Here is a 144,179-nt window from a genome sequence, read left to right on the forward strand (position 1 = left end):
TGCTTTTTTGTACCAACAAGCGTTCTAATAAGAAATAGAATCTATATCATCCTTGGGAAAGCATTTCCATAAATTTTGTAGGAGGTTCACCAACAACCAAGAAGGGACATAACTACCTATTCATGGTAGTTGATAGGTTGAACAAGATGTGTGTTATAATGCGATGTAAAAAGACCATTAGTGGGAAAGAAGCAATAAAATTGTTCTTTGGACAGGTCAGGGTGCATTTTGGGATACTAAGAAGCATAATTTCAAATAGGGACACAATATTTCTCAATGCATTTTGGACTACATTGTGGGAGAATATGGACACCAAGTTGAAGAGGTCTACAACATTACATCCACGGATAGATGGGAAAAATGAAGCAGTCAACAAGACTTGCTGCAACTTTTCCGGGGTTATAATTAGAGGCATCCAAAAACTTGGAATGAAATATGGTATATATACAACACTCTTATAACATAGCACTTTACACTTCTATTGGTAAGTCCCCATTTGAAACTTGTTTTGGATATTTTCCACCTTGACCTTTGGATATTTCATATGGACAACGAGGAGGAGTGAGTAAGGATATCACATAGGATGACTTAAGGGTAAAAATATTTGTTGAGAAGATCAAGAAAATCCATCTACAGGTACATGTGACACTGCAAAAGTCACAAGAAAAATACAAGGCTAGACACGATCAACACAAAACAAATAAGTCATTCAAGGTGGGAGATAGAGTATGATTGCCACTGAACAAGGAGAGGCTACATGGTCTTGGTGAGAAGATCAAGGTTCTACGATATGTTCCCTTTGAAATAATAGAAAAGGTGGGAGATAATTCCTATAGACTCAATCTACTCCCATTCATGATAATTTAATCATTGGTGAATGTGGAGAATTTGAAGCTCTATGAGCCTTCTGTGTTGGATCGCGAAGAGGAACAAGTCGTACCTTCTGCAGAGGATTTGGAACCATATGCTTAGGTAGAGTTGAAAAAAGATACAATTTCGTTAAATAGGTCCAAAGTACAATACAAGGGTAGCATGACCTTTGGCATATTAGGTTGAAGGGACAACTTGTAGGCAAGGCTAAGTGGTACACCTAAGAGAAGGTGGAGGGAAAATTTCCTCACCTCATTAAGTGGAATCTTTTGGGGACTAAAATGGTGATGTATGGTCCAAATTGGATCATTATATTATTTTTCATCCATCTTGATGCTTTCAGAGTGAAGAAAGGAGAGGAATGAGCTCACGGGACTATTTTACCTATTGATCCCAGTTTGGTAAATTGGGTTTGAAACCTTACAAAAGTAGTTTGAGGCATCAAATGGCATTTTTTGGGGGTAAAAGTTTGCCAATGCGACATACCCTAGTGTTATTCTATACACATACACATTTCCAACGACGCATTAATCGCCTCAATAAAATTCTAAAATCTATGCCACATAAAATTTGACCTTCTTGTTTTAAACGCCATGATTCAAGAGGATGCCAGATCAACCCCCAGTATTCATGGAAAAGGGGCTAGCCATGTAATCATGATGAAAAATACTCTATAAGAGTCAGTATTTTAACTTTAATTAAGGGTTGAAGGAGTCAAACTTAACCACTAGTAGGCTATTGAGTTGTGTTATAACTAGATCGCCAAGAGGAAAAGGGGTTCCACTCTATTCAAGTGAATTTTGTTCCATAGATGAGCAAAATAGCCAAGAATTTGGGTTTTCTCCCGAAAGGGTTTCCCAGGTCATATATTGTTTTCTTATGGTTGTGAGATATATATATATATATCTATATATATATATATATATATATATATATATATATACATATACATATATTTTTGTTTGTGTTTGTTCTATATTCTCTGCATTTTCTATATTGCATGCATAAAACAATAATTAGTTAATCCTAAAATATAAGGATAATTAACCTTCATAGTGTAGATTTCATATTTTAAATATAATTTTATCATATCTATTGTGAAGGGATATCTAGTGGAGTATCCACAACATTTTATGGATCAGTTGAGGTGTAAAATGGATTGGGCTGTCTTGTTTTTTTCGTAAGGTCAAATGATAAAGGAAAAAATGATTGGGACTAGCCAATTATAAAAGTGGGAAAGAGACTCTCATTTTGGTGTAATAATCAATTATCCAAGGTAGAATCCTCATATTAGTGAGGGTTGTGATTGAAACAACATCTATGTGTTGGATGACACTAGTGTTTATTCCAAAGGGAGTATTAGAGAAGTTGAGGTGTTACAAATTTTTATGGTTAGGGACTAAAGAAAAAAGGGGTATTGCATTAGTCAAGTCGTAAAGGTTTGTAGCTCCAAAGGAGATGAGAGGGCGGGGATTGAAAAACAACCATCGTTTGGAAAACATGTCAACAACAAAAAGTGTTTGGAGGTTAATATCAGTTAAATATTTGTAGTGTTAGGTGAATACTTAGAAATATATTGAGCTGTCTAAAATTAAGGGTTGACCAAAATATCCAACAAAGACCTATTATAATGTGTCAATCATTTGGAAGGTGGTAGTATTAGCTTATCCTTTGATTGGAAGATGGATTATCTAGAAGGTGGGGAATGGGAATGAAGCTAGGCTTGGTGAACACCTGTGGATTAGATATGGTGAAAATTACAAATTTCCAAACTTCTCCTCGTGCTAAGGGGGAGGGATAATTTATTCTTTCTTGGGTGGTGGATGTAGACCTTACAAATTTCTAGAGGCAAGAATTGAAAGCAATAGTTGTGATCAACCTCAAATTTGAAAAGGATTTGGTATGATTATTATATTTAACTAACCCATGTAAGGATGGGGGGGACTATATGATCAATTGTATGGTAAAAGAAACTAATTAGAGGCTCATTCATTCCAAAGAATGGCTACAAATTCATATGTGGAGGATAAGACATATAAAACCTAGCTTACTGGTAAAAGATGTCGAAGTTCAGGTGCCCCTTAATTTTTTTTGCATCTTTATGTGTTTTTCACTAAAAAACAATGTTTAATCATGGGATAATCAATGAAAAAGGAATTGATATGGTCTTGAAAAATGCTCATTGTGCAAGGATAATTAACAATCTCTTTGGTAGGTTTGTGCCTAGTTGGAAGTTTTTCAAGAAGTATTTGATATAACTAGCTATATGAATGCATGGAGGGTTACTTCTATTGAGGACAATCTTAAATCTTGGTGTGGGAATTTAGCAGTTAAGAAAGTAAGAGCTCTTCCATGAATTATAGATTAGGGGATATTGTTTGTGAGAAGTGTAAGTACAATTGAAGACAAATTCATCTTACCTATGTAATATGCCACTCAAACATGGCCATTCTTGATAGTTTAAAACAACTTAAATATAGGAAACCTCCATAATAGATCTTGGTAGAAAACATTAATAAGCATGGTGCATGGGTTTATTTTGATGGTGCAGCTAGAGAGGAACCACATATTTGTGGAGTAGTAGGTATAAGCTAACTGTCAGACACTCGTGTACTAAATTATAAAGAAGACATAGGCGGGGTAAATCTTGTGGCTTTGACATTGACATTCATGCTAGTAACAAACAAAGGTGCTCACAAAATCAAAGTTTTTATGGATTTTCGGGCAATGATAAAATGCGTGGAGAGGGAAAATGATTTAGATAATTTTATGTGAATGCCAATTTATTAAGAGATCCATGTTATTAAATTTGTCTTTGAAGTAGTTTCTTTTCAACATGTTTTCAAAGAAACAAATGTTTTGGTCGATGGACTATCTAAACTTGGTTTGTTGCTAGATACATGATAATGGTTTCTTTGTGAGGAGGAAGAGGTCAAGTTGTTGAAAATTAACATCCTTCCTTTCATTACTAGGTTAAATGATGATGTTGAGATGCATATATATTTGGAGAATGATTTAGTTATCAATTTTCTATGTATAAAAGTGTTCATATAACTTATACTTTCATACTTTTGAGCATGTATGGAGAGTTGAGGTTTTTGATAAACCAAATTGGAAACAAATAAACATGATATGAGGATGAACATCTATGAGTACATGTAAGAAGACATTAGTTGGCTATGATTATTTTATGATAGATACGAGTATGTATAGGAGGAAAATAACTAGACTTTATTTTGAGATATGGATTCCTTCAGAAGGAACGTTGAAATGCAATTTAACATCTACATAATGTAATTTCATATTTTATATTTAATGAAATTGTGATTTTTTGCCATGAGAACAAAAGAAAAAAAACTATGAATTTCCTTAGGTACTATGTTGCCCCAATGAAACTCCTGACCTCAAAAACATTGGTAGGAATTAGTCAGTTCATGATGGCCTCCATCTTGGCAAGATCTATCTTTGACTCTCCTCCACCTATCACATATCCCAAATGTAACAAAGATTGTTGTGCAAACCCACATTTTTTTTAATATTTTCCAATAGTTGGTGCTTCTTTAATGTCTTTAGCACCTGCATTAAATGCGATGTGTTCCTCCCAGGTAGCATTGTATACCAATATATCATCCAAATAAACAATAACAAATGATTCTATAAAAGGGCGCAATATATCATTGATTAATCTCATGAACATGAAGGTGGTCTTCCGGGTATCTTCTTCTTTGACTCGAACTTGTTGATACCCCGACTTAAATCTAGCTTAATGAAGTATTTTTCTTACTACAATTGGTCCAACAAATCATTTATCCTAGGAAAGGGGTACCTATTCTTGAGCATAATTTTGTTTAACACCCTATAAACTATACATATAATCCAAGTCCCATCCTTCATTGGAATAATTATGATGGGTAACCCACATGGTGAGGTACTGGGAAAAATGACACTCTATTCTAGTAGTTGTTGCAACTACTTCTTCACCTCATTTGTTTCTATAACAGGCTATCTATACAACCCAATGTTTGACAACAAAGAGTCTGGTAATTGTTGGATCTCGTGCTCTACTTACCTCTTGAGTGGTATTATGTATGCTCTTGGTACACACCCATGTATGTATGTATAAAATTTTCTAGTTTTTGTTTTCATTCCTTACTACACCCTTTTAGGGATGACTTTGCTCTCACAAACTCTTCTACAGACTCGTTTTCTCTTAAAAATAGTAAAAATTACTTCTTTCCCAAAATGATTAGTTTCTAGGGTTGGTTGTTGCTTACTAGCAAAAAATCAGACTTGCACTTGTGATTTTTTTTTATTATGGAGGCTTTCCCATCCTTACTGAGGTATTATTAGTTGGTTCTTTGTATGTTGAATGCATCCTGCATGTACATATCAGGACTTCCAAACACCACTCTACATACATCAAGTGGAACTACATCCAATTCTACTTCTTTAGTAAATCAACACTGATAGCAAATCTGATTTTAAAGAATTTGGTTATCTTTATTTCCACATCTTTATTTACCCATCCCAATGGATATAGGCTTGGCTAATCACAAACTTCCAATTCTAATTTGTTGACTAGTTATGTTGCAATGAGATTTTCCTGTGATTCTGTTGAAAATAGAAACAAAAAATTCCAATTTAATTTGTCCTTGAATTAAATTTTGAATTAATTTGTAATTATATTCTCATAGCAACTTGTAATAGTTAATTTAAATTGACTCAATTGACTTAGGAAATTCGAGTTGGAAGTCTATCTAGAGTCATTTAGAGTGATCCCTAAATTTTTGGGGCCCAGGTTGAGTTCTTTGGAGTTGTAATTTGATAACTTAGTCTAACTGGGTTATAGTCAGTTAAACTAGTTCTAACTGTTGGAGGAACTAGTAGAGGTCTAGTAGTGGAGTAGTGCACTAGTGCATGATTCACCAATACCACACCAATTAAATGAAGATTCACTCATAGATAATTCATGCGTGTCAGTTCAGATGAATACCCTGTTTAGATTGGAGTTCAGGGACAATGTACTATCATTTGTATAATTTTCCAAGTCATACAGATGGTGCATGCAATCAATTGAGGACCTATGTCTGGATTGCGTAATTATGGAGAGTGGATTTCCCAATTAAATATGGGTTATTATCCTCTAGGGATTGTGCATGGAAGTAGGGGCTTGCTAGGTAGCAAATTTGGCTAAGTGTTGGCTTGAGCTGGCTTGTGAGGAGGAGAGTTAGATTGTACTAGTGCAGGAATTATTCAGGACGAACAAGAATTGTATTTTCTTCTCAAATCTTCTGGTTAATGCAATATTGTGTTATGTGCAATTGATATTCTTCCTTTTCTTCTTATTATTTTCATCGATCAATTTTGGTTTCCGCTGAAGAGTATAGTAGATTCTTGTCTTGTGTTTTAGCATATCACATAAGTTGTTGAATTTATAGGAAAATCTACATGGTACCAGAGCCAAAGACAATATAGAAGAGGAGAATTTGGGTTTTTTTGTGTAGGTGAAAATTGAATTTGCAAGTTCATACTTTAGAGCAGCAATATGTCATTCTATGATGAGTATGCCTTGGAGGGCAGCTCAAATTACATAACTTGGAAGGACATGCTAGAGGTATTGTTGGAAGACAATGGCCTAAAGGAATTCATAGATCATGACATTCCTAAGCCTCCAACATCGGATGCTAAAGATATGGCTGAATGGAGAAAGTGTGTGGAAAAATCCAGAAGAATTATCTTGGAAGGAGTTCGAGACCACATTGTCTCGAGTCTCCATGGCAAGGATACTCCATACTCAATGTGGAAGGAATTGACAGACCTATTTCAAGATAGTAGCGACTATAGGAAATTGGAACTGAAGGACAAACTCAAAAATATCAAAATGGAGAAGGGTGACTCTATTCTGAAGTACTTCACCAAGTTCACCCATTGTCAAGATGAGCTTGGAAGCATCGAGATCACTGTTTCCAAGGACGACATGGTGAGCCTAGATCTTCTAGGACTTCCCAAGAGTTGGCATAGTTATCAGGACTTTGTTAATGGGAGGGAGAAGCTAGTAGATTTGGAACAACCGTGGTCAGATTTGGTACAGGAAGAGACTCAGAGGAATACTAGAGACAAATCCTCATCAAAGACTGATGATGACAAAAATTGTGCCTTAGAGGGTAAGGCAAAGAAAGGGAAGGGAAGACATCCCATTCCAAATCAGATTCTTATCATGGCAGCAAGAATAAGGACATATTGAAAGTCAAGTGCTTTCATTGTCATGATCTAGGACATTTTGCCACAAAGTGTCCACTCAAGAAGGCCGGTAAGAAGCCCTAGGAGCGGAAGGAGGTGAGGCTCTTTCCTCACAATTCAAACTCGACTTTAACCTCGTCACATGTATGGTGTCATCAATGAAGGATAGTGTATGGTACATGGACAATGGAACTTCTCTCCACATGACTGGTAACAAAGAGTTATTCAGTAACTTGGAGGAGAAGGATCTCCAGATGCATATCGAGATGGGTGATGATGGGAGGTATAGTGCTAACGGGCTCAATACAATTAGCTTTCCGAGGGAGTCGGGTGCTCCCCTCACTTTGCGAGATGTTATGTATGTTCCTGGTTTGAAGAAGAACTTGGTATCTGTTGCCATGTTGGAGGATAGAGGCTATGATGTGATCTTTAGTAAGGGAAAGGCGTTCCTTCGTCACATAGCCACGAGATAAGTGAAAAGGATAGGGGTTCGAGTGAAGAATCTCTATAAGTTGGAGGTAGAAGATTGTGCTGTTTTTAGCACGAATGCAGAGAAGGTGCAGAGCTGAGACATCAGTGAGTTGTGGCACAGGCGGTTGGGTCACTTGCATCATGGCGCTTTGAAAATCATGCAACAAATTTCTATCGGTCTTCCCAAAGGTACACTAGAGCAAGTTGACACATGCAAAGGGTATACTTTGGGAAAATACACCAATGTTTCCTTTCACGACAAAGACAGTCGAGCACAGGTGATCCTATGAGGTATACTAGATACATGGTGCTTATGAGCGGATGTGTTGAGAATGAGCCATCCTATTTTGAGGAAGCAGTGCAAAAACCGGTTTGGGTTGATGCCATGGTTAAGGAGTTGATTCCATTGTTAGGAACAATGTTTGTGATGTGGTCCGAAGAACAGTGGACAAGTCAGTATTGAGTTCTCGATTGCTTTACAAGGTAAAGCAAGTAGCAGATGGTAGTGTGGAGAAACACAAGGCCATGTTTGTGGCTCGAGGATTTTCCCAGGTGGAGGGGATTGATTATGATGAGACCTTTGCTCCTGTATCAAGGCACTCATCAATCATATCCATTTTGGCATTGTCAGCGCAGATGGGATTGAAGATACATTAGATGGATGTAAATACAAGCTTCCTTAATGGAATGATTGAGTAAGAGGTGTATATTGAGAAGCTTGAAGTTTTTGAGACCTTCGACCGAGACTCGCATGTGTTCAGTCAAGCGAGTGTTGTATGGGCTGAAACAAGCACCTTGTGCTTGGTACACCAGGATCGATAACTACTTCACCGGGTTGGGTTTCACCAAAAGTGAAATGGATGCGAACCTTTACCATATTGTGGTTGAAGGTAAATTGTTGATTATTGTTTTATATGTCAACGATTTGATTATGACATGTGATGATAAGTTGATCAAGTCTTGCAAAGAGGACCTTGCAAGAGAGTTCAAAATGAAGGACTTGGGGCTCATGCACTACTTTCTGGGCATGGAAGTATGACAAGGTGATAAGGAACCTTTTGTCTCTTAGGGAAAGTATGCCAACGAGATACTGAAAAGGTTCCACATGGAGAGCAGTAAACCCATGGAGACTCCTCTAGTAGGTAACTAGAGGAAGGAGGATGCTACTTCCAGTGAAGTAGTGGAAGCTACTATTTATAGGCAGCTTGTGGGTTCACTCATGTATTTGGTGAACACACGACCAGACATGTGCTATGCAGTTAACCAACTTAGTCAAGTGATGGTTAAGCCGACCAAGCTGTATTGGAAGGAAACCAAGCATGTGTTGAGATACCTTAAAGGCAATTCTCAGTATGGTTTATGGTACAAACAGACAGAGGGAGTGAAGATTCAAGGCTTCACCGATGCAGATTGTGTAGGGAGTCCATCCGACATGAAGAGCACATCAAGAGGGATCTTCAGTATTGGATCAACAACTATTTCTTGGTACAGTAAGAAACCAAGATCAATTGCAATCACTTTAGCAGAGGTAGAGTACATGGTTGTTGGTTAAGCAACTTGTGAGGCTGTCTGGATGAGGAAGATTCTAGTTGGTTTATTTGGTTAACAGATGGATCTAAATGTGATTTACTGTGACAATCAGAGTTGTATCAAACTCTATGAAAATATAGTTTTTCATGATCGGTCCAAGCAGATTGATATCTAGTATCATCATCTTTGAGATTGTGTGCAAAGAAGAAATATGTTGTTGGAGTACATTCCCACAGAGGAGCGAGATGTAAATATTTTTACAAAGGCATTGTCAACATGGAAATTCGAGTTTCACAGAGACATGATCAGAGTAGCTAATAATCCTTTTCTTGTTGAGAGGGAGTGTTAAAAATAACAACAAGAAATTCCAATTTAATATGTCCTTGAATTAATTTGTGAATTAAATTATAATTATATTCTCATAACAACTTGTAATATTTAATTAAGTTAAATTGACTTAATTGATGTACGAAATTCGAGTTGGAAGTCTATGTAGAGTCATGTAGAGTGATCCATAAATTTCAGGGGCCCAAGTTGAGTTCTTTGGAGTTGTAATTTGATAACTCAGTCTAACTAAGTTATATTCAGTTAAATTAGTTCTAATTGTTGGAGGAACTAGTAGAGGTCTAATAGTGGAGTAATGCACAAGTGCATCACCAATACCACATTAGTGAACTGAAGATTCACTCATAAATAATTCATGCATGTCAGTTCAGATGAAGACCCAGTTGAGATTAGAGTTCAGGGACAGTGTACTATCAATTGTATAATTTTTCGAGTTGTACATATGGTGCATGTAATTTGTTGAGGACCTATGTTTGGATTGCGCAGTTATGGAGACTGGATTTATCAATTAAATATGGGTTAATTCTTATAGGGATTGCGCAAGGAAGTAGGGACTTAGCAGCCAACAGGATTGGCTAAGTGTTGGCTTGAGCTGGCTTGTGAGGCAGAGAGTTAGATTGTACTAGTGCAAGAATTGTTTAGGATGAAAAAGCATTGTATTTTCTTCTCAGATCTTCTAGTTAATGCAAAATAGATAGTTGGGGTTTTTGGCAGCTGCTTTCCCCTGAGAAATATTGTGTTATGTGTGATTGATATTTTTCCTTTTCTACTTATTGTTTTCATCGATCAATTTTTGTTTCCGTTGAAGAGTAGAGTAGATTCTTGTCTTGTATTTTAACACATCACATAAGCTGTTGAATCTACAGGAAAATCTACAGATTTTGAGTCGAATACAACATCATTTTTTTTCGTCTTGACATGTATCTTTATATAGAAGAGTTTGGTCATCTCCTTATCTTCGTGTTGCTTAAGAAGACTTCGATTCACTCCCTTTTGTATTGACGTGTATGCTATCTTCTTATTAATGTTTGAGTTACTTTCCACCTTATTGCTCAAATCTATGGCCATAAGATTTTTCTTCTCCCCATATTTCTTCTTGTTCTTTGGGTTGAGTACTAGATGTAGTTTCTTACACCTTTCTTCTATATGACCATTAATATTATAGTGGTTGTAGTGATTGTTGGTATCTTTACACTAGTGTGTTATGGCTATTGTCGTTTTTTTCTCCCCCCTTTCCGTTTCTCCTTCCCTTATTTTGAAGCTTCTTGGTTTTTCTTCTACTTCAACCCACTTGATTACCCTTTCTTCTAACCAATGTTTTCCAAGTATTATGCCTATACATGAGGCTCATCCATAGTTATGAGTTTGAACAATATCAATTGCTTTTGGAGATGGTTTTGTAGACCCCACATGTAATTGAGGAGTACGTTTGTGTTCTTGGGAGAGATTCTTAACATTATTTCCATCTTCCTAAATTCTCTGGTGATCTACATAATTCCAATGAATCCATTGGTGATCTACATACCCGACAGGGTAGAAACAAAACTTTATTATGGTTTTGAAATTATCCCACTTAGTCATTGGAGGTGATAGGTGCCCAATTTGCCATCTTTTTAGCACTTGCCTAATACTTTTTAATACGTTTTTCCCATTTTCATGTCATCCCAACAACCTTCTTGTCCATATAGATGCATTTTTGGTCAAGGTAGAGTTATCTTCTTAATGTTCCATTTTAATGTTCATTCTTATGCATTTAGGGAGATAATTACCTTTTTATGCTAATGTAACATCCTCCTCCCATATCTACCAAGCAACCGTCCAGCCAGGGTAAACATGTGATGAGAGGCCACTATGATATGATTCAACCTCCTAAGTCACATTAAGGAAGTGGAACCAGTAGAAACACACCATACAGACATTCAACATCAGTGTTAGGACCCCCAAGAGCCAATTCAATCTTTCTGCCAACCATCCCCTGGGTCCCACTGAGCTTTTGGACCACTTGACCTCTGAACGCTCTCATGCTATGGGCATGCCAGCATCCAGGGACCTTTGGACACTCTCAAAGGCATGCAAGTCAATGTCCAGGGACTTTTTTGTACAAAGTTGTGCTAGCGTCCCCGGGATTTGAGCCACTTTTCCAGGCCCAGAGCCCAGGTCACTGCCCATAATTGAATGACATCTTTAGAACAACAAAATAACAAGGAAATGACAGTATAAATGCAATCACTGGAATGAGACCTTCATTGGACCCCTTCTAGCCATGACAGGCATTTCGTCAAAAATATCACGAATATGTGATCTACAAGTGTAAATAACAGATCTAAGCATTGGTGTCTCATACTTATCTTAGAATCACTAAGAAACATTGATGCCTCAACACATCAACTTCCATTTCATCCATTAGGTCATAGATACATTGTTCATTCATTTACCAGTAAAAACATGATGAGAGCCATACATAGCTTTTGTCATAAAACATATATATAACCAACATAATAGCAACATAAATACCAATGAAATCACAACCATATGATCCACATATAAACCAATATAATACTCATAGAAATACAAGGAGAAATAACCTCATATTGATGATGAAAAATCCAAACTCGGGATGGGACTTCCACGTTCCACCCAACTGTAGAATGGTTGAGCCAAATCTCTCTTCATCCATTCACCCCTGTGTCATATTCCAAGCATGAATGTGGGATCTCATAGAACACATCAATCCAAAACCATCAAGAGATTCTAGAGGCCACCCACCTCAACCCATCAACAATGATTCCACTTCATGATCGAACATCACAAAACCATCATAAGATTGGTCTCTATCCAAGCCTTCGAGGGCTTCCAGAGCATTTGTTCCAACCAAGGCTTCCATGACTAGTAACTCAACTCACAACTACCATCGAGCTTCCAAAGTGTTTTTCCAACCAAGGCTTCCAAGACTGGTAACTCAACCCACCAATGGCTTCAAGAGCGTTTGTCCAACCAAGGCTTATAGGAATAATAATTCAATCCAAGCTCTTACAAGGCTTCCAAAGCATTTGTCCAACCAGGGCTTCGAGGAACTAATAACTCAACCCAAGCTAAGGAAACATAAGAACCAACGAAAATAAATAAGGAAAAATAACCCACAATCTTCATGGCTATCCATGAAATGGAAAGGCTAGGCAATCCACTGTCAATCCAGGAAATCCTCCATGCCAGTGACAGATCATGACTAAGAATCCACATGCATATGCCATGCATGCAAAAACCAATGAGGAAAACATACATGCAACTCGATACCTATAAGAAAATCCTGTTGTAGTTGTTGATCCCGATATCCTCTTGCGATTTCGTGCTCTTCCTTTGCCTTCTTGGTCCAAAAATCCAAGTATGCCACACAGTCCAAGAGTGATCCAAGAAAACTCTAAGTGTCCAGGAGTATGAGAGAGAGAGAGAATAATGAGAGAGCTCTAAAACTGAACTGGCAAAAAGTTACCAACTAATCCCCAGAAGCCTTTTTATGAATGAGGCCTCTATTTTCTTATTTTACCATTATTTTCCTCCTCACATGCAAACTATGAACTTTCATCTCCCTTTTCTCCTAATTTCCATTATTTTCATAAATAAATGCGCCAAAAATGCCATTTTTCCTTTCCAAAGCCTTAGCCATTGCCTTTGCCAATTTCCTTAGCCATTAAACAACCACAAGTGATCCCCATCATTATGCTTTTTCCCAACATTCAACTTAAAATAAGAGTCCCGTCAACCTTGGTTATTATTTTACCTTTATTAACTTTTATTACATGGAATTTTCACCAAGGTTGTTACAGAATCCTCCCCCTTGTGGGAACACCATCCTCAAAGTTCAACAACACCTATAACCACAAAACTGCTGTAAGCAAAATATATTGTCGATGGAGCTCTATAACTTAGTTCGATGTAGTATTTACAAATATCAACCCGCTGAGAAGCAAACCAACATGAAAACATAACAACATAACATCATAATGACATGACACCCACATTGCTTATTATAGTTTTATAACATAGCTCATGGCTGTATTTACATCCACATACATATATACATATACCAAACATCACTAAAACATATACCAAAACATTTACCAAGACATATACCAAAACACATTGCCAAAACTGCTTTGCCTCAACTGGAAAACAAGGAAGGATACCTAGCCCGCATCTGATCTGCCATCTCCCATGTAGCTTCATCGGGCCTAAAGTTCTTCCATTTCAGCTTAACTTGCATGATTTCTCAATTTCGGAGCATGAGAACCTTTTTCTGCAATATACACTGAGGTTTCGGCTGGAATTCTCCATCTAGTTCCACCTGCAATACAGACTAGTCAATCACATGATCAACATATTTAACATAGTTATTAAGCAATGACACATGGAAAACATCATGGAATTTCACTGTTTGAGGTAGTTCAAGTCGATAGGATACTAACCCAATCCTCTCAATGATATTGAAGGATCCACAAAATTGTGGTGCCATCTTGGCACATGATCCAATCCGTAAGGAGCTCTTCTTCGGTTTGATGCGCAAATACACTTGTTCCCCATCCTGGGACTCCTTAAACAACCTATTTCGATCTGCATTTCTCTTTTACCTATCTTGTGCTGCCTTTAGATTCTTCTTTATAGCCTGCATCTCTTATTCCATGTCTGTGAGTATGTTTGATCCAATAAACACCTTGTTAACTGGAACACTCCAATTGATGGAAGTATTGCAACTCCTCCCATATAATGCCTCAAATGGACTAATCTTCAAAGATTCATGATACCGATTGTTGTAAGCGAACTCTACCAGTGGAAGGTACTCTTCCCACTTTCGTTGTTGATGCATCAGATACATCCTCAACATGTCCTCCATTATCCTGCTGACCTTCTCTGTCTGTCCATTTGTTTGCAGATGATAAGTTGTACTGAAGGTCAACTTTGTGCCCAAACCTGTAAAAAACTCCTTCCAAAAATTGGAAGTGAACTTTGCATCCCTGTCTTACATAATATTCTTTGGAACACCATGCAATTTGACCACATCTCTGATGAATACCTACGTTACATCACTAGATGAGAATGTAGATTTCATTGGAATGAAGTGTGTGACCTTTGTCAACCTGTCTATGACAACCATGATGGAATCATGTTGTCTCATTATCTTCAACAAACCTATGATGAAGTCCATGGAAATGAGTTCCCATTTCCACTCTGGAATCAGAATCGGCTATATCAGTCCACCTGGATGTTTACAGTCTGCCTTCACATGCTGAAAATCAAAACACCTAGCCACAAACTCTCCTACATCCCTCTTCAGGTTCGGCCAATAATAAAATATATTCACTGCGGTGAGTGTCTTCTGATAACCTGGATGACCCAAATATGGTTTCACATGAAACTCTCTCTAGATCACCTTCTTGAGCTCACTACTGTCCTCCACATATATCATTTCTCTGAATCTGACCATTCTGTTTTCTGTAAGGCAATAGTCCACATTTCGTGCACCTACACTTGTCCATGTACCTACACTTTGTTGCAATTTGTGCATAATCTCCATATATCTAACATCCTGCTGACTTGCCTGAAAGATCCTATCTTGTAAATCTGTCCCATAGGAGCTTATAGTTTCTAAGTGATTTACCTGTATCCGCCTGCTAATAGCATCTGCCACTTTGTTCTCTTTTCCTTTGATGTTCCTGATCTCAAAATCAAACTCACTAATCATGGCCAACCACTGAGCTTACCTACCATTCATATTTAGTTGGTCAAATAGATACTGCAACCACTATGATCACTCATCAATCTAAACCTCCTTCCCAGAAGATAGTGTTTCCACATCTTCAATGCATGTATGATCGTTGCCAACTCAAGATCATGTGTGGTGTAGTTATGCTCATGCTCATTTGGCTTTCATGACTCATAACATAGCACCTGTCCATCCTGCATAAGGAGTCCACCAAGCCCCTTCTTAAAAACATCTGTGCATACCACAAACTCCTTGCCCGGATCTGCAATATTTAACGTTGGTGCATGTGTCAACAACTGCTTAAGTTGCTCAAAACTAGCCTCACACTCCTCTGTCCATTAAAACTTCTTACCTTTCATATGCAATGATGTGATAGGATAAGCAATTTGTGAGAAGTTCTTGATGAACCTCCTATAATAGCCTGCCAACCCCATGAAATATCTCACCTCATCTACATTCCTGGGAGCTACTCGCTCCATGATGACCCTTATCTTTTCTAGATCTACTATGATGCCCTCCTTGGAGACAACATGTCCCAAGTAATGTACCTCAGTCTGAAATAAACTATACTTTACAAGCTTAACATACAACTGATGCTCTCTCAACAACCTCAACACTGCTGCTAAATGCTTGACACACTCTTCCTCATTTTTAGAATATACCATTATGTCATCAATGAACACAATAACAAACTTATCCAAATACAGATGCACCACACTATTTATCAAGCACATAAATGTAGTTGGAGCATTAATTAAGCCAAATGGAGCTACAACAAATTCGTAATGCCCATACCTAGTTCGGAAGGTTATCTTGTAAATGTCCTCCTCTTTGACGTGTACCTGATGATATCCATATCTCAGATCAATCTTCGATAACACTATTGCTCCCTTCAACTGATCAAGCAAGTCATCAATCCTTGATAACAGATAACTGTTCTTGATGGTCACTTTGTTCAACTGCCTATAGTCAATGCATAATCTGAGAGCACCATATTTCTTCTTCACAAATAATATTGGTGCACCACAAGGTGATACACTTGGCCTAATGTATCCCTTGTCCAACATTTCCTTCAATTATATCTTCAACTCAACCAACTCATGTGTGTTCATCCTGTGAGGTTCTTTTGATGTTGGAGCTGCCCCAGACACCAACTCAATAAAAAAGTCTACTTCCCTATGAGGTGGCAACTCTATGATTTCCTCAAGAAATACATCCTTGAATATTTGTAAAACTGGGTACCTACTCAAAACATCTGCATCCTCAACTTCCTTACCCTTGTCACTAGAAAAGTGTACTACAAATAACACACACCCTTTTCTATGACTACGCTTTGCCTACATAGTTGTTACCATCCTAACTGATGTGGCTTTCTTCTTACCCGACAAGACTCTTGGTTCCCCATTGTCATCAACATAGTCAATGGATTTGTCATAACAATCCACCTTGGTTCTATGAAGATACAACTAATCCATGCCAAACAACATACTATATGATCCCAACGATAATACATTCAAATGTGTTGCGATAGGCATACCATTCAAATCAAATGCACAAGCTCTTACACAATGATGAACTTGCTTCTTTGTATTTGTATCCAACTGCACTAACCAAGATTCTAAATGCAATTCCTTACTCTAACCACACTTATCCACAAGTCAGGACTAACATAGCTATAATTAGATCCAGGGTCAATCAAAATAGAAATAACTTGATCACAAAGCTTACCGTCCATCTCAGCGATAGATGCTTGATGGTCTGCCTATTTGTTATCCAATGCTGCATAAATATGTGGAATACTCTAACCAACATCCCCAACAGTATTTGCATCACGTGCATTATATATTTGAGGCTTACCACCCAAATTCTATGGACAATCTCTCCTGTGATGATCTTTGCCACAAGTCCAACACTCTATAGGCTTCCAACCTACATCCTTAATCTGTTTTTTCGATCAAAATACCTATTCTCTGTCTGATGCATTGAACTTCTTAGATAGCGATGCAATCTCTTTATTACCTATGCCCTAAGGTCTTGCTCGCTTCTTGTCCCAATTTCCTTTGTTCTTTGCATTACCTTACTAGTCTTCCTTAGTCTCAAATTTGCGCTTCGATTGTTCATAGCAATGTCTTTCTTTCAAATAGCCTCCTCTAATGAGATAGGCTCATCGAACTCAATCTTGTCTTTGAATGCAACTAGTAATCCACTAATGAACCTCTGAATCTTGGCCTTCTCCCCTGTGAGATAAGGCACATACCGCAGTAACTGCAAGAACCTGCTAGTGTACTCATCATCGGTCATCGATCCCATCTTTAGCTCATAGAATTCTTTTTCCCTGTCATCAAAGTACATCTTTGACAGATACTTCTTCTTGAATAACCGCTCAAACTCACTCCAAGTCAAGTCCTCTTCATGAATACATCTGACATTCTTCACATCTTGCCACCAAATGTTTGCTTTACCTTTGAGACTAAACGTATCTACTTTGGCTTTCATGTTCTTTGAATAGTCATGCAACTTGAAGAACTTCCTCATGCCAAGAAACCATGCCTTTGCATCTTGTGGTTTCTTCATCTCTCCATCAAAAGTAGGTGGCTTTGCTTTCTTAAACTCATCCAGCAAGTATCCCCTATCACTCCTCCTGTAAGGATGATAACGATGACGATCATAGTGCCTATCTAAATCATAACTATAATAATACCTGCGTTTATCCCTTCTCCTCTCTAGAGTGTCCAATAATCTGCCATCTCTAACCGTGTAATCTCTATCTAACCTGTGGCCACCATGCTACCTACTACCATATGTCCCATTAGTTCTTTCCCCCTGCTCATAGTTGATCTAAAGTGGTCCCTGTCGCTGAAAATATAACAAACTATGAAGTATCACTACATTTACCTCTGCTTGTTTCTCTTGTGCCTGCATGATTCTGTCATTATCTGCCTTACAACTAATTATTTCTTCCTTTAAGCTTCTTAATGTATCTACCAAGTTAGAAGAGTTCCCAACACCATACTGCTCATTTGATTCATAGGGAGAGTCGTTGTAGTCTACCATCTTGCTAGCCATTTGACATTTCTTCCTGCACGGTATATCATGTGAGCTAAAACGATTCACAATAAACAAACGTACTTTAGTATAGCTCAAGGAGGATACCTTGTCTGCAAGATCAACAAATCAACATGATGCATGTATAACATAATCATGACATCATATAGAAACATAACACATAAGCATATAACCATGTAACCATCATTCTAGCTAGGGTCCAATCATAAATGCATGACCCTATTAACAATTCATACCATGACCTCATGCATGAAAACAACCATTACATCAATGTACACTTGACCACATGCAAACTTTAACATGCATAAGAAATGTGTAATCAACCACACACATGCATAAACACATACGATCAAGCATAAATGAACAATACCTAAAACCAAACCTACAAGAATGATACATGCAACCAAGCACATAAGAATGCAACCAATTACACAAGAATGTAACCAAGAATACAAAATGATACATGCAAGAAACATATACCAACATGTAACCAATCATACACTCATGACGATGCATCGCACAACAACAACATCAACTTCCACATGGCAATATCACTACAACCATGATCAATATTATGCAAATGCAACAAACACATGGAATGCAAGCGTAAGAGACACACATGCAAGTGACATGCATGCATGACCCACACACATCCCATCCAGTATGAGGGGTGAACCATGCTCTGATACCACTTTGTAACACCCTCCTCCCACATCTACCCAAGCAACCGGCCAGCCGGGGTAAACATGCGACGAGAGGCCACTATGATATGATTCGACCTCCTAAGATACATTAAGGAAGTGCAACCAATAGAAACACACCATAAAAACATTCAACATCAACATTCGGACCCCCAGAAACCAATCCAACCTTTCTGCCAACCATCCCTTGGGTCCCAATTAGCTTTTGGACCACTTAACCTCTGGATGCTCTCATGCTAGCGTCCAAGGACTTTTTTTCACATTATTGTGGTAGCGTCCCCGAGATTTGAGCCACTTTTTCAGGCTCAGAGCCCAGATCACTGCCCGTAATTGAATGACATCTTCATAACAATAAAATAACAAGGAAATGACAATATAAATGCAATCACTTGAATGAGACCTTGACTGGATCCCTACTAGCTATGACATGCATTTCGTCAAACATATCATGAAGATGTAATCTACAAGTGTAAATAACAGATATGAGCATAGGGGTCTCATACTTAGTTGAGAATCGCTAAGCAACATTGATGCCTCAACACATCAACTGCCATTTCATCCATTAGGTCATAAATACATTGTTCATTCATTTACCAGTAAAAACATGATGAGAGCTAAACATAGCTTCTGTCATAAAAAATATATGCAACCAACATAATAGAAACATAAATACCAATGAAATCATAGCCATATGATCCACATATAAGTTAGTATAATAGTCATAGAAATACAAGGAGAAATAACCTCATATTGATGATGCAAAATCCAAACCCAAGATGGGACATCCACATTCCACTTGACCGTAGAATGGCTGAGCCAAATCTCTCTTCAGCCATTCACCCCCATGCCATATTCCAAGCATGAATGTGGGATCTCATAGAGCACATCAATCTAAAGCCATCAATGGCTTCCAGAGGTTGCCCACCTTAACCCATAAACAATGATTCCACCTCATGGCCGAACATTACAAAACCATCATAATATTGTTCTCTATCCAAGCCTTCAAGGGGTTCCAGAGTGTTTGTTCCAACCAAGGCTTCCATGACTAGTAACTCAACCCACCAAGGGATTCCAAAGCATTTGTCCAACCAAGGATTCTAGGAATAGTAACTCAACCCAAGCTGTTATAGGGCTTCCATAGTGTTCGTCTGACCAGGGTTTCCAGGAACTAATAACTCAACCCAAACTAAGGAAACATGAGAACCAATAAAAAAAACAAGGAAAATAATCCCACAATCTCCATTGCTGTGTAGGAAATGGCAAGTCTAGGCAATCCACTATCAATTCAGGCAATTCTCCATGTCAGTGACAGATCATGACCAAAAATCCACATGCATATGCCATGCATGGCAAAACTAGTGAGGAAAACTTACATGCAATTCGGTACCTACAAGCAAATCCTACTATAGTTGTTGATCCCGATGTCGTGTTGTGCTTTCCTGCTCTTCCTTTTCATTCTTTCCCCAAAAATCCAAGTATGCCACACCCTCAAAGAGTGCACCAAGAAAACTCTAAGTGTCCAAGAGTATGAGAGAGAGAGAGAATATTGGGAGAGCTCCAAAATTGAACGGACAAAAGGTTACCAATTGATCCTTAAAAGCCTTTTTATGAATGAGGCCTCTATTTTCTTCATTTTCCATTATGTTCCTTCATTTTCCTCCTCACATGCAGCCTGTGACCATTCACCTCCCTTTTCTCCTCATTTCCATTATTTTCATAAATAAATTTGCCAAAACTTCCATTATGCCTTTCCAAAGCCTTAGCCATTGCCTTTGCCAATTTCCTTAACCATTGAACAACCACAAGTGATCCCCATCACTATGCTTTTTCTCAACATTCAACTTGGAATAAGTGTCCCATCAACCATGGTTATTATTTTGCCTTTCTTAACTTTTATTACATGGAATTTTCACCAGGGCTGTTACAGCTAACTAGTGGTATTCAGAAAGCAGAGCCACATAAGTACCCTTAGACGGGAGATGAATGTAGGTTTTGCAACTCACTATTGATGGTTGATGCAACTCACTACTTGAATACAGGTGTTGTAACTTGTTGCTGGTTGTTGCAACTCGTTGTTCCAATGTAGATGCCACAACTCCTAGGTGTTACAACTCAGAGTGTTGTAACTCCAAAGTGCTGCCACTCATGCTACAAGCCCTTGCTGCTGTAATTCACACATCACCGTTGATGCAACCCACTAAAAAATCATTGTTTCCACTCTCAGACAATTTACATTGGGGAAGGGTGTTGCAACTATCATATAGCTAGTAGTATTGCATCATCTCAAATGCACAACTATCACCAACAAATTGCAAAAGCAGTCAACTAATTAATCTCCTAACAACGAAAGTGACAAACATAATTGGTTGCTCATTGAGTTAGCACTTGCATGATTTTTTAATCTTTTGGTGGAATGGTTGTAATTGGATTGAATAGCCAAATTTTCATGGTTATCCATCGAATCCTTGGGTTAATTTAGGTATACAAAATACCATGCTTTATTTGAGCTAGAGGGGAGTTGGTAGTAAGAGAATCAACTAAGTTGAGATAACTATGATTGGAATTTTAATTCCTTGAATAAAAGTTTCCATTTTGTTGTAATTTGAGTTGATGGTGCGTTGATTATATTAACACCTTATTGTTTTCTTAACTAGCTGCTCACCCAAGGAGGTATGCAACCCCCCTTAACCATGTATTATCTGTAACTTTATAATGTAGTCCTAGTTTCATTTACAATGTTTTTATTTCAACAATTATTGTGTTTCTTACCTCGCTACAACTTTGAAATTTAATATTGTTGCAAGTTTGTTATTTACGTAGAGTTGCAACTCTCTATCATATAAATTGCTACAACTCGTTAATTGATATCATTATGACTCATGAATTGATTGTTATTGCAATTTGTGTGAAATCATAACTATAAATCATAATTTAGGTTATTAATGCAACTCACATTCTTGCAACTCTACATTTCACATTACAATGCTTTGTTTTAAAAATTCAGATAATTACTCTATTTTCAATTTGATCTCTACTTTGCTCTATCTTCCAAAAATTTCAATTAATAATTTAGTTCATGATGTAATTTCATATAGCACAATGTGGTTTGAAGCTCTAACAACTTGTGGTTTATTGTAGTTTGTTAGCCATTGCATTTCATGTGCATTCCTATTACAAAATTCAAGACCATCTAATAATTAAAGAAATCACCCTTTAATGCCACTGTAATTTACTTTTTGCCTTTGTTGTGTGTCTATCTATGTTGGGGGTTATAACATCAATCTTACTATGCCCACTAGGTAGATGAGTGGCATTTACTTTCCTACAACTTAGATTAGTAATTCTACTTGTGTTAGGGGTTACAACATCAATCTTCCCAAGGCTACTAGATAGAAGTGTGCTATTTATTTTCATGTGACTATGGTTTTGATTACAAGTGTGGTATGTTTTTCCTAGTGACTTGTGAAAGCATATTAATGTCTGTCCCTATTACATTCATTTAGAGTACTACAACTTCAATGACATATAACGGATTGTCCTAGCATATATAGTGTGACGTTCCGCAAGTTCCCTATGAACCTTATATTGAAAATTAATTATACAATTGTTTGGTTGTCTGTTAAGTAATTAAGAGGTAATTGAAAAGCCAATTAGGAAGACCCTCCTTCAGCATGAAGGTTTTAATATGGCTTTACCACCAAGTAAGTGCATGGCCCTCTAGTTTCAAACGAACAAAATAAAGTTTTTATTCTTCCTCTATGTGATGAGTGCTAAAATAAACCTCTATCTATTGCAATCAATAATTTAATTTCAAAGTTTCCATCTCACCTCGATATGGCTCAATCTCAACCTTCACTTCCATATCGAGTAGGGACAGTGAATGGTTCATGGAACTTGAACTCGGTTGTTCTTTTCTAGGTTCTGTCTTAGTCTCCTTCAATGGTTCTTCTCAATCCATTGATTTTCCCTCTAATTCAACCTCTAAGTTGGAACCTTTATATTCTAAAATTCAAACCTTATTTGCTAGAGTCTCCATGAGAAGATTCATATTACAGTTGATATTTGTGGCTTTCTCTTTTAGCCTTGTGAATCTCTCCTCTGCTAGATCTTGAGGGCTATTAATATATTCATCGACCATGGATAGGGCCTTATGAATTTTAGCTTAGCTGATCTAAATCCCTTACAACTCCCCATAATATACCTAAATAAAAATGCTTTGATATCAATATTATCTCGAAAGAACCGTGGACATTCCACTGGACAATTTGTTGTTAATTTTTCCTATACTATGAGGGTTAATTTTTCTTATATTTCTATAATTATTAAGTTGTTGTTTACTACTTATGTATGAAAAATATAAATATACAGAAAAAGAGAAAACAAATAGAACAACTGGCCATAAAATCACAATAGCACAAGATAAGATCTAGGAAAAGATTCAACCTCCTAGGGCCTGTTTTCAAGTTCCCAGTATGCTTTTATATAGGTGGTACTCCTCTTTTCACACATTTAGATATTAAAATAACTCAAATATTAATATGTGAACATTCGACCCATGCACCTATAAGTGGACTAAGTATTTCAAAATAAAAATAAAATAATGATATCATAAATAAATATATTTTCAAGATTCATTCCACCATACTCCTCCATTCACACATCATGATGAGACACATTTGAAGAAAATTTAATAGATCGAATAAAGAGAACATGGAAAAGATATTTAGAGAGCTCTAAAATGATTTCACACGTTTAAAGGTCATAAAGAGCATTGGAAAACATTCACAATATTCCTACTTCTTATTTAAATTTTTTAGAGCCACAATGGCATGCTCTCCCAAAAATAGCTCTTGGAAAGAGTTAAAAAATAAGTTTATTGAATCTAAGTTCTAAATAAAGTTAAGTTCCTAAAGCACTTCACAAAATCCCCATACTTAATGTAAAATGTAAAGGTGTTTGTCCCTAAGGGACAAGGATTAGGCTCATATGGACCAATACATAGGAGGCTACTTGGAAGAATGAGATAAATTGTAGTAAAGGACTGACTTTACAAATATATAAAACATTTCATAAAGTTGTATGATCACTTAAAAAATATATATAACAATTCATAAAGTTGTAAGGTCAAAGGCTAGGAAGAAAGTGGCTAATTGCTTCAAAACAAGATAAAAGACACTCACAAAATTGTAGAAGGACAACGAGTGGAATGATCTCTCTCTCTCTCTCTCCAGGTCCCCCACATCTCACTGTACTTGCTTCATTACAATAAATGGGTCCTTGTTGTCACTAACAAAGGTGACCAACCATTTCTTGATTTCAACTTGCAAAAGATCAACTAAGTCGTCAACGTCAACAACCAAATATACTTTAATGATATTCAGTTCTTATTTTAATACATCGTTAGGGATGAACATTGAATTCCTAATCATTCACGAGCCCTGCAAATATTTAACAACTTCAATGGCCTTAGAAAATCCTTGCTCCTATGGTCATCAATACTTGAGCATCCTATGACAGTGTCTTGTAATATATTTATCTTTGCAAACTAACCTGTGTTGATTTATTTGATCCTTATTCCTCTAGGGAGACCTTATCAGGTCCTTTGAAAATCGCTTAAAGTAATGATCTTGTTGATGAAGGTAGATAAATCATTATCAACAAATTGTTGATCATGTTTATACCTATATATATATATATATATATATACACACTTACTCAATAAATGAACAAATTATTTGAGATAGGTTTCTCAAATGTAGAGAAGACTCACATGCTTCTTCGATAATCTCAAGTCGTTTGTTTATATTCATCGTGACATAATATCTTATGCCTGTTAACAATTCTACTGCCTTTCTCACTTTCAGGGGTTTGATGGGTGTACTCATTGTTGCAATTTTGGGTGCTTAGATTTCCAGAGGGGTCATGAATATAGGTGTAGGATTGAGAGATTCTTCAAGCCCACTTATTCTTCTTTTTAATCTCAAATATTCCGCCTCTTACTTAGTCACATAGGGAGCAAGGGAATCACCCGCAATTTGGTGCAATTTTAGGAGCCATGTAGGTCCAACTCTTGACATGACTACTTCAAACTTCCACTAATTAGTAATTTTCTTATTCTTTGAAGGAACATTTTCAAATTGTAGCTTTTTGTTTCCTTCTCATAATGGGTATTGTGCATGGTCAAGGATTGGTCCTAAAAAATGATCAGATCTTCAACAACCAATTCTTTAACTAGATTCTGGGATTCAACCTTGATTGTTACCACCTAATCTAGAATAGTGGCATTTTCTACTTCCATGTCTATGGATCCTTTTGCACGTTGGGACCCCCTTTTACTTGAACTTTTACTTCCGGACAAGGTCACAATGTGGGATATTTCCAAGGTAACTGGAGGGGTAGTTCTTCTCCATCACCTCCATTAGGATGTCATTCATTACTTTTCCCTTGAATTATAAGATTATCTTTTCTTCTATGAGTCAAGGAGAAACTCTGGCAAGCCTCTAGAGGTGAAGTAAGTTGACCACTGTAGGCTTCTTCCATCTCTGCTTATTTATTTCTTCAATATTAGTACTTATCTCTACCATTATGTTAAAAATAGCCACAAGACATTCCAATTTAATTTGCCCTTGAATTAAATTGTGAATTAAAATCGAAATTCTATTCTCATAGCAACTTGTAATAGTTAATTAAGTTAAATTGACTTAATTGACTTAGGAAATTCAAGTTGGAAATCTATCTAGAGTCATGTAGAGTGATCCATAAATTTTAGGAGCCTAGGTTGAGTTCTTTTGAGTTGTAATTAGATAACTCAGTCTAACTGAGTTATAGTCTGTTAAACTAGTTATAACTGTTGAAGGAACTAGTAGAGGTCTAGTAGTGGAGTAATGCACCAGTGCATCACCAGTAGCACACTAGTTAACCGAAGATTCGCTCATAAATAACTTATGCATCTCAATTCATAAGAGGATCTAGTTGAGATTAGAGTGCAGGGACAGTGTACTATCAGTTTTATAATTTTTTGAGTTGTACAAATGGTGCATGTAATCAATTGAGGACATATGTTTGGATGGCGCAATTATGGAGGAAGGATTTCCCAATTAAACATGGGTTGATTCTCTCAGGAATTACGCAAGGAAGTAGGGGCTTGCCAAGTAACATAATTGACTAAGTGTTGGCTTGAGTTGGCTTGTAAGGGAGAGAGCTAGATTATACTTGTGTAGGGATTTTTCTGGTGTGAACAAGCATTGTATTTTCTTCTCAGATCTCTAGTTAATGCAATATAGATAGTCGGGGCTTTGAGCAGTGGATTTCCCCAGAGAAATATTATGTTATGTGCGATTGGTATTCTTCCTCTTTATGCTTATTGTTTTCATCTATCATTTTTGGTTTCTGTTGAGAAGAGTAGAGTAGATTCTTGTCTTATGTTTTATTATATCACATGAGTTGTTGAATCTACAGAAAAATCTTCATGGTATCGAAGCTGAACACAGTATAAAAGAGGAGATTTCGAGTTTGGTTTGCAAGTGAAAATTGAATTTACAGTTCATACTTCAGAGTCGACAATATGGATTTCTACGGTTTGAGACTTGAGTATGTCTTGGAAGGCAACTTGAATTACATAGACTAGAAGGGCAAGATGGAAGCAGTGTTGGAAGACAATGGCCTCAAGGAATTCATTGATCAAGGCATTCCTAAGCCTGCAACATTGGATGCTCAATATCTGGTTGAATGGAGAGAGTGAGTAGCAAAGGAGACACAGATTATCCTTGAGGGAGATCGAGATCACATTGTCTTGAGTCTACACGGCAAGGAAACACCATAATCAATGTGGAAGGCATTGACAGACCTATTTCAGTATAGTAGTGACCATAGGAAGTTGGCACTGAAGGAAAAACTCAGAAATATCAAGATAGAGAAGGGCGACTCTATTCCGAAGTACTTGACCAAGTTCACTCATTGCCATGATGAGCTTGGAAGTGTCAGGATTACTGTTTCCAAGGATGATATGGTGAGCCTAGCTCTTCTAGGACTTCCCAAGAGTTGGCACAATTATCAAGACTCTGTCAATGGGAGGGAGAAGCTGTTAGATTAGGAATGGCTATGGTCAGATTTGGTGCAGGAAGAGATTCAAAGGAACACCAGAGATAGATCCTCATCAAAGGCTGATGATGAGGAAAATTGTGCCTTAGCGGGTAAGGCAAAGAAAGGGAAAGGGAAGGCATCCCATTCCAAATCGAATTCTTATCATGGAGGCAAGAAGAAGGACATGTTGAAAGTCAAGTGCTTTCATTGTCATGAGTTGGGACATTTTGCTACAAATTGTCTGCTCAAGAAGTCCAAGAAGAAGCCCTCAGGAGGAGTGGCAGGTGAGGCTCTTGCCTCACAATTCGAATTGGACTTTACCCTCATCGCATGTATGGTGTCATTGATGATGGGTAGTGTATGACACATAGACAATGAAGCTTATTTCCACATGACTGGTAACAAGGATATCTTCAGTAACTTGGAGGAGAAGGATCTCCAAATGCATATTGAGATGGGTGATGATAGGAGGTATAGTGCTACCAGGCTTGGTACAATTACCTTTCAGAGGGAGTCGGGTGCTCCCCTCACTTTGTGAGATGTTATGTATGTTCCTGGTTTGAAGAAGAACTTGGTATCTGTTTCCATGTTGGAGAATAGAGGCTACGATGTGATATTTAGTAAGGGAAAGGCATTCCTTCATCACATAGCCACGAGACAGGTAAAGAGGATAGGGATTTGGGTGAAGAATCTCTACAAGTTGGAAGTTGAAAATTATGCTTCCTTGAGCATGAAAGCAGAAAAGGTGTAGAGACGAGACATCGGTGAGTTGTGGCACAAGTGGTTGGGTTACTTGCATCTTGGTGCTTTGAAAATCATGCAACAAATTTTTACCGGTCTTCCCAAAGGTACACTAGAGCAAGTTGAAAAATTGAAAGGGTGTACTTTGTGAAAATTCACCAAAGTTTCCTTTCACGAAAAAGACAGTCAAGCATAGGTGATCCTCGATCAAGTCCATTCATATGTGTGTGGACCATTCTTGACAACATCCATGGCCAAGCACAGGTATTATGTTATATTTGTTGATGATTTTTCACATAAATGTTAGTTCTTCTTCATGTAGAAGAAAAATCATACTTTTGTAAAGTTTTGTGAATTTAAAGCATTGGCCGAGAAAGATACTGGCAATAAGGTTAAAGCTCTTAGGAGTAATAATGGTGGAGAGTATGTGTTTAATGAGTTTAAAAACTTTTGTGTGGAAGAAGGCATTCGATGAGAGTTGAGAGCACTTCATAACCCACAACAAAATGGGGTGGTTAAAAGGAAGAATATAAGCATAGTAGGGGTAGCATGAGCGATGTTACATGATCAAGGCCTACCACTACACTTGTGGGTCGAGGCATGGAACACAACTGTTTATTTGTAGAACAGAAGCCCTCATCGAATTCTTGGGATGAGTACACCAAAGGAAGCTTTCTCAGGGAAGAGACCAGATGTGGGTCACTTCAGGAGTTTTGGGTAATCGGTATATTTCCATGTGACCAAAGATGCATGGAAGAAGCTTGAGTTGACAACAGAGTTGGAGATATTTGTGGGGTACACTGATACACCTCACAACTATTGGGTGTACCTGCTAACCAATAGGATGATAGTGGTTCGCAAGGATGTAAAATTCAATGAAGAGAAGGCCATGAGATGTTCCATTGAGAGGGAGCTTCAACTACATGCAGTTGAGGAGATTTTAACTCCTAAGGAGGAACCTCAAATTGATGTGGAGCATCCACATGTAGAGGATCTAGGAGTGGAGACATCCACTCAGATAGAGTCTTCCATAGATGGGAGAAAGCACACCAGAGAGGCTAATAGGTTATTACAAGATGCAAGAGAAAATGTGGGAGCACCCACATCACAATGTAGGTAGAGGAGGTCACTTGAGAGGTACACTGGATACATGGCTCTTATGAGCAGATGTGTTGAGACAGAGCCATCTTCTTTTGAGGAGGCAATGCATAAACCGGTTTGGGTTGATGCCAGGGTTGAGGAGTATGACTCTGTTGTTAGAAATGGTGTTTGGGATGTGGTCCCAAGACCAGCAAACAAGTCAATGGTGATATCTCAATGGATTTACAAGGTAAATCAAACAAAAGATGGTAGAGTGGAGAAAGATAAGGCCAGGTTTGTGGCCCGAGGATTTTCTCAGGTGGAGAGGATTAATTACGATGAGACCTTTGCTCTTGTTGTAAGGTACTCATTAATCAAGTCCGTTTTGGCACTGTTAGCATAGATGGGTTGGAAGATACACTAGATGGATGTAAAGACAACCTTCATTAATGGCATGATTGAGGAAGAGGTTTATATTGAGAAGCTTGAATGTTTTGAGACCTTTGACTGAGAGTCGCATGTGTGATGACTCAAGCAAGTGTTGTATGGGATGAAGCAAGCACCCCGTGCTTGGTACACCAAGACTGATAGCTATTTCACCAGGTTGGGTTTCACCAAAAGTGAAATAGATGCAAACCTTTACCATATTGTGGTTGAAGGTAAATTGTTGAATATTATTTTATATGTCGACGATTTGATTCTAACAGATGATGATAAGCTGATCAAGTCTTACCGAGATGATCTTGAAAGAGAGTTCAAAATGAAGGACTTGGGGCTCATGCACTACTTTCTGGGCATGGAAGTATGGCAAGGTGATGGGGAACTTTTTGTCTCTCAGGGAAAGTATGCCAACGAGATACTGAAAAGGTTCCACATGGAGAGTAGTAAACCCATGGAGAGTCCTCTAGCAGGTAACTGAAGGAAGGAAGATGCTACTCCAGATGAAGTAAAGGAAGCTACCATTTATAGGCAGCTTGTGGGTTCACTCATGTATTTTGTGAACACATGACCAAACATGTGCAATTCAATTAACCATCTTAGTCAAACAATGGTTAGGTTGACCAAGCTATATTGGAAGGTGCCCAAGCATGTGTTCAGATACCTCAACGACACTACTTAGTATGGTTTGTGGTACAAAGGGACAGAGGGAGTGAATCTTCAGGGCTTCACCGATGCAGATTAGGCAGGGAGTCCATCCAATAGGAAGAGCACATCAGGAGGGATCTTCAGTATTGGGTCAATAACTGTTTCCTGGTACAATATGAAACAAAGATTAGTTGCACTCAGTTCAGTAGAGGCAAAGTACATGGTTGTTAGTTAAGCAGCTTGTGAGGCAAGCTGGATGAGGAAGATTATGGTTGGTTTGTTTGGTAAACCGATGGATCCAACTGTGATTACTGTGGCAATTAGAGTTGTATCAAACTTTATGAAAATCCAGTTTTTCATGATCGGTCCAAGCATATTGATATCTGGTATCATCATCTTCAAGATTGTGCGCACAGGCAAATTATGTTGTTCAAGTACATTCCCACAAAGGAGAAGGATGCAAATATCTTGACAAAGGCATTGTCAAGATGTGAATTCGAGTTTCACAGAGGCAGGATCGGGGTAGATGATAATCCCTTTCTTGTTGAGAGGGAGTGTTAAAAATAGCAACAAGAAATTCCAATTTAAATTGTCCTTGAATTAAATTGTGAATTAAAATCGAAATTATATTCTCATGGCAACTTGTAATAGTTAATGAAGTTAAATTGACTTAATTGACATAGGGAATTCGAGTTGGAAGTCTATCCAGAGTCATGTAGAGTGATCCCTAGGGCCAGGTTGAGTTCTTTTGAGTTGAAATTAGATGACTCAGTCTAACCGAGTTATAGTCAATTAAACTAGTTCTAAATGTTGGAGGAACTAGTAGAGGTCTAGTAGTGGAGTAGTGCACCAGTGCATCACTAGTACCACACCAGTTAACTGAAGATTCACTCATAAATAACTCATGCATGTTAGTTCATAAGAAGACCTAGTTAAGATTAGAGTGCAGGGACAATGTACTATCAGTTGTATAATTTTTGAGTTGCACAGATGGTGCATGAAATCAGTTGAGGACTTATGTTTGGATTGCGCAGTTATGGAGGAAGGATTTCCCAATTAAATGTGGGTTGATTCTCTCATAAATTGCGCAAGGAAGTAGGGGCTTGATAAGCAGTAGAATTGGCTAAGTGTTGGCTTGAGCTAGTTTGTGAGGTAGAGAGTTAGATTATACTTGTGCATGGATTGTTCTAGTGTGAACAAGCATTGTATTTTATTTTGAGATATTTTGGTTAATGCAATATAGATAGTTGGGGTTTTGAGTAGTGGCTTTCCCTAGAGAAATATTGTGTTATGTGCGATTGATATTCTTCCTCTTTCTGCTTATTGTTTTCATCGATTGTTTTTGGTTTTCGCTAAGAAGAGTAGAGTAGATTATTGTCTTATGTTTTAGTATACCACATGAGCTATTGAATCCATAGAAAAATATACACACTACATCGTCAATGAGTATGTGTGTCTCCTTCTCCTTCGATGGGTCTGTTTGATATGTGGAGATTTAATATGTGTAGAAAGTTGAGTTGTTCGAGAAATGGATGGGTAGAAGGTTGTGTTTTTTAGAGGATCAAGTTGTGCAGGACAAATAATGAAGAAAGTTGTGTAAAAGGTTGGGTTATGCAGGTCTTCTACACACATAAAAAAATGGCTAAGTATGTAAGAGCACAGGGAGTAGTGTGTAGAATGGTGTATGTCTGGAATGCGGGGCAATTAAAAGTTTGCACACACTGCACACATAGAAAAATGACTAAAAAATGTTGGGGTGTAGTGTATAATACATGGTGATGATGATAGTGCACATAAATAAGTAAATATTTGGCTCCAAATACATGAGAGTGACTCCATGCGGGTCACTAAGGACACCATAATCTGACCAACTATTTTTTCCATTAAGCTATGGAGTTGAAATTATTTAATAAATACACACATTGTAAGAATCATAATACAATCCAAATATGTTCAAGATTACATACTTCTATGATATAGAGAGATGTGTAAAATTATCAAGCTAAGAAGTGCTTGAGATGGTACCCATTGACAGGAAACTTTAGGTCTTGATTGTCTATTCCTTTAAAAATGTATGAATTGTAGCCATTGAATTTTTCTATGATATATGGTCCAATCCATAGAGGATCAAATTTCATATGCATTGAAGGCTTCTCTTTAGTTTTTTTCTTTAATAATGTGAGTTGGCCTTTGAAGAAAGCTTAATCTAAGGATCCTTTGTTAAAACTTTTGATTACATCTTCTTGCCTCCTTTGGATTTTTATAAAAGCTTGTTCTCTTTGCTCTTCCAACTGAACCAATTGATGAAGTCTCATCTGGATAGGTGTGACACCTTCTTCATCCTATATCTGAGTTGTTGTGGCCAATGCATTGATCTCCACATGTATGGGAAATCTTTCATATTTTCCTGGAATCTTATGTTATTTTCCTTTATATATCAAAATCTGGTTGTCTCTTGAAAATCCATCCCACATGGACATCACTACAGAACGAGTGACTAGTTACAAGAGTCTTTCCATACTTGCAGAGGGTAATTATCTTTAAGTGAAACCTTGTTGAGATCGCAAAAATAAATATTCAACCTTATTTCTCCATTTATTTCTAACCACAACTAAATTGGAAATCGAGTTTGAGTACCTTATTTGGAAAATAATGCCTACTTTCTCCATTTTGTTTATTTCTAATTTGATCAAAGGGTTTAGTTAGGAATTAATTATCCTTGGATTTTGTCTCACTAATTCCCTCCTCTTCCCCTTCCCCACTTCAAAGGAATTACATGTTGAACGATCATTTCATCATATTCCTTTAAATCTTGACATGTCCAAGCAAAAACATCTTGAAAAGTTTTGAAAAGGCTTGTGTATTGATCAATTTAATGTTGCGTACAATTTCTCCCAATATTCAACCACTTTGGTGCCTCTAGAGTTTCAATATTTATTTTCTTGACGTCTTGAATTTTCTTAATAGTTTTTTCTTTTGGAAATTTAGATGTTTGGATATGATCATTTCAATTGAAGAATGATTCAAGACATACTGACTTTTTACTATTTTTTGGTGCCTCTTCATCTTTGTTATCTTATTTAGCAAGGAAATTGATGATAAATTCTTCATTATAAAAAACCTGTCCATGTTCTTCATTATATGGAATATATGGATAAAATAAGATTTCAACAATGATACAAATTATATGTTGACTCTAGATTAAACAAGGAAGCTACTACTGCCAAAAAATCAACTTTTTAATTATGATCTCTTAAAACAAAAGATATGTCGAATGAATCAAAACTTTATATTAATTCCCAGACTCTCTTTGCATAATCTTTCAACTTATTCTTCTTGGAATTATACTTTTTGTGAACTTCATTAATGATCAATTTAGAGTGTCCTATGACAATGACGTGTTTAATTTGTTTCTGTTAGGAAATCAATAGACCTTGAATCATTTCTTTATACTCAACTTCATTATTTTTACAATTGAATTGGGAACAAGAACTGTTTGGAAACTATTCTCTATGTGGGATTTCAAATATCACACCCGCTCGTGATCCTATTCTTGAGGAAGAACCATCAAAGAACATTTTGCAATGACCTTGAAGTGAATTTACACTATTATAACCTACAATATTTACATAATTCAATATGGTGTAATTCCTATGACTAGTGTCAATATAAGTAACCATCGTATCAACCTCCTTTTTCTCGAAGAAGATGAGTTTCTTCAACTCTTGGTGTACTCTTATCAATTGACCATCCTTGCTTGGATGCATCATACAATTCCCATCATTCATCATATATGCTCCTAAGGTAAAGCTCCATTCTCTTCCCAAAACAATCTCATATGAAACCAGTAAGGCCACCAAAACTATTGTAAATATTGTTGTAATATGTGGTGCTAAGCTTATCGATGCATAAAAGTCTTTGATTTCACCATAAGTTGGCGCTTTTCTTGAATCAATTAGATAAATGATTTCTCCCATTTGATAATATTTAGTGTAATATAAGCCAATTTCTTTTCATAGTGTAAAGTGGCATAACATTATTTGTTGCACCACTGTCCAGTAAAAAACTGTGCAATATACATAATGATGTTTCCAAAGATATACACAAGAGAGCTACTTTAGCTCGAGACTTGGTAGGAGAAGTAAGACATGTTTGTTAATGGCCGATGATAATTGCTTCCACTCTTGCATCGAATGTATATTCACTCTTGAGGGCCTTGGGGAGAATATATCTTTGTTGAGGAATGAGAATGGAATCATAATATGGAGCTTGTATAAGTCATCCATAAGATTACAATTCACCTTAATTGGATAAAATGCATTGTCACCCTTATTTTGAGATGGTCCAGATTTCTCTTGCCACACATTCTTTTGAGCCGAGGTTTCTCCTTGAGTTCATGTGATTGCTTGTGGAATTGAACATTTTCCTTTTGCTTTATTCAATTGAGTTATTGGTTTGATGGAATTATCCCGCTCCATAAATTGTTCATCTTATTATATTAATTATTCTTAAAATAAAAATATTTGGTCATCCCCCATTTATTTAGATTCTAGAAGTAACATCTTGAAATGTTTCAATAAATGGTTCTTATTGTTCAAATTCTTCATCATCCATTATTATAACACTTGAATTTTGATACCTCGGGAGTCTAGGACCCCTAGGATGTGCATTATAAACATTCTGGTTTCCGTCAGATCTATCTTTGAAACCATATGTTGGGCCTCTAGTTTTTTTCTATGGTTGAGGTCTTTACTCGTCTCCTATTCTTAATCTGATTATTTGTTCTGCATCTGTTTCATGGTCTTGTTTAACTATGCAATATCTGAATCAAACTTTAAAGAGGATGGTTGCATCAATATAGGAACATTGCGTACAATAGGAGGGATCCCAAGAAAAATTACTCTCTCAACTATTGTATCTCGAGTATTTTGGTCTTTTAGGTTTTGAAATCTTGAAGGAATATATTTCCCTTTGAAATTTTCCCAAAATCATTTCAGGATCAACATTACTTTCAAATATATCTTCCTCCATCTCTTGTGCCTTCCTCATAGTTTTCTCTACCGTGTTAATGTGGGAAGAATTGATTTCATACTTGACATTAGCTAGCATTGCATTCTGATAACATTGAAATATAACTAGAGCATTAGGGTGGGTCTCCTGAGGTATCTGTTGTAGAGTTTTGAAAAATCAAAGATTAAAATCCTTGATCTTTTCATTATTTTTGAGATGGATTTGGGTGAATTGTGCATGCAAAGTATTATATGCAATGGGTCGGTCATACCTACCTATAAAGGCATTTTTATATGTCTTCAAAATAAGAAATTGAAGCAGTGGGAATGGAAATTTACCAACCATTGGGGGGTCCAATTAGAGTTTGGAGGAATACCCTAAACATGACATCTTCGTGTATGATTCCATGTATGTCACCAATGGATAAGAACTGATCCAAATATTTGTCTGGATTCATAACACCATCTCCATTGAACATTAGCAAAACTCCAGCTTATATTGTAGGTAAGGGGTGTTGCTTCCCTTCCAATGGAAAAGGGTTTACTCTAAATATTCATCTTTTATATCTTGGTATCTCATTTCTTCTTCCTTCTCTTCTTTCCTCATACTCTACCATTTTTCCCTTTAACGACTGGTCCAGGTTCTCTCAGTTACTAGAATTAACAAAAATCTTTTCTTCGATGATGTATTCAAAATTGCATGGAAAAGAGTATGAAAAACCACATGTGAAAATTACTTAAAGAAGAGGAAACATAATTAAGATCATGAGACAATGCACACAACATAATTTGATAAGAGAGTTCGTCCACTGTGGACTACGTCTCCAGGCCTTGGGTCAAGAGTGGGGAGGTTGTTTCATTAGTATTTACAAATGAATGATGAGTACATGATGCAATCTCTGTCAATATAAGGATGAAATCCTTATCTAGAGTGGCACGTCTCTCCCAAGAGACATTCTCCTACAAAGAGCTCTCAATCACAAGATGTTATCCTACAAAGAACTCACACTCACAAGATGTTTTCCTTCAACATGACAAAGGAATGATCTCTCACAAAAGTAGCATAAATGACCTCACACATAAGTGGCATAAAATGGACCTCTAGAATATGTTGATTAGATTCAAGGCATACTCATTATCATCATGATTGTCTCAAAATGCTGAGACTAATGGTTGTAAATACAACTACTTTATGGAAAAAACAAGCAAAGCGTCCAAATGCATCAATATACCCATTTCGATGATGGCCTGAAAATCAACTACTCAAATGAAGTATCGGGTTGCGCCATCATGTTCCTTGCGAAAAATCGTGAAATTTGAGTATAAAGTTGACCTTGTTTTGAAACTGTCAAATCTAGCCCTCTAAGGAATCTAAAAGATTCCTTATAGATTCTTGCATCAAGGTTCCACTACTCAATGTTCTTCCTCTGGAAAATCAGATGCTTAGATCAGAAAACAATTTGCACCATCAGACTCCCAGTGAAAAACTGATTCAGATGAGTATAGACTTGACATATTTCTGACACCATCAAATTTCTGACCCCAGGGAATCTAAAGATTCCTCAAAGATTTTGCATGAGAAATATTATGTGGAATATTCCCTAAAAATATTATTTATCTCAAAAATCGTGTTGAATGTGTCTAGGTTCTGCCCATGCAGTTCCTCTCTGCTATGATGGTCTCGGTGAATGAACAAAACAAGTTTTAATACTGGTCGTGAGTGTCAATTCCAAAGTCCCACTTGGGTGTGCCAGCTAGTAAGTTATTGGTAGTTTACTGAATTGGCAGAGCTCCCAAGTTCGATCCACTCATGGGAAACATTGGTTTGCTATTTGTTTAGGTGTTAAGTTTTTATATAGTATGGGGCTGCATGTTGGGCGGTCCGGTCAGCTTGCTAAGCAGGTCCAAATACTGTCGGCCCCGGTTCTTATGTAGTCATTGTAATAACTAGTCATTAGGCCATTAATATATTCATATATATTAATATATATGTTTTGGATTTGGGGGTGGGAATTTTCACCCCCAAATAATTTTTTGTTTGTTTGTTGTTTTTTTTTTAATAATAAACAACCATTTGGAACTATTCGCCGAAATATTAAGGGTCATCGAAAAAATTAAGTAGGCGACAATTTCTTCATTTTCATCAAGCGCGAAGTGTCAAAATGTTGCTCAATTAGATGCTGCTAATTTTATCAGATTCCATCGTATTTAGCTCGACCACCAAATTTGGTGAGCCTTCCAAAATTAGCTAGCGACAAAAACCCTGAAACTTTGACTTGAACTTTAATTGACAACATCTCGCTCATACGAAATTGGATTTGAGTGTCGTCTGTGTCGTTGGAATAAAGATGACGAGCTCTTGATTTTGGTCCTAGTTTTGATGAAATCTAAAGACTTCAATTTTTTAGCCTCTCTAGAGCCACTTGGATTAACGACAGAAAGAAAAGAAATGTTTCCTCGTTCTTGGAAGTGTTGGCCTTTTCAACAATATTTCTATTTTGGCTTCTCCTCAAAGGAATTTTTGAATTCTTGGATCCCTCCAGCTTCAAGATTTATCCTTTATTGGAGTATCCTTGCTTGATTACGTGGTGCTTAACTCTGGTTGAGCCAAAACTTGCTAGGACCTTTCAAGCTCCTCTGGTTCTTGTAGTTATTAATACCAATTCATATACTTGATTTAATATGATTCTTTGATCTCCCAATCTAATGAGAACATGAGGTTAGACGAGGTAAGGATGAATCATTTACTGGGCTTAAAATATTGAATCATTCACATCCCTAATATGGTCACCAAAAATGTTGATGTATTTTCTTGTTAAGGCGTCAACCTCCTAGGGCCTATCTTTTCAGATGCAGAGAGAAACAATGAATAATATTTTGTACCTATCACATGATTATATCTAAGTCATCTAGAATTTTCAAGCACTCTATCGTAGGGTCAATTGGTTTCTTCAGCCCAATTATGAGCGCTTCATATTCTATTGTGTTATTGTTAAATTCAAATTCTAATTGGTAGGATATAATGGTATTTTGTTTGTCTGGATTGATTAAAATACACCTAACACTAGCTCCATCTTGTGCCTCGAAGCCATCAAAATACGAAGTCTACTTGTTAATGTCAATCTCTAATCTAGTGAAATTATCTCTATTTACATATGAGTTAGTAAAACCATCACTATTTACATCTAATATATATTTGTCATTATCACCAACCTGTGAACACTAAAGGAGATGAATTTGGGTTTTAGATGTGAAGGGGGATGATTAAGCTATATAACAACCAAGGGTGGTTTTTAGAAAATAGTTCGTAATGTAGCATTTGCGAAATTGATTAATTCATTGGGCCCCTCTAGTTGAGTCACTATTTGCTTCATATGAGGCTCATTGTTCACTCGTATTTGACTCTAACCTTTGTAGGGTGGCCATAGGTGAGAACAATCTTTGGAAAAATACCCGCGAGGTTTTTGTAACCAGTCCTTACTCAACAACATACCATAGTTCTTAGGTATGTCCACAACTATGATAACTATCACTTGATGGACACAAGAATCATAACATATTCTGATCATTACATATTTTTTCCTGGAACAACATTAATCTTATTGCATATAGAATAAGGCATGATATTGGAGGAGGCTCTAGAGTCCACCAAACAATTGTGTACATTATGATTGAAAATATCAAAGGTAAGAAGGAAAGGCAAGATATGTCACTTTGAATGTGATTCGATGCTTGTAGAATTTATAGTGGACTTGATAACATCCGAGCTTCTAGATTTAGTGGTAGGAGTTTTGGCAGAAATTTCAACATTTTCTGCAGGTTTGATTGAGTAGGAGAGGAAGAAAATGATTTCAAAAGTAGTTCTATGCTGTGGAATATTGCAAATATCAAAAAGTGATATAGTAGCCTTAATTTCTTCATATCTTCAATTACATTATATTATCGGTACTTTCCTAAAGAAGTTGAAGGTTTGGTATTCTCAACAATAGAGGGTGACTTGACATTCTATGTAGAGGCAGTGGATTTTTTGTCTTCATATAAGTTTAGGTTTGTTTTGTGGGTTGCATAGGAGGGGAATTATTCTTGTTATTATGTGCAACAATGTAGTTAGTCTTGGATTCAAAGGTTGTAGTTTCATAACAAAATAGGGGGCTAACAACTGTCTTAATAAGGGTTTACCTTTGACAGGCTAAGAAATTTTAGGTGTGGGCCCTTTCCTATGAAGATTGTAGTTTCTTAGGGTTGTTTAAGTCGATTGATTTCCCTAGTGGGATACTTTGTGACATCCCCTATAGCTTCATTACCCTTGTAAACATTTTGCTTGTTATTATGTAGCCTTAAATTAAAATGGTTGAGAGAAAGGGACACAAATTCCATTACTTGAGGAAGTTGGATGTTTTAAATATTAGTCATGGGCTAACTAAATGGTTTTAATGAGCTTATTGTGTTATTAATTCAGCTAAAAAAATGGAAACATGCCCATGTTCATGTTGGGCAAAAACTATGAACAAGAAAGGAAAAAAATTAATGAAGAGGATGGGTTGCATGGCTCCTTAGGGAGGATAGATGGTGGGTCGGTGGAAAAACGACCATGATAGAGGGGGTTTGCAAGGCGGTGGAACTGATTGGAGGCAGAGAGTCTCCTGTGGAAATGATTGGAGGCCAAGAGGATCTTATGGAAGTGATTGGATGCTAAGAGGATCCTATGAAAGTGATTGGAGGCTGAGAGGTGCCTGTGGAAGGGATTGGATGATGAGAGGCTCCTATGGAAGTGATTGGAGGTTCCTATAGAAGGTATTGGAGGTTGAGAGGCTCCTATTGAAGCGATGGGAGGTCGAGATGCTCTTGTTGGGAGAAGAAATGATGTGTGATTTACATAGAAAGAACATAAAAGTGTTGGGAGGCTGAGAGGCTCTTAAAAATAGTCATTCTTCCAATTAAAAGGGCCAGAGTAAACATAGGGGAAAGTAAAGAAATAAATTCCTCATGAAAAGGAAGTAAATAGGAAGAGGAAACTTGATAGAAAGGGATAACTCAGACTGAAAATAGACTAGCTAAAGAAGCCAAGAGGATTTTCTGGTAGAGGATAGAGAGTAGTGGCTTGCTAAGGACTAATGAAGCCACCAAGAGTGGTTTGCCTTGGACTGAAGAACCTAGTGGGAAGTTGGTGTATTGATAGAACAATTGGATTGGGAAGAGACACTCAAGTATTTGTGCGGTTTGATGAACCACCACGAGTTGCCTTGCGACTGAAGCTCTGGTGCTTGACTCACTAATCAAGTACCCAAAGAGGTGATATATTTACCCAACAATAGCTTATCCAGCTGAGGAACCTTCCCATGTAGAACTTTCATCCTCCTGTGGTTTCCTGGGGACTGAATAAACCACCTAGTGTCGCTTTCCTTGGGAAACACTAGGAAGCTCGTGGTTTGAAAAACCTACTGATTATCAACCGCTTGCCACTGAAGAACCTTCCCATCTTTGTATTGAGCTCTCCTCCTCTTGTAATTGAGTAGTGGCTTGTCTAAGGTTGAAGAAACCACCAAGAGTGGCTTGCCTTAGGACTGAAGGAAACCAGTGGGAAGCTTGTGTTTGAAGAACCTATTGATTTATCAGTAGCTTTCCATTGACGAACCTTCCCATGTCATAATAAGATTACTCTCCTGGTTTAAAGATGTGATTCTCTATGTTTATCAAAGACCCTTGTGATGAAGCTGGTCAAGATCAAGCCCTGTGACATGATAGTGGGAAAAATGTTGAGAATAATGCAGGGTACTAAGTCCTTATGGTTTTAGTTATTTGACTGGTTGATGGGTAAAGGTGGGTTACCTTTGGAGGCCCTGTTTCAGCTGGAAGAATTGACTTACAATGTTAAGCAGTCCTCCTCAAGCTCTGGAATTTGGCTTGGGGGTGACAACTACAAGTAACTGTGCCCGTAGCTTGTCTGTGGTTGGGTGAAGAGTTAAAGTCCCAATCTCAGTTGCCAGTTCCTTAAAATTAAAAGATAAGTGTTTCTTATACTCTATGTGCAAGTCGATTCAATGTGAATGCTTACTGTGTTATTCAAATGCCATTTGAATGTATGGATTGTGATTTCCTGTAGTGTAATGGAATGTTGATGTCCTATGTATTATGTTGAATGGTAAATGCATATGTTAAGGCTAAGGAATGTAAAACTTCTATAATGTTGATCTTTGTGCATTTGTTAAGGAATGGCTCAATTTCATGTTTATTGCTGAGTCGAATTTTAAATTACTTCCGGAGAACAAAGGATGGGGTAGCGTTCCTTGTGATTAAAATGATTCTATGCTCTAAAGATCTCATGACTGGCATATATATGACCAAAAAGGCTCAAGAAGGATAACACTTTCACACACACACACACACACACACACACACACACACACACACACACACACACACACACACACATATATAATAATGTGCGCAAGCTAGGCTGAGTGGGAAAATCTCAAGAGAGATAATTGTGTATATCACATACACACATATGTATGAATTTACATGTGTGCAGGCTGAGTTGCACCAACGTTTTGCTAAGCTTAGAATAGACAATGTTGTGTTATACACATATATATAAATGTATGTGTACAAAGGTCTATGGCCATGGCCAAGCTTCGACAAAGCTCAGGAAAGATAGCCCAAATAGGTTTGTATACTCATTGTATGCATAAAGTCACGTGCACTTGAAGCCTGGTAATTCCTCTTACTTTTACGTTGTGAATCAGTGAAGTATGTGGGGTTGGAAACCTTAAGTCCGAAGGAGAGGACTTCAAAAAGAAATGGCGTAAACTCGCTTCACTCTTGTGATCAATTGCTTAGACATGAGAAATTCAGGTTGTCGATTGGTGAGCACCGATGGCCGTTGGATGACCCTAAAGGGGTGGTACCACAGATATTTCAAGTGGAGAACCAACAAAAATCCCCGGGATATTATTCCCAGGGTGAAGTGGCATTGCAAGCCCACCTCTAATGGAGTGGGCGCCATGGGTTTTTATTTATGCTTGTATGTTCCTTGGGTCTCGTAATACATAGAAAGGCATGGATGAGTCGAAATCTAAGGTAATGCTTCCATGTGTTGGTAGGGTGGATGACTTGAATAACCACATGGGCACCATGTGGCAGGTTAAGATGACGTGGCATGATCTGATTGGCCAAAATTTAACTAGCCATATCTTTTGATTCAGATGTTAGATTGAAGTAAATTTTTATCATTAGAAAGGTCTCAACGAGACAAACATAATGATGTCATCCATTTTAAGTTGTGAGGTAGTTGAAAAAAAAATAGACCTCATTTCCATAACTGGATATTGGAGGTCAGATAATCAAAGCAACTGCCTCTTACCCTTAGTAGGAGTAGGGATAGTAGGGGGTATGTTACATACTTCCCCCATTGGTCTAGTATATGTTTCTACTATCAATCCAAAATAAACATGAAAAACCCTTCATTGGACTCTTCCCTAGTTGTACTAGGCTCATCCTTTGCTTCTTGGAAAAATCATGAGACAATGATTGCTACTCAAAGTACTCATTGATAACTAGTGTCATGGAATTGACCCATTGTGGAATTTTTTTTAGAGTGATTGGCTTGATGGTATGAACAAAAATTGTTCTGTCGAAGTCACCTAGGTTTAGGTTTACATTCAAATTATTAGTGGGTTTAGACTGGTCATTCGTTTTCTTTTGGAACAAACATAAATGTTTGTGCCTAGGCAAGCTCTCTCCTGAATTTTTCTTTAGGTCAACCAATTCATTTGAGAGATTCTTAATTGGTTTAAGTATACTCTCCATATATATAACTTCTTTCTCTGCTGGCTTGTTCAAAATAAAAGGCTTCTTTCCATTGGCCTTGGGTTCTTCTTTAGGCATATTGTTGGCGAGTGATAACATTTATTTTTCTACTTTGATAGCTTCCTCAAAGTTTAGGGCTAGGGTATCCTTCTCTACTCTTTTAACAAACATCGCTACAAAAAGTTTCAAGGCTAAAGTGTAATAATCTATAGCCAAGGGATCAACAAGGTGAGATTTAGTGGGAATCTTCAACAATGCGGTGAAGCATTGATTAAATTACTTAACCTTCTCTTTTTTCCCATCTAAATTGCAATCAATTCTTTCAAAAGAATGGTAGGTTATTTCACTTCCCTAGTTTTGTTGAGAAAATCCCTCTCAAAGGCATCTTAACCAGTTATGCAAGCGACAAGTAGATTGTAATACCACATGAAAGCTTTGTTCTAAAGGTATATGGGAAGAGCCTATAGACCACATCTTGATGTTTCACATTAATCAATCATAAATCAAGATAAAACAAAATTATTTGGTCTTATGGAGGAGCCTTTATAGTATTTTAGGGACATCACACAACATGATTACAATTTTGAGGTCTCCTTGTAACATCCAACTAGGTTGTAGTTGGCTTGTCATTATAAATGGTATGCCTTCCTAATTTGATTTGTCTTCCAACTTCGAGGAGGAAGAGGGATGGTTGATTTGATTGGTTTCACCATCAGTATCATATCGTGCGTGAGTAGAGGGGGGAGAACTAGAAGGAGTTGGATTGATCTGATCAAAAGGACCAAAGGTACCTCCAAGAGCATGCTTAATAAATCTTTGATAGAATCAACTAGGAAACCATATTTGGTGGCTAGTCTTTTGGTTGCCTTTTTTTTTGGAGTTGGGGAGCTATAGGTAGTCTTTTGATTTTCTTAACGTAAACCGAAGTAATACATCAAAGCCATTTACTTATGTAGGAGAGATAGAGTACAAATCTACTTGGGAAGGTTATGGATTTTCAGGTTCAGAGAAAATGTCGTCATAGTTGGTCTCTCTTTCACTATGATTAGTGTGGGTAAGAGGGGTGCGGGGTTGTTGACTAAGGTTATATTTTACAAAATGTTTGCTTGGTGAGAATAAGGAATTCTACCAGCCATGCACTTTAGTGCCATCCTTTTAGCACCAATTTCATTATTGATAGCGATAAATGACCCAACAACAATTACTAAGGGGTTCTCTCCAGTATGAGATCCCAACTAAACCTCACACCATTTGGGGTAAGAGACCCATTTGGATTCTCACTTGATAACTATGCTTGGTTTCGAGAATGTTGTGAGATATGGATGATTGTCACAATAAGGGAATGAAATTCCTAAACTAAAACTATCTAAAGACAAAATGAAACTAATCTAAAGCTAACTAACAACTAAAAATATATATAAGAATAAGAAGCAATGAGCTAATAAACACACAATTGCATAGTCAAGGAAACAATTAGTTGATATCCAGGAATGAACAAATTTTTAACTTACTAGAACTAATATAGAATAGTCAGTTTTTTTTTTTATCTAATAAGTGCTTGTTATTGAAAAATGCAAAACTAAAATGATAAACATGTGAGAAGAGATTATCTATAGCACATATTAGTATGTGACGCAGTAGCAAAACATCTCACAAAATACACACATGAATGAACTTGTTCAAATATAGTTTAAAACAAAAATATAATGTATGTGGAAATATAGCTTCAACAATGGCCTTCAAGGCTTATTAATATTATAGCAATGAATATAGAAGTGCCAGCCTCCTAGCTGTAGTCTATAGGAAAAAAAAATAAAAAAAATCAGAAGTTTAGAACTCTTCTTACTAAGAGTTTTACAATATTTATAGATCGAGTTGGTAACTGCCCCTTGTGACTGTAAATTTTCTTTGGGGCTAGTTGCAACTCTTCAAATTCTCAGGATTTACAATATTAATAAAAGAAAATGCTTTAGAACCATAAATGAGGCTGACAATTGTTACAATTTGATTGGATCTTCAATTTGAAGCTTTAGGATGTCACATGGAGAAGCCACCTAGTTTTCATAGTATGATGCAATCATCTTAATTTTGCTGGGCAGTAAGCTCTCCATGACTACATGATACTATGAGGTGTTATGGGAGAGAATCTAGCAGGATCAATGATATGCTGCTTCAAGTTGTTCTTAGTGGGATTATCATTGAATACACTAAAATGTAGTTCTTTTGCATTCGACAACTCCTCCAATTCTCTTATTACCTTTCCCTCATCCTGGCCTCTCCCTAGGCACCAATTGATCAAATTCTATTCATTTTGATGACTCTTTTAGTCAAGGAATAACGTTGATGATATTGTGTTAATGACCGAGATATGTCCTTTTCTAACTTCTCTTGTATCTTTAAGCTTGGTTGATAATGATAGAATCACACATAAATTCATATGTGTTGACTCTAGGGACTCTTGTTAGGGCTTGAAGATATTCTTTGGTCCATTATACTAGCTGATTTACAACATTCAAGATTCATTGCAATCGAGTGCCTTTCTCCTTGGCTAATTTCCAAAGTGGTAATAACCTTGTTGATATTTATAGCATGATTTGTAAGTATGTACTTGAAAAACCAGATACTTGTAGGACTCGTGTACCTTTGAGGCACATGCCTTGTAGTCCTCCACCAATATGCTCACCTATTTCATTGTCTTGGTCTTTGATTGCAACAATTTAACTCATCATTATAGCTCAACTATTTGTGCATCTTTCTTCTTCAGCTTTTCTAGGAGATCCCACACATTTCTCTTAGTGGCTTTAGAGAATATCATGCCTGCTGAGGCCATGTCACAGTGAATATTCCTTGGGTCAAGCATTATGGGCCTATCAGTGGTAAATCTATACTAATGACAGAGGCGCTGTGACATATGTCTTCTTTATATGTTCCAAAACTATGTTTGGGTTTTGATTGAACCTGAACTTATTCAAGTCGACCACCTTCTTCCTCTTGGCTAGCGTAATGCCCATTTCTATCATAGATAGGTGGCCTGCTATGATTTCTAGAACTGTTGGTGATACTAAATCAATCCCCATAACAATTGAATCCTATTGATCTTCTATTCTGGTTCTTCTTGCTGAGACTAGAGATATTATTCCCTCATCTTAGCTTATGCTTCATCCTCTAACCTTTCTTTCTCTTCTTTTTTCCTTTTTTCTTCTTCGTCAACTATTTTAATTTATTCAACTTTTATGTCTTACTCAACTCTTCTTCTCCTCCTTCACGTTCAAGCTCCCAAGCTGCTTTCAAAACTTCCTATGTTATTTGAGTTGGCTCTTGTAATCTCTTTACATGAAATCAACCTGGTAATCTCTTTTTATGAAATCAGTCTGTTATATAAACTTGGAATTATTATTTTAAAGTATGAATGGTTAATATATTGATAGTTTAATAAACTTGTGACTGATTGTTTGATAGTTTAATAGTTAGCATCTTGTCTTGTGACTTCTAACCATTGTTCAAAATTCCCAATGGCTGTAGCTACATTGCTACAGGCTATTTGTAAAAGTTCTTAAATATTTATAGTCATTATGTGCCTAAATTTTTGTATATGCAACAATCAAGATGGATGATAGTTCAACTTATGTAATAGGTTCACTTCTTGGCATTACTGACAAAGAAAAAGAAATTATGTAATCTTAGATTCATGTTAGTTAATTTTGGTGAAATCGCCTTAAGGGTTATGGTTGTAAGTGTTTGAAAAAATGCCTCAATGGTTGTACATTTCATGCTTGCAAACTGTTTGACATAATGCTTCAATGGTTGTAGCTTAATTACATCTCTAAATTGTCTATAGAAATGACTAAGTAAATTTAGGATTTGCAACCAAGGTGTTTTTGGAAATATCTCAAAGTATAGTGACTGCTAACCATTGTTCAAAATTCCCAATGGCTGTAGCTACATTGTTTCGAGCTATTTGTAAAAGTTCTTAAATATTTATAGTCATTATGTGCCTAAATTTTTGTATATGTAGCAATCAAGATGGATGACAGTTCTACTTATGTATTAGGTTCACTTCTTGGCATTACTGACAAAGAAAAAGAAATGATGTAATCTTAGATTCATGTTAGTTAATTTTGGTGAAATCACTTTAAGGGTTATGGTTGTAAGCGTTTGAAAAAATGCCTCAATGGCTGTACATTTCATGCTTGCAAACTGTTTGACATAATGCTTCAATGGTTGTAGCTAATTACATCTATGAATTGTCTATAGAAATGTCTAAGTAAATTTAGGATTTGCAACCAAGGTGTTTTTGGAAATATCTCAAAGAATATCTCACTTAGGGATTAGGAGGCCAAGAGTGGAAAAGACTTGAGGAAAATAGAGAGAGGGAGAGATATGGAGAGTAGAGAATTTCTTCCATAATAAATCTGAAATTATTGTTAAAATCCTAAGATCTCTAGCTATTGAGGTTGGCCATGAGTGGTATTGAGAGGAAGTGAAAATTTGCTTCCTTAGTTTGCCTTGCAAATCTCTCTACTGTTGTCTTTTGGTACTGCTTGTGAGCTTTTGCATCTCGGGGGTTCCCACGAGGAGAAGTTCTTCCTGGATATGGTTGGGAGGAAAACTGGGTGGTTCACAATGAGTTGGTAAGGATATTGGAGCTGGAGCATACTCCCATTTTTGAGTTGTATAAATTCACTGCCAGGTATGTTGACAACATTATATTGTGTTTCTTTTTGTAGTTCATTACATGGTTTTGCTTATTTGGTTGTTGACTAAAACTTAGATGTATATCAAATGCTGCACACTAAATGTTGAAGGAATTTTGCAATAACTGTAGTTTATTTTATGTAAGTTTTTTTTTGTACAGTTTCATTGCAAGTTGATTTACATCATGTCTTAATGGTTGAAGCATTCATGCTACCATGAGTTTTATGAAAACATATTAATAGCATAAATTTGGGTTTTCCTTCTCTTTTTATATATGTAGATAATTTTTCAGAGTATATGTCTGACAAAAGGGATAAATGAGATAGTATGAATTTGTTTTTGGTTGTAGTTTTAAATAATCACATTTCTAGGTGTTTCTGTTTCAATTTATTTTAACTTTAGGGGGTATCTGTACCTTGGGGCCATGTCGCCCCAACTTTGATTTCAAAAAACAGAGTTTCAGAATCCAGTTCTATAATCTTCTATATTTTACAGATTTGCTTTTGCTGCCTGGTGGTTTGTCTTGCTGTTTTTTTTGTAGCTGTGATTTACCTAGTAATCTCTCTTTATGAAATTAGTCTGTTATATAAACTTGGAATTTTTATTTTTAAAGTATCAATGGTTAATACATTGATAGTTTAATAAACTTGTGACTGCTTGTTTGATAGTTTAATAGTTAGCAGCTTATTTTGTGACTGCTAACCATTGTTCAAAATTCCCAATGGCTGTAGCTACATTGATGCGAGCTATTTGTAAAAATTATTAAATATTTATAGTCATTATGTGCCTAAACTTTTGTATATGCAACAATCAAGATGGATGACGATTCTACTTATGTATTAGGTTCACTTCTTGGTAATACTAACAAAGAAAAAGAAATTATGTAATCTTAGATTCATGTTAGTTAATTTTGGTGAAATCTCCTTAAGGGTTATGGTTGTAAGTGTTTGACAAAATGCCTCAATGGCTGTACATTTCATGCTTGCAAACTGTTTGACATAATGCTTCAATGGTTGTAGCTAATTACATCTATGAATTGTCTATAGAAATGACTAAGTAAATTTAGGATTTGCAACCAAGGTGTTTTTGGAAATATCTCAAAGAATAGTGACTGCTAACCATTGTTCAATATTCCCAATGGCTGTAGCTACATTGTTTCGAGCTATTTGTAAAAATTCTTAAATATTTATAGTCATTATGTGCCTAAATTTTTGTATATGTAGCAATCAAGATGGATGACCATTCTACTTATGTATTAGGTTCACTTCTTGGCATTACTGACAAAGAAAAAGAAATGATGTAATCTTAGATTCATGTTAGTTAATTTTGGTGAAATCACTTTAAGGGTTATGGTTGTAAGCGTTTGAAAAAATGCTTCAATGGCTATACATTTCATGCTTGCAAACTGTTTGACATAATGCTTCAATGGTTGTAGCTAATTACATCTATGAATTGTCTATAGAAATGTCTAAGTAAATTTAGGATTTGCAACCAAGGTGTTTTTGGAAATATCTCAAAGAATATCTCACTTAGGGATTAGGAGGCCAAGAGTGGAAAAGACTTGAGGAAAATAGAGAGAGGGAGAGATATGGAGAGTAGAGAATTTCTTCCATAATAAATATGAAATTATTGTTAAAATCCTAAGATCTCTAGCTATTGAGGTTGGCCATGAGTGGTATTGAGAGGAAGTGAAAATTTGCTTCCTTAGTTTGCCTTGCAAATCTCTCTACTGTTGTCTTTTGGTACTGCTTGTGAGCTTTTGCAGCTCGGGGGTTCTAGGGGGAGAAGTTCTTCCTAGATATGGTTGGGAGGAAAACTAGGTGGTTCACAATGAGTTGGTAAGGATATTGGAGCTGGAGCATACTCTCATTGGAGCTGGAGCATATTCCCATTTTTTGAGTTGTATAAATTCACTGCGAGGTATGTTGACAACATTATATTGTTTTTCTTTTTGTAGTTCATTACATGGTTTTTCTTATTTGGTTGTTGACTGAAACTTAGATGTATATCAAATGCTACACACTAAATGTTGAAGGAATTTTGCAATAACTGTAGTTTATTTTATGTAAGTTTTTTTTTGTACAGTTTCATTGCAAGTTGATTTACATCATATCTTAATGGCTAAAGCATTCAGGCTGCCATGAGTTTTATGAAAACATGTTAATAGCATAAATTTGGGTTTTCCTTCTCTTTTTACAGCTGTAGATAAGTTTTCAGAGTATATGTTTGACAAAAGGGATAAATGAGATAGTATGAATTTGTTTTTGGTTGTGGTTTTAAATAATCGCATTTCTAGGCATTTCTGTTTCGATTTATTTTAACTTCAGGGGGTATCTATACCTTTAGACCATGTCGCCCCAACTTTGATTTCAAAAAACAGAGTTTCAGAATCCGGTTCTATAATCTTCTATATTTTACAGATTTGCTGCTGCTACCTAGTGGTTTGTCTTGCTGCTTTTTTTTTGTAGCTGTGATTTACCTGATAATCTCTTTTTATGAAATCAGTCTGTTATATAAATTTGGAATTATTATTTTAAAGTATCAATGGTTAATACATTGATAGTTTAATAAACTTGTGACTGCTTATTTGATAGTTTAATAGTTTGCAAATTGTTTTGTGACTACTAACCGTTGTTCAAAATTCCCAATGGCTGTAGCTACATTGCTGCGAGCTATTTGTAAAAATTCTTAAATATTTATAGTCATTATGTGCCTAAATTTTTGTATATGCAACAATCAAGATGGATGACAGGTCTACTTATGTATTAGGTTCACTTCTTGGCATTACTGACAAAGATTTTTTATTTATGTAATCTTAGATTCATGTTAGTTAATTTTGGTGAAATCGCCTTAAGGGTTATGGTTGTAAGTGTTTGACAAAATGCCTCAATGGCTATACATTTCATGCTTGCAAATTGTTTGACATAATGCTTCAATGGTTGTAGCTAATTACATCTATGAATTGTCTATAGAAATGACTAAGTAAATTTAGGATTTTCAACCAAGGTGTTTTTGGGAATATCTCAAAGAATATCTCACTTAGGGATTAGGAGTCTAAGAGTGGAAGAGACTTGAGGAAAATAGTGAGAGGGAGAGATATGGAGAGTAGCCAATTGCTTCCATAATAAATATGAAATTATTGTTAAAATCCTAAGATCTCTAGCTATTGAGGTTGGCCATGAGTGGTATTGAGAGGAAGTGAAAATTTGCTTCCTTAGTTTTCCTTGCAAATCTCTCCACTGTTGTCTTTTGGTATTGCTTGTGAGTTTTTGCAGCTCGGGGGTTCTAGGGGGAGAATTTATTCCTGTATATGGTTGGGAGGAAAACCGGGTGGTTCACAATGAGTTGGTAAGGATATTGGAGCTGGAGCATACTCTCATTGGAGCTGGAGCATACTCCCATTTTTTGAGTTGTATAAATTCATTGCCAGGTATGTTGACAACATTATAGTGTATTTATTTTTGTGGTTCATTACATGGTTTTGCTTCTTTGGTTGTTGACTGAGACTTAGATGTATACTAAATGCTACACACTAAATGTTGAAGGAATTTTGCAATAAATGTAGTTTATTTTATGTAAGGTTTTTTTTTTTTTTTTTGTACAGTTTCATTGCAAGTTTATTTATATCATGTCTTAATGGCTGAAGCATTCAGGCTGCCATGAGATTTATGAAAACATGTTAATAGCATAACTTTGGGTTTTCCTTCTCTTTTTACAACTGTAGATAAGTTTTCAGAGTATATGTTTGACAAAAGGGATAAATGAGATAGTATGAATTTGTTTTTGGTTGTGGTTTTAAATAATCACATTTCTGGGTGTTTCTGTTTCAATTTATTTTAACTTCAGGGGTATCTGTACCATTTGGCCATGTCGCCCCAACTTTGATTTCAAAAAATTGAGTTTCAGAATCCGGTTTTGTAATCTTCTATATTTTAAATATTTGCTGCTACTGCCCAGTGGTTTGTTTTGCTGCTTTTTTTTGTAGCTGTGATTTACCTGGTAATCTCTTTTTATGAAATCAGTTTGTTATATAATCTTGGAATTATTATTTTAAAGTATCAATGGTTAATACATTGATAGTTTAATAAACTTGTGACTGCTTGTTTGATAGTTTAATAGTTAACAACTTGTTTTGTGACTACCAACCATTGTTCAAAATTCCCAATGGCTGTAGCTACATTGCTGCGAGCTATTTGTAAAAAATATTAATTATTTATAGTCATTACGTGCCTAAATTTTTGTATATGCAACAATCAAGATGGATTACAGTTCTACTTATGTATTAGGTTCACTGCTTGGCATTACTGACAAAGAAAAATAAATTATGTAATCTTAGATTCATGTTAGTTAATTTTGGTGAAATTGCCTTAAGGGTTATGGTTGTAAGTGTTTGACAAAATGCCTTAATGGTTGTACATTTCATGCTTGCATACAGTTTGACATAATGCTTCAATGGTTGTAGCTAATTACATCTATGAATTGTCTATAGAAATGACTAAGTAAATTTAGGATTTGCAACCAAGGTGTTTTTGGAAATATCTCAAAGAATAGTGATTGCTAACCATTGTTCAAAATTCCCAATGGCTGTAGCTACATTGTTGCGAGCTATTTGCAATTTTTTTTAAATATTTATAGTCATTATGTGCCTAAATTTTTGTATATGCAACAATCAAGATGGATGATAGTTCTACTTATGTATTAGGTTCACTTCTTGGCATTACTGACAAAGAAAAAGGAATTATGTAATCTTAGATTCATGTTAGTTAATTTTGGTGAAATCGCCTTAAGGGTTATGGTTGTAAGTGTTTGAAAAAATGCCTCAATGGTTGTACATTTCATGCTTGCAAACTGTTTGACATAATGCTTCAATGGTTGTAGCTAATTACATCTATGAATTGTCTGTAGAAATGACTAAGTAAATTTAGGATTTTCAATCATGTTGTTTTTGGAAATATCTCAAAGAATATCTCACATAGGGATTAGGAGGCCAAGAGTGGAAAAGACTTGAGGAAAATAGTGAGAGGGAGAGATATGGAGAGTAGCGAATTGCTTCCATAATAAATCTGAAATTATTGTTCAAATCCTAAGATCTCTAGCTATTGAGGTTGGCCATGAGTGGTATTGAGAGGAAGTGAAAATTTTGCTTCCTTAGTTTGCCTTGCAAATCTCTCTACTATTGTCTTTTGGTACTACTTGTGAGCTTTTGCAGCTCAAGGGTTCCAGGGGGAGAAGTTCTTCTTGGATATGGTTGGGAGGAAAACCGGGTGGTTCACAATGAGTTGGTAAAGATATTGGAGCTGGAGCATACTCCCATTTTTTGAGTTGTATAAATTCACTGCGAGGTATGTTGACAACATTATATTGTGTTTCTTTTTGTAGTTCATTACATGGTTTTGCTTATTTGGTTGTTGATTGAAACTTAGATGTATATCAAATGTTGCACACTAAATGTTGAAGGAATTTTGCAATAACTGTAGTTTATTTTATGTAAGTTTTTTTTGTACAATTTCATTGCAAGTTGATTTACATCATGTCTTAATGGCTGAAGCATTCAGGCTGCCATGAGTTTTATGAAAACATGTTAATAGCATAAATTTGTGTTTTCCTTCTCTTTTTACATCCGTAGATAAGTTTTCAGAGTATATGTTTGACAAAAGGGATAAATGAGATAGTATGAATTTGTTTTTGGTTGCAGAAATCCCTATGTCCAAAAAAGTGAAATTGAACGTATGGTTGCATAAATGATAGAGGCTGGTATAATTCAACCGAGTCAAAGTTCTTTCTCTGCTCCAGTAGTATTGGTGCACAAGAAGTATGGATCATGGCGCATGTGTCCGGATTATAGGGAGCTCAACAAGCTCACTATTAAAGATAAGTTCCCCATTCCTGTCATTGATGAATTACTGGATGAATTGCATGGATCAATTTACTTCACCAAGTTGGATCTTTTTTCAGGATATCATCAAATCAGAATGAAGATTGAAGACATTCCGAAAACGGCATTTAGAACTCATGAGGGTCATTATGAATTTTTGGTCATGCCTTTTGGCCTTACCAATGCACCTTCAACATTTCAAGGTTTGATGAATTCAATTTTCAAACCATTCCTTAGAAAATTTGTGTTAGTATTTTTTGATGATATACTTATCTACAACAAGTCTTGGAAGGATCATGTTGAACATGTTGACAGGGTGCTACAACTATTGGAGGAGAAACAATTATATGCCAAAAGATCCAAATGTTTCTTTGGAGTCCAGGAGGTGGAATATTTGGGTCATATTGTATCTCATGAAGGAGTTAAGGTAGACCCTACCAAAATTAAAGCCATTAAGGAATGGAAAATTCCCACATCCATAAAGCATTTGCGCGGATTTCTTGGGTTGACAGGGCATTATCGCAAGTTTGTTAAGAATTATGGGAGAATAGCAGCACCTCTAACGACATTATTGAAGAAAGATGCATTTTCATGGACTCCGGAAGAAACAAAGGCCTTTGAACATCTTAAAGAGGCAATGTGCCAAGCACCGGTCTTAGCTACACCGGACTTCACAAAAACCTTTATTGTGGAATGTGATGCTTCAGGAAATGGAATTGGTGCTGTTCTAATGCAAGATGAAAGACCCATTGCTTTTGAAAGTCGTCCAATCAAGGGAAAGTTTCTAAGCAAAGCTATTTATGAGAAGGAAATGTTGGCAATACTCCATGCACTTAAGAAATGGCGACCCTACCTAATGGGAAGACACTTCAAGGTAAAAACGGATCATGATAGCCTTAAATACTTTTTAGAACAAAGATTATCCTCTGAAGAGCAACAAAAGTGGGTCACAAAGATGTTGTGTTATGACTTTGAAATCATCTACAAAAAAGGGAAGCAAAATGTGGTGGTAGATGCACTCTCAAGGAAGGATGAGGATGTGGAAGCATTGTTGTGCGCTATTTCTATCATCCAACCAGATTGGATAAATGAAGCAAGGGAGGAATGGAAGAATGACGAAGAAGTGTGGGCACTTATTCGAAAGCTACAACAAGATTCCAGTACGTTTGATACATTTAGCTGGAAAAATGATTCGTTATGGTACAAAGATCGCTTATACCTCTGTAAGAATTCCCAACTAAAACAAAAGATTCTTATGGAATTGCACACTTCTCCCTTAGGAGGGCACTCAGGATTTTTAAAAACTTACCAGAGGGTTAAGAAGGAATTTTTTTGGGATGGCATTAAATCAGATATTCAAAAGTTTGTGGCAGAATGTTTGGTTTGCCAACAAAATAAAGTTGAAACAATTAAGACACCGGGTCTATTACAACCTTTATCCATTCCAAGCCAACGTTGGGAGGAGGTATCAATGGATTTTATCACAGGTTTACCCAAGTATGAGGGAAAGAGTGTCATCATGGTGGTAGTTGACAGACTTACCAAGTATGCACACTTTTGTGCATTATCACATCCAATTAAAGCCAGTACAGTTTCTACTGCATTTATGGAAACAATTCAAAAGCTACATGGAAACCCAAAGATTATTGTAAGTGACAGAGATCCCATTTTCACTGGAAATTTTTGGACAAAATTATTTTCTTGTCTTGGTACTCAGTTAGCTCATAGCTCATCTTATCATCCTCAATCTGATGGGAAAACTGAGATAGTAAACAAATGTTTGGAAGGATATCTTTGTTGCTTTGTATCTGATAAACGGACACAATGGGTCAAATGCTTGCCTCTGGCTGAATGGTGGTATAACACTTCCTTTCATACAACAACAAAAATGACCCCATTTATGGCACTTTATGGGTATCAACCACCATCCATCACATCATATTTAAGAGAAAATTCTAAGGTTTAGGTAGTGGAACATCACATCGAACATCAACAACAAGTCCTCCAACTCTTAAAGGATAACCTCGTGTTGGCACATAATAGAATGAAACAACAGGCAGATCAACATCGCAGTGAAAGAAGTTTTGATGTAGGTGATTGGGTATTCCTACGGCTACAACCATATAAGCAAATGTCCCTCAAGCAAGCTAAGAAGGATAACAAATTATCACCAAAGTATTATGGTCCGTACAAGGTGTTGCAAAAGATTGGTACTATGGCATAAAAATTGGAGCTTCCTGCAGCTTCTCGATTGCACCCAGTTTTCCATGTTTCATGCTTAAAGAAGGTTATAGGGGACAAGCTCCCAGTTCAAACAATATTGCCAAAACTTGATGAGGAAGGAAAAATTATATTGGAACCGGAAGCAGTTATAGAAACAAGAACTTGACAGCTACGAAATCGATCAATTTCAGAGTACCTTATCAAGTGGAAGAACTTATCCGCTGAAGATTCCACATGGGAGGATGAGAATTTTATGCATAAGTATCCAGAACTACTCAAGCGTTGAGGAAAACACTTTTTTGAAGGAGAGGGGCATGTTGGGTCCCTATAATACTAGTGATTACCCCATTACTATTGTAGTTATACCCCTTATTTATATTGTTGTGCCCCCATTGCCCCCATATTGTTATTAATGTGCCCATAAAATCCCTCTATTGTTATTTTTGTGGCTTTATATTATTATTGTTAGGTCGGCTGGATTATATTGTGACTCCTTAGACTCCTATATATAGAAAGGAGGTTTTGTCATTTGTATCATCCAAGAATTGTTCATTTATGTAATGTAAAGGAGGTTTCCCCCTCGAAGAGGTTGAATTCTAAGGCGTTGATCTATCTTTTCTATCTTTTCTTGAGCTGGTTTCATAACAATGTCCATATTTCAGTCATTGTATAGTTTATATCAATCCATATCTTATCCTTTGCCTCGACTAATGTTTGTGCAATCAATGACTCATTTTCATATTTCTCTATCTGTCTGGTTAATTTGATTTTTTTTTTCTTCTGAACTTCGGCTAGTTATGTATTATCATCCCTTATCTTGTAATTTTGAATTTTCTCCAGTTGAGTTCTGAGTTTTTCAATTTCAATATCTTTTAATGACAAGTCTCCCATAACTTTTGACAATTGTTCTATTGAATTTTGGCTAGTGGGTTCTGCCTTTGCTGTGGGCGTTGTTGCTGTAGAAATTCCTAATGTTGAAGTCACTACTATAGAATTTGATACTCCAATACTGAGTTGTAGCTCTCTTTCCTTGATTAACTTTTCCATTTCTGCTTCCATCTTCTGTATTTGTATGTTCTGCTCGACAATCATTCAAAGCATGTTCTCCTTCTCCTTCTCTAACTAACTAACTTCTTGAGCCTATGGATGTTCAGTTGTTGGCAACTTCAATTGTTTCCTCAATGCTTGAATATCAACATTTATGCTTTTGATTATTTCCTCAGCTGCCTTTATATATTTAGGATCTAATCCTAATTTTATAACTAAATATTCAAGCCCTTTGATTTTAGTGTCTTTTGCTAGGGATGACATCTTTTCCAATTTTAATTGGGAATGAATGTTATTCAAAGAAGCCTATAGCTTAGAAGTTGCCATGGCAGAACTTGTCAAAGATGAATATATCATTTCTCCTGCTTGCTTATGAAGGTCAATATGATCAATAAGATGTATTTGCTTGGTGTCAGATGTAAAAATAGAAGTTTTATAATCTTCAACACTTTTAGGTACACAAACATTTGGTTCCAAAAATGCTAATTGGAACTGAAGTTTTTCACTGTCAAGGGAAGAAATTAATATAGTATGAGTTGTGTAAGACTGCATATGCTGTAATGAAAAAGGAGATTGTGCCAATAGTACAATTGTAGTAAGCTCTTTGGAAGTTTGAGCTTCTGAATATTCTTCATCAAGATTTATAGTTTTCCTCCTTTTGAATACTTTAAATGTTGATTTCTGTAACTCTGATGTTGTTGGAGATATACTTTCTCTTGGTCTCTTTAGCTCTTTTTCTATCATCCTTGGAGTTTCCAATGTTGTTTGATTGGAAATTGGCTCCTCAATCTCCTGCAATGTATTCTCTACCCATTCTTCCTTGTTGGCATATTGCTCAATTTTAGGTTTTGCCACATGCATATATGGTGCAGATTTCTGAGCAATCTCATTGATGAGATTACTCCTAGTGGATCATATAACCAAATAAAACTAACCTTAAACCTCATTTGGCTCAATAATTCATTGAATTGTTTTTTTGCAGCTCTAGTGTTGACTCTGAATGGACCAACCTGTGCTTTCAATTTAAACTGAGATTTTTTTTTCTAGAAACAAAATGAACTGCATCCATGTTCATCATCTGTCTAATGTACTCGAGTGAAAAAATCCTCATGGGGAGGAACATTGCAATTTATATGGTTGAAGCTTGCAGCCATAAATCTTGAGTTCAGTGAAATTTTGGTATAAATACCAGTCTCCAACCTTAGTCTGCTCATTCAGCTACAAAATTCTATTAATCTCTGTTGAAACCTTGGGGACTGCATCACTGTTTAACAAACAAGTAGCTGTATAGAAGAATTGATTAACAAAATCATTGAAAGAAAATTCTTCAGAGGTTTTTCTCACTAAAGATGTCCAATGGATCAATTCCCGAGGTTTACCTTCAACATCCAAATTTCATAAAGGAAAGTTGAATCTTTCTGACTTATGATATAAGAACAAGACTAGATGATGCTTAAATGATCGTTCAATGCTAAACTTTAAAAAGTGATCATGATTTACATCAGAAAGAAATTGACTATAGTTGAACATAATTGAAGGTTTTTTACTAGAAGAAAACACTGATAGAAATCCCAAAATGACTTCATCAACCCACTGATCACTAGGATATCATAACAGACAAGATAGTAAGGAGATAACTTGCTTAAACATCTCAGGAAACATTGCAGAGGGATAAGGTGGGTCTGTTACGGGTATTATAAGTTTTCTGGTATAAATGACTCAAATTTGTGAGCTCTCTGTGAGAAAGAAAGTTTTTGATAGATTCCCATTAGGCCATAAGAAGAAAAAGGGTGTAAAGAGTCTTGAGGGTTTAACTGGAGGGCTTGGAAAATTGGCTCAGTTTTTATATGGAAAAGAGTTTCATTTTTTCTGAGTGATTACAACTCTTTGGCTAGGAAGATATCGGGCTCCACACCAGGCGACGAATTCTAGAAAATAATGGGTTTAAGGGAAACAAAACTGGGGTAGTAGGGATTCCTAAAGTAAAATTCATCAATGGTGTCTTCGCACTTTTGAAATGCCCAATTGTGAAGTTCATACAAATCGAATTCACAATTGGTCTCTATAATTTTAAACTGAGCGTCTATTAGTGGGAATTCGTCCAAGATAATGACAGGGGGCAATAAAGGATTATTTATAGGTACTTTCAATTTTCCTTTATGGGAATCCATTAGGAAAAACAAAATTACTAAGAAAATTTAGAGAGAGTTAATCGGAAATGATGATGAGTGGAGGTTGCTGTCTGCTGGGATTCTTCTTGCAATGTCGTTCTTAGAATTGCAGTGACAAGCAAAATTGGCAAATGGTCGATTTGAAAAGGATAATAGTGTTTATTAGGAACTAATAATGGTTTTTTGTTAACTTGACCATTATTGGTGCAGGGGATTAAATGCGGATGAACTTTGGTGGGAGATAAAATTGAGCAACGATCATTTTCTATTTTGTTGGCCCGATAAATTGATCTTGCGGACAAGGCTGATCTCCCTAGTATCAAAAGATATCTAGCAACAAGCAGACAAGCAAATCTATCTTTCTCTAAACATATTGCGATTCATAAATAAAATATATAGAGGTGTTTAGACCCTACCTTATGTCCAACGTTAGTTTGTAGCAGCCATCCTTCAACCGTCCGAAAGAGTTTCCTTTTGAGAACCTGCAATCACCAACAAGCACACATCAAATAACACCTGCATAGCTAATATCATAAATCATGTTCATTATGGTGATCAAGGAATCCATAAAGTAAACCATAAAACACAACTTATTTGTATTAACTTTGAAGTAGAAGAACCTTACAACCTTTGGTGCCTTGATGTTGAACAAGCTCTTCCCAGGGTCTGAAACAGGAATCTCCTTTACTTTGACAAGCCTTACACTCTTCCAAATGAGATCAAAGAGGTATGTAATCTCTCCTCATAAAAGCTCAATTAGGAAGACTAAGTTCCAGCAACATTTCACCTCAAAAATATTCAGCTTTCAACCTCCCAAGTAACCAACCCAATGCTTCATTTTATAGTGCAAAGGAAGGAGGTTACAGGTCCACTTATGAAGGGATACAGTCCTCCTTCAAAGGGATAAGCTCCTCACATCAAGGGGTTAGCTCCTTAAGGTATGGGATGCATGAACCTTAAAGGAGCGAACTTGCCACCTCAAGATTCCTTCCAGAAGCTTCTAGAAATGACTCAAAGTGAGTTTTTAAGAATATACTTGCGCCTTTTTGACTTTTACAGGGGTCCGCACCCATAACACAGAGATAGAGTGGTCAGGTGTGCAGGGGACATGACCATTAGGTGCGGGACCACAGGTAATGCTAAGAGAAAGTGCGGAACTAGAGTTTTAGAGACTTTTGAGGGCTTTCTCTTATTTTCAAGGCTTGATATGAGGAATTGAGGCTTAAGACTTGCAAAGGAGGAAAGTATGAGTGATAATGGACTCACACAGATTGCAGAATGTCAAGGTGACAATTTTTGTGCAACATATTTTTGGCAGGAAGGATATCAATGGTTATATGTAGTGGAATGTTCGCAGGTGGTGAAAATAGCGGGAAATATGAATGGTGAGAGAGTGGTTTGTGAGGGGGTGCCATAGTAAGTGGTATTGAGCGGAGGGGGGCCTCAATTTTTGTGAGATTTCCATGAAGGGAAAGCAGATTATATGGAATCCTCTTTGTGGATCTCCCCCCCCCCCCCCTTCCATTATCGTCTGGGAATTTAGGGGGTCCTAGTATTGATTGGGGGTCATTGATCTGGGCAGGCCTAATATTAACCATTGAATCCTCTTTGCGGATCTCCCCCCATCCCCCCCCGTTTCATTATCGTTTGGGAATTCAGGGGTCCTACTATTGATTAGGGGTCATTGATCTGGGCAGGCCTGATCTTAACCATTGAACATTGCGCCTTCTTTAACTATTGACAGGCGACGATCACATCAATTTATGCAATTTGGTAATTTATTTAAAACATGAAATATAATAAACAATGGCGAGCGACATTTATATGTGCAAGCTATTACTGTGATATTTTTATTCTTTTATTTATTTTTATATCCCTTTTATTCTTTTTTTCTTTTGACTTTTTTTATTCTCTTTTCTTTTCATTCTTTTATTTCTTTTTCTATTTTTTTTTTCTCTATATAATTTTTGTTTATTTTGAACATAAAGGAAAAAATACAAAATATTAATAGGGTAAAAATAAGTTACAACATCGCTCCATCTGGGGATTGCTTCCCCCTGTGGGATGTAAAGAACTTGCATATCCATGTGCCTTCTCCTTGGGCTATGGAGTCTTTGTTGTGAAAATCACACTTGCTACTGAAATTTAAAGAAAACCAGAAATGTACAATGATGATGATTGCAAACATTTAATATTGAATATAATTCTTGAGGTATTGCTAATTGATTGGAAATGAGAAATACTGTCCTTACGGGTTCTATAAAATGAATTTATTTTTTCCCTTCACTTTTGTGATGCTGAAAGGTCTCAACCATAAATGATCAAACTTTCCATGCTTACCTCTTTCCTCTCTTCTAGCATCCCATCTCAGCACTAGATCTCCTTGTCTGAAATCTCTTTCTCTAGCCTTCCTATCAAACAAACTCTTCATTTTATCTTGATACTGTCGAAGTTTATGCTAAACTTCATCTTTATCCTGATTCAGCTCAATGATTTGATTGATCCTTCTTGAAAATTCATCTGCTTCTTCATATGACTCCTGCAAAAACTTCATAACTGGAAATGCTAATTGTGTAGGGAAAATTGATTCAATCCCATATACAATTTGAAAAGGAGATTTACCAGTAGATCTTTTAGGTGAAAATCTGTTTGCCCATACTACATATTTGAGATGACTGTCCCAACTCCTTTTGTGATTTGCTAATACTTTCTTGATGACTTTAATCAGACTTTTATTTGATGATTATGCCAACCCATTACCCTGTGGATAATAAGGTGTAGAATGATGTAATGTAATATGATATTTCTGAAAAAATTATATCATTTTGATACTATTGAAAGCTTGAGAATTATCTGTAACAATTTGTCTTGGGCAACCAAATCTGGACAAATGTTTTCTTCAATGAATTTTATCACCACTGTATCAGTTGCATTCTTAACAGGAATTTCTTCTACCCACTTTGTGAAATAATTAGTGGTTGTTAATATCCATCTATGTTGATTGTTGGAAGCTGGAACTATTTAACCTATGAAATCTAATCCCCATTGTAATAAAGGAGTTTCAACTAAAACTGGATTAAGGGAAAGTGTTGTTAGCCTCTGTTTTCCAACAAATATTTGACATGGGAAACAACTCCTCACCTTTTCTCCAACATGCGCAAACAATTTGGGCCATTAGAGACCTTCTCTCAAAATTTTATATGCAATTGCCTTCCAAGAATAATGTCCTCCACAAATGCCTTCATGAAACTACTCAATTACTCCTTCAATTTCACTCTCAATCAAACATAATAAGAGGATATTCAAAGGATCCTTCCAATACAAATTTGCATTTATTATACAATACTTCATGGCCTTGAGTCTAAGAGATCTGCATTGATTCTTTGTGAATTCAAGAGGATACTCAAAATCATGAAGAAAATGCACTATGTCTTTGTACCAATCTGAAAGTAAAAATTTATCATCAATATGTAAAGGAAGAGGAACATGAACTGCACTGGAAGAAGGTTCTTGTGGATTCTTCTCACCTGAAATTTGAGAAGGTTCTTGTGGATTCTTCTCACCTGAGATCTAAGAAGGTTCTTGTGGATTCTTCTCACTTGAGATTTGAGAAGGTTCTTGAGGATTCTTCTCACCTAAGATCGAAGAATTAATATACAATACTTCATGGCCTTGAGTCTAAGAGATTTGCATCGATTCTTTGTGAATTCAAAATGATACTCAAAATCACGAATAAAATGCACTATGTATTTGTACCAATCTGAAAGTAAAGAATTTATCATCAATATGTAAAGGAAGAGGAACATGAACTGCACTGGAAGAAGGTTCTTGTGGATTCTTCTCACCTGAAATTTGAGAAGGTTATTTTGGATTCTTCTCACCTGAGATCTGAGAAGGTTCTTGTGGATTCTTCTCACCTAATATCTGAGAAGGTTCTTGAGGATTCCTCTCACCTGAGATCTAAGAAGGTTCTTGTGGATTCTTCTCACCTGAGATCTGCATGATAGTGTTAATGCAAAGTATTTTACAGTTTGATTCAAATAGAAGTTTATCTAAACCATGTCCTTTCACCAACTTGGTAGGTCTGATGTCTATATCAAACTCAAGTATCTTAGCAATCCATCTTCCCCTCTTTCCATTCGTATCAGGTTGAGTTAGAATTGTTTTTACTGCATTTTTGGGAACATAAGCAATTATAGGAGAATGTAATACATAAATCCTAAATGATTTCAAAGCTTATACCGAGGCATAATCTTGTTTCTCTATGATGTCATATCTTAGTTCAACATCTCTCATAACTTTACTGGAAAAGGCAATTGGATGCTTATATTGATCATCATTTCTTTGCAGTAAAACAATTGTTATAGTAGTATCAGAGGCAAAAGAGAAGATACAAAAAAGTTTTGTGTAATCTAGACTAGCTAGTACTAGGGCTTCTGAAATTTCCATCTTGATATGTAAAAAATACTATCTAGCCTGTACTGTCCATTTAAATTCATGGTCCTTTTAAGCATATCAATAATATCTTTCACAATCTCAACATAATTAGGTATAAATCTTCTTAAGAAGTTTATTTTTCCTAAAATGATTGAATTTCCTTTTTGTTTCTAAGTAAACTACTTACTTGAATGGCTGAAACTCTTTTTGGATCGATAACAACTCCTTCCTTTGAAATTATATGTCCCAATAACTTTCCTTCTTTCATTGCAAAAAGTGAATTTTTAGGATTAAGAGAAATCCCATATTTTTTGCATCTTTCAAAAACTTTCCTCAAGTGTTTCATGTGTTTATCATCAGAATCAGAAAACACAGTTAAATCATCAAGATAAATGACAATGAATTTATTTATCTTACCAAAAAATGCTAAATCCATTGCTCTTTGAAATGTTGCTCCAACATTGATTAAACCAAATGACATCTTGGCATACATAAATGTACCCCATGGAGTTGTAAATGTTGTCTTTTCTCTATCTTCTTGACTAACTAGAATCTAGTTATATCCAAAAAAACCATCTAACATTGAAATCTTGTTAGAACCTGATACTCTCTGAAGTAATTGGTCCATCTTTGGTAATGGATAATTGTCTTTTAAAGGCAACTTGTTCAAATTTATAAAGTCAACACACATTCTTATTTCTCCATTTTTCTTCCTAATAGACACTAGGTTAGCTATCCATTCATAATATCTTAAGGGAACAATTATTTTTTCATCCAATAGCTTCTTTACTTATTTCTCAATGATTGGAAGCAAGACTGGATTTATTCTTCATAATTTCCGTTGAAATGGTTTAACTCCTGGTTTGAGAGGAATCTTATGCTTAATAATGGTTGTTTAACAGGTTTTCAATTCTTTGTATGACCATGCAAATAAATCTCCGTAATGTTTAAAAATATTGATATATTTGTCTTTCATTTCTTGAGGTAATGATGCTGAAATTTTAACATTTGTTACGCAACCAATTCACAAAATAGAAGAAAAGATAGATCAACGACTTCAAAATAAGCCTCTTCAAGGGGGAAACCTCCTTTACATTACACAAATGAACAATTCTTGGATGATTCAAATGAAAAAACCTCCTTCCTATATGTAGGAGTCTAAGGGGTCGCAATATAATAAGAGCCGACATAACAATAATAATATAAGGGCACAACAATAACAATAGTGGGCTTCTATTGGGCACAATAATAACAATATGGGGACAACAGGGGCACAACAATAACAATAAGGGGTTACAATGACAATAGTAATGGTGGAATCATTAGTATTATAGGGACCTAACAACATTTCTGATTTCTTCAGAAGTACCAATATTACAGTCCTGAGAATCTTCTTGCAGTGAATTTAGCAATGAAGTTTTTGAAACATCATTATGGTCAAAAAGTTTATCAAGGGGAACCAACCCCTTTGGGATGTAATTATTTGATAATTGAATGATATCATGATCAATAATTTTTTGTTTTAAATGTGAATCTGAATCATCCTCATTTGATTTGATTTCATCAATATTTTCTTCTTCAACATGTAAAGCAGAAAATTCATCTATTGCTTGTAAAAAAAATTTAACTGCTCATCATCTTCAAAAACTTGCCAGTGTTTTAGATTGTCAGGAATGGAAGGTCTGTATTTTACTTCAATTTGATAATGTAATTGCAGAGGATCAGGAATTTTGAAAGAACTAGCAGAAATTGTCAAAGCATCAACATGGATATTTTCTTCTCTTGGGATTGATGTGATATTGAAGGCTTGAAAATATTTTTCTACACAATCCCAAACTTCATTTCTATAAGATCTGAGCCTAGGATGCTTAGTTTGACAAATATTTCTAATATTTTTTACAATCAACTCTAAATCACCATACACTACCAAGTTTTGAACTTTCAAACTCTTAGCTAACTCCAATCCTAAAATTAGGGCTTCATATTCTGCCACATTATTTGTGACTTCAAAATCTAATTTAAAGGATTGGGTTATATTTTTCTTATCAGGAGAAATGAGTACAATTCCAACCCCAACCCCATCTTTAGAAAATGCCCCATCAAAATACATTTTCCAAATGTCAATGTTTGAAAAGTGAGGTGTATTGATAGTTTCTTCAATGCTGATTTGAGGATTTGGAAGATCATTAGCAGCCAAAGTAAAGCATCCAAAGTCTTGATCAATTTCATAAATGGGATGATTAATTGCTTGATTTTCTTTACAAACTGTATTGATGAATCTTAATTCTCTGTATAGTCTTAAATGTTCACCTCCATAGACTGGGATTGTAGCATAGGACATGTTCATTTGTAGACTTCCTCCCAACTTAGAATAACAAGATCTTGACAATAACATTCCAAATTTTGGGGGAATATATGTAACAACTATGTCCAAGACTATACTTTTCATAAGGATCTGAGCAAGTGTTACAACTAAATCCTTAATTAATCCCAAGCAAGGTACTTTCTTGGAATCAAAAGTATACAGATCATGATATGGTCTAGTGATTTGCAATTGAAGTTGATCCATGATTAATTTAGGCATTAGATTATGAGAAGCCCCATAATCTAACATACAATTGTATAAAAGGTAATCATGAACTTTCAAAGTGACATAAAAAAGAGGTACACTTTCATCAATCATATCTGAACTAGGACCAAAAACAACTGAAGGTTTTTCATCCTGTAAACTAATGACATCCCCTCTGCATCAACACTTGAAGATTGAATCCATTTAGAGACTTGATGTTTATAACCTAGATTTTTGGAGAGTTCAAATAATGGAATTGGAATTTTAACTCTTTCTAACTCTTTTTCAACATTAAAAACAGTTGGAACAAATTTTTCAGAAGTATTATGTTCTTGTAACTGATTTTGTGGTTGAACTGATGATGTTTGTGTTTCAGTTTCTTTTACTTGAGGTTCATCAAAGGTAACTTTTTTGACCAGTCTACTAGGTCCTAGTCTCAGTCTTAAGTCATACCTTTTATTTAGTTCAACAATGAGGAATTCAAAAAAGCTTGATACTTGGAAATTTGGGAGTTTTTTTTATTTTGAATTAGAGACTGATCTTGACTAATTGGAACAATAACATTATGAGATGATGGATCTTCAAAATAATTGATATCATTTGTGTTAATAGGAATAGTTTCTTCAGGGTCTTGATCATCAATCATTAAGGGAGGTTGAATTTGCTTATTAGTATTTGGTCTTTGCAAAATTTGAGGTTGAAAAGGTCTTCTATATTGAAGTTATGGTCTATTTGCAACTTGTTGGGTTACTCTAGGTTGAGCTTCCATTCTTGAGATTCTTTTATAAATATTTCTAAGTAGAGAGGTTATTTAATCAATTTTATGTTCTTCATCTTTAGTTTTTTATGATGAGGTGCTTTCCTCTCTAGATTTCATTTTCTTTTCAACCTTTGCTTTCAATTTACTAGATGTTGACCTATTAGCTTCGACTTCAATTGCATTAGTTTGCATGTCTGCTAAAGTTTCAGATTTTCTCTCTCTAAGCATTACAGAAAAATCATCTTCAAATGCTTTGGAAAACCTAACTTTAGCAGCAGTAACTGGAGGTTTACAATCTGGGGGCATCTTGTTATAAATTTTATTGAATCTCTTAATGAAATCAACAACAGGTTCACCAGGATTCCTTCTCAAATCTTCAAATTCTGTTAAATAGTAAATAACATCCTTTTTTATTCCCCACTAATTCTTGAAAATGTTGATTAGTTTAGCCCATGAATTAATAGAATTAGCTTGTAGTTGTCTGAACCATATTCTAACATTTCCTTCTAATGATTGAACAAAAAGTCTAGTGTAAACATATTCATGCTCAATATTCATGTTGTCAGCAAAATCTAGAAATGCAACCAAGTGGTCTTCAATAGATGGCCCTGTTTCTCCATTAAATCTAGGTAAATGTTTCAAATACCCATAAGGAAAAGCATGAAGTTGGGCTGCTGGTGGAAGAACTAATGCTACATATTGTGCTGCCACAATTGGTTGAAAACCAGCCATTTGATGCTGTAATGGAGTTGTCTTTTTTGGAGAAACAACTTTACTGGAAGATGGTTGTGATGAAGGTTTAGGTTTCTGGAAAAATTGAGGATTAATAACCAATTTCTGAACTTCAGGTAAAACCTTTTCAGGATCTTCAAAAGCTAGAGGATTAGTATAAATACTAAGCTCCTCTTTAGGTTTAGCAGAAGTAGAGGGATAAGTATGTACAATAGAAGATTTAAAATCAACTGGTTTAAATTCAGAAAGAGAAAGTTTAGGATCTTCTTCACTGTCAAAAAGTTCCAAATGGGAATAAGGAAGTTCAAAGGCCTCAAGTTGATGAACTAATAGTGTAGTTTGAAGATCTACTCCTCTAGAAAGGAGTTCTAAAAATTTTGGAGGAAGATATGATAATTCAATAGGTATTGGAGTTGATTGAGAAGGGTCATATTATGAGGGTACTTCAGATAAAATATAGGAAAAAGCAACAAGAGAGGCTTCTAACCTACGTCTAATAGATGCAATTCTCACTAATCTCTCTAGATCTGATAAAGGAGAGAAAAGCTCTGGATTTGACTGAGATCTAGTATGCTTACGTGAAGCCAGATTTAATATGTAGAGTCACTAGGTGAAGGATTTTAGCCTACTAACCTCTTATTCACCATTAACAAGCAAGTATGATCGATTTCCCAGGGAAACAGACTTCAATCTCCCTTACCCGGTAACGACACCAATTTGATGTTATCTTTGTAAACAGTTCTAGGCTCGGGAATTGTGCCAAAGAATCTAAGTAAGTTTTGATTTAAATGGATGACCAGTGCATTAAACCTTTAAACATATGTAATTTCTAAGTATTTCTGAGAAAACTAAAGGGTTGATTTTCATTCCTAACAACATTAATCTTTGAATTGATTTGAAAGGTGGAAATTAAGAAGGTATATATTTGTTAAACATTCATATTGAATATCTAATTTATCATATACAGTAGATGCGTGTAGAATTTTTCTATAGCCAAACAATACACATCCAAGAGATGATAGAAGGCAACAATTAAAATATTTAGAGGAATTAAATAAGACAAATTGTTCAGTTAATTAATATCTTTTAATAATTATAACTTTGCAGGGGCTTTCAGGGAGATTGATATTCAATCTAACCTTGCCCAAACTTCTATGTTACCTTGAACATGTGCAAAAATAAATATGAAAAATATAATTGATAACAAGGAAAACTCACATAGATACACAAGTTGTTCAAAATGAATCCAAAATCCTTCAATTATCTTTAGAAATAGCTTTGAGCATTACAATCATGTCACTGGTTCATTACAAGGGTTCAACCCTGACTTCTTCAAATTACCAAATACTTATATAATCTAATTCTAAAATATCTTAGATCTAAACTAAAATTTATTACAAAATGAGATAATATCTGAAACTATTTTTGATTTACAAAAATAGAACTAGAAAGTAGCTATTCTAAACTAATTCGAATAATCAACACACAATTTAAGGGTGTTGTTTGATGACTGCTGCCTTTAACTAAATTTTCTGCTTTCTGCTCCTCCTTTTCAACTTACTGCTCCTTCTTTTCCTATGACTGGTCACTGAATTCCTTGCATTTTGTTTTACTCGATGAGTTCAAGTAACTTATCCCATATTTTATCATCTGGGATAGAAAATTTTGTTACTTTCCTATATGCCTCATCAACTTCTGTGTATTTTTCAAAAGTTGGCCTAGTGATGAACAAATGGTTAACTTCATGCTAAATGAAAAGATCATACTCTAGGCCTTCTAGGAATGCTTTCCCACTGATTATCCCTTTGAATTTGGAAAATTTGGTTCTGTCTGTTGCTATCTGGTGCAATTTGTACTGATAATATTCTAGTGGAATCAATTTTCCACTATAATGTTGTAGAGATGGAGTCCCTTTTGATGAATAATATTGAATTTTCTGTGAAACTTTTTAATCCATGCTTCCAAGTTTTGACACTTTTTCTCTAACTGTAACATCAAATTTCTTTTTGTCAAAACTATTCTTACCTCTAGGACATTATTAGTCCCGTCCCCAATTCAAAATTCTTCCAATTCTTCTTTTGTTTTATGATTGAGTACTTTAATTATTTATTAGTTTCTGCACGCATGTGTTCCAAATCTTCTTTGATTCCTGGGATGACTGCTTTTGATCTTCGCACTAACTCCTCCTGTTAAAAAATAATTTGAATATATGTCCAATGTTCAGTCATGGTAGAATTTATATCAATCCATATCTTATCCTTTGCCTCGGCTAATGTTTGTGCAATCAATGAGTCATTCTCATATTTCTCTATTTGTTTGGTTAATTTGAATTTTTTTTGAACTTCAACCAGATATGTATTATTAGCCCTTATCTTGTCATTTGAATTTTCTCCAGTTGAGTTCTGAGTTTTTCAATTTCAATATCTTTTAATGAAAAGTATCCCATAGCTTTTGACAACTGTTCTATTGAATTTTAGCCAGTGGGCTCTGTCTCTGCTGTAGACAGTGCTGCTGTAGAAATTCCTGCTATTGAAGTCACTACTATAGAAGTTTCTACTCCAACATTGAGTTGTAGCTCTCTTTCCTTGATTAACTTTTCCATTTCTGCTTCCATCTTCTGTATTTGTATGTTCTTCTTGAAAATCATTTGAAGCATGTTCTCCTCCTTCTCTCACTGACTGACTTGTTGAGCCTATGGATGTTCAATGATTGGCAGCCTCAATTGTTTCCTCAATGCTTGAATATTAGCATTTATGCTTTTGATTCTTTCCTCATCTGCCTTTATATCTTTAGGATCTAATCCTAATTTTATAACTAAATCTTCAAGCCCTTTGGTTTTAGTGTCTCTTGCTAGGGATGGCATCTTTTCCAATTTTGATTGGGAATGTATGTTATTCAAAGAAGCCTGTAGCTTAGAAGTTGCCATGGCGGAACTTTTCAAAGATGAATATATCATTTCTCTTGCTTATTTATGAAGCTCAATATGATCAATAAGATGTATTCGCTTGGTGTCAAATGAAAACACATAAGTTTTATAATCTTCAACACTTTTAGATACAGGGACCTTTGGTTTTGTTGTGGCCAACAACAACCCCCCTTCTTGTTTAGTATTACCACTAATACTAAATAAATGGGGGCCCTTAGTAAAAAAATTTAAAAAATCGATTAGTGCTTGTATTTCCTTTTACAAAAAAACTTACTATCATAAACTTAGGAGAATACCCTCGAAAAATCTAAAAAAGCTTAAGTTTTATGATAAGTTAGGATAAAATCATTCCTTTAAACATATCACATCGCAAAAAGGGTAATGGATACTTCCATACAAGCGGAATTCTAAGATTGCGAAATTGCGAGGCGAAACTACGCACTAAAAACATTCATCGCATCGCAAGACTCAAACATCACTTACGCTGAAATAACTCAAGCTGCCGATATGCGATGGCGCATATCGCAAATCGCATTTCGTAGAAAGCACATTAACGGATGATTGTCATACGCTACGATCCAGCGAAATTGCGATGCCGCGATATTGTGATTCCGTGATATTGCGATTACACGATATTGCAATCTGCGATATTGCGAAGCAAATCGCAAATCGCCTTATCGTAGATCTTTAGGGATCTTTGTTCGAAAAAAGATTTTTTCCATAAACCGAGACCCGATTATGCGCATTAATGTCAATTAATGAGTTAGGTGGCAATCATTAATGAAATATGGTTTTGTTCTGATCGAAGAGCCATTTCACATAAGGTGGTATATTTTATATGTCTTCGGCATTTAAAGCTTTCCCGTCACCTTTTTCTTATCATTATTCTCACCTCATTTGTAAATTGCAGGAACAAAGAGCAGAGAACTATACAAAGCAGTGTTCAGGATATTATGGGAAAGAAGGGCAAAACTCCGAGTTCTGAAGACAAAGAAATGATGCCCTTGTATACAGACATCGACTGTAACAAAGATTCTGGTATTACTACATGGGAAGGCATGTACAGTCTACTTGAGGAAGAAAATACCAAAATGATGGAGGTTACAGCTACTGCAGGCTCACATGGGTCTTCTGAGGCGTCTATTATAGAAACTGGCTTGCTCATTCTTGCACCGGATAACGGTGAGGCCCAAAATTCTTCCATACACGGACATGGTTAAATGGGTACTAGATAGCGCTGTCATCACAAATAGACAATTTAAGACTCAGGGTCAAGAATTTATGGAATCGTTATTTTCGCAAAATTTAAGCTTTATATCCTCTAACAAAAAGTGCGCGAGAGGCGAAAATCACACCAAGGAAGCTCGAATCGAGAAACAGAGGCAGTTTCCGATGCGCGATTAGCGCCTAGCACCTAGCGCTAATCGTGCATCGCTGGGAAAAACTCCTTGAAGAGGAAAGCCTCTAATTGCTCAATTGCCTGTAAGCCCAGAAATTTGTAGGAAAGAACGCTAGAGGAAAAAGGAAAAACTTGAACTCTAAAACCAGTGGTATTTATCAGAGATATCCTCAAAGTGGTATGTAGATATGTACAACATCTATAGACAGGCTGGAGACAGAAGGCTCAAGAAAGGGCAGAATCAATCAAAAGGTTAACTAAGTTGAATTGGGATTCTTACTGGGTGTATTTGGTAAAACCACACAGCCAGTGCATTACTCTCAAATGTATCGTCAATTCTGCCAAGAAGATGGCGCCAACTCTTGCCGATTCCATTTTCGCAGGACAACTAAAGTCAGAAGTCGGCCAGCCAACTGTCCTCAAGAAAATGCTGAATGCTTGCGATTTCAAGGAACAGATACACAAATAGTTAGTTGTTAGTTTTAGTTTTAGATTCAATTTTAGTGTTAATTTTTCTTTATTTTTGCTTGAAATAAGGACGGTCATTTAAACCGTATCCTACATTTTTGTAATAAATTATTTTTAGATTTAGTTAGTAGTATTTAAACCCTTTTCATGCATTTAGAGAAGGGTCCTGAAATTTGTCAAAAACTTGTCCTCAGAACATGCACTTTTGCACCCTCCAAGGAGGTTTTGATGAATGAATGGAACAAGATTTATTGATATCTGCATTTAATATCTACTACTGATGTTTCACTTTTGTACTCTTAGTGGATGTTGGATTAAGAAGAAATAAATCATCATTGCTTGAAGCTCATGAGTAGAACTAGTTAAAAATGGTACTTTTATCTCTTAACTATTTTCGCCTTTGTGTTAAAGTGATATTCATGTTCAGTTATTTATGTATGAATGCGTGAATTCTTGAGTTATCATTTGGCACTTCTGTACGGTGATAGCTATTTATTTATGCTTAATATATGAGTAGCTTATTATACGATATGTTTTTCACAACTGTTTCGTCTAACTGTTTATACGAAGTGGTTTATTTTCATTGAATTCTTTTCTCATAGTAGTTGAATGATCTTTATTACCAATTGTTATTTAAAATCATTTTAGATTGCATAACAGAAAGATTACATCTCGGGTTAGTTTAGAATTAGATATTTCTGTTTATTAGAATATAATTGCATGTTATTAGATTAGATTTAGAATAAAATCATCTCACTTAGGAACTCTTAGAAAGGAAATATCAATTCTCAACACACACACACACATATTGGGAAACTAGTCCCATATCCCCAGTTGGATCCACTATACCAAACGGAAAAGGAGCTGCTAAGCAAGGTCTGGACCGAGGGGTATCCCCCTTGTTGTAGACCCGATTTCCGGGGCTTCAACATATTTGGCGCTAGAAGGAGGGCCTCGAACTGTGAATGGCAAGGAAGTCTAAATCTAAATACCATTCTGAGAGTAAATCGCCCTCACCATCTCCCCCGACTTCTCCATCGCACTTAGAATCTTTAAATCTTGGGCAAGAAGTCGAAAGAACAACAACTGCTACCACAAATATTGACGTTTCAGAGAAATCTACTATTGAACCTCCTGAAGTTTAATCTTTGATCCATAAACTTTAGCGATTCTCTATATCACCTCAAAGATATGATAAATCTCAAGGCAGTGTGACTTCACAATATAACCCTGCTCATCCTCTCACTAGATTAAAGAGTGAAAAGTTTGGTGTTTAGCTAACCGAATTACCTCTACCTACAAGGAAGAGAGCAAGGAAATCACCTAAAGGGTCTGATAGCGAGACTCTTTCGTCATCATCATCCATCTCAACCTCTCCACCGCGAAGTCAACCATCCACCCCTCCACTTCAGATTATTGTCCACCAGTTGACTGGAACTTCCACATCTCCTTCTCAATCATCTGGAATCGTAATATCCTCATCTTCCCAACCACAGGGATCATCTTTTGCGCTTTCCTCTATTAGTAGTTCAACGATGGCCTAATCCCCATGGAATAACCTAGGGGCAGTCTTAATGCCTGCGCCCTTGAGTCAGATACCGGCCCATCCTGAAAAATGGCTGCCTAAGTTTAATCCTGAAGCAGGCATGCTAGCGGAAGAACATATAAATAACTTTATGTTATCCATAAATCTCAATGGAGTTACTAACGAAGACACTGTCATCCGAATTTTTCCTTACACTCTGCAAGGAGCAGCCGGATCATGGTATTTCTCATTACCATCTGGATCTATCACTAGTTGGGTTAGCTTCGAAGAACAATTCTTGACTAAGTTCGGTGATGACAGGTCTACATCGACACTGATCAATGACCTGTCTAACCTTAGGGTTGAGTCAAAAGAACCTATCAAAGATTTTAATTCATGTTTCAATAAACTGTTAAATAAAATTCCTACTGCTTCCAAGCCTAGTGAAGCAGTGCGAAGTGAATGGTACATCTCTGCTTTACCATCAAACATGCAATCTTCATTGATAGGGCTAACAAAACAACTTTAACAGACAATATGAAGGAAGCAATAGCGGTAGAGAAACATATCACAGCCTTAGAAAAGAAAAATGCTGTAGATGAATGAAAATCTAAGAAGGTTACTTTTAAAGAAGATCCCAAGAAAAAACAATCGAAAGATCCATTTGATTTAAAAGGATTGCAGAAAGTTTTGAAAACCATGTCTAACGAAATGGTTGACATTAAGAAACAAGTAGCATAAACTTCTTCTAAAAAGTCGTACAAGCCTTATAGAAGTAACCCTTCGACCAATTCAAAACCTCCAAATGCTAACACAAGTGCTGAATCAGAAGAAGAAGAAGAGGAGATTTATACTGAAGAACCTACCGATGAAGAAGAAATTGTAGAGGTACAAGGTATGTGGGATTTCATCCTTCCAGATGAAGAAGATCAAGAGGCATCGCCGGTTAGTACTCGAAGTAGAAATAAACTTGATCCTCCTCAACCTACTCCTAAGCCAAAAAGCGCAAGCTCAATGGCTAAGGATAAAGTCGCAGCCAAGAAAATGACACTTAAAGCGACTCAAACAAGCCCAGTCCAAACAAATTCATCAACTCCATCAAAAACCTAATTGTTTCAGATGAAATGGAGTATAATATCATAGAATATATGAAGAAGACTAGGGCTAACATCACTTTTTATGAATTGAGCAAGTTAAAACTTCAACAAAAGGTACTTTTGAAAGAATTACATGCTGTACCAGTTGCACCTCTGCCCGCCGCTGTAATCTCTCAAGCTTCCCATGAAATGGGAAGACCTCCAACTAATGTGATTAATAAAGTTGATCCAAATGATATCGCTTTAATTGGAGGAAGGTCGAGATCTCATACTCCCCCATTTCTTCTTACTTATGAAGTTTTCAACAAAAAATTGCATAATTGTTTAGTGGATTCTGGAGCTTCATCTAATATCTTACCAAAGTCAATATGTGCAAAGTTGAACGTTCAACCGCAAAAATCTGCTGTGCGCATAGTTCAGCTGGATCGATCGCAAGTTGAAGTGATCGGCGAATTAAATCAGGTTACCATAAGGCTGTCATCTAATCCAAAGGTATGTCAAGTTATCGACATTTTAGTTGCAGATATTCCAGAATTTTATGGCTTAATTCTTAGCAGAGATTGGTCAGAAAAACTTCATGGATACTTTGCAACTGATTGGTTGCACATGTGGCTCCCTTACAATGGTAAACCAAATCAGATAAAGGTTGAGCGAGAAAGACATCATAAATACATAGTAATAGAACTAGAAGGAGAAAATGAACCGGTAGCATACAACAATAATATTATTGGCAACTATTCTGTTGATTCTTTCTTAGGAAATTTTAATGCTCATACTTCACCTTACTTAGAACATTCTGTTTTATCTCAAGTAGAATTTTTTTCTCAAACAGATAGTTCTAAATGTATTAATTTTATAGATAATCCTGTAAATAAATCTTTATTTTGGAAGTTATTTTTTGACGGTTATAAGTCTAATGAAGGAGCAAGAGCAGGATGCGTGTTAATTAGTCCAAAGGGAAACAAAACTATGCTGACTTGTAGACTAGAATTCGATTGCACCAATAATATTGCAGAATATGAGGCTTTAGTCCAAGGATTATACAAAGCGATCGGATTAAACATTAAATATCTACAAGTTTTCGGGGACTCTGAAATTGTGATTAGACAGGTACGCAATACTATACATTTTTTATCAGGTCATTTAAAGCATTATCAATCTTTAGTTCAAGATCTGACTGAACACTTTATAGCATTCAATATTTCATCAATTTCAAGACTCCAGAATGCTAGTGCAGACCTCTTAGCTAACGTAGCTTCCAAGCTCATTCCCTCATAAGACTATAGCCCTAGTCGATTTTCAGTAAAATTAATCTTTAGACCCTCGATTCCTGATAACATTACCAATTGGAGGATTTTCAACGATGATCCTGATATTGTAAGCTTCCTCACATCTGAGGGATCTTACACCAATCATATAATTGATGAGGACCAACATGACAGACAATTGCAACAAGATAGCACTAATAATGCTATGCCAAAGTCAGTAGTCAAGTTATAAGACCTATATGATTTGAAAGATCGATTCAAAAGATCTACCAATCCAAAACTTCAAAGTTCAACTTTGAACTATGAATTAGTAAATCTAGGAACTGATACCAAGTCACAGAATATCAACCTAGGCCTTGGCCTAGCTCCTGAAGAAAAATTAGCGTATGTCCGTCTCTTGAAACAATACAAAAGTGTCTTTGCTTGGAACTGCGATGAACTCAAAACTTATGACACTTCTATCATCCAACATACTATCCCAATGATAAACGATGAAAAACCTGTCCAGCAAAAGTTGAGAAAGAACCATCCCAATCTAGAAAACCAGATCAAATCTGAGCTCAATAAGTTATTGAAAGCCAAAATCATTTTTCCCGTTCGACATTCTAAATGGGTTTCCAACACGGTTCCTGTTAGAAAAAAGAACGGAGACATTAGAATTTGCATTGACTTTCGAAATCTTAACAAAGCTTGCCAAAAAGATAATTTTCCTTTTCCTCCCATGGAGCAAATACTGCAGGTAGTCGCAGGATCAAAATTAATGTCCTTCTTGGATGGTTTCTCTGGCTACAACCAAGTGTTGGTCCATCCCGATGATCAACTAAAGACCACGTTCAGAACCAAATGGGGCACTTATGCATATCAAAAGATGCCTTTTGGTCTGATTAACACTGGTGCCACATTTCAGAGGGCCATGGACATCGCATTTAAGGGATTAGTAAACAAATTAGTAGTAATATACTTGGATGATATAACTGTATACTACAAGAAGCGAGGCGATCATCTCATAGATTTAAAACAGATCTTCCAACGTTGTCAAAGGTATGGAATTTCATTTAACCCATTTTTTTTTTTTTTTTTGCATCAAGTGAAGGAAAACTTCTTGGATTCATAGTGTCAAAATTTGGAATCCATATTGATCCTGACAGAATCAAGGAGATTTCCGAAATACCCCTGCCTCACAATAAGAAATCTATGCAATCGTTCCTTGGCCAAATTAATTTTGTAAAGAGATTTGTTCCAGATTTTTCAAGGATTGTATCTCCTTTACAAGCGATGATTAACAAGAATTCAATCTTCAAATGGGGCCAAGATGAATATGAGGCATTCAATCTGATCAAACAAGCTATTGTATTTGCTCCATCTTTAGCAACTCCAAATTTTTCCGATCCTTTCATTTTATATACATTTTCCTCTGATAGATCATATGCTGTGATACTCACTCAAACAAATCAAGACAAGGCATAAGCCCCAATTGCTTTTTTCAATTCAAATTTATAGGGGGCTGAATTAAATTATTCAGATGTAGAGAAACAAGCTTATGCTGTTTTCAAAGCGATTAAATATTTCAGACCCTTTCTGCTTAAAACCCATACAAAAATCATAGTACCATTTCCAGTGGTAAGAAATCTCTTAGTACAGAAAGATGTGGGTGAGAAAAGAGCCAATTGGGTTACTGCCTTACAAGAATACAACGTAGAAATCAAACCAACAAGTATTGTAAAAGGTCAAGGCTTTTGCAAAATGCTGGTTGGAGCATCACTTATTTCCGGAATACCATCTGCAAAGATACAAATGTACGAGGTAAGCCTAAACGATGTTGAATCATTATACGCTGATATCATATTTTATCTAAAGAATGTATATGCTCCTCCTAACCTTGATTATACCAAGAAAAGAGCTCTAAGGTTGAAGGCTAAGCAATATCAGCTCGTGAACGATGTACTTTTTAGAATGAATTATGATTATGTTCTCCTTAGATGCCTTGAGAAATCTGAAGCTGAAAAGGTCTTGCAGGAACTCCACGATGGGCCAGCAGGTGGACATTATGCTGGAGACGCTACTGCACATAAAATCCTCCGCGCAGGCTATTACTGGACCACACTATTCAAAGACTCGCATAGCTACATAAGGAAATGCCAAGTTTGTCAAACTGCTACTGGGAGACAAAAGAAACCATCACTGCCTTTGCAACAAGTCAACGTTGAGTGGCCTTTTGATCAGCGGGGATTGGACATAATAGGTGAGATCGTTCCTCACTCTTCTAAACAACATAGGTATATCCTTACATCAATAGATTATTTTACTAAATGGGTAGAAGCAGTTCCTCTCAAGACGACTAATGCCGAACACACCATTGAGTTCATAGATCAGTTCATAATCACCAGGTTTGGTTTACCTTCTGCTTTAATGTTTGATAATGCATCGTATTTTTCTGGAAATACTATGACTGAATTTGCACTCAGAAGAGGTTTTAAGCTTAAATACTCTGCCAATTATTACCCACAGGGGAATGGGTTAGCTGAATCTACGAATAAAAACTTAATCAGAATCATTAAGCGAACCATTGATCAAAATCACAAAAATTGGCACAAGTCTTTAATATATGCTTTATGAGCATACTGAATAATGAAGAAAGCCTCCATTGGCACTTCTCCTTTTAATTTAGTTTATGGGAAGGAAGTGGTTCTTCCAACTCATTTAGCAATTCCCTTTTTGGCCTTAGTTCAATATATTGATGAAGGACCAAATTCTTCCTTACAACTAAGACAACTGGAAATACTTAAGCTAGAAGAGCAATGAGAACAGGCCAAAATAACTCATTCTCATCACCAAGCATTAGTAAAAGATTCTTTTGATTCAAACATGACATCCAGAAAAGACTTTCAGATTTGAGATCTAGTTTTAAAATGGGACAAGGCTCATGAGAAAAAAGGGAAACATACGAAGTTTCAACGAATGTGGCTTGGCCCTTTCCAAATCCCAGAGGTCATAGGTCCATCTACTTTTATGTTATAGGATTTAACAGGAAAAAGAGATTCTTTACCTGTTAACGGACAGATCCTCAAAAAATACTTTCCATAGGAGATCATTCTTCTATTTTTGTAGATTAGTTTTTCTTTATTTTCATAATAAAACCAATTGTGAATGGTTACGTTTGGAATTCCCGAAAAAGGCAAGTATCTCTTTTAGATTTTGTTTTTTCGCTTGTATAAATAGAATTGTTTTAGAAAATGGGTCATTATTATTGAAAGATACAGTCAAAGGCTATAAGCCTGGAAATGATACTAGTTTCAACCTTGTAAATTTTGATAAAAAGCAACCTCTAGTGGGAAATTGTTTTATATCAGTGCAATGAAAGTTATCAATAACAAAACGAAGATTCTCTGTAGAAAAGCTCTTTCCAAAAACTCTACCATTGTCGTCCAGAGCTATTTTTAAGGAAACAATGACTTCCTCCCCACCTAGGGAATTACAAGTTTCAGGGAATAATCCAATGATACACTTTGACTTAAAGAATAAGAGGTCTCATCACGAGCCGACTTATCATGATCATAGATATTATAGCTTGCTGACTTTGCCAATACTACATACCACAACAGGGTAATGACTCAAGATTGTTGCAATCAAAGGACAAGGGGTCTCATCACGAGCCAGCTTGTTCAGCAAAGTTATAAAACAAGTGAGTGGCATTGTCATAAATTGGCTACCAAACCAAGACATTGTTCTTTAAGGGTTAAAAGAAAATGAAAGCAATAAGTGTGGATATGGATTTCTCTTTGAAAATTGTATATTTCTCCAAGTGGGATACAAGATCATTGCTGGGTAACATGTAACCCTGTCGAGGCTATAAATTCCTGCTGGCAGCAGAGGCTCTAGCTATGACAAATGAGCATATTTAAAACTGATTTACAGATGAAAGCATGATATACTTTGTCTTTCTATAATAAAGTTTGATTTTCTGGAAAATTTTCTGTTTTGGAAGTTTAGAAAATTCAAAAGAAAAGCAGAGAAAACTGGTTCTTCCAAGTGAATCGCCAATTGTTGTGGCCAACAACAACCCCCTTCTTATTTAGTATTATCACTAATACTAAATAAGTGGGGGCCCTTAGTCAAAAAATTTAAAAAATCGATTAGTGCTTGTATTTCCTTTTTCAATAAAACTTACTATCATAAACTTAGGAGAATACCCTCGAAAAATCTAAAAAAGCTTAAGTTTTATGATAAGTTAGGATAAAATCATTCCTTTAAACATATCGCATCACAAAAAGGGTAATGGATACCTCCATACAAGCGGAATTCTAAGATTGCGAAATCGCGATGCGAAACTACGCACTAAAAACATTCATCGCATCGCATGTCTCAAACATCACTTACGCTGAAATACTTCAAGCCGCCGATATGCGATGGTGCATATCACAAATCGCATTTCGCAGAAAACACATTAACGGATGATTGGCATATGCTACGATCCAGCGACATTGCGATGCCGCGATATTGCAATTCCGCGATATTGCGATTACACGATATTGCGATCTGCGATACTGTGATATTGCGAAGCAAATCACAAATCGCCTTATCACAGATCTTTAGGGCTCGTTGTTCAAAAAATATTTTTTCCATAAACCAAGACTCGGTTATGCGCGTTAATGTCAATCAATGAGTTAGTTGGAAATCATTAATGAAATATGGTTTTGTTCTGATCGAAGAGAAGGTGGTATATTTTATATGTCTTCGGAATTTAAAGCTTTCCCGTCACCTTTTTCTTATCATTATTCTCACCTCATTTGTAAACTGCAGGAATGAAGAGCAGAGAACTATACAAAGCAGTGTTCAGGATATTATGGAAAAGAAGGGCAAAACTCCGAGTTCTGAAGACAAGGAAATGATGCCCTTGTATACAGACACCGCTTGTAACAAAGATGCTAGTATTACTACTTGGGAAGGCATGTACATTCTACTTGAGGAAGAAAATCCCAAAATGATGGAGGTTACAGCTACTGCAGGCTCACATGGGTCTTCTGAGGTGTCTATTACAGAAACTGGCTTGCTCATTCTTGCACTGGATAGCGGCGAGGCCCAAAATTCTTCCATACACGGACATGGTTAAATGGGTACTGGATAGCGCTGACATCACAAACAGACAATTTAAGACTCAGGGTCAAGAATTTACGGAATCGTTATTTTCACAAAATTTAAGCTTTATATCCTCTAACAAAAAGCGCGCGAGAGGCGAAAATCGCACCAAGGAAGCCTGGATCGAGAAATGGAGGTAGTTTCCAGCAAAACCCCTTGAAGAGGAAAGCCTCTAATTACTCAGTCGCCTGTAAGCCCAGAAATTTTTAGGAAAGAATGCTAGAGGCAAAAGGCAAAACTTGAACTCTAAAACTAGTGGTATTTATCAAAGATAACCTTAAAGTGGCATGTAGATATGTACAACATCTGCAGACAGGCTGGAGACAAAAGGCTCAAGAAAGGGCAAAATCAATCAAAAGGTTAACTAAGTTGAATTGGGATTCTTACTGGGCGTATTTGGTAAAACCACACAGCCAGTGCATTACTCTTAAATGTATCATCAATTCTGCCGAGAAGATGGCGTCATCTCTTGCCGATTCCGTTTTCGCAGGACAGCTAAAGTCGGAAGTCGGCCAGCCAACTGTCCTCAAGAAAACGCTGAACGCTTGCGATTTCAAGGAACAGATACACAAATAGTTAGTTGTTAGTTTTAGTTTTAGATTCAGTTTTAGTGTTAATTTTGCTTTAGTTTTTCCTGAAATAAGGACGGTCATTTAAACCGTATCCTACATTTTTGGAATAAATTATTTTTAGATTTAGTTAGTAGTATTTAAACCCTTCTCATGCATTTAGAGAAGGGTCCTGAAATTTGTCAAAAACTTGTCCTCAGAACATGCACTTTTTCACCCTCCGAGGAGGTTTTGATGAATGAATGGAACATGATTTATTGATATCTGCATTTAATATCTACTACTGATGTTGCACTGCTGTACTCTTAGTGGATGTTGGATTAAGAAGAAATAAATCATCGTTGCTTGAAGCTCATGAGTAGAACTAGTTATAAATGGTACTTTTATCTCTTAACTATTTTCACCTTTGTGTTAAAGTGATATTCATGTTCAGTTATTTATGTATGAACGCGTGAATGCTTGAGTTATCGTTTGACACTTCTGTACGGTGATAGCTATTTATTTACGCTTAATATATGAGTAGCTTATTATGCGATATGTTTTTCACAACTGTTTCGTCTAACTTTTTATACGAAGTGGTTTATCTTCATTGAATTCTTTTCTCATAGTAGTTGAATGATCTTTATTACCAATTGTTATTTGAAATCATTTTAGATCACATAACGAAAAGATTACATCCCGGGTTTGTTTAGAATTAGATATTTCTGTTTATTAGAATATAATTGCATGTTATTAGATTAGATTTAGAATAAAAGCATCTCACTTAGGAACTCTTAGAAAGGAAATATCAATTCTCAACACACACACACATATATTGGGAAACTGGTCCCATATCCCCAGTCGGACCCACTATACCAAACGGAAAAGGAGCTGCTAACCAAGGTCCGAACCGGGTGGGTATCCCCTTGTTGTAGACCCGATTTTCGGGGCTTCAACAGGTTCCAAACATGCTAATTGGAACTGACCTTTTTCACTGTTAAGGGAAAAAATTAATATAGTTTGAGTTGTGGAAGACTGCTTCCAAAACTCTGCATATGTGGAAGTCTTTAGGGCCTCATTTTTCTTCTTCATTTCTAAGAATTTTGCAAAAATACTTTGTTGTTTTGGAGAAGAAGGAGAAGAAGGAGAATCCAATGTGGTTTCAAGAATTTGTTGTAATGAAAAAGGAGATTGTGCTGATAGTACAACTGTAGTAAGCTCTTCGGAAGTTTGAGCTTCTGAATATTCTTCATCAAGATTTATAGTTTTACTCCTTTTGAATATTTTAAATCCCAATTTCTGTAACTCTGCCCCTGCTGGAGATATACTTTCTCTTGGTTTATTTAGCTCTTTTTCTGTCATTCTTAGAGTTTCCAATGTTGTTTTACTGGACATTGGCTCCTCAATCTCTTGCAATGTATTCTCTGCCCATTCTTCCTTGTTGGAATATTGCTCAATTTCAGGTTTTGCCACATGCATATATGGTACAGATTTCTGAGCAATTATCATTGACGAGATTACTCCTAATGGATCTGCTGATGGTGCTAGACCCACCAACATGTCAAGGGATCTCCCTAGTAAGAAGTCCCAACTAGACCTTAGACTGTTTGGAGTAGGAATCCCAACAGTGGGTAGTAAAGTAATGCCTTGACCAGGTAAGTATGATAAATTTGTCAGAAGCAAGTGTGTGACCTTATAGCAATTCAAGTGAGATGCATGGGGGTTCAAACACATAGAGGGGAAAGGGAAGTATGTCCCTTAGAAGCTTGTAATAATATGTAGCTTAACACACGAGCAGAACGAATTCACAAGATGGAAGCAAAATAGTCCACAAACCAAAGTGACGGGTTAATACAACAACACATCTTCAACAAGATTCATACAATTGCATACAAAATAGTTCATACACAAATGCGTAAGTTAAATAACATACGTTTCTAAAGAAACAAGAATAGTCTAACTACAATAACAACATATGCATGAAAACATGTTGGTTCAATTATATTGTTAAGTGAAAGTTCCATCCATACATACACCATTGACAGCCACTAGCCCAAATAGTGGAACATTACCGTCAACACCGCCTGCTCCTCCAAAGAGATGTACTTTCTCTAGGCTGTGTAGAAGCCAAGGCTTGTCACAATACTCTCCAAGCCTTCTCTAAGAAATGCCTAGCCAAAAGCTTGGCTCCCAAAATCCCAGTTCTATGAGTTACGAGTTTCTATTTATAACAAAGGGTGGGCTGACCGCTGACAATCCCCTTTGTGATTCTTCAAATACCCTCATGAATCTTCAACTCCTTTACAAATAACTCTTTACATTACATAGTGACTGTTCACATTCCACTAATGACACTTGGAATTTCACTTACAACATATTTACAAATAATATACATTTGCCACATGTACCCATGTGAGACAAAATAGGCTAGAGATAGCCTAACAAGACACAACACTATGACTCCGAAGTTTGGGGCAAGACCAACTCGACAACCTCCACTTGATGATTCTTGGTCATGTACTGATGCCAATCTTGGCACTATGTTATGATGTCTCCAAGCTGCTTGATGGTGTCTTCCTGATAGCATACTCTTGCCTCCATAGCTTCTGGGTATATGGTCTTGGAACATGTGTCCATCTCATCCTAAAGCATGTGCAGCATGGTGTAGACCATGACAGGACCACCAATGTGCTTCTACATGTTTGGTGTGCTCAACTCCAAGTCATCCCCGGTGGCCTCTTACCTTAGCTTCTCCATGTACTATCAAACTCTAATCGAACTTAGTTCTTGTGCTTAGCTTTGGTGAGGGAACCTGCATCTGTTCACTCCCTTCCTCAGTTGCTGGATTTTCCAAAGCATCAACCTATATTGGTGTTATTTTCTATATCATTGCGCCTTGCCTTTGTTCTTCTTCACATTTCTGCTTCTTTTCCTGTTCTTTCCTTCTCACCTCCCATCCTTACTTCGGTTCTTGTTCCTCTTTATGCGAGCTCAGTTCTGCTACCCGCAAGCTCTACTTTTCTCTCTTCCTTTGCTCTACTGTCTGTGTCTCCTACTTCATTTTTCTTATAATACCAAAGCTGCCTGCATGAAGATTGAATCCGCTTTCATTATGCAGATTTTTTCTCTCTTTTTTATGTCAGCAACTTCATTTTTCCCTGATCTTGTCCTAGATTATTGCCTTCTTCTACTGCTGCTAGATTTGCTTCCATGTTAGTGTTGACTCCTTTTCTATGAACAATTGGGTGTCCGCATATATGGGCAAGTTCAATGGTGCTTGCTCAACTGCTTCCCCGTTACTGCTTTCAGTGGTCTCCCTTGAAGCAACTCTCTTTGTGGCATGGTACGATGACTGCTAGAGATAAGTGCTTCACGTGTGTGGTACCTGCGGTACAAAAAAGATGCTCATGGAAATAAAACATTATCTCTTACAAATCTGGCTTCATAACATGATTAAGCAGAAACTAGGGCATATGATGAGAGGAAATGCACAATTTTTACTGACAGGGGTGACTGACTGATTGTGGGAACTGTTCACTGCATAGTCTCAATAGTTAGTGAGGAAGCTTGATGACTGGAACTGCGTAATGCGCAGTTTAGTCTAGGCCAGGGCCTGGGAGAGACTGCGGATTGTGTAGTCGTAGTGATCAATCTGGGAGACTGGCTCCTGGAACTGCATAATGCATAGTTGGAGCCAACCTAGGATAGGCTATGTGCAATTCCAGAAGCCAAGGCAGAGGCCTTAAGCTCTAAGATTGCGGAGTGCATGCAGTTAAGTGTGAGATTCGGGCATAGGAGCCCAAATCTGTCCATGGGGAGTGTGCAAACAAGCGGATATGGAGGATGATGTAAGGATGAGCGCATAAGTGTATATGTATGCATGTGAAACAAGTGTAGCAATTGATTAAACTGAAGGAATAAGAGGCATGTGAAGGGAATTGCCACACGGCGACCATTTGTGCAAAAAAAGAAAACTAATGCGACGTTTGGGGAAGGCAATGTATAAATTGCAATAACACTTCTACGAGCTAAAACAAGTTAAAATGTCAGCAGTCATTCAACAAAACGAGTGAAACAACACTCTTCGAAGCTAAACAATCAAAAGCGACAAAAAAGTAGCAAAAGGCAATAAAAGAAAAACTCACCCCGAAAAGCGATGATTATGCTCCGAAGGCTCCTTGATCTCCTAGGGAGGCTAAATCTTGATGATTGAATGTATAAGTGATCTCTAGAGGCGTCCATTACATAGATTTGACCAAAATGGAGTTCATGTCGTGTATGCTTGAGATCAAGGACAACAACGACATTTGGTCGAAACTTCTAAAGATGGAAATGTGTCACCTTCAGGAAACTAATAATAGATCCATACTTCTTAGGGATGATTTTCCTCTTAGCTTCTTGATTTTTGAGAAAACTGCCATGCACTTCTTGGAAAGATTGTGTAGTTCTGGGAAGGACCAGGCAACTCTCTGGTTCATGCACTTAGCAGTTTCTAAGCACAATAGGTTCTGCGCAATTTCTAGGCTGAGTGGCTATAGGCTCCCTCTCATGCTTTGTACAATTTCCTAGCTGAAGGCAGGCTGTTAACTGGATCTACGCAATTCCAGAGCTGAAGGCCCACTTGCTAGCTTGGGCTGTGAAATTCCTGAGAGAAAGGTTGGTTGCCCTTAAGGATTGCGTAGTTCACTAAGGCAAGCTTGGAACTGGGTTGAAACCAAGTCAAGATAACATCTTGTGGGTTAGACGGTAAACCAAGTAAGCAAACACAAGCCATAAATCAAAAGGTAAATCTCAATGAAAGCACAAGTACTTGGGACAATGCAAGATAAATTGTTGTGATTTAGGAGGGAGGCTCCAAAACGAAGCAAAGGAAAAATTTTGGAGGGTGGTTGTAGCCGCTACAACATGATCATATGACCAAATAAAACTCAACTTAAACTTCATCTGGCTTAATAAGTCATTGACTTCTTTTTTTGCAGCTCTAGTGTTGACTATGAATGGACCAACCTGTGCTTTCAATTTAAACTGAGCTTTTTGTTTTCTAGAAAAAATGAACCTCATCCATGTTCATCATCTATCTAATGTACTCAAGTGAAAAAATCCTCATGGGGAGGAACACTAGCAATTTATATGGTTGAAGCTCACAACCATAAATCTTGAGTTCAGTGAAATTCTGGTATAAATATCAGTCTCCAACCTTAGTCTGCTCACTCAGATGAAAAATTCTCTTGATCTCTGTTGAAACCCTGGGGATTGCATCATTGTTTAACAAACAAGTAGCTATATACAAGAATTGATTAACAAAATCATCGAAAGAAAACTATTCACAAGTTTTTCTCACTAAAGATGTCCAATGGATCACTGACTGAGGTTTACCTTCAGCATCCAACTTTTGTAAAGGAAACTTGAATCTTTCTAACTGATGATATAAGAACAAGTAGAGTAAGGCTAGCTAATTCTTAAATGATCCTTCAGCACTAAACTTTAAAAATTGATCATGAATTACATCGAAAAGAAACTGACTATAGTTGAACATAATTGAAGGTTTTTTACTAGAAGAAAACACTAATAGAAATCCAAAAATGACTTCATCAACCCACTGATCACTGGGATATCCTAATAGAAAATACACTAAGGAGATAACCTGCCTAAACATCTCAGGAAACATTGTAGAGGGATAAGGTGGGTTCGTTCTGGGTAATTCTGAGTTTTCTGGTAAAAATGACTCAAATATGTGAGCTCTTTGTGAGAAAGAAAGTTTATGATAGATTTCCATTAGAGCATCAAAAGAAAAAGGGTGTAAAGAGTCTTGAGGGTTTAGCTAGAGGGCTTGGAAAATTGACTCAGTTGTTATATGGAAAATAGTTTCATTATTTTGAGTGATTACAACTCTTTGGCTAGGAAGATATCAGGCTCCACACCAGGTGACAAATTCTAGAAAATGATGGGTTTGAGGGAAACAAAACTGGGGTAGTAGGGATTCCCAAAAACAGAATTCATCACTGGCGTCTTCGTACTTTTGAAATGCCCAATTGTGAAGTTTGTACATATCGAATTCACAATTGGTCTCTATAATTTTAAACTGAGTGTCAACTAGTGGGAGTTCGTCCAAGTTAATGACAGGGGGCAACAAAGGATTATCTACAGGCACTTTCAAATTTCCTTTATGGGAAGCCATTAGGAAAAACAAAATTACTAAGAAAATTTAGAGAGAGTTACCCATAAATTATGACGATTGGAGGTTGTTGTATGTTGGGATTATGCTTGCGGTGTCGTTCTTATATTTGTAGTGACATGCATAATTCGAAAATGGTCGATTTGAAAAGGATAACAATTTTTATTAGGAACCGATAATGGATTTTTTGTTAACTTGACTATTATTGGCACGAGGGATTAAATGCTAAAGAACGTTGGTGGGAGATAAGATTGAGCAAAGGTTATTTACTAGTTTTAGCATGAGGGATAATAGTGGCTATATGTAGCAGGATGTTCGTGGGTGGTGAAAATAGCGGGAAGTATGGATGGTGGGAGATATGAATGGTGAGAGAGGGGTTTGTGGGGGGTGGGGGTGGCATGGGAAGTGGTATTGAGTGGAGGGGGGGTGCAATTGTTGTGGGATTGCCACATAGGGAAGCAGATTATTTGGAATCCACTTTGCAGACCCCCCCCCTTAATTATCGTTCGGGAATGCGTGGGGGTCCCGCTATTGATTGGGGGTCGTTGATTTGGGCGGGCTCGATCTTAACCACTGAAAATTGCGCCTTTTTTAGCTATTGAAAGGCGACGTTCACATCAATCTATGAAAATCGATAATTTATTTAAACACATGAAATATAATAAACAATGGTGAGAAGAATTTAAACGTGCACACTATTACTGGGATATTTTTATTCTTTTATTTTTTTTCTATCCATTTTATTCTTTCTTTCTTTTGAATTTTTTTTATTCTCTTTTCTTTTCATTCTTTTATTTCTTTTTCTATTTTTTCTTCTATTTTTTTTCCTTTATATATATATATATATATATATTTGAACATAAAGAAAAAACTACAAAATATAGGGCAAAATGGGTTAAAACACTATACATAAGTTGGAGGGTTTTGAACCAATTTTCAAGGCCAAGTATGAGGCAAAAGTGCTAAGATGAGGCTCATTGGAGTCTTATAATGTTGGCCAAAGGCCTTAGAAAAAATCAAATTTGTAAAGGAGCTCAAGTTAAAACCTTCCCTAAAAGTCGGCTCAGTAAGATAAAGAGTTCCGAGGTCCTTATTTACTGTTGGAATAAGTCTTAGTCCTCCTCATTGCTGCTAGATTGGATATAAAGCCTTAATCATATTCACAAGCCTTCCTCCAATGGCTCAAGTCATCGAAGAGCTAACGATAAATTATAAGTTCTAGCCAAAGTTTGCAAGGTAACTTTTGAGTTGATTTTACTAGGTGGTCCCCTCAATTCTCCCAGGCTCAAGGCACTAGGAGAAATTAAGGAGGATGGTTGAAGCAACTACAACATGTTTATAAGTCCCTTTGAAGGTTGTCACTTAAACATGCTCTTAATGAGTTAAATATTGTTGATATATGAACTTAGGGTTTCAACTTGCATAGTGGAATAGGATTTTAGAAAGTGCATATGAGTTTTAATCAAGAACTTATGGTTCTAAATGGCCACAACTATTGTATGCGGGCACAAGATGTGGAAACATCATCAAAGAGAAAATTGCTTTCTCACTCATAAAGACTACAATTTTATGCCATAAGGAAGATCAATAGAAGTTCATCATTAATAGGAAGAAGGATGAGATGAGTCATAATGACCCGCATCTCTAAGGAAATGTTCCTTTATTCAAGTGGGATTGATTGTCCAAAACTCTAGAAGAAATTATAGACTATATTTAACAAGATTAATGAGAGATAGATAATGCAAATTGAGACAGAGTTGATCTCTCTTAATCCTTTCTCTTTTGAGAGGATTGAAAGTTGCTTGGCTCATGTGACGGAGCTATAATTGAAATTGGGTGAATGTTGAAAGTATTTCCCTAAGAAACATGGTCAACTTATAGAATTAATATTGATGAATTGGAGTACACACTTTGATGTTTTTTGTTCAACACTTCATGCTAGTTGACCTTTAAAAAAAAAAAGGCAATAAGAGCTATAACTTTGATTCTTTATATGATTTTTTAAAATAGAACATAGGAAAAGTTTATTGATGAAGTTAAACTTGAGATTATGAAACAAGACATCTGTGACCACCTCCTCCCACACTTACCTAATTTCACCGGTCCACCATGGTAAATATGTGATGAGGATTCACTATGATATGACTCAACCTTCTAGGTATAATTAAGGAAGTGGAATCGACAAAAAGAAACTTGACTAACCTTCCTCAAGAGCTACAAAACCCCCAAGAGCTAACCCACCACTCTAGGCGCCCAAAACCTAAGCTAATTTTCTTTTTCAGTGATCTGGAATCCTAGTTACTCCCATGTCAAGGAAAGCCAACGAATTTAACCCTCTAGTTTCATGGATAACCCTACTTCCCAACTACTGCAGTCTAGATTTCCCACTTCTGAGCTAGCAAACCCGAAATCTGAGCCACCTGTTGAGGGAAAGCATCTAAACGTCTGCCTAGAACTTGATTGAACTTTCCAGAATGATGAATGACACAAGGAAAAATACATTAACACAAAACTTGATCAAGGAATTGAACTAACCAAGCCTAACCATGCCAAAAATTTCATCAAACATATGGCAGACAAGTGATCTATAGGTCATGAATGCATATTTAAACATAAGAGTTTGATATTTATTTGAGATTCACTAAGAAGATCTAATACCCTCTCATAATAGTTGCAATAACATTTATTAGTCCATGCATTCATCAACCATTCATACATTCATTGAAACATGTCAAGAGCCATAAGTAATATACATCACATAACCAACACATAACCAACAAATAACCATCATATAAACCAAGGCAAGGCAACCATAAGATAACCATCATAATCAATACATATGCTTATATACCTCAATAGAGGAATACCTCATATTAACATATGAAAAGACCAACCAAGCCAAGGACTTCCACATACCACCCAACCATATATTAGGTTGAACCAAATATTTATTTCAGCCAATCAACCCCATGCCATATTCTAAGTGTGAATGTGTGATCTCATGGAATAAACGAACCAAAACCAAACAGGGCTTCCAGAGGCCAAATCACCTCATCCCTCAACCAATGATTCCAAATCATGGTCAAACATCATTAACCATCACTAGAATGGTCTCTACCCAAGCTGTTTAGGGATCTAGAGCATTTGTTCCAACCCAACTATAGGACTAGTAACTCAACCCACAACTGTTGTAGGGATCTAGAGCATTTGTCCAACCAAGGCTCTAGGACTAGTAACTCAACCCACCAATGGCTTCAAAGCATTTGTCCAAACAAGGCTTCCGAGACTAGTAACTCAATCCACTAATGGCTTCAAAGCGTTTGTCCAACCAAGGCTTCTAGGACTAGTAACTCAACCCACTAATGGCTTCAAAGCATTTGTCCAACCAAGGCTTCTAGGACTAGTAACTCAACCCACCAATGGCTTCAAAGCATTTGTCCAACCAAGGCTTCGAGGACTAGTAACTCAACCCAAGTAGGGCTTCTAGATCATTTGTCCAACCAAGGCTCTAAGAACTAATAACTCAACCCACAACCAAAAGAAACATGAGCACCAATCAGAAAAACAGATGGTAAAACCCACAAAACCATGGTTATCCATGTAATGGCAAGGCTAGGAAAAACCACTATCAATCCAGGCAATCCTCCATGCTAATGGCAGCTCATAACCAAGAAACCACATGCATGCAAACACTAGCAAAGGAAACCATGCAACTTGATACTTGCAAAGTAATCCAGTTATAGCCGTTGATCCAGCTATTCCCTTTTGCTTTCCTGCTTCCTTTTGCCTCATTTTCCAATCCAAGTGAACGCTAAAGTGCTCCAAGCATGCCCGAAGAATACTCTAAGTGTGCAAGAATATGAGAGAAAAAGAATATAATAAGAGTTCCAAATAATGAACTAACAAAAACTAACACTGACAAAAAGCCATGAACTGATCCTCATAAGCATTTTTATCACCGAGTCCTCTATTTTTTTCATTTTCCTTCAATTTTCTCCTCAAGCAAATCAATGACCTTTCACCTTCCTTTTCTCCTATTTTCCATTATTTTCATAAACAAAATACCAATTAATGCCACTTTTTCTTTTCAATGCCTTTTTCAATTTCCTTAGCCATTAATAAATTGAAAGTGGCACCCATTAGAATGTTTTGCCCACCATTCATCTTGGAATACATGTCCCATGACCTTGGTCTTATATATTTTTTTTACATGGAAATTCAACCAAGGGTTGTTACAGAACCCTCCCCCTTGGGGGAACACCGTCCTTAGTGTTCTATGACACCTATACCAACAAACTGCTGAAAGCAACACATACTGCCCATGAAGCTTTATAACTTAGCTCATTACAATATTTACAATGACATTCTACTGAAAACATGACAATCATATTATTTACTGGAGTTTTATAACACAACTCATTACAATATTTACAATAAGACCCACATATATACTCATCACATTTGCTTCAACCAAAAAATAATCATGCTGTTCATGGAGCTTTATAAATCCATCTCGATACAATATTCACAATAAAATACACATATAAATATGCACATTTTCTCAACCAACAAATAAAAGGATACAAAGCCTGCATCAACAACAAGGTAATCCATAGGCTCACACCTCCACCCTCAAAAGTAGTACCATCATTCACCTCCTTCTTAGGAAATCCATAGTCCACTACGAAAGTAAAAAATGCATCCAATATCAGTGCCACAATCCTAGGTCACTTGTCCTGTTAGTGAACAATTACCGACTCATTGTTCCACGACACACTCTCATTGTGCTTCTGATTCCATATGGAAATGCTAATGACCAAAATAATTGTATATGTTGACCTTCCCTTCTCTACTACATAGTCCCTCGAGCAATCTGGTCACCCCCTTCCATGCAGTCACACACCTTCCAAGTTTTGCGGGCATCCCCTTCTCTGCTACACAGTCCCTTGGTGAACCCTCCCTTGACAAGGATTCCTCGCATCGAAAGGTCCAAAAACCAAGGCATATTCCTGCCTCAAAACCATCATACCAGTCATAACATATGGAAATCGATGGACACTTTTGGGTACCAGTGCCCCACAATGGCCCCGCTCCTGCATGTTCCAATTCCTTTTACTGCTGTTGCTAACATTATTGTAGTCAGTTCCAATTAACCAACCATGCATTTTCCATGATTTCCTATACCAAGCATATAATTATCATTAGATTTAAAATGAGTTGAAATAAACTCAAATCATGCCTCATTGGTAATTCGTCAATAAGGTACACCTTCAATTTTGTTTACTTCCAGTAACAAGAAGTCAAACTAGTTGTTTGATCAAATCATTATCAATGAACATATCAAATTCGATTAGCTCAAAATGAAAGTATCATAATCAAAATCATATATCACATGTAACCATCATAGTTCACATGCATAATTAAAACTGAATTAAAATATCGATACTTACCTTTTAAATTGTTCTTTGCTTCTGCCTTTGTTCTTTGTCCTTTCTGTACACACACCGAATCAGTTCTCAAACCCGACAAGAACCCAATACCTTCTCTTCTCTTCAATCACATACACATACATACAATGTACATCACACTCATACACCCACAAATAGTGTACCGCACAACACATACACCTATACCTGGTGTACCCCACAACATAATACATACACCTATACTCGGTGTACACCACAACACATACACCTACATCTGCTGTACAACACAACAGATAGCCCTACACCTGAGATACAACACAACACATACACCTACACCCGATGTACAACACCACACAATACATATACGTACATAAAGTACAACACAATGAATACAGATGTCATGATACAATGACTACAAAATACACTTAACATAGTACCACATGTATACAACACAACATGTACACAATACCACTTGTACAAGAATACCACGTGCACAACATGAACACAATACCACTGGTACACAAAACCACCTACACAACGTGTACACAACACCACATGTACACAACACCACCTGCACAATGTGTACACAACACCACATGTACAAAACACCACCTGCACAACGTGTGCACATCACCACATGTACATAACACCACATACACAATGTGTACACAACACCACATGTACACAACACCACATGCACACAACACTTCATGTACACAACACCGCATGCACTCAACACCACATGTACATAACACCACATGTACAACATGCACACTACCGATATGTACGCAACACTGCATATGCAACATGCACAAAGAACCATATGTACACAGCACCACATATCCAATATGTGCACAATACCATTTGTACATAACACAACATAAAAAACATGTACATAACACCATCTGTACACAACACTACATAAACAACATGCACACAACACCATCTGTACAAAACATTGCATAAGCAACATGTACTCAACACCATATATACACAACACCACACATACAACATGCACACAACACTATATGTACACAACACCACATATCCAACATGCACACAACACTATATGTACACTATACTGCATATGCAACATGCACACAACACAATATGTACATAGAATCACATATGCAACATGCACACAACACTATATGTACACAGTACCACACATACAACATGCACACAACACTATATGTACACAATACTGCATATGCAACATGCACACAACACTATAGGTACAACATGTACAACAGATACACAACAATAGTACTGCACATATAAAGACCACACTGACTCTACCAAGCAACCTTGCTTCTAGTGTCTTTCACTATCCATGCTTGTCCCAACATGCCACAAATCACACTGCTTTCATTTCGTTGATGTATCCCTCAACATTACCTATCCATAACATAAACATAGACATAGTATAATCACATAATATCAATTCATATCCACATGATATTGACCTCAAAGAGCGATCGAGGCTACTCTTCCCACATGATTCCTCATCAACCAGTAACCTCTTCATGCCATTCACCTGCATCAACAATCATTCCTCCATAAGAATGATTCTTGATAACCCTGTCATACAATGACATACACACACACACACACATACACACACACACACACACACACACACACACACACACACACACACACACACACACACACACACACACACACACACACACAATATATATCAACATAAAGAAATCATGATCCCTGACAAACCTGTCAAGCAATGTCATACACACATATTTATATACATGTAAACACTATCATAAAAAAATCATGATCCTCGATGACCCTGTTAGACAATGGCATACATACATACATATAAACATATACAAACATCATCATAATCACAATCACCACATAATTACCAAATATCATAAGGTTAAGGTTAAGAGAACTCCCTTTATCTGTGCACAACATGCACAACATGGAGAACAACAGCTCCCAACATAGCCAAGGCATCTGATGCCTCAAATCCATTTACTTTGTGTTTCCTGATTACCTTTCTCATGAATGTCCTGCCACTGCCCATTTATCCCAATGTACCCTACCAACTCAACTGATTGCCATACTCTTTCCTTCAACTGCCTTTTACTCATGCACCGAGCCGCATCCAGGTCTTATATTACCTATTATGTTTCATTTATCTCTTCCATATCTCCATCAACTTTCCTCTTTCCCCAACCAATTCCCAAGGCCCTCAAAACATAAAAGGAAAGAAAAAGAAACACACAAGAAGAAAACCATGAAAAACCAATAGCAATAAGACACTGCAAACAAAGTGGCATGACCATGCACTAGACATAAACAAAACTGCAAATCAAATGCAAACAACTCATAAAACATCGAAAGCACAAAACTAGCAACACACATCATGACTAAATCCCCATGGGTTCCCAATGCTTCCAATGGAAAGCTCAACCCAAGACTTCTTCAAGATTTGATGGCATTCTCTTTTGCCATGAAATCCCCTGCATCATACTGCCATAAACACATAACTGCCAGTGCATAAATAAATATAAAAATATACTAGTTACCTTACCTTGTTGTGCCAAGCACGTTTCCTTGTAATTGAACATGTACATATATCACTTCTCAAGGAACTCCAATTCCTTGATGAATCCAACCATAACTGAAAACCGACTGTTATACATGTCAAATACAAGTTCATGGATCTAGCACATATCCACATAATGTTAGATAAAATGAAGGTTAAGAAGACTTCTTGTATTCATGCAAAGCACCCATTCATTTAGAATTGTGGTTTCCAAACATAGCTAAAGGAATTCTCAGCCAATTACTTTCTTTTACTGTTTTCCTTACTGTGATTGAGTCTTACTATGTACTATCACATCACCAGTTGTTAGTTATATAAACAATTCAACTGTTACCTTGTCACACTAATACCAAGCATGTCGCCCTGCAACTATTCACACATGTTAGTCACATGTTCCAATGATGAAGACATCATGTCTATTAATTTGAAATCAATCTTACCAAGACTAACAACCATGTCATAATGAACTGACAGTCATTAGTCATACTAATACAATAGCACCCACTTGCACTCAAGTACATATCATCTGTCTCAACACATATTATGTTAGTACAACCGTATTAAAACAAGATCATTCCTTCATGCAATCTTATCGACACATACTCATATCATGCAATTAATCAAACATTCAAACAACTTGTAAACATACCATGCCAGGTAAACCAATAGATGACATAATCAACTCATGCCTCAATGCATCTTAGGGGAGGCTATCAGATCTACACAAGTTAGTCCAGATTAGTACGACATAAGGAGCACATATCAGACAACACTGATCAAAGAGTGGCTAAATCTGCCATAGTTGAGCACTCTCATAATACCAATTACCTCATTTGCTTTGATCAGGCTCGTACCCTAGCTTGTATCCCTTTTCATAACTCTCATATCATTAGGGAAGCTTTAGAAATTGAAAAGCATCCCAATAATTTCAACAAGGAAGATGGCTATAAGCTTAGCCACTCCTGAAAGCCTATAATCCATCAACTTACTTCTTAACCCCCTTTCCCTCTCCCCCACACCCTCCCTCCTTTCTGTTCCTTAGTTTCTTTCCCTCCCTCTTTCTTTAAAATCCTTAAAAAATTTAATAATTCATTTACATGGATGACCGTTTTACCTTTTTCCATTTGCAAATAAATATATTCATGAATAATTTATGCTATTAATCCTATAATTAATATAAATTGTTTTTACCTAATATCCTAGAAATTATAGCGGATACACACACACACACACATACACACACGCACACATACACACACACAAATTATTTATATATGCCAATAGTAAAATTCCCCCCCCCAAAAAAAATAAAAAAATAAAAAAATATAATTAAATGAATTAAAATTCTTCTTAAATTAAAATTATTCTTAGCCTTCAATCAATCCTTTCATTCAAATATATATATATATATATATATATATATATGGCCATTAATCTAAATATATATATTTTAGGTTAATTATAAATAATTGTATTTGTTGAAACTCTCTCTTTAGTCCCCTATCATTCAGTCTATTTATAATAATCTATCTTCATAAACTCTTACTTATTAACCATATAATAATATTTAACATATGGAAATTCATTTTATTTGTTAAAATTAAAATTAATTAAATAAATAAATCTATTAATCTATTATCAAGCTTTGACTTAATTTCTAAAGAATTAAATTAAAATTAAAATTAAAATTTCTATACCAATCCCGTTTATAGTAATTATCATGTTTCAAAACCTTTGGAATATACCATTCTAATTTAATTTTCGTCTAATTTCTCATTTGTTTATTTATTTTGGTATGTATTTCTTTGACCATTAATCTTTGTCATTTCCTTTAAAATTTGTTGACCCTTCATCCACTTGATTGTTCATAATTTTAATATTTTCACCCCATTGACCGTTATTCTAGTCTTCATACTTTCATTATTTAAAAGGTTGATCAACTCTCACGCTTAATATCTATCTGCTTTCTAGTCCCTGAAGATGAGTGGAGTGTCCACTTGAAACGTCGGACAAGGAAAAATTACACACAATTCATATCCGAAAGTTTCAAACAATAACCATAGCCATCTGCATAGGCAAATCCAGATTAACATGATACATAATAACATCAAGATCTTAAATGCAATGTGTTGAAAATAGCAACAAGAAATGCTAAAAATAGAAATGCTAAAAATAGCATTGCTATAAATAGCATTTCAGGATATACTCCAACTCTGTTGGAAATAGCAAAAAATAGAAATGCTAAAAATAACATTGCTATAAATAGAATTTCAAGATATATTCCAATTTTGATTTGTCCTTGAATCAAAATTGAGAATCAAAATTCGAATTTAGTGTCACTAGCTGTTTGAAAAATAATTAATTAATTCAACTTGAGTTAATTAGTTGGAGAAAATCAAACACAAAGTATTTGTGAAGACATGCAGCAATTATCCCTTTGATTGAGGAAGTTATCCCTTAATTAAGGAGATAAGGATGAGTTGTATTTGAGTTGTAATTAGTTAGCTCAGTTAACTGAGTTAAGTCCAGTTAAATTAGTTCCAAACAGTTGGAGGAACTAATTGTGAGTTCAGTCAGTTAATGCATGCATGCAACTAGTGTTCTCTAGATAATTGAATATTCTCTGATAAATAACTAATGCATGTCAGTTTAGAGAAAGACCTATTTGAAATTAAAGATAGGGACATTGTACTATCAGTTGGAGGAATTTTCCTATAAAGGAAACTCATCCATGCAGAAGGAATTATCTCCTTCAAGATTGCGTAGTTATTTCAGAGGTCAGTGTTTAGGGTTTAGGGACCCTAAACCCTAAACCCTAAAGTTTGTAGCTGGAGGACCCAAGATAAACTACGTAAGGAAATAGGAGGCTTGGAGGACTGAAGGAAGGCATACGTGTTGTCTATTCCGTCTATGAGCAGCAGTGAGGGATTGTACTGAGAGCTGGATAGCTTGAGAGCTAAAGCTTTGTGTAATCCTGAGATATTTCCACTTGTATGATAATACATAGATCAGGGTTTCTAGCTGAGGCTTTCCCCAAAGTATTCTTCTGTGTTCATGTGTGATTGATTTCTTCTTCATCTGTTATATGTGTTCTATTTTATCTTGCTCAAAATTGATTAAGCTTCCGCAATTTTGTTTGTAGAAGTAGATCAAGTATTTTTCTTTAGTATATTGCATTATCAGGTGATCTACAGTGAGAATTTCTACATGGTATCAGAGCTAGCTAATCCATAGAGAAATTTCTACATGGTATTGAAGCCAAGTTGATCAAAGCAGAGAACAATATACAAAGAAGGGAGAAGTTCGAAGTTTGAGTTCTTGATTATAGAAATCGGATTCTTATCACATCTCAAATTTCACTAATGGCGTTCAATAGTTTGAGACTCTAGTATGCCCTGGATGGCAACTCGAATTATATCACCTAGAAGGATCGCATAGAAGCAGCATTAGAGGACAATGGTTTGAAGGACTTCATTGATCAAGAAGTCCCCAAGCTAGTAGCTGCTAATGCCCAAGAATTGGCGGAATGGAAGAAATGTGTGGCTAGAGCGAGGAGGATTCTTCTGGAAGGAGTTTGAGACCACATTGTCTTGAGTCTCCATGGGAACGAGACACTGTTTTCAATGTGGAAAACATCGAAGGATCTATATCAGAACAACAACGACTAGAGGAAGCTGGCACTGAAGGACAAGCTTTGAAAAATCAAGTGTGAAAAGGGCGACACGATCTCTACATATCTGAACAAGCTCACCACCTACAGAGATGAGCTTGGAAGTGTAGGAATCACGATAGCCGATGATGACATGGTGAGTCTTACTCTCCTTGGTCTTCCTAAGAGCTGGCATAGCTACCAGGACTCAGTGAATGGAAGAGAGAAACTGCTAGATTGGGAATGACTGTGGTCGGATCTGATGCAGGAGGAGATCAGGAGGAGCACTAGAGATGGTTCTTCATCCAAGGAGGATGAAGAAAATATAGCCTTAGCCAGTAAGGCAAGGAAAGGGAAGGAGAAGGATTCTCATTCCAAATCGAGTTCTTCCCATGGTGGGAAGAAGATTGACAAATCTAAAGTGAGATGCTTTAATTGTCATGAGGTGGGCCATTATGCAACAACTTGTCCATTGAAGAAATCCAAGAAGGGATCCTCAGAAGGATATAAAGGTGAGGCCCCAGCCTCTCAATTTGAATTGGATTTTACCCTCATCGCATGCATGGTTTCATCGATGATGGGTTGTGGTTGGTTTCTTGATAGTAGAGCCTCATTCCACATGACCGACGATAAGAGTTTATTCAGTACCTTGGAGGAGAAGGACCTCCAGATACGCATAGAGATGGGAGATGATGGAAAGTATAGTGTTTCAGGAGTGGGCACGATTTATTTTCAAAGGGAGCATGGAGCTTGAATCACCTTGACAGATGTGAAGTATGTGTGAGGACTGAAGAAGAACTTGGTATCGATTGCGGTGTTGGAGGATAAAGGCTATGATGTAGTCTTCAGTAAGGGAAAGGTTTTCCTTAGACACATCACCACAAGACAAGTGAAGTAGGTCGGTTCACGAGTCAAGATCCTGTATGCTCTTGAGTTTCAATATGCATGCAAAACCTGGAGGACCAAGGCAACTGTTGGAGACTTGGTGGTTGAGAGGGAGAGTACATTACCTCTCAACATTCAATGCTAGAAGAAGTCTCAAACAATTGTGGAGGAGCCACAATTGGTGAAGTGGATTCAGGAGGTTGTGGAGCAGCCACAACTGGAGAAGCCGAGAGGAGACTGAGTGGAGGCATCCACTCATGCAAAGACCTCCAGTAGGGGGAAATTTTGAGCCAAGTGGGCAGAGGGATCACATGCAGCCATACCTCCATGTGTGAGGTGGGGCGATGTGAAGTGACAGTCCCAAGAAGGCTGAAATAGAGGTAGGATCCTTGAGGTACTTAACCTCTTTGATTATACTTTGCTACGGGACCCCTGATGAGGAGTAGTAGGACTAGCTGAGTGGGTAGAGACAGATGCGGATGGAGCGGCAGAGGGATCTTTAGCATCAGAGGGTGTTTCTAGCCCTACAAGGAGTTTAGTTGGGAGATCAGTTACTTACTTCTCAGTAATTGAGTTGTAGTGCAGCATTACGCAGCACGATGCAACATGATGAGAGGAGGTGCAGTGCGGATGCATGCTGGGAGATAGGACCAGTAGCAACATGGATGCAGCAGAAGGAATCGGTGTGATTGATGCAGTCAAAGATCAAAGTGAGAGAGGCTAGAGTAGTTAGATGCTAAAGAGCATAGAGGTGCAGAGTTTTCAGTCGACAGAGGCAATAATAGTCAGAGACTTTGATGACAGATGCATCATACTGATTCAGGTTGGATATTTTTTGTTTCTGGAGTTGTTGGAGCAACAACACTTGAGATAAGTGTTGCATGCAGAACATTCCAAAGGTTCAGGATCGGGTTCGAGTTGAATGCCTTTCTTGTTGAGAGGGAGTGTTGAAAATAGCAACAAGAAATGCTAAAAATAGAAATACTAAAAATAGCATTGCTATAAATAGCATTTCAAGATATACTCCAACTCTGTTGGAAATAGAAAAAATAGAAATGCTAAAAATAACATTGCTATAAATAGCATTTGAGGATACATTCCAATTTTGATTTGTCCTTGAATCAAAATTGAGAATTAAAATTCAAATTTAGTCTCACTAGCTGTTTGAAAAATAATTAATTAATTCATCTTGAGTTAATTAGTTGGAGAAAATCAAACATGAAGTCTTTGTGAAGACATGAAACCGTTATCCCTTTGATTGAGGAAGTTTCCCTTAATTAAGGAGACAAGGATGATTTGTATTTGAGTTGTAATTAATTAGCTCAGTTAACTGAGTTAAGTCTAGTTAAATTAGTTCCGAATAGTTGGAGGAATTAATTGTGAGTTCTGTCAGTTAATGCATGCATGCATGCAACTAGTGTTCTCCAGATAACTGAATATTCTCTCATAAATAACCAATGCATGTCAGTTCAGAGAAAGACCCAGTTGAGATTAAAGACAGGGACATTGTACTATTAGTTGGAGGAATTTTCCTATAAACGAAACTCATCCATGCAGAAGGAATTATCTCCTTCAGGATTGCGCAATTATTTCAGAGGCCAGTGTTGTGTGTGAGGTGAGAATCAAACAGGTTGCAGTTGGAGGACCTAGGATAAACTGCACAAGGAAATAGGAGGCTTGGAGGACTGAAGGAAGGCATATGTGTTGTCTATTCTGTCTATGAGCAATAGTGAGGGATTGTACTGAGAGCTGGATAGCTTGAGAGCTAAAGTTTTGTGTAATCCTGAGATATTTCCACTTGTATGATAATACAAAGATCGGGGTTTTTAGTTGAGGCTTTCGCCAGAGTATTCTTCTATGTTCATGTGTGATTGATTTCTTCTTCATCTGTTATATGTGTTCTATTTGATCTTGCTCAAAATCGATTAAGCTTCCGCAAGTTTTTTTGTAGAAGTAGATCAAGTATTTTGCTTTAGTATATTTTATTATCAGGTGATCTATAGTAAGAATTTCTACATGGTATCAGAGCTAGCTGATACTTAGAGAAATTTATACACAATGACCATAATCATCACGCATATAGGAATGAGTTACTACCATGCATGACTGTATGACGCACGTGCATATGACCGCACTGATCAACTAGCATCTATCATACATGTAACCACAACAACAATAGAATGACAGATATGTACATAACAATAATGCTTATAACAACCATTAACTAACATACCTGCATTCCCAATATATAAACCTATATGACGATCTGCTCTTACCCCGGGGTCTAGTGCTGCAACCTCACTCTAATGATTTGCTTCTCCTACTCTATCTCAGCCAACATGTCAGCATCATGATGACGCAAACTGTAATAATGAATATCGCAGTGCATGCATAACGATCACATAGACAACTAACATGCATGTATGAAAAACACATTCTACCCATCTAGTCCAAGTGTTGAACCTGGGAGCTTTAATACCACCCTGTAACACCCTCCTCCCACACTTACCCAAGTTCACCAGTCCACCAAGTCAATATGTGATGAGGATTTACTATGATATGTCTCAACCTCCTAGGTACAATTAAGGTAGTAGAATCAACAAAACGAAACTTGACTAACCTTCTTCAAGATCTACAAGAACCCCAGGAGCTAACCAACCACTCCATGTACCTAGACCCTGAGCTAATTTTTTTTTTCACTGATCTGAACTCCCATTCGCTTCCATGATACGGAAAGCTAACCATTGTAAGCCTCTAGTCGCATGGATAACCCTACTTCCTAACAACTACGATCTATATTTCCCAAATTTGAGTCAGCGACCCCAAAATCTGAACCACCTTTTCAGGGCCAGCATCCATAGCTGTGCCTAGAACTTGATAGAACTTTCTAGAATGATGAATGACACAAGGACAAATCCATTAACACAAAACTTGATTGAGGAATTGACCTAACCAATCCTGACCATGACAAAAATTTCATCAAACATATGGAAAACATGTGATCTACATGCCATGAATGCAAATTTAAATATAGGAGTCTGATACCTATAAGAGATTCACTAAGAAGGTCTAATACCATCTCATAATAGTTGCGATAACATTTGTTAGTCCATGCATTCATAAACCATTTATAAATTCATTAAAACATGTAAACAACCATAAGTAATGTACATCGCATAACCAAAAAATAACCATCATATAAACCGTGGAAAGGAAACCATAAGATAACCATCATAATCAACACATATGGTCATAGATATCAATAGAAGAATACCTCATATTTAACATCTGAAAATGCCAACCAAGTCAGGGACTTCCACGTACCACCCAACAATAGATTAGGTTGAACCAAATCTTTATTTCAACTAATCATCCCCATGCCATCTTCCAAGCGTGAATGTGGGATCTCATGGAATAAACCAACCATTCTAGAGTCCAAACCACTTCAAACCTCAACTAGTGATTCCACCTCATGGTCGAAAATCACTAACCATCACCAGATCGGTCTCTAACCAAGTTTTCCAGGGCTCTAGAGCGTTTGTTCCAACCCGGCTCCAGGACTAGTAACTCAACGCACAATTGTTGCAGGGTTCCAAAGCAGTTTTCCAACCAAGGCTCCAGGACTAGTAACTCAAACCACCAAGGGCTCCAAATCGTTTTTCCAACCAAGGTTTCCAGGACAGTGACTCAACCCAAGTTGTTCCAGGGCTTCCAGAGTGTTTGTCCAAACAATGCTCCAAGAATTAATAAATCAACCCACAACCATAAGGAATATGCATACAAATAAGAAAAACTAATGGGAAAACCCACAACATCATGGCTATCCAGGAAATGGCAAGAATAGGAAAAACCACTGCCAATCTAGGAAATACTCCATGCTAATGGAAACTCATAACCAAGAAACCACATGCATGTACCATGCATGCCAACACTAGCAAGGAAACCATACATGCAACTCGATACCTACAAAGTAATCCAACTATAATTGATGATCTAACTATTCCCTTGTGCTTTCCCACTCTCCTTTGCCTTCTTTTCCAATCCTAGTGAATGCTAGAGTTTTCCAAGCATGCTTCAAGAACACTCTAAGTGTGAAAGAGTATGAGGGAGAGAGAATAGAATGAGGGTGCCAAAGAATGAACGAACAAAAGCTAACATTGACAAAAAGCCATGAACTGATCCTCAAAAGCCTTTTTATCATCGAGGTCCCTAATTTCTTCATTTTCCTTCATTTTTCCTTCAATTTCCTCCTCATGCAAATATGTGACCTTTCACCTTCCTTTTCTCCTATTTTTCATTATTTTCATAAATAAAAGACCAATTAATGCCACTTTTCCTTTTCAATGCCTTTGCCAAATTCCTTAGCCATTAATAACCTGAAAGTGACACCCACTAGGATGTTTTGCTCACCATTCATCTTGGAATACATTTCCCATGACCTTGGTCTTATATATATATATATATATTTTACATGGAAATTCAACTAGGGGTTGTTACAACATCTCCTCAAGGAAAAAGGTTAACAAAACTATAGAGGAATAGGTTTATAATACAATTATGAGACAGAGCATGATTTTGTCAACCCGATTGATAAGGAGCATGTGATCAAACATCAACTAACAAAGGTAAGAAGAAGAATATATGTCCATATTATTTAAAGGTAATACATATTAATAAGACTTATTGGAAGGAGAATAAAGATATTGAGAATAAGGTCAAGAAGCTTAAAGATAATATGTCAACTAGTTAATCAATCAACTTGAAATGTCAAATTCTCTAAGGTAATGGAGATAATTATTCTTTTGTCTGGTAGGGCTTCCAAGAATTGCATAGTCATAGTTCTAAAAGTGAGTGGATAATCAATTCTCATTACAGCCATCATTTGGCTAAGGATGCTTCTCTCTTTTCTTTAGTAAGTAAAACTACATAAGAAGAAATATTTCTTGCATATTCTTATGCACTAATTGTTGCAAGTTGTGCTAGAATTCAATTCTAGCACAATGTGTCACTAATGTCCATCACATACCAAGTTTGAGTGCCAATTTGTTGTATGTACCTCAACTAACCCAACCTAGTGAGAAAGTTGAGTTATGCTTGCTAGGTTTGTTGGGAAGGATATTAAAATTGACAATGTTCTTGCTACTGAAGGCATTCTTGACTCTAAGGAAAAACTATATAAGTTATGTGATTTTCCTAAGAAAGATCCAACACTAACTATACTCGTATTTAGGACCAATAACTAGAGAAAAAATTGACATGAACAAACTGGACAACTAAATTTATAAAGTATAAATGGATGGTGCAGTTTAATATCGTGTGCTACCTAAGACAATGCCTCTTAATGATGTATGTAAAGGGCATGTGCTTGGAAAGCGTGATTTGAGTGCATTTGAGACAAGGTAGGATCCTTTTACCATTAACCAACCATCATCAATAAGTATACTTGGGTTTATTTCTTGAAGAACAGGGATCATGTATTTGAAAAAATGAAGGAATTTAGGGTAATAAGTAAAAGGTAGTGTGCTACACTTGTGCAATGTTTAAAATCAGAAAATGAGGGAGAAAAATGATTAATATTTGAGAGCTACTTGTCATAATATGGTATATCTTGGTAGAGATTTGTACCTTACACACCTTGACGGGATGATATCGCTAAAAGGAAGAATCAAACCTTAGTTGAAATGACACAATTTATGCTTCAAGACAAAGGTTTGTTTAGTATATTTTAGGCAAAGGTTGTTTACGATTCAAACTACCTTGTGAACATGCTTACAACTAAATCTTTATGGGATGTTACCTCTTTGAAGAAACATAGTTGAAGGAAACCCTACAATAGACATATCAAAACATTTGGATGTATGGCATGACCTCATATTCCATGTGATAGAAAGAAGTTGGATGTAAAGAATCATGAAAGCATTATCATAGTTAGACAGATGAGTCAAAAGTGTATAGGTTGTTTGCTTTAGTCAAACAAGAAATTATTTGCATTATATATATTGTCTTTGAAGAATAGACTTTATGCACTACTTTATTAAGCTCCTCCTATATTTATAAGTAGTTATCCATTTGAAATTGTGAGTAATTTTTTAGATTTACTAACTATTTATACAACATTAATAAGTGTCTCTACTAGCTTATCCACTGGACAACAAACCAACATATTAGATTCAATTTATAACAAAATTTCTATATTAGAGTTCGCTTGCTTAATATTTTGAGTTTGGAATATTAGGGTGAATTTGATGAAGAAACTCCTTCTATAAGTGACAAAATTTCTTACCGAATGGGGGACTAAGGTAATTGAATATGTTGGTGTTGATGTAGGTAATATAAATGACTCAATGAAAATTAGAAGACAAAAAGACCATGGTAGTGTTTCTTTGATGGTACATGCACTAGACACTTGTGATCTTGATACATATGTAAATGCACACATTTAACCAAAATGGGTAGTTCCTTGACCACAAGAAAAGAATGTGGTGAAATGTCAAAAGGTCTACAAGACCAAATTTACATTTGAATGTGTTATGGAGAGGCACACGACTGAACTAGTAGAATTTTTTTTTCTTAGTAGGAAGTTATTGACTACACTAAGCCTTTTCCCATATTATAAAGATGAATTCTATTTGACTAATCATTTTCCTTACTACTCATTTTGGAGAGGGAAGTACATCAAATGGATATCAAGAATTCATTATTACATGGTGATCTCACTGAGGACATACATGAAGGATCCATTAGACTTTGAGAAAGATGGTAGTCTTGTGTATCAACTACAAAATCTTTCTATGGTTTGAATCAAGACACTGAGACATGGTATGAGAATATTGATCATTTCTTTCTAATTTTGGTTTGAAATACTACAAATCAAATCATAGAATTTATGATTAGATTATTAATGTCTTAAATTTTTGACTAAATGATCAAATCATGGTGTAATGAATCATAATTTATGTTTTATACATAAATGATGATTCTTTGCACTATATTTTGATAATTTTGTAAAAAATGAAGGCATTAATAATCTAATTTTAGGCTTGAGGAAATACTTAATAGATACATTTGAAAACCTTTGTCTGTTGCATTTTATTTTTGAAACCCATATTTTTCAAATGGATAGTAGTATTTTTATTTCTCAACCTAAACATGTTTTGGATCTACTATAAAGATTGAAATGGAAAATTATAAACCATGTGATACAACTCATTAGTCGAGAGTGAAGTTAACTAAGGAATATAATTCTCCAAAACTTGATGGTACTCTCTACAAGTAGCTTGTTGGTAGCCTTATTTATCTAACTTATAATACCGCTGATATTTCTTTTGATCTTAGTGTGGTCCCTGGGTTTATGCAAGATGTAAAGGAGAGAAATGTGAAGGCCACAAAGAGGATTGTTCACTATTTCAAGGGCTTGTATCAACTTGGTATAAAATATTGTGGTAATAACATGGACCAATTAGTTAGTTATATCCATTAAAATTAGGTTATAAATGAAGGTGATTGTAAATAAATTTTGGCTATGTGTTTTATATCAAATATGTGCCCATAGTCTAGTCTTGTAAAAAGAAAAAAGTGTTCTCTCTTTTTACCATAAAAGATAGATATAGAGGTGTAGTTAATGCTAGCAAAGAGATAGGGTGGCTTCACAACCTAATGGGTGAGTAGGATTTCCATTTGATGAATAATTGTAGTGTATTATGACAATCATAGTGTAATACACACGGATAAATACTTTGTTTTTCATATTAAGATGCAACATGTGGAGGTTCATGCTAATTATCTAGACAATTGGTACATAAAACTATTTTGTCCCTTGTTTATTGCAACATATATAGTCAAATCATTAATATCTTTATGAAGCCATTGTTAGAAGCCGAGTTTGTGAAACTATGAGCTATGTTTGGGCTTTAATAAATTGCAATATTTGGAAACATAATACTTGTGGAATATGTGAAATTGTATTATTCACTTTAGATCAAGGCAAAAAACCTCAAGTGAACTTGAACAACCATCTGGAGCCTAGGATACCTCTCAAAATACAAAACCAAGGGTTGTAAAATATTGTATTTATGTGTATCATATGAATGATAATGTATCTCATGCCTAATCTAAATTTATCTTCCATTTATGTGAGCCAAACGGTGGCAACCGAGTGTGATCCCTTCTAGCCTACTCAATTGACGTATGAGAACCACAAGTTTGTGCCTCATTAGGTCTAGCCTCCCCTCGATGCTTTATTCACCTTTATCTACCTATAGCTCTCTATAATCGCTACCTAATTCATGCCAATTTATTTTCTTTGTGGACTCTTTCTCATCATGCTCCTTTTGCCTTCTGCTCACTTCTGCAATTTTACTCAATGTTTCTATCCATCTACCACATGTTGAGGTATTTATATTCTCTCCACAAGTTGTAGTACTCCCCATAATATTTATCATCAATGTGTATTCTCATTTTTAGATCCTACAAGTTGTTGGCACTTGTTTGATTCCTCCAACATCTTCTTTGTCACTTATACAATCTCTTTGATAACCAAAAACCTAACCTAATCCAAAGCGTTTTTCGGGAAATGATATTCTACAACTAATCCCATGCATCCTTTGGATATTCTTATTTGTTGGAATTCCTTTTTAGATAAAACCACACGAGTAGATTTTACATTCCTTTTCTACTTAAGACAATTTCTGGATCGTTGAGAGTAGAGTAGTGCATGTTTGATTATGTTCTCTCTCCAAGTAAAAAATGAAGGCATACCATGATGGATGCAAGTTTACATTCGAAAATATTCTCCATGATCTTCTTCAACATCTTTAGAGGTGAGGGAATCAATTCCAAGTGCAAAATAAATCTCTGTAATAGTGTTATTTCTTTGTTTATTTATTGTCTGAATCCTATCGACAAGCATTTTTCATATTCTAAGTTATTTCTCGTGGCCCTCAAAGTTATTTTCTACTCTTTAGGAGTAAAATCCCTGAGTGAAGCGAACAATATTGAAGGAACAAATTTACCAATGTATTTCACTGGTATGATGTTGTGTGGTGTCAGGAATATTGCATGCAACCCATTCGTGACCCATCTATAAGCCTAGTTGCATGTACTACATAACTATGATCAACTGGTATGATGTTGTGTGGTGTCAGGAATATTGCATGCAACCCATTTGCGACCCATATATAAGCCTAGTTGCATGTACTACATAAAGATGATCAACATTTCTCTATAAAAGTCAAAATAGGAGGAAGAAATAAATTGGAAGACCAAGTCATCTTGATATTTTTATGTAGCAAGTGCATTTTCATTTCTTTTGAAGCTTGCGACAAAGGAAAGATGTGTTTTAGGTTTCTATGATCATTAAAGTTTTAGTATAGATCTTTAAGGTTTGGTTTGTGTCGGAAACAATGTTAACACTGGGGGGGGTGAATCAGTATTAAGGCTAATTTAAACTTTTATGCCAATTTATCTTTACTCATTCAAACTTGGCATCCATTATATGAGAGCAACCATTAACAAACCATAACAACAACCATATGAATCAACATAAGCATACACATCATGAGCAACACACATATGACACAGAGGTTTAACGTGGAAACCCTTCCGGGAAAAAACCACCAAGCTTGTTTTTGTTATTGATGTAAAAATAAGAGCACCTACTCTATTACATCAATCTATTTGTGAGCCACCACTCACAGGAAGCACCAACTCCCTTTGATTGTTTGCTAGAACCCACTAGCAGGAAGCACCAACTCCCTCCTTTTGCAGACACCTGATCAACTTACCAGAAGCACCATCTAAAGCACCAACTTCATGGATTTGTTGCAAGAACCAAATTGTAGCTCCTTGGATTTATGCAAGCACCAACTTGTAGGAGGCACCAACCCCCAAGCCTTCTCAGACACCCACTAGAGATGGAAGCACCAACTTTCTGTATGAAGGCTCCAACCCACACTCAATAAGGATATACTGTTCTCTGTAGATGGTAGATACTCTACCTAATATCATCTATTTTCTCTTCAACAACCTTTCCTCTACTCATTCCACACATCACTCTATTGTTCTATGCTCACTCTATAGTAGCCCATTGTTCTCATTCCTCTGCTCTCAGCAACATACACTCAGCTCTCAGCCTTCTTCTTCTGCTCTGGCACTTTCGCCCTTTCGCACAACAACACAGGCTCTCTTGACCTATCACACATCAACACATGCTCTCTTGGGTCTCTTTCCTTTGCATAGGCACTCTCAGCCTCTTCTCCAAAGAAAAAACTTACTTGGCCTCACACAACAACACACCCACACCCACCAAGCTCTCCACACAACTTATTGGCAATAATGTAGCTTTCCCCCAATTGCTCTGTTGCAATCCTAGGTATTGTTTCACTGAAACACAGTGTTAAGTGATGTCTCTATCAGCCATCACCATTCCATTAACACTACTTGAGTGTACTCATGTATTGCGTCTCCATCATGTTGTTGTGTTTCTTGCTTGAATTTTGTCGCTACATTAAAAATGAGAATGGGCACTGTTCACTCACCGGATGTGGTCGCAGTACAATTGATTCAGAGAATGGATCTCTATGTGATTCTCCATGCTGAGAATTAAATCTTAGTCAGTCATGCACACTCCAACAAGGCTCTCCTTTGTGTAATCAATTTTTTCTTTTCTTTTCAGAGGCTCTATTCTTCATTTATTCCCATGTAACATGCACACAAGATTAGGGATTGTTTGTCTCAACTCATGGAAGACTCCATTTAAATAATCTTGTGCAATCGTGGTCCTACCTACCTTGACTCAATGATCTCTGTAGTCGCCATTTATTCTAGTGCCAAACTAATCTTTAATTCTCTTAACTTCTCACCCATTCATTTGCCATACACCTATGTGCTACAATTTCAGGGGTCTCCATATTGTAACTTTATTAAGGTGGAATGTTACGAAATTGCAAGATTATGATATTGGCCTTTTGCCCCTTATTGATTTTCCACCATGGGATCAAGTGTTGTGACCAACAACATCAGAACTCCCTGTATCAAAACTTTCTCAAATTGTAATCAGAGAGGAGTTACGAAATTGTTAAATTCCAAGATTGGCCTTTAGCCCCTTTTGCTTCGCCTCTTACCGTTTTTCACCATATGAACATGTGCTATGACCGACAACATAACACTTAGGTGCTAAGGTCTTCAGGATCCTTCGGGGGCCTATATCCCTGTGTTATCGCTCTACACCCTTGGTTCTTTAGGTCTCCATGACCAAACGCCAATCAACATCGGAAGCCACTGACATTGGAACTTTTTCAAATTTCAATTAGAACGGAGTTATGAAATCCCAACCTTCGAAATACCTCCATGGCTTCTCCATAACACTTAGGTACTAAGCCCTTCACTACAGGCTTGGTTCTTTGGGCTTCCATGACCAAGTGCCAATCAACATTGGAGCTCCATGTTACAAAAACCAATTATGAAGGAGTTACGAAAACTCCAACCTCTGAAATATACTTCCCGAATGACGTCATGCTCTTGTCATCAACTCCACATGACATATCCTTAGTTGTGACATGTGTCACCAGGATTTGCACCATTAGGCCACCCAATAATCTGAAACTAACTTCCATGTGTCTACTGTACAACCACATCATGCTGATGTCATCTGCCACCATCATCTCTTGAGGGCCAATCAGTGACTACCATGTGTCCTTTCTGAGGAGAGTGAAAGGGTCCTCGATCCTTGGTTCTGGAAGCGATTTCCTTTGAAATCCCTGTTCCCCGCAACCCTCAGTGCTTTTAAAAGAATGCATTAATAAGAAGTTATGAGGTACTAAAATCCTGATATATCAACCTTCCGATTGACTGAGACTCAAACCTCTAAAATTCTGAAGTTCTGAGGGGTTCCAATATTCCGAGGTCCCGAGGCTCCAACATCTAAAATTTGGGGTTCTGAAATTCAACCTGCTCCTCTGGTTCCGAAATTATGCCTGCTCCTGAGGACTTCAAGGTCCTTACTTCGGCTATCAATAACTATTGATCCCAAGATCCATTTATTGAATTCCACATATTGCTGGAAATCTCTTTCTGAGCACTAACCAACTGTGCTATCTCCAAGAGTATGAGTTGATCTCTTGAGGCAGAATATCCTCCAAAGTTTGGGACTCCCAAACATTATAACCATCATTTTATGGCTCCTCAAATACACTTGCTACTATGGTGACTCTCTACGAGAGACTACATCAACCATAGGACTCCCCCTGAGCTTGACACATCAAACACATCAATGCTAGCATATGCTACTATCACAACTACCCTAGTGGACATCAATGTTGTCTTTCCTAACATCATGCTAGAACATACATTCATGCTAATCTAGTTGGCATCAATGCCAACACTCTTGCTAACTGTTAAGCAATGCCCACTTCCCAACTTGATCTCCCAACTTGACTGTTGACATCAGTGCCAACGCACTTATGCCACTAGCCAGATAGATAGTGCCAACTGTCCAAAAATTTGTTTCTTTAAGCTTTGCAATTTCTGTAGTTCAAGTTTTGATGGCTGGTTCATTATGAGAGATCCAATAACACCTTTGCGATAGACTTAAGGACTCAGTTCTTACATAACAATTTTGGCCACAATTATTGTTACAACATGCTAATCAAATCTAGTAGCTAGTTAGTGCACTTGGGTTCCGTCATCCCATGTTCTTGTAATTGTCTTTATAGAAATATCTTCCAGTTTCTCTTATTGCATACATTTTGTAAGCTTTTACTGAAGTTTTCTATCACATTCTTCTTGGGTTTTTGTTTTTTTGAGGAAATGGCATGTAAAATTGGGTATATCATTAATAAAATTCTACAAACGCAATATAGACAATGTAGAACATAATTTTGTTGTTCCCACCAGTGCAACTGGAGCATAATTTATTGCATGGAAAGAAAAAAAAATTCTAGTCTGGCATTAGTGGATGATTTTAGCATATTTTCTTTCATTGGGCTCTATGGTTCCATAAAGTGGCATATAATCGAAAACTTTGGTGGTTTAAGTAAATGCCATTGTGTAATTCTAGTTGTCTGCATGAGAATATAGTATCTCTTTTAGGTTATGACTTGGAAGGGCCTCTAGAAGATTGGGTTGCCAAATTTATAATTTTGACCAGATTTCATGGATGGGGCTTGAGACCTATTCAATTGTCTCTTTATACATCTAATGGTTGCCAAGTTGTGCAAGAGTGTTATTTGGAAAATACTAGTGATATTGAAAGTAATGATCATATATGTTGGCAAGTTTCAAGTTAAGAATTAGAACAAATTGACAAAAGTTAAATTTTCCATGTCACAAATTGATTATACACATTCCAAATGTGGGATTTTCTTAGATTTTTCTTCGATTATTCCTAGCAAGATTTGGAAGGAAACATTATATACTTTCTAATTATTAGGTTTATAGTATAGTTCCTGGGTGTAGAGCATAGGTTAAAGAATTGTTGTAATTTACAAATAGTTTAATTGTAAGTTCACTTGTAATTTTTTAAAATAAGTTGAAACTGCATTGTAAACAGGTGCATTTCAAAGTGGACCCTTGATTCACTAGGATTGAATTGTTGAAAAATGGCTCAAATTGATGAGGTATTAGAGTTATTTAATACTATGATACTCTCTTGTTGATGGCACCATCACAATTGACATAGCTACTCTTATTGATGTTCAAAGTTATTTACAAGTTGCACAGGACAAAATCAAGTTTCTCCAGCTTCAATCACAAGTTACTCCTATAAGATGAACTGCAACAAAAGAGTGATCAATATGAACTAGTCCTTGTTTAGAACAAATCCCTTTTTGAGTTTATAAAAGAATGTTTCTAATAGTTAGCATATGATTAGGTCAATGAAACCAATTCAAGGGCATATTAAATTGAAGATGAAGAAGTTTTGCATTAGGGGAATTTTGAGGTCTAAAATGGGACTCCTAAGGAAAATAACAAAATAATAAAATAAAACTTATGAATTTTTAAAGAAAGAGAAAGTAAACTATATATATATATATATTTTTTACTTTATTTTATTTTATTTTTTATTTTTATTTATTTATTATTATTATTATTATTTATTTATTTTATGTTGTAAATTGTATTTTCAGCTTATCTCCTTGTAGGTTCACACAAATTTCAAGACTAGACACTCGTTGGATGAAGAATTAAATTCCACATCCAACGAGTACCCATTGTGCATACTTTTGAGTAGATACAAATCGAAAAAAGTGAAAATACATTAAAAAAGCGTGTTCTGAAAATACAATTAAAAAAATAGTTTTCTTCTTTTCCCTCCAAAATATTTTCCCTGGGGGATGAAATCGCCGTCTTGAATCCTAATGGTTGTTTTAGAGTGAATTTTGTTAAAACATTTTTTTATTTTGAGGCCCATTTTTTACCTAAAAATTCCCTTAATGCTTGAATTTCCAAGCCTATCACTAGACCTTGGGAAGAAGTCATCAACAACAAGCACAAAACCAGTCTTGGATTCAAAATGGAAGCGAATTTTCACATTTCAAATTATTCCATACCAATTTAGTTTCAGAGTGTTTCCTTTCTTCAATAAAGCTGAACTTCACCTGCTCCAATTCCATATTAGATTCTCAAATGCAACATTATTATTGAGTTGGCCACATGAAAGATCAATGTTTTGATCTTCACCCTTCTGAGGATTGTGGAAAACATATTCATCATTCAAATAAATGTTATAGTCACAAGAAATATATAAGAGAAAAGACTCACCTTGAATGGATTGCCTCTTGGTAATGTACTTCAACAACTAGGAAGATATATCTAGCATACCATAGAATTCATTCTCAAGTATTGACACTTCTTGCAATGGAGAGATTTTTGTCTTGTCACTTTATATCTAACAAGAGGGGAATAGAGTCAACTACTAGCTTTGAAGTCATATAAAGTAAGATTAAGCCATAGGTAGAGTGTAGAGCTAGAGTCAACCAGAGCTAGAATCAAAGCTATAACAAAAGATAGGGTCATGTTCCATGAGAACAATTTGGTTTGTGTTAATTTCAAAACCACCATTTGATTTTTGGTACTCCTTAAATCACCACTTAGTATAAGAGTTACAATTTTTGATAGACAACAATTTGTGGTCATCTTTAAACCACCATCTGAGAGAACTTCAATTTTGCAGAAAAAATATTTTTCTAGCTAAATTAGGAAATTTTATAGGAATTTCTTAGAGTCAAGTTCCAACATCGGTGGTAATCCTTAAACCACCACTTAGTAGAACACTTTGGTTTTAACTACACACTTGGTTTGCGGCCTTCCTTAAACTACCATATTCACAGAGCACATCTAGCCATTAATTGTTATCTAGCTCCTTATTTCAGCTCTCTTCTTGGACTCATAAACAACCCTTTGAATTAACGTGAGGAATGTTGGAAACATAATCCTCATGGAGTATCTGAAATTGTATTATTCACTTGAGAGGATGGCGAAAAACCTTAAGTAAACTTGAACAGGCATTAGGATTCCAAGAGACCTCTTGAATATGAAACCAAGGGTCATAAAACATTGAATTTATGTCTTTCATATTAATCATAATGTGTCTCATGTCTTATCTAAATATGTATCCCATTTATATGAGCCTAAAAATAGAATTAGAGTAGGTGCCTACATAGCCTATTCAATTGTGTGAAAGCCGCATGTTTCTGCCCATTTCTGCACCTCATTAGGTATAGCCTTCAACACTCTCTTTAGTTCCTCCTAGATGTTATTTTTCATTGATGTAGTCCTTTGGATGACCAAAACTCTATACCTAATCCAAAGTATTTTCAATGAAGCGTTTTTTGTGCAACTAACCCCATGTGTCCCTTGGAGATTGTTATTTGTTGGCATTCCTTTTGAGAGAAATTCACATTGGTAGATTTGTCATTCTTTCTCTACTCAAGACATATTCTAGATTGTTGAGAGTCTAGTCAAATTGATGAGGCATTATGTTTATTTAATTCTATGATGCTCCCTATTATTGATGACACAATCACAGTTGAAAAAGTTACTCTTTTTGATGTTCAAATGTTTATAAACTGCACATGAAAAAAGTCAATTTTCTCTAGCTTGAATCACAACTCCAATGATATGAATTACAACAAAAGAGTGATTGGTTTGAACTAGTTTGTGTTTAAAAAAATTACCTTTTTTAGTTTAGACAAAATTCATGCCAATATCTAATGTATGATAAGATCAATGACGTAACTTCAGAGTTAGATTCAAATGAAGATGAAGAAATTTTACTTGCACTTTCCAAGCCCATTAACAAACCTTGGGAAGAAGTCATAAAAAATAAGCATAGAATTGGTATTGGATATGAAAAGGAAGTGACATTTCACATTCCAAACCACTGTAAAACAATCCAATTTCAGAGTGTTGGGTTTCTTCAAGAAATCTCATCTTCGCCTACTCCAAATCCACATCTAATTCTCAAATCCCAACATTGTCATCGCGTTGGCCACATTACAAATAGTGTTTGGGTCTTCATCCTTATGAGCATTGTATAAAACATACTCATCATTCATAGAAATCTTTTAGTCACAAGAATCATGCAAGAGAAAAGATTCACCTTGGATGGAATGCTTCTTGGAAATGCACTTCAACAACTAAGAAGATATGTCAATTATACCATAAAATTCATTCTCGAGTATTGACACATCTTGTCGTGGAGATATTTTCATCTTCTAACCTTCTATCTAAGAGGGGGGACATTGATAATCAAATACTTGTTTCAAATTCATATCAAGTGAGCTTGAACCATAACAAGAGTTAGAGGCTAGCCTTAAAACACCACTAGGAGCTAGAGCCTAAAGCCAAAGTTAGTCATAGTTAGAGTTAGCGCTAAAGCCAAAGATAGAGTCATGTTCCATGAGCATGATTTAGACTGTGGTCATCCTAAAACCACTATTTGATTTGTGGTATTCCTTATGTTGAAAAATGTGTAACAAGAAATGTTAAATTTAGAATGTGCTAAAAATAGACATGCTAAAAATAGCATGTCTAAAAATAGCAGTTTGGCCAGTGAGGTCATTGGCCACCTTGGGTGAGAGGTGAAATTGCTAAAAATAGCATTTCTGGGTCCCTTCCTATTTGTAGCAGTCCCTAGTCTATCAATAGGAAGTAAAAACGAATTTGGTCTTAACAACAGTTTAAAATATTAATTAATTAATCTCCATGAGTTAATTAGTTAAGGAAAAACAAACTTGAAGTCTATGTGAGGACATGCAATAGTTTATCTATTAATTGGTGAATTTATCCATCAGTTAAAGAGATAAGGATGAGTTGTAATTATGAGTTGCAATTAGTTGGCTCAATTAACTGAATAAAGTCCAATTATATTAATTTAACAAGTTTTTAAATTAATGAGATTCAATTTGTTAATGCTTGCATGCATGTAACAACTGGTATTTTCAGATAACTGAATATTATAGCTTAAATAACTCATGCATGTCATTTCAGACAAAGACCTAGTTGAGATCAGAGAAGAGACAATGTACTATTAGTTGGATGAATATTTTTCCTATAAAGGAAGCTCATCCATGATGAGGATTTAAGGTTCCTTGAGGATTTTGCAGTTTTACAGGGTGTGAGATCAGTGTTACACTTGGTAATAGGAGGATCACCCAGGAGAAACTGTGCAAGGAAATAGGAGGCTTGGAGGGCAGAGGAGAAGGCTTAGCAGAAGTCTTGATTGCCTGTGAGCATCCAGGAGGATTTTATTGAGAGCTGGCTAGCTGTGAGAGCTAAGGCTTTGTGTAATCCTGATGTATTTCCACCTTCATCTATGAGGATTGTACTGAGAGCTGGCTAGCTGTGTGAGAGCTAAGGCTTTGTATAAATCCTATGTATGATAATACAGAGTGTTGGGGTTTTATGCTGGTGCTTTCCCTAGTGATATATTCTGTGTTATGTGTGATTGATTTCTCTTGATCAATTATGTATGTGTTCATGCTTTATGTTGCTCATGGTTGATTAGCTTCCACAAAGTTTATGGTAAATGTAGATCTAGTATTATGCTTTAGTACATTGCATATATAGTTGGATCTGCAGGTGAAATTTCTACATGATATCAGTGAGCTAGCTGATTTGTAGAGAAAATTCTACACCTTAAACCACCACATAATAGAAGACATACAACTTCTTCTACACAATAGTTTGTGGTCATATTTAAACCACCATCTGAGAGCACTTTCATTTCACAAAATCCACCACCTTCTAGCTAAATTAGAAATTATTATGGGAACTACTTTGAGTGAAGTTCTAGAGTTAATGGTTGACCTTAAACCACCATTTATTAGAAGACTTCCACTTTTTCTACCCATCTGGTTTGTGATCTTCCTAAACCCACAATATTCAAATAGTACATCCAACCATTGGATGTTATCCTCCTCCACAACTTCTTGGACTCACATACACCCCTCAAACTAAGGGGGGGAATTTTGGAAATGTAATCCTCATGGATTATGTGAAATTATATTATTCACTTGAGAGGAATATGAAAAGCCTCAATTAAACTTGACCAACCATTGTGGGTCCAAGATACCTCTTAAATATGAAACCAAGGTTAGTAAAACATTGTATTTATGTGTATCATACGAATAATAATGTAACTTATGCCTTATCTAAATTTGTCTTCCATTTATGTGATCCTAACAGTGGTATTAGAGTAGGTGCCTTCTTGGCCTACTCAATTATGTGAGGGCCACACGTTTATGGCCATTTCTACACCTTGTTAAGTCTGGCCTTTGATATTACCTTCGATTCCTCTAACATCTTATTTGTCATTGATGCAGTCTCTTTGAAGACTAGAACCCTAAACCTAATCCAGGGTGTTCCTCATGAAACAATTCTTGTATATCTAACCATATGCATCCCTTAGATATTATTATTTGTTGGCATTCCTTATGAGAGAAAACCACACTAGTAGATTTGAAATTCCTTTTCTACTTGAGACAAATTTTGGATCATTGAGAGTCAAGTTGAATTGATAAGGTATTAGAGTTATTGAATACTTTGATACTCCCTATTGATAATGACACCATAACAATTGGAAAAGCTACCCTTGTTGATGTTCAAATATATTTACAAGTTGCACACGAAAACATCCTGCATATTAAAATGAAGACTACATACACCCGAAAGTTTGTGGTCATGTTTAAATCAACATATGAGAGCACTTCCATTTTGAAGAAGACATCAACTTCTAGATAGATTAGGGATTGTTTTGAGAACTACTTTGAGCCAAACTCTAGAGTTGGTGGCTAGCTTTAAACCACCATTTAGTAGAAGACTTCAACTTTTTCTACCCATTTGGTTCTTGGTCTTCCTTAAACCACCATATTCAGAGAAAACATTTAACCATTGGCTACTATACACCTCCATATTTCAATACTCTTCTTAGATTAACATACACCCCTTTAGATTAAGGAAGGTAGTGTTTGAAGCATATTCCTCATGGATTATGAATTTTTTTTATTATTCACTTGATAAGAAAGTGAAAAGCATTGAGTGAACTTGAATAACCATCAGGAGTACAAAAGAACTCTTGGAATATGAAACCAAGGGTTGTAAAACATTTTATTTGTGTATATCATATGAATGGTAATGTATCTCACACCTTGTCTAAATATGGCTTCCATTTACATGAGCCTAAAAATGGTATCAAGGAAGGTCCTTTCCTAGACTACTTAATTGTGTGAAAGCCATAGGTTTGTGTCCATTTTTGCACATTGTTAGGTCTTACCTTTGGCACTCTCTTCATTTCCTCCAACATCTTCTTTGTCACTAATATGGTCTCCTTGATGGCCAAAATCCTAAACCTAATCTAGCGTATTTTCCAAGAAATAGTTCTTGTGCAACTAATCCCATGTATCCATTGTAGATTCTTATTGTTGGCATTCCCTCTAAGTGGAAACCACACTAATATATATGGAATTCCTTATCTACTAAAGACAATTTCTTAAGCATTGAGAGTTGAGTTGAATGGATGAGGTATTAGAGTTATTAAATACTCTAATACTCTCTATTGTTGATGACACCATCACAATTGACAAAGCTACTCTTGTTGATGACACCATCACAATCGACAAAGCTACTCTTGTTGATGACACCATCACAATTGACAAAGCTACTCTTGTTGATGTTAAAATATGTTTACAAGATGCACAAGACTTTGGCTCTAGCTCTAACTGACTTTAGCTCTAAGATCTGGAAACTAGCTATGGTTTTGGCTGTGGCTTAGGCTCACTTGATATGACTTTGAAACAAGCAGAGGATTCCTAATTCCCCCCCATTAGATACATGGTAAGAAGATGAAAATCAAACCGCCTTGCAACATGTGTCAATACGTATGAAAGAATTTTCTGGTATCATCGATATATATATTTGTTTTTGAAGTCCATTAGGAAGAAGTGATTCATTTAAGGTGAATCTTTTCTCTGGTAGGGGTCTTGTGACTGGAACATCTTCTCGAATAATGAGTAATATTTACACAATGCTCACAAGGATGAATATCAAAACACTATTTTTCATGAGGCCAACTCGAAGATGATGTTGATAATGTTGTTGGGAAAAATATATATATTATATTACTAACATTTAATTATCAAATTGGGATCGTAATACTTGGAGATGTAAGTAAAGTATATGCGAGATAAAATCCCCAGTCTATATAATGCTGACAACTACTACTGAAAATTAACAATTAAATGACATGTTTATGAAAGAAACCTAAAGGCTGATAAACACACATATTGAAACTAAATCAGTTTGGCCAATCCTTGTCTCAAACCCCTTGGCACAACCTCAAAATGAAATATTTTCTTCTCCAAGACAATGTTTATGCACTAAATAACAGGTTGGGTTTGAGGAGCAAAGGATTCTAGTTCTCACTTTTAGTTCCTTAAAATCAAATGCTAAAATCAAAGACAAGGTATTAAAGCATAAATCATGCAAATGCATGAAAATTGACCTATGCTAACTGAACAAAAATAACATCTAACTGACAAAATAAAGGGTCAGAAAATTACCTAGGGTTGAGGTGCCCTTCCCAACTTGACTTATGCTGCCAACATCAATCAGATTAGGCTGCAATGGTGTACCAAAACTTGTAAATCTAATAACATTTGTTGATGCAAAATCAACACTATTTATAAGAAGAGGCAACACACAAGCTTGCCACCGCAATGATCCTCCTATCAACTATCTATCCTAAGATTATTACAAGAGTTAATAATAATAAACTCCCAACTCTATTTTGAGTTGAAATATTTTGACAAAAAAAACATTGGGATGGATCAAAACAAATCCTCCAAACTAAGTTTTGCCTAACTATGAAATACATTCAAGATAGTAAAATAATGATACTCAAAGCAAATTGGATCTCTTGCTTCCAAAAAATACAAATACATCTTAAAAAATGATTTCAATTATTCAAGGTAGGTAGGATTAATTTTCCCTTGCTTTCTTGATCACTGATTTGACATTTTCCTTAAATTCGGGCAATGTTTACAAATCTGGGTGAAATTATGCATTTTGGGCAGATTGGCGTTAAAGGACCACATGTGTCTCTCAAAAAGTTTAGTATTTTGGAAAAATTCCTACCATGTAATAAAATTTCTATAATAGGAACAAAACCCATGTTTTATAATTTTTCAAATTCACCCTCCTCGCCTTGGAAATTGTGCCCAAAATTGACTATTTGGAAACTTTGACCTATAATGTTATTTTGAAGTTGGAGCTTCACACGTGTGACCTGGGTGTGATTTGAATAACATACAATTATTTTAATACCCATACCTTCAAAACTAATGTGGTGGAATTTCTTTGAGAAGGGTACAAATGTGCTAACCATGATTGGGTACTAGAACTGAACTATTGGTACATAAATTAGGCTAAAACATTCATCATTAGAAAAATCAACTTGAAATTCACTTAATTCATTAGAGACTTAGGAATTAATGAAAATAAGCAGCTTTTACCTCAATATGCGTGCCAAAAAGGGTTTCAGGCTCAAAAAGGTTAAGAATGCATAATGAGAGGGGAAATATGCAGTTACAAGGGAAAGGTATTAGTGATAAAAGATCAAACGAATGGTTGAAAATGGTGACAAAATGGGAGCCCAACATCTTCCCCACACCAAAGTATTTGCATGTCCATGCAAAATTGATCCACCTCAAAATTTTCGACAAGGTCCTGCAATATTTTCTTAAATGTTTAAACTACGCCCTGCCTTGTTTCTCATTAAATCTATGCTTCACTTTGATCTTCCCAACTTGAAAATGTTTTCAACCTTATAATCTCCAAAGGTGTTTTTTTCAGAAGAAATAATATTGCAACATATTCAGTAGGGCTACCACTAACAACGCTCCTGACATATCCAGAATCTGCCGAGTCCCATGCTACAAGAAGGAATGCAGAAAGCACATTAAAACTGTTCATGGAAGATCGTCCCAATCCCATATATAGAATTCCAAAAATGTACAAGTTAAACTACCCATGCTGAACCTACATATAATTTGAATGCAGTTGAAACAGTTTGATGCCGAGTGACCCAAAATATATCGGACTTTCTTAAATGGTACCAACCTAGGTCAATAATAATTGGTTTGGCTCTTTGATACTCTTTCCTAGTTCATCCATGGACAACAAGGAGTGAGCATTCTAGAGATTTGATATTCGATTCCTTATAAAGAGAATAAAATATTTCCATGAACATATCGAAACTTGACTTCTGTTAAGGAGGGGCCTCAATACAGATCACAAGATTTGGAAAAATATTCAAACTTGATGGAAAAATACTTACAAGTTCCAACATTGAAATATCTGAAGAAGAACATGGGAATTCAAATCTCTATTGTAATCGCTGTTTGAAATATTTAACATATTCAAATCATAGCACAAGATAAACTCATGGTTTGAAAAATTCTAGCTCTAACATTATGTCTGTTTGATCAATTAGCCAATGATCCAATAAATCTTCAACAATCTCATGATATTCTAATTTTTTGTTGTTGTTGTTCTGTTCAGGGTGGAATGGAGGGATTTCTAGTTAGAGTTATGTAAATATTTTCACATGAACATCGACACTCGGGATTATAAGGCTATTTCCAAACTTGGATGGAGACAACAAGAAGATAATTGTGGTGGGAAGAATTGATCCTTGGACTTCGCTTTTAAGGCTCCATTTTTTGAAAGAGTGACAATATTCCCATAATCCCAACAAATTAAGAACAAATTGAGGTGAAGAAGGCATTCAATACTGAAATCTTGATTTGAAATTTCCTTGCTCTCTCACTTAATAAATAGGCAAGTCATAATTTTGAAATGAAAAAAAAAAACTGGAAATTTTTTAGTTTTAGAGAAAAATGCAACAAACCAAAATTTTCCAATTATAAAATTCCAGAAATATTACAAACTAGACATTTGTTTTTCTAAAGAAACTACGACTTCATGGTAATTGGGACTGCAATTTAAATTTCTTTGCTCATCATTGTCTTCATACTCTTTCTGGCTAGTGTTGCATTTGAAATCAATGCCGAGAGCCTGAGAAATATGCTCTGTATTTGAGTGGAAGCCTAGAAAGCCTTCTCACTAAGTCTTGTGCTAAAATAGCCAACCAATATCTAGTCACATAACATTGCGTTAATCATGCAACTTCACTTTATTTGAGAGCAATTTTTCCTCCAAAATCAACACTTATTTCATTCTACTCAATGTGTTGTATTGTCGATAAAAATATCTATCCATCATCATACAACCCCTTTGAATTATGAATATAAAAATAGAGTAGCCATCCAAGAGTATGGGTTAGAGGAAGTCCTCAAAGTCTAAGGAGTTTGATAAATACTATGGTAGTTTTACTAGAACATGCAGGAGAAAAATTAGAGAACTGATTATAGGTATGGTATAGTAGTGGTGAGTGAAATCAAGTAGGGGAAAAAACATGCATATGAGAAGTTTCAAATAGATTTCCTTCATCCCTAATAAACCAAAATAATTAAAAGTATTTTTAACCTCAAAATTGTTTAGCTGCCAATACTTACTGAGATGATTGTTGAATTTGAGCTTATTGAGGATCAAATTTGAATGATATAAGGTATAAATCTTTGGAAACTAGGCTGTAATTGGAGGAGGTTGAAGCTGATGAAGTGAATATTGTTAGACATCATTGTTTTTGTCCTAAAATTAAGCTAAGGTTGTATAAATACTTGGAGAAAATAATGTTGAATCCAAACTGAAACTAGAAGAATGCAAGATGATATTAGAGATTAGATCCCCCTTTTTTGTTGGCATGGTTTTACAGCTAACATTAGAACCACAAACCATAAACATGTATCTAGCACAATTATATCTATGTGAATACATTTTGTTGAAGTCGAACATAGAGATAAATCAATGGATTATCAACCATTGATTAATGTCGTTAAACCGTGTGAGACAAATCACTATTAATGTCAATGAGTGTCAACGTGTAAGAGTGCATGTCGATGGGTACGAATGAATGCGTTGAAGTTGAGTCACCTACGAGATTTGGAAATCAAGAAACATTTAGGTATTCCCTTTTTGTTAGCAAGGAAGTCTTCCATTGATGCATGCAAACTCCAAGGCACTAAAAAAAATCTTTTATCTTGGTGCTAGATAAGGTGTTGAAGTCGATGGGACAAGATCTGTTGGGTGGTGGGCCTTAAGGAATCCCACATCAACCAACTTGAGCAAAAAACCAAGGTGATTTTGAAGAAACATTGGAAACATCATGAACTTAGAGAGTTTATTATGAATCTTGGCCGCTAGGAGACATGGTTTTGAAGCAAGATCCATGTCTAATTGTGCCAGTTGCCCAATTTTCACAACTAGACTTATTTTTGTCTTTACTATTTTATTCATTCATTTATTATACTATCTTATTATACTTTGAGAAATAAAATCCTCCTTCGAGTGTAGGAGTACTTTCATAAATCCATGTGCGTAACAAAATAAAAAATGTGGTCATGCTCAGATTTGAGAGGTAGGATTTAATATATACTAGATCATGAGAGATCAACTACTTCAAATGATATGACGAAAATAGTTATTGAAGAAGACAATGGTGTTTTGACTTGATGGTCATCTCGAACCAATGTTCGATGTAGTCATATTTCTCTTGGCTCTCTTGTTCACCTGATCCACTTTGAACTTCTTCCTTTGTCATGCCATATTTATCTTTTGTCATTGGATGATTGATCTCTTGAGTACATGGTGGATATATGCATGTCAAAAAATCCTCAATCTCAGGTTCTAATGGCTACTCGTCATCAAATTCAACCCATAATTTTTTGGTCTCCTTGGAAGATTGATGAAAATGATTAGGGAAGACTTATAGATTTGCTTGTGGCTCATCAAACTATTGATCTTTTTTCACTTCTAGAGAGGAAAATATGCTCTTGATTTCTACCAAGAGTTGCTCTTCCTGAACGGTAGATATTTTCCCAGCTGTTGATAGGAGATGAGAGAGTTCTTGGAGTAACTGTAGAGCCTCTACTCTACACCTACTTGTCTACCATTTTCCTCAGTTTTTCCTCATCTTTTCTTCACTTTTGCCTCATTTTCACTATAAAACCACCCAGATCATTACATTAGGTGTCATTAAGCATGATCAAGCAAGTTTTGCTAATGGATGACTATTTGTTTAGATTTTGACTTACTTGCAGGAATCCCGCAGCTATCTGATGATCCTGCAGCTATCTGATGATCCTGCAGCCTTTTTGTTAAACGCAATGTTCCACGTGTCGGTTTGCCAGATGAGCCACATGGGCACTTAGGTATCAACGTGCTCGAGGTTCCTGTCCCATTTTTCCAGCCATCCACGTCATCTTTACCCATGGTCAAAGCTGGTCAAGTTACGGTCAACTCAAGGCTGTTTAACGGTGATTGTGAGCTGCTAGGTCACGTCAGCTTAAACGGTGACTTGTCCACGTTCTGCAGGTGGCAGGGGACATGATCCAACATGGGATTCATTGCCCATGACGACAAAACCATTAACTCATCCACGCAGCCGTATGATGTGTCAAGGGACCATAATTACGCATGACAGTTTGTTGTTTTTCAGTTAATTAGCTGTACGAGTAGGCTATCTTAGAAATGTCTATAAATAGCTGCGTCTACGTACGCTCATTAGACTTTTATCAGTTGTAATTTCTGAACTTGTGTTAAATTTAAGAGCGTTGTGAACTCTGTTTTTTTAGTGCTATTCTAGCACTCTGTTTTGTACACTTTTGCAAATGGAGGAATAGACATAGTACTGTTTTGAAGCTTCCAGATCTCTGAGTTTTCTTGTGGCTGAATGAATAGAGGGCCCCTGTTCATCTTAGCCTCTGTAAAGTATTTTATGTGCAGCATTTCTTTATTTTCCTATTCATTTCTTTAAGCATGTATAGTTTCATTTATTTGTTTTCCTTTCTTTCAAGCTGATCAGTGTTACTTCTTTGCAGGTTTCTTTTAGCCCGGGATTTATTTTTATGTGTGTGTGTTTGCTTTACAAACTAATGGTATTTGAAGTTGACAGATTCAAGTTGCTGCCTTTGTTTTTATAGCTGATTTTTAATCTTATTTCTCAAAGAGCTGCTAACACATGAATGATCTTCATCATAAATTGTTATCTTTTAAGATCAGAATATCACTAACTTGCAGTTGGTTTTGAGTGCTTTTTAGACTATTCTTTCACTACTTTCTAACCATACTTTGCATAGTACATATGGCTGAAGTAGAGAGTTAGAAAGAGCAAAATATTATCACTAGTCTTTAAAGTAGATTTTTGGTTTTAAGTGCTTCTTAGACTATTCTTTCACTACTTTCTAATCATACTTTGCATAGTACATATGGCTGAAGTAGAGAATTAGAAAGAGCAAAACGTTATCATTAGTCTTTAAAGCAGATTTTTCTCACTTTTCTAATTCAACTTAAGCTACTTTCTATCCGTGCTTTACACAGTACATGTGCTTTGAAGCATCGAGTTAGAGAGAGATAATCTTTATTTTTGGTTTTAAAAGTGACTTTCTTTTCTTTTATTAGCAGCAACATGAATGGTGTCTAGTGCCATTGGAAGTGGTCATTTGCTTTCAAAGTTATTTCAAGTCATTTCAATTCATTTATTCCTTTCAAGCATTTCCTTTCAAGCAAGTAGTTAGAGATCACTAAACACACACTTTCACTCATTTAGGATTCACTCTACACACACACCATCACTCACTTGTTTATAAATTACCACTCCATCTTAGGAACATAATTAACCACAACAACACCCCCAACGATAAGAAAAACTCTAAGAGGTTACTTAAGTACATATAGTACACCTTCACTTCATCAGCTTACGAGCCCCGGGTTGACAATTAATACTAGCAATTTAGACAACACTAAATTGACTAAACATTTTGGCGCCGTTGCCGGGGAAGTGAAATTAAGTAGCCATATTCTTAGAAGAAAAAAAAAAAAAACATAAAATTTCAAGAAAAGAAGTTAATAGCCTATCTAAGTATGCTCTCCTCTTGCACTTTGAAGTCATCTGGAGGATCAGAAAGGAGAAAGTTATTGATTTAATAGTTTCTTGAGTATGCTCTCTTCTTGCACCTAGAGTGAACTGGAAGATCAGAAAAAGAACTATTTAACTTGACTTGAAGATAAAATAAAAAATGACATGCATAGAGCTAGAGATTCTAGCGGAAGGTTTTTAGCTAGAGCTCGAAGTTCAATTTTTACAAGTCCATCTGCTTCAAGAGATAGACAAGAGACACCTCCCTTATCTCCAACCGAAACTCCTAGTCCCAGAATTCCTGAAATTCAAGAGCCAAGAGTTGACTCTCCTACACCGTCTATTGAGTTTGAACTAGGAAGAGACTCTTCTCTTTCTCCTACAAGAAAACCAATTGTAATTGAGGAAATAGACTCACCTGAAGAGGAAGGAGAAATCTCTTCTCATTCACCCTTTGTAGAAGAACCAGAAGATTTTGAAATCCCTAGGAGAATCATCATGGCAGAGGAAGAAGGAGGTGGTAGAGGTAGAGGTAGAGGAGGAGGAGGAAATAACAATAACAATGGAGGAGGTAGAGGTCCCATTGGAGGAAATAGAGATGGGGATAACTCATTTGGGTTTCCCATTGTTAATGAGGACTCCCGAGCCACCATGAAAAACATATCACCATCCGTCCTCCCAAATTTTCATGGGTTAAGAACTGAGGACCCTGAAACATTCTTGTTTGAATTTGAAGTTGTGTGTCGAACCTATGACTATCTGGATGATACTCAGAAACTCAAATTGTTCCCATCAACATTAAAAGATCAAGCTTTGAAATGGTTCATGGGGTTACTTACTCAATCCATTAGGACCTGGGATGAAATGAAACAAACCTTTTTGGATAGGTATTTGGACTATTGTATGCCTACTAATCACAAGGACGAGGTTTTTAAAATGATGCAAAAAGAAGATGAGAGCTTAGAAGATTTACTTGAGAGATTTCAATATAATTTAAAAAGAGCAAAAATGAGTACCTTGGATGAAGAGACCTTAAAAGCCCTCTTATTAAAAGCCATTAGGGATGAATGGATAGATATCTTAAACATGATGGGGAAGGGGGATATTTCTCAACTTTCTCTCAATGATATAGCAGAACTTTGTATCCATCTCTCAAGAGGCAAATCAAAAACTCAAAAAGGGCCTAGAGATCCTTCTCTCCTTAGGGCAAATAAATCTGCAACAGGATCAGTGAGTAGGGCTGAAATCGGTAATATGCTAGATGAATTTAAAACTGACATCTTAGGGAGTCTTAGTGAACAAATTGATACCCTTAAGATTCAAAATAAACAAAAAGCAGAAGCCGAGGCTATGACTATCTTTTGCCCGAAGTGTAGAAAGAAGCATGCTTTAAGGGAATGTCCCTTGGAAGCACAAGTTGTGGAAACCTGTGTAATTTGCTCAGAAACCCATGAGACCAAGGAATGTCCTTCAATCCCTGGCCTCAAAGCAGTCTTTCAAGAAGATCCAAGTACGCTTGAATCTCTTTGTTTTGTTGCAAGAAGACCTTGGCAGGGGCAGCAAAATCAAGGGTTTAACAACTCTATGAATTTCCAACCCCCACCAAATTGGAATCCTTGGCAACAACCTTGGTCACAACCACAAAATCCTTTCCAATCATGGTTGCAAAGCATGCAAATGCAAAATCCTTATGGGAGATTTGCCCAATTCTATCAATATCCTCAATCCTTTCAAAATCAGCAAGCTCCCCAACTTCCAAATCAAGGTCAACAATTGTCATTACCATTCCCTCAACAACAACAATCTCCTCCACAAAATCAAAATTCTCAACTCTTGCTACAATCTCAACAGAGGCCAAATCAACTTCCTTCTCAACCTCAACCAAACCCCAATAATAGGAATCCTCAAAGTGCTTATGTGATGGAAGGTCAACCACTCATGGAAGGTCAACCATTCCCTACCTATATGGTTGTTCCTCTCAATGAGGTACAACTCAGATCAGGTAGAATCCTAGACCAACCTTCTACAAGTGCTCAACAACCAAGCATTTCTGAGGAAGAATCTCTCAAAGTCAATAAGGGTTCTGAAGCATCCCTTCAAAACCCAAGCATTCAAGAAAAAGAAAAAGAATCAACTCCCTTAGTAGAGCAACCCACATCTTCAGCTACTCCTCCTTTTCCTGAAAGATTGCAAATTGACAAAGGAGTGGAGAAGCAGATTTGGTTGCCTGACTATAGCTTTCTAGATGAATTTAAAAATGTCTGTATCAAGATTCCCTTGTTAACAGCCATTAAGGAGATTCCCATTCTAGCAAAAACAATAAAGGAGTTGAGTTTGAAAAAAACAATAAAAAGAACCAGAGATACCAAAAGGATACATCTAGTTGGAAAAATTGCAGACATTATGATGGGTAAAATTACCATGCAAAAATATGTGGATCCCGGTAGCCCTATTGTTAAAACTCATATTAATGGGGTTGAAATCCCAAATACCTTGATTGACTTAGGAGCCGCTATCAACATTATGAGTAGACAGACCATGGACCAGTTAAAACTTCCTAACCTTCTCTTTACACCTACTTTGTTGCAACTTGCAGATAGATCAATCATTAAACCTGATGGTGTATTGGAAGATATTCCAGTCTCACTAGACTCTTGGGAATATCCAGTTGATTTTATGATTTTAACTCCCAAGAACAATCTAGGAGGACATCCTCTTATTTTAGGAAGACCTTGGCTGGCCACAGCTGATGCTTTCATAAGTTGTAGGTCTGGAGACATGTATATATCAGATGGTAATTCTACCAAGAAATTCAACTTGTATCCTCCCGCAAAGGCAATAACAGAAATATGAGAAGATGAGTGGATTGATGATGAGGGTACTCTTCAACCTGTTCTAACCATCTCTGAGATTAGTGAGGACAGTCAAATTCTAAATACATTAGAAAATTTTGAGATACCTTTAGAATATGACTCGTCACAGTTTCAGTTAGATGCAGACATTGAATATCTCTCCTCTAGACAGATGTCTCTCTTCTCAATGGAAGAGTTTGGTAGTTCTACAGTTGAAATCTTTCCAGGAAAAACATTAAACATTAACAAGAACTTGGAAAGACTACAACAAGAAGAATTAACTAAACTGTTGCAAAAACATTCCACTGCCTTTGCATGGGAATATACTGACATGAAAGGAATCGACCCTAAGACTTGTATTCATCACATTTATATTGAAGAAAACAACAGACCTATTAGGCAGCCACAAAGACGGATGAATCCAAATCTTAGGGAAATTGTGAAAGAAGAACTTCAGAAATTGCTCAAGGTAAACTTCATTTACCCCATTTCAGATAGCCAATGGGTTTCTCCCTTGGTTATAGTGCCCAAAAAGAATGGTAAATGGAGAGTTTGCATTGACTATCGAGAATTGAATAAGGCAACCTTAAAGGATCATTTTCCTCTACCTTTTATTGATCAGGTACTAGACACTTTAGCAGGTAAAAAGTATTTCTCATTCTTGGATGGTTTTAGTGGTTACAATCAGATTCAGGTAGCACTTGAAGATCAAGACAAAACCACCTTTACTTGTCCTTGGGGAACTTTTGCCTATCGAGTACTCCCTTTTGGATTGTGCAATGCATCCGCTACATTTCAAAGGGCTGTACTAGGAATCTTCTCAGATCTGATTCATGATTGTGTAGAGGTATACATGGACGATTTCACAGTCTATGGTAATACATTTGAAGAAGCTTTGGCAAATTTGGAAAAAGTACTGATAAGATGTAAGGAAACAAATCTTTCTTTAAGTCATGAAAAGTGTTTTATGATGTTTACTGAAGGGATTGTTTTAGGACATCATATTTCAGGAGATGGAATCAAAGTTGATAGATCTAAAGTAGAAGTCATCTCTAAGTTACCTGTTCCAAATTGCCAAAGAGATGTTAGAAGTTTTCTTGGGTTTACTGGTTATTACAGAAGATTTATTGAAAACTTCACTAAGATAGCATCCCCTCTTTTCAAACTACTTACTAAAGATTGTGAATTTAAGTGGGATCCTGAATGTCAATCTGCCTTTGAAGCTTTAAAGACTAGAATATCTGAAGCACCCATTCTAAGGGGTCCAAATTGGAAACTCCCTTTCCACATTTCTACCGATGCTTCAGATACAGCTTTAGGAGCTGTTTTGGGACAAAAGGATTTGATCCCTTATGCCATTTATTACACAAGTAAGAATTTGACTCCTACTGAGTTAAATTACACTGTTACTGAAAAGGAATTTCTAGCTGTTGTTCATGCTATAAACAAGTTTAGACACTATATAACCGGCTATGAAACCTTTGTCCACACTGATCACTCTGCCATTAGATACCTCATGAACAAACCAGTCACTAATGGTAGAGTTACAAGATGGCTTTTGCTTTTACAAGAATTCAACATAACTGTGTTAGATCGACCAGGTAAACAGAACACAGTAGCTGATTTCTTGTCTAGAATCCAAAACACTAATGAGGACTCTCCTGTAGAGGATAAATTTCCAGATGAGTATTTGTTTGCAGTAACTACCAAAACCCCTTGGTATGCTGATATTGCTAATTATTTAGTTACTGGAAAGTTACCTTTACATTTATTTCCTAATGAGAAAAGGAAAATCATTCAGGATAGTTCACATTATTCTTGGATTTCTAATGAATTGTTCAAAACAGGGCCAGATTTGATGATCAGAAGATGTGTACAGGAGGATGAAATGCCTGACATCCTTAAGGCATGTCATGACGAACCTTGTGGCGGACATTTTTCTGATAAGAGGACTGCCTATAAAATCCTTTCTTTAGGATATTATTGGCCTTCTCTCTTTAAGGATGCAAAACAATATGTTAAAAGGTGTGACAGTTGTCAGAGAATTGGGAGACCAACTCTTTCAAATGAAATGCCACTACAGCCACAGGTATGCATCGAACCTTTCGAGAAATGGGCTCTAGATTTTGTTGGACCAATTAATCCGCCATCCAAGCAAAAAATATATATATTGGTTTGTACTGATTATGTTACCAAGTGGGTAGAAGCTATAGCATTAACTTCTGCTACTGAAAATTCAGTTGTTCAATTTCTTTTTAAGGATATTTTCACTCGTTTTGGTGTCCCAAGAGAAATTGTAACAGATCAGGGGAGCCAATTTACATCAAGGATGATGGAGAAGCTGATGGAGGAATATAAGATCAAGCATAGAAAATCTACTCCATACCATCCGCAAGCGAATGGTCAAGTAGAATCTACAAATAAAGTTCTTGAAAGCATCATCACAAGGACTGTTCATATTCATAGAAGAGATTGGGCAGAAAGGCTTCCTGAAGCCTTATGGGCCTATAGAACTACATGGAGGAACACCACAGGACATTCTCCCTATGAACTTGTTTATGGGAAGGAAGTCCTGTTCCCCATTGAGTTCCAAATCAAGACCTTCAAGACAGCAGTTCAATTGGGGATGAGCTTATCAGAAGCCCAGAAGCACAGAATGGACCAGTTAAATGAACTAGATGAAATGAGACAAGATGCAATTCTAAAGACCGATCTAGTTCAGCACCAAAGAAGCAAATGGCATGATCGACATATCAAAGAAAAGAAGTTTCAAAAGGGTGATTGGGCACTCTTGTTTGATTCAAAATTTAAGGACTTCAAAGGAAAATTTCAAACTCATTGGCTTGGGCCATATGAGATTGATGAAGTCTTTAATAATGGAGCAGTTAGAGTGAAGACTATTGATGAACTTCAAACTCCCTTTATTGTGAATGGCCACCGATTGAAAGTTTACCACAAGCCACTCTCAAAAGAGGAGTTTGTTAAGTTATTCCAAGGCGATTCTGAAATGAGGCTGGTTGAGAAGAATTCTTCTCCTCCATCAGCCTAATCTCTGTTTCTTTCAATTTCAATGAAAAAAAAAAAAAAAAAAAAGAAAAAAAAAAGAAAAAAAGAAAAAAAGAAAAAAAAAAGAATAAATGTATGAGCCTGAAAACCAATCTCTGATTGGCAGTCTCATGCAGAAAACCTGAGGTGAAAATCAGGGTCACCTGACACCTCATGTTTTCCAAAAAAAAATAAAAAAAAAATCTCTCTCTCTCTCATCTCATTTCGCCATTTCATTCATTCCATCTCACCATTTCATTCCATCTCACCATCCTCACTTCACCTCACTGCTTTCCACCCATTCATTCATTCCATTTCATTTCATTAATAAAGTTTTTTTCAGGCAACTAAAGTATTTTATGCAGCTGGAAGACACCATTGCAGTTCCCGCAGCTATTTGGCAATTCTGCAGCCGTTTAGCCTTTCTGCAGCCTTCTGCACCTGCACAAGAAACACAGTCTGTTTGAAGAAAATATTTACAGTTCAAAATCATCAAAGATAAGGAGGAAAGAATCATGTGCTAGCAATAAGTTGACAAAAGGTTAGTAGCAAATTATCAGAAGCCAAATCAAATGCGGATCTGAGGTATGTTTTAAAATCTTAAACCTATAGTTATTTCATTACGCAGAATTTTCTGGGTTATGTCTTGTTGGCCACTAATTGTAATGATTACCCATTTTCTTTACCATACGACCACAAATCTACGAATCCTCCACGTCTATCAGTTCATAATACCCACGATTTTTGAAATCACATATGGCTGTTTTTGTCATTAAGGTTTCGTACCCTAATGACGTAACCTACCGTATTACGTCTCTCTCAGTCCTCATCCCGCAGCCATGTGTTAATCCACAGCCGAAATCGGAGAATATAGCCGTTTCATTCATTATTTCGAAACCCTCTACGCTCATAACACTCCATTTCACGCTGTCATCTCCCTTATTCCGTTTCACTCACTACGATTGCCTCCATAAACCATACTCTGTTTTCCTCTCTGCTGTATAGCCAGTAAACGTGTGTTACAGTTGTATTACGACTGCTAGCCACCGTTTTACTGTGTTCACGCTGTTATCCACCACTTAACTCTGATTCAAGCCGTGAATTCTCGGTGTCTGAGGCTGTTGCTGCACCCATATATCCTCTGTTCCACAAAGTCTGAACAAGAACCGAGGATTTACTGTGTAAAGCCACCATCAAAGTCGTGTTTTAAACAGAGCTGAGGAGTCAATGGGAAAACTTTTAAGGGCTGAACCAGAAGGTTCGAAATTCTTGGAGGCATACCCTCAAGTTGAGGAGGCATTGCAAAAAGCCAATTGGCTACAGTGCATCAAGAAGTTTAAAGGCTACCACAAAGAAGTAACAAAAGCCTTTGCAAGGTCATTCAAAGATAAAGACAGTCAAGTAGAGGTGGGTGATTTAACATTTGCAGTCAGTGAGGGAAGCATAGCAAAGGCTACATCTCTTCCACAAACCGGGAACGTTGGTTCAAAAACCGGGCAGTCCAGGATCAACAATGGAAGCGGATTTTTAAAAACCCAGGTATGGATACAAGTGTTTTCACAAAAGGAATTCCTATCTCTCATGTTAAGGAAGAATGGAAAATTCTACTGTTGTTAGTGCAAAAATTTTTCACGTGTGAAGGGAGATTTGGGGTATTACACGTTTATCATGGTAAAATTATGCTGCAATTTCAAGGAGAACATGATATAAATCTTCCCTACTTTCTATTCCAAAGCCTTAGGAAAATGTGTTCCATGGCCCAACGGAATCCACGAAACATTGAAGCATACCTCTGTCATCATAGTCTTGTTAAGTTATTAGTGGAGGAACAATTAAAAGCAAAACAAGACACATGGGAGAAATTTCTTGTAAGGAATCATTTTGAAGAACCTGGAGAAACTTCTATACCTAGGAAAAGCAGAAGGAAAAGAAAAGAAAGTACCTCTGAGACTGATATCTTAGAGGGAACTGTTCAAGGACAAACTGTAGAGGAAATAGAAGTACATCATCCTGAACCTGAGATTGAGCTTGAACCTACTGTGGACAGTGCTCAAGAGATTATCTCAGAAACCCTCGCTGAACTTGCCAAAGAAGCTGCCAAAAAGAGAAGAGAAGATAAAAAGAAACAAAAGCAAGACAAGGGAAAATCCATAATTCAAGAAACTTATCAGACTCCAGAGCATTCTAGTGATGAAGAAAGAGATAGCCAACCCTTAGCACAAAGGTTAGCTAAACTCCATGAGAAAATTGCCCTCTCCAAGAAAGTAAAAGTACAAAAACCAAGGAAAAAGGCACAAAAAGAAACACAGAGTGTTGCCACTGTAAGAAGGAGTAGCAGATTGCAGAATAAAGGGAAAGCCACAAGGACACTTTTCATTGATCTAAGCACACCTGAGAAGGGTGCTATAAAAACAGACCTTGAGGATAGTCCACAACGTGAGGCAGCTACTCCTCCAAGGGAGGACAGTCCATTTCAGCCGGAGTTTGAAACTGAAATTGAGCATGAATACAGTCCAAGGAAGTCACCAATTGTTGACCCAGTTCAACAAGAGGTGTACAACTATTTTGAAACATTGGAGCAGAACACTGCTGGCCCAAGTAATGTCATACCTCATGAGCAGCAAATAGACTTACTCAAACAAGAGATCTATGAACTTGAGGTGCTAAACCGCCACATTAAACAGAGAAATGAAGAAATGAAGCAGCAAGCTGATATTGCCAAAGCAATCCAAGATAACACCTTGCTTCACATGGGCATGTGGCAGAAGAAAAACAGCAGACTCAAGAAGAAATGTAGAAGGCTAAACAGAGCCTTAATCAATTTGAAATTCAGATGCATGTTCAAGAGACCAAAAGTTAATGTTTCCACACAAAGGAAGAAGAGAAGATTGGATGTCTTAGTAGAGGCATCCCAGCAGGTGGATTGAGTTGTGTTTTCATTGCATGAGGACATGCAATACCCTCGGAGTGGGGGTATGTAGAGCCTCTACTCTACACCTACTTGTCTACCATTTTCCTCAGTTTTTCCTCATCTTTTCTTCACTTTTGCCTCATTTTCACTATAAAACCACCCAGATCATTACATTAGGTGTCATTAAGCATGATCAAGCAAGTTTTGCTAATGGATGACTATTTGTTTAGATTTTGACTTACTTGCAGGAATCCCGCAGCTATCTGATGATCCTGCAGCTATCTGATGATCCTGCAGCCTTTTTGTTAAACGCAATGTTCCACGTGTCGGTTTGCCAGATGAGCCACATGGGCACTTAGGTATCAACGTGCTCGAGGTTCCTGTCCCATTTTTCCAGCCATCCACGTCATCTTTACCCATGGTCAAAGCTGGTCAAGTTACGGTCAACTCAAGGCTGTTTAACGGTGATTGTGAGCTGCTAGGTCACGTCAGCTTAAACGGTGACTTGTCCACGTTCTGCAGGTGGCAGGGGACATGATCCAACATGGGATTCATTGCCCATGACGACAGAACCATTAACTCATCCACGCAGCCGTATGATGTGTCAAGGGACCATAATTACGCATGACAGTTTGTTGTTTTTCAGTTAATTAGCTGTACGAGTAGGCTATCTTAGAAATGTCTATAAATAGCTGCGTCTGCGTACGCTCATTAGACTTTTATCAGTTGTAATTTCTGAACTTGTGTTAAATTTAAGAGCGTTGTGAACTCTGTTTTTTTAGTGCTATTATAGCACTCTGTTTTGTACACTTTTGCAAATGGAGGAATAGACATAGTACTGTTTTGAAGCTTCCAGATCTCTGAGTTTTCTTGTGGCTGAATGAATAGAGGGCCCCTGTTCATCTTAGCCTCTGTAAAGTATTTTATGTGCAGCATTTCTTTATTTTCCTATTCATTTCTTTAAGCATGTATAGTTTCATTTATTTGTTTTCCTTTCTTTCAAGCTGATCAGTGTTACTTCTTTGCAGGTTTCTTTTAGCCCGGGATTTATTTTTATGTGTGTGTGTTTGCTTTACAAACTAATGGTATTTGAAGTTGACAAAGTCAAGCTGCTGCCTTTGTTTTTATAGCTGATTTTTAATCTTATTTCTCAAAGAGCTGCTAACACATGAATGATCTTCATCATAAATTGTTATCTTTTAAGATCAGAATATCACTAACTTGCAGTTGGTTTTGAGTGCTTTTTAGACTATTCTTTCACTACTTTCTAACCATACTTTGCATAGTACATATGGCTGAAGTAGAGAGTTAGAAAGAGCAAAATATTATCACTAGTCTTTAAAGTAGATTTTTGGTTTTAAGTGCTTCTTAGACTATTCTTTCACTACTTTCTAATCATACTTTGCATAGTACATATGGCTGAAGTAGAGAATTAGAAAGAGCAAACCGTTATCATTAGTCTTTAAAGCAGATTTTTCTCACTTTTCTAATTCAACTTAAGCTACTTTCTATCCGTGCTTTACACAGTACATGTGCTTTGAAGCATCGAGTTAGAGAGAGATAATCTTTATTTTTGGTTTTAAAAGTGACTTTCTTTTCTTTTATTAGCAGCAGCATGAATGGTGTCTAGTGCCATTGGAAGTGGTCATTTGCTTTCAAAGTTATTTCAAGTCATTTCAATTCATTTATTCCTTTCAAGCATTTCCTTTCAAGCAAGTAGTTAGAGATCACTAAACACACACTTTCACTCATTTAGGATTCACTCTACACACACACCATCACTCACTTGTTTATAAATTATCACTCCATCTTAGGAACATAATTAACCACAACAACACCCCCAACGATAAGAAAAACTCTAAGAGGTTACTTAAGTACATATAGTACACCTTCACTTCATCAGCTTACGAGCCCCGGGTTGACAATTAATACTAGCAATTTAGACAACACTAAATTGACTAAACAGTAACATTCTTTGGAATCTTAACCAATCCTAAGTTATTCTTGCTGGTCATTGATCCCTTTCTAGCTCATGGATTAATACTTGGGGGGGGGGGTTGGTGTTCTTACAACACCAAAATATAAACTTCTTAAAGAAATAAATGAAATTAAAAAAGAAAAAATACAACTTTAAAGCAATATTTGTAGTGTACTTAGACTCCTTAACGTTACTAAGACCTGTTGTCACTGGTTATCTGTTCATCATCAGTTAGCTTCTTCCTTTCCATGAATCGAACTAAAAAGAAAAACAATTCCATAAAATCAACTAGAGCAACACAACAAAGCTTTGGAGAAACCCCTACCAAAGTGGATGGGTCAGGATAGAACCATTTTAAGATATTATGAAACAAGGGTGTCTTTGTGTCTTACTGTTTCTCCTCCCCCAAGTCATGAGTATTAAAAAAAACAAGAAAATAACTAATCCACCAATGCTCTAGTCCTTTTTTAGCACCTCCCCAGTAACAACACCAAAAAATGTTGGGCCAAATATATGTATTATATTACCAACATTTATTTATTGAATCAAGATTGTAATACTTGGAGATGCAAACAAAGTATATGCAGGATCAAAACCATAGTCTATATAATGCCAAAAACTAATGCTGAAAATCAACAATTAAATGACATGTTTAAGAAAGAAAACTAAAGGCTGATAAACACACATATTGAAGCTAAAATATGTCTAGCCAATCCTTGTCTCAAACCCCTTGGCACAACTCCTGAGTGCAAAATTTTTCTTTGCTGAGACAACACTCATGCACTCAATAGCAGCTTGAGTTTGAGGAGCAAAGGGTTCTAGTTATGGTTTTTAGTTCCTTGAAATCTAATTTTGAAATCAGAGACAAAGCATTAAAACATAAAGCATGTAATAACATGAAAATTGACCTATGTTATTTGAACATAAAAAACTTCTAACTAACAAAAAAAAAGGTAGATCAAACTCAGGGTTGAGGGGCCCTTACTAACCCGAATAAAACTTCCAAGAGAAATCATATCAGACTACAATGATGCACCAAAACTCATAAACCAAACAACATTCATTAATGGAAAATCAAAATTGCTTACAAGAAGAGGTAGCATACAAGCTTGCTGCCACAATGATTCTCCTATTAGTTATCTACCCTAGGTTTATTACATGTGAATGATTAGAAAACCCCAACTCTATTTTTAGACTGAATATTTGTACAAAAAGAGAATTGGGATGGATCAAAACCAATCCCTCAATCTCAATTTTGCCTAACTATGAAATACATTCAAGATAGTAAAATAATGATACTCAAAACAAATTGGATATCTTGCTTCCCAAAAATACAGATACATCTTAAAAAAAGGGTTCTATTACTCAAGGTAGTTGAGACTCATTTTCTCTTGTTGTCTTGATCGTTGATCTGACATTTTCTTCAAATCTGGGCACTGTTTACAAATCTGGGTGAAATTGTTCGTTTTGGGCATATAGCATTAAAGGACCATGTATATTCTCAAAATGTTTAGTATTAAAAAAATTGGGCCTCATTGAAAATAAGTTTCCATATTGGGAACAAAACACATAATCCATAATTTTTCAGATTCACCCTCATGACCTTGGAAATAATGCCCAAAGTTGATTGCCTAGAAACTTTGACCTGTAACATTATTTTGAAGGAGCTTCACACATGTGACTTGGGTGCGATCCGAATAACATATAATTATTTTAATATCTTTGCCTTCAAAACCCATGTGGCGATATTTCTTCTATAAGGGGTGAAAATGTGCTGACCACGAATGGGTACCAGAACTGAAGTGCTGGTAAAAGAACTAGGCTAAACAATTCATCATTAGCAAAATCAACTTGAAATTCAATTAATTCATTAGAGACTTAGGAATTAATGAAAATGAGCAACTTTTACCTCAATGTGCGTGTCAAAAAGGTTGAGAATGCATAATGAGAGGGGCAATATGCAATTACAAGGGCAAGGTATTAGTGGTAAAAGGTCAAATGAAAGGTTGAAAATGTGACAAAATAGGAGCCCAACACATGTGGAGTGGGTCAAGATGAGCTTTCTTGAAGAAACCTAGCACTTCGAAACTTGATTGGTTTACAATAGTATGGAATGTGAAAGGTCACTTCCTTTTCATATCCAATATCGATTTTACTTGTATTATTGATGACTTTTTCCCAAGGCCCAATGGTGGGCTTGGAAAGTGCAAGTGAAAATTCTTCATCTTCATGTTAATCTACCTTCGAAGTGACATCATTGATCTAATCATATGCTAACAGTTGGCATGACTCTCTTCCTAACTCAAAAAGGGAATTGTTCTAAGCAAGGACTAGTTCAAATTGATCACTCTTCATTGTAATTCAACTTGTTAGAGTCAATATTCAAGCTAGAGACACTCTACTTTGTCCCGTGCAACTTGTAAACAGATTTAAACATCAATAAGAGTAGCTTTGTCAACTGTGATGGTGTTGTTAACAATATATAGTATTATAGTATTTAATAACTCAATTACCTCAATAACTCAATCCATTTTCAATAACTCAATCTTAGTAAATCAAGGGTGTCAACATCTATAAAAAATGCAGTTGTTTACAATGCAATTTCAACTTATTTTGAAAAAGTACAAGTGAACTTACAAACAAACTATTTTCAAATTACAATAATTCTTCAACATCTATTCTCCACCAAGGGACTATACTATAAACTTAATAATTAGAAATCCTTAATTGTTTCCTTCTGAAGCTTGCTAGGAATAATTGAAATAAAATCTAAGTAATACCACCTTTGGAATGTGTGCATATTTTTCTGGCATGAAGAATTAAAAGTTCATCAATTTGTTCTCATTCTTAACTTGAAACTTACCAACATATATGATAATTAATTTCAATCTAGTAGCCTTTTCCAAATAGAACTCTTATACATCTTGCTGACCATTATATGTAGAATGAGAGATCAGAACAGGTCTCAAGTCCCATCCATGAATTTGGTCAAAAATATAAATATGACAATCCAATATTTTAGAGGCCCTTCCAATTCATAACCTAAAATAAAGAGTACATTATTATGCAGGAATTTGGAATTACACAATGCCATCTACTTCAAACCACTAAAGTGGTTGAAGACATGCCACTTTATGGAACCATAGAGCTTGGGGAGAGAAAATATGTTGAAATCGTCCACTACTGCCAGACTAGGAAGTGTCATTCTTCGCATCGAATACAATATGCTCCAGTCACACTCTTAGACACAAAAAAATTATGTTATGTGCTTTATATAAAGTGTTTATATATTTTTCTTAATGACATATCCAATGCTACATGTTATTTCCTAAAAAAAACAAAAACATAAGAGGAATATGATATAAAACTTCAGTAAAGCTTATAAAATGTATGCAATAAGAGAAATTGGATGAGATTTCTATAAAGACAACAACTACAAGCAAACGGGTTGATGGAACCAAAGTGGATGAGATTAGGAGGATGTAGAAATAATAGTGGCTAGAACTTCCATGCAAAAATTGAGTCCAAAGGTTTGTTATGAAGATATAGGTGGATCTCTCATAATGACCCAATCATAAAAAAATATAATTCAAGCCTCAAGCTTGCCAAATAATAACAAAAGAACTTGAACTATAAAAAATGTGAAACTTAAGAAATAAACAACACCTTAATGATCTATACTGAACCTTTAGAAATTGTCTAAACCTAGAACACATCTCTTCTCTACATAAGCTTCAAGAGCAGTGAAAATGCACTTGCTACATCAAAATAACAAGGTAGCATGGTCTTCCAGTTTACTATTTTTTCCTCCTTGGGCATCTCGATCCTTTTTACGAAGTCCACACAACTATACTTGTAGATGGGTCACAGATGGGTTGTATGTAGTCTTCCTCCCACCACACAACACCAAATTAATAAACCAAACTGGTTTAATCACCCCTTCAATCTCATTGGCTAGAATCGAGTTTTCTTTATAAAGAATAAAAAAGATACTCCAAGGGCCACGAGAAAACTTAGAAATATCAAAGAATATGAAAAATTCATTGCCAATAGGATTCAGACAATAAATAAACAAAGAAATAACATTACTATAGAGATTTTTCTGTGCTTGGAATTGATGCACTCGACTTTGTAGATGTTTAAGAAGCTTGCGAAGAAGACAATTGAATGCAAACCTGCATAGGGTATGGTTGATTATGGTGTCCTATAATCTCTAAATATATTCCTAATTGATATTCTATTAGGGCCTCCCTTCATATGGTTGCATAACTACGAGTGGCTTCTCAAATATATTAAAATTACTAGAGAGAAAATTTATTGAGAGAAAAATTAAAACAACTAGCAACATCTCATAAAACATAAACACAATGTTTTATCTTGGAAAACCCTAATCCGGGGAAAAACTAGCTAACAAAATTCTAGTAGTCCCTTAGCGAAAAATCGACCAAGTCAACCAAGTGAACCTTCACCGCTCACCACCTTGGCCCATTACAATGAAGTCTTCCCGAGCCTTTATAGGCTTCATTACATGCAATCCATGAGAAAAAAACCATAACTACCAAGACAATGTGCCCAAAACCACCACTGTAGACCAAGTAGATTTAAATCTGTCATCAAGTCAAGTTTTACCTAAAAACCCCCCTTAAAACTTGACTTAGGGTTTCCCTTGACCAAATCCGCCCAAACTAGCTAAGTGAGCTAGCATCGCTCACCTCCAGGCCCTATGTATCTAGGGTATCAGTTAATTTGACATGCCCCCTATCACCTAGGTCTAACGATAGAATTTACCAATAATTTCCTAGTGTATGCATGCCTTACTAGGTCTTACAATCCTATGCCCATTTACGTGTAATAAACATATTTTTTCCTCCATTAATATTTTTTTTATGCATCATTGCTTTCAGACCATTGGGTTCCAGATATGCACCAATGTAGTAGATCCTCCTTCATGTTCCCAACTCCACACGTCCACCGAGATTCTATTATGTCTTAGTACTAAGTTGTTCCATCATTTTTGAGTCAAACCACCTGATCCAAAACTCCAAACCCCATTTTCCATACTCATGTGCCTTTCTCACACTCACTGGGCCAAATAAATCATTGGAAACAATGTCATCCCTCTGAAGCCAACAATTAGCTTTGATATATCCATTAGATTCAAGTAGACAAGCCATAAATAAACATTTGGCTCTGATACCATGTTAAAATTATTAGATAGAAAATTAATTTACTACAAGAAAATTAAAAAACATTAGCAAAAAATCACAAATCATAAACACAATGCACACAATGTTTGTCTTTGAAAAAACCCAATCGAGGGAAAAAAAAATTGATAGAATTCTATTATTTCCTTGGAAAAAACTCAGCCAATCTGACCAAGTAAGCCATATATTGAGGTCAACTTGAACAGTTGGAGACCTCAATTAGGAGCAGAACTTATAGTGAAGGATTGGGCATCATTGGTCTAGTGGAGGGCAACATGTTGAT

Source organism: Pinus tabuliformis, chromosome 2_1 (genome assembly GCF_031772625.1).
Source record: "Pinus tabuliformis cultivar Carrire ecotype Pingquan chromosome 2_1, CPIR1, whole genome shotgun sequence".
Taxonomy (NCBI): domain Eukaryota; kingdom Viridiplantae; phylum Streptophyta; class Pinopsida; order Pinales; family Pinaceae; genus Pinus; species Pinus tabuliformis.